The sequence below is a fragment of the Pithys albifrons genome, chromosome 4, assembly GCF_047495875.1.
Source record: "Pithys albifrons albifrons isolate INPA30051 chromosome 4, PitAlb_v1, whole genome shotgun sequence".
NCBI lineage: Eukaryota > Metazoa > Chordata > Aves > Passeriformes > Thamnophilidae > Pithys > Pithys albifrons.
The window spans coordinates 75,714,223-75,858,401 of NC_092461.1; the positions used below are offsets into that span (position 1 = coordinate 75,714,223).

Genomic DNA, 144,179 nt, shown 5'->3' on the forward strand with positions numbered 1-144,179 from the left:
GTGTGACTTGGGATAACAATGGCTGCATCCAGCTTTCAGAGCATGTGTAGACATCATGCGTGCTACGTGCAGAGGGAAGAGTGTGCAAGGCTTGGCCTCAGAAACCCAGCAGCCCTCATTTGAAAAGTTGCTGGGAGCAAGCCCATTTCACCAAGACCAATCACTTGGACTGTCTGCCCCTTCAGGAAATCCTCATTTGCTTTAGTCTTTCCCTCTTCACCCCAGTGATTACAAATGAAGAGGAAAGCAGAGAACAGAGCAAAGAGATGAACCTGGAGAACAGCTGACAGCACTTTTGCTCAGCACAGTGCACTCACATGGCAGGACACAGGTGCCTACAAAGAGAGGGGGCCTAGAACAACTTGATACAAACAGTAGCCTTAAGCTGCTCATGTCAAAGTGTCCAAGAGAGTGCAATGGCTTTGAGGAATCATCTAGCAATGTCTCACGGTCCCCCGCTACCTTCCTCATTAAACCTCGAATAGAGCTGCAGGGTGTGTTAGTGCACTCCAGCTAGGCTTTCCCAGGGGGAGAAGGGAAAAGCTGGAGTCAAAGACAGTGCAAAGGGCTGGATTCAATGCTAAGTCTTGAAAATGGCAATAAAACTAAAAAGCAGCAGTTGGAGGAGAGAGTACAGGCACTCCTTTTGTCATCAAGTGACACACAAAACTTAGCATACTATGCTGCTAAGATAGTAGAAGTCAAGAGCAAGCAACAACAGCTTTCCCTCCACAACTGTATATACCATTTTCTCTAAAGGGTAAGTACTTGAGTGGCAGGGATAGTTGCCCAGCCAGCTCAGTGCATCAGAAACAGTCACTAGGCTAACAGGCCAGCTGGAAAGCAGGAAGCACCTGCAGCAAGCTTTGGAGCCCTCTCAGCACTGGCAGCACAGACAGTTCTGCTGCTAGGTTTCCAAGCTTGAATGTGTGAGCATACTGGGAAGAAAGAGGCAAGGGAGCATGGCAGGTTTTGTCTTGATCACTTTATGACTGGGATTTTAGTATTCTCATAAAGGGCAGGAAGATTGTGGAAAAGAGGGGAAAGAGAACTCCTGGTCATCTCTCCTTTAACTCCTGATGTTGCTGAGCAAAGCCCAGGTATCTCCTAAATCCCACTTTGGAGGACACTTTTCTCAGAAGTGAAGCTGATCTCAACTGAGGCAGGATGAACCCTTGGTACAGAGACAAGTATTTTCAGTCTTTGTACCAATAACAAATCTGTCCATGTCTGAAATCAGGCATAATGACCTGCTGAAAAACCTTTCTGAAAACATCTGCTACTCCTTACAGCATAAAATTTCTGGGTTTGGGGAGTGTTTGGGAGTGGGATGGGTGTGGACATGACATACAGGGAAAAGGTGGCACACAGAGTGAATCTACTGGGGAGAGACAACTTGCTCTGGCAGCAGTGAAACTGTATGATCTTCAACATATACAGGCCATAAAAACACTTGAATCATCCATCATACTTTAGATATATCTATCAATTAAGTTATTTTCTCCAGCATCTCTCCTTTTTATCACATTGGTTTAAAGAAGATGAAGAGGCAGGCCATAGACAGATGCTCACTGTGGTTCTCCAGCCTGCACCAATTGTGAGTTGCTTTAAAAATAATTTAGGACAGTGCTTCCACAGGACATTACTGAAATCTGAGACAGTTCGTGTTTTCACTTCCCTAAACACTTGCACAGCACTCACTTCTGCCCAGCTGTCAAAAATCCCCACGACCCAGTCTCTGTGCTGACTGGGAAAGGGCAATCAAGACACACAAGAGGCTGCTTTTTCTCCATGCCCACCTGCACTTCAAGTAACCTTTGCTCTGTCACCTACTTGTTTTAAAAAACCCTCAAAATAAGATGTTTATAGTTAATACGTCCTGTGAGGCAACCATGTCAGCTACGGTGATGTGCAGACAGCTGGAGTTCACTCTCGCAGTCACACCATTAGTCATCATGATGGCAGCTTCAGATGCTGAATTTCTCAGGTAAGGAAACAACGTTACCAATATATTATTTTTAATAAAATAATTGCTTTAATGCAGTATTTAAAATAATTTTTAACATCTGATCAATAAGATACAGTACACAAATATGGAAAATGCTGCACTTTACATAAAAAGTAAAGCTAAGCATTTAATTATACAATACAATTTTGCCCGATGCCATCAATACCTTGCAAACTATAGCTTAGTCAAAGTACTGCTTTTTTATATGTATATATCTGACATATATACATATATAAATAATTTACAGCATTCATTTACTATATTTTTTTTTACTACTATTCCAACAAAAAACAACATAACTGATTCAAAACTTAGTGAATTTGGTAACTATCTGCAGTGGGTCTGACAGTGGAGGGTGCATGAATCATCGCTTCAAGTTTTGAAGCAGCATGCCAAATAACCATAGGAAGCTTTTTCTTTAAAAGAAAAAAGTTTCAGCAGGAAGCCATTCAACAGTTGGTTAGCGCATGGGGCTAACAACACCAGCGTTGTGGGTTTGATCCCCATATGGGCCATTCCACTTCAGAGTTGGACACAATGATCTTTGAAGGTCCCTTCCAACTCAGAGTGTTCTGTGATTCTGTGAATACAGTCAGTGACTTTCCCACCAGTCCTGGGAAATAGCCATGCTATACAGCGCTGTGTCATGGAAGGCAAAATGTTTGGAGGCTGGAGAGAAGGGCTACCCAGAGGGTTTTCCTTCCACCACAAGGCAGTCTTTTCCAGCAAGTAGAAAATCTTTGACTCTATTCTTAATACACCAGAGTCGTCCTTTCCAGCAAGTAGAAAATCTTTGACTCTATTCTTAATACACCAGAGTCGTCCTCCTCAATGAATGGAAACCAGGCAACTATCTAAATACTTTCTGTTTGAGAAGTCTCCCTGTTACACCACATTAAGGTATTAAATCAATATTCCAAAGCAGTGAATCCTGTGCTTTGCAAACACTGCTCCTCTCCTTACAAGACTCTCCAGCAGCAGAATTACAACACATCTCAACTTTTCTTTTTAGTAGTCATCACAGGTTGGTTTTGCTCCTTCCTTTCCACATCTATACTCGATTTCAATGCTATTTCTTTTACCTAGAGAAAGATAAACTGTTTCTTCTGTTTACCCTTCTTTTTTAGGATCTTTTACCCTTTGTATTTTTAGTAACTCCAAATTTTCCCCAAACATCGAAGTATGTCCTAACTACACTGTCTGATGTACTCAAGAGCAACCAATTTGTTCACCTTCCTTAAGCCACTTTCTTGGAGGAAAGGGTGAGGGCAATTGAGGCAAAGTATAGGGTAGGAAGGACCCCTCATTCCTTTTGCTTGTTACTTTGCTCTCCACAAATGAGCATTCAGCAGTAATTCTAAACCCAGAAAATTTAAGAAGATACTGAGTCAGATAGGCAATACATTACCATGTTGGTTGGCTGCTGGTTCATGATTAAATACAGTTGCCATGCTATACAGTGCCATTAGTGGGTCATTTTTTTCCCTAAATAAGGTTGGATTAGAAGGTGGCACTACACACGGAAGAGATGTTGCAGACTCTGGAGTACTGAAGCAAGTGACATACATAAACTAGGGACACTTATCAAGCCCTCAGAGCCTGCAAGACAGTTAAATGCAAGCAGGTAGTCAGGTGATTGTTGTGTGCAGCTCAGTGTTTTCACTGGTTTACAGACTGATTTAAGCCAAAGATTATTAAAAACCTTACAGGTGCTCAGTTAGGTATTTAATAAAAATGTTTATCTGTAAACAAGAGTTATCCTTACAACGGATCACTTTCCAGAAACTGGAATTTCAAGACAGTGCAACAATGCTTCAGTGTTTTCTTTGGCAGTAGACAGCAAGGTGAAATGTAAAATTCAAATCACTTCAGAAGAGCACGGTACAAGTGTAGAGAATGCTTCATCTCCCTCTCTTGTTCCATGCAGAATATCAAGTCCCTGAGACAGACGCGGGTTACTCTTGGACAGAGCATCTGCTTCGTAAGGCTAAAACCTGATGATCCAGCAGCAATTCCATTGCCCTTCAAACCCTAAATGGGGGGGGAGAGAAAAAAACTGTTAGAATTCCACATAAATACAAGTTTTAACCAAACTGGTTGGCTACTACTGCCTACTTGTATAGAACTAGCCTGCTGATGTTCAGCTTTACATGTTGAAAATCAGCAATCCAGGAGTCCTTTCACCTAAGATACTTTAAAAGACAAAGCAAGCACTTGCCAGCTGATGGTTTATTTCAGTCAAGGCAACCAGAAAGTTCCATTTCCTTTAGAATTATATTAATATGGTAAGATAATTGCTATTTCACTGAAGTCTGCTACATAAACACTTGCACTGTGAAAGGACAAGATAACTATGAAGAAGGTACTATCACAGTACCTATGTAGAGCCCTAGGTTGTGCACTTGCAAATCCCCAAGCTATAGATGTTTTCACCTCTTCTTGAAGAAAATCATCACTGTGAGTGGGCTGTAGCCTTGGAACATGGCTGACAGAGACTCTCATCATGGCCATCACCTGTGATATGTCCTTTAAGGGAGCAACAAATACTCACTCAAAGTATCCAGATGTTCACTGTATTTGAGCCTATCCTTCTCAGCTGCCTCATTTGGTTATGAAAGCACAATTGGTAGGAGATGATGATATTCAGCAGTTATGCATTCAGGCTACCGGAATGAGGAACCCTCATGCTTTCCAAAATGCCCCAAGATTTATTATTAGGGGTAGGGAGGAGTCAGATTACCATGAGCTGCACAATAGACTGGCTACTTATCTTGGAGCCAATCTATGCTACACAGCCAGTCTCTTATCACTACTGGAGGGTTCTTGGTAATGAATGTAATTTGTACGAATACGAGTGCTCAGTCTCTGTAACTTCAGTAAGGCAATGCCTGCCAGCATCAACACTACTTGGAGATGGTGTTGCTTGGATGCAGTGTTAACTATATCAATTCTTACCCTAACACTCTGCAAGACTTCAGCAAAATGACTTTGCCCAATTTGCTTAGAGAAATCTGTTTAAAAATTCCATATTTTAGAAACAAATACCACTGCTGGACTCACTATAGCAGTGAATGCTACTGTTGTTAGGGGAGAGGCATTGAAATTTATTAAAAATATAAGGAGAATCACCAGAGAGCACATGCTAGCCACAGAAAAAACAGGGCACATTGCAGAAATGGAAGCTGTATTTCTTACAAGCAGCACACGGTATGCAGCACCATTTCATTTGCTTTACAGTCAATACTATCAAACACTATGAAATGCCATAATTTGAAACTTTCAGTTTGTTAAATGGCTTGGAACAAATGTGTGCATGGGGAAGACTGCTGGCCACATTGCACATAGGGCATGGCTGTCCTGGTAAGACACAAAAGGGTCACAGTTCAAGTTTGTCACATGACAACCCTGAAGGATCCAGGGAAAAGATAGCTCTGCAATGCAGCTGCCAGCACGGGTTGAAAAGGAGGTCAATCCAACAGGATGCAGCAGAAGGCCTGAGGCCATGTTATAAATGAAACAAACCCCAAGGGTTTTCAGTAACCCAACAGCAATGTCCTGTATAATTCAAAGAACTTTATTGAGGTGAAAGTATTTTCTCTCTAAATAAGTGATTAGAGTAGAAGTCTTACCTTTAAAAAGACACCAAACAAAGCCACCTCAATCCTGTTCACTCCCTTACAAAAAGGAGGCAGACAGCACAAATCCTCCAGCTTTCTTTGGAAACCGTTTTAGCTGCAAGATGCTACAATATGACAGAAGCATCAAGCTGCCTGCATTTGAGACAGAGTTATGGATTTGTTTATTCTTAAATTTTTACCCATCATGCCCAGTGCAGAAGTAAAGTGATGTTATGCTGTAACACCACACAAAGCCAAAGCTTATCCTGGACTTCTGTTTGCTAAGACAGGCAGTTCATACTAAGTTTCACATAGCATCTCTCTGTCTCATCAGAGCTACTGAGTACAGCATTTCAGGGGCCAGGAGCTTTTTACGACCAACAGCTGCTAGCTGCTACTTCTTTTAAAGCACGTGGTGGTCTAAAATTAAAGAAGCCATCAAAGTAGCCTAGGTCAGTCCAGTTCAGACTGGGATCATGTTGAGGAACTCACTTTTAAGTAAGTTTATTCAGTACTGAGCACCAATTCCTTTCAGCTACTGTCTGCCACAGTTACATGGCAACATTGGTTTTTCATGGTTTTATTTTGGAATTTGGACCAAGCAGCGATCCAAGTTCTGCACACCACAATGAGCCATCACAGATACCTCTGTTAATGTGCAAGCCCTTACGTAAGAAGTGCCCAATTCTGAGCTTTCAGTGGACACAAGGCGCACTTAATGGGAGGGTTTTCTTCTGTTCAGTTCTCAGAGCCTTCACTTGAGTAAATCCCTGCTGGGCAGAAGGTTGACCTTGTCTGGTCCTAGGCAACAGTCAATAATCCTCTCCTTTACATCTCATATACCCCTTCCTGCATAGAAGCTACATCATGCTGCTTTTGAGATCTGAAACATACCAGCCCACTCCTTGCTTTCAGACATCTTTCTTATGTTCTTTCCAGTTGGGCAACATCCACTTGCATCTTGCTGTTCTGGGGAATTCTTCACTGCTGGTCTTTGGCCTACCCCAAGACAGCTTTGTGAGCCTCTTGAGAGGAAGTGAAAAGTGCTGATTTTTAACCAAGCCACAGACAAGTATAAAGATAAGTGAATAGAAAATGCATACCTGCACAATCAATTGCATCAAAGTGTACTGCAAGCAGCCTGCAACACCCTTCTGCAACATCTCATTATTAGTGCTCTAACTAGCAACTTCTTGTTTTTCCTCTCTGTCTCTCCCTTTTTTTGTTATACTGCACTCCCTGCCTTACCCTGAACCCCCCAATACCCTATCTTCCTTTTAAAACAGAAATGACACATAGACATGCAGCCCAGGAGGGCTAAACTACCAGTATTGATTCTACAAATCAGCCTGGGTACCACAGCTGACAGACCTTGTTTGTAAGCCAGGTAAGGCATGCAGCAATATAACTCTGCACCCCTGCAAACCGCTTGTCACAGGACTGAGACCACCAGCCCACTTAAAATCAGACCCAGGTCACAACAGCAGCAGTCCTGCTTTTGACCTATCCTCAGAATTAAGTCCAATCCGCAACTTCTCCAAAAGAGCGTGCTTGATCCTTTCTTGATCCTTAGCGCCTTTTCTACACACCTGACTGAGATCAGTTCCTCTCACTCATCCTGGCAGCAGAAGACATTGTGGAGCTCGCGCTGTAGTCCCATGCTGTTGGGCAGCTAGTTTTGCTGAGAGGTTGCTCCGGAAACTTGTTTTACGGTTTCTAGAGCTCTCTCTAGTGGCTGGATGGAGAATTAAACACCAACTCTGAAAAGGCAAGAGCGACGTTGATACAAAGCCACAGCTTAGAGGCTTTTCCTTTACCTGAGCCACCATCATCACCTTATTTCTAGTCTCCAAGGTACATGAAGCAAAAGATCTCTGATCTGCAAGTCTTGATACAAATCTCAGAGAGGTCAGTAGACACCTTCCTATCTCATCAAATCAGCCTCAGTGAGCGGTTCCGGACTAAGTACATAGTCCCTTCTCAAATTAAAGGGCTTCACACCAATCACATTCAAAATTTTAAACTTTTGGGAGGGGTACACATTAAAGAATCAAACTGTTCAGTCAAATGTTAAAAGTCAAGCCAAGAGTTCTCATTTCAGCTTTAGGTGTGGCATAAACATGCACTAAGTCCCAGAGCTGAGATCCCAAGAGAGCAAACTCTTACTGCAGCTTTGCTGCACATTATAAAAATACTACCAGTAGCAAGAAGCAAGGTCATGAGACACTTTTCAGTGACATCTCCAAACACTGAAAAATTACAGCTGTGTGCAGCAGAGACATTGATGAAAGGTGGTAAGAGCAGCTAGGGAGTTGAAGCAAAAGACTCCAGGTTAAACCCCCATCTCTGTCACCTGTAGTCACACCTAGGTCAGTCACGTCTAGTGTACCTTGTACATAAGTTTCCCAGCTGTAAAATGCAGAGCACATTTCTGTGCCATAGAAGGAAAAATGGTTAAAAAGCAAAGAACACATTGTGGAGTGTTCAAACATTTTCCTGAGTCTCCCCCAGCAGCAAGACAGAATTGTGACAGTTTGCTTGTACAAACAAGTGCCTAATTTAGGCCAGAGAAAACAAAGTGAAAGAAGTTGATACTAGTTTGGTGACAAGCCTGCCTACTGATGCTGCCTATTCCAATAAATCTTGGTCTGACAGAAATACTCCCACATTAACAATACTAACGTATTACATTACTCAATATTAATATGATTCTTTTTAAAAAATAAAGTTTGTTGTGTGGGGTTGGGGTTTTGGGATTTTTTTTAACCGTATCGATCAAGTCAGTGTTTGAAAGACTTCAATCTCTGTATTTGGGCTGCTTCTCATGCAGCTGAAAACAAGCCTCATGAAGCTATCATATCTATATAATAGGGCACTCCATTTAACTATACATTTCTCCTCAGATTTTGTTGCAACATTCCTGAAAGTTTTTTCAAATGTAGGCAACAACATGTTTTACATATTGGAACAAATTACTGCAAATGCAATGTCAGTTTACTCACTATTATGCCCAAGATTCATGTACGCATGTCACTTCGTATGGCTACATCAGATGCTTAATCTGTACCTGGAGGTAATGAATACTATACAAATATGTCATGTTAGTTAATAGACAGTTATTAAGCTGAAATTTTCTGGCTCTTTGCCACATCATTTTAAGCAATGTATTGTCAACTAAATTATAAATCTCTTGACCCTTCACATGTCATCAACATTTGCGCATTACCAATATGTTCAGCCTAAAGCTACAATGCAATTAGTCATTTAAATTGCAGATATCTTTTCACACATAAAAAGAATTAAGTTCATCTCTGGCACAGAAGAAGCACGATATGGGCCAATGAACAGTATTTCTGAAGTGTGTGAATGGCAGTTGAGAATAATTTTGTCTATTTACATGGGGATAAAATTCAAATCAAGTGTACGGCCTAGACTGACAGCAGCCAGGAAATTCAGCACAGAAACTGAAACTCTCTAGCTGACAGGGCTGTGCTTAGTTAGCTCTTGAAGCAGGTAACTAAGATGCTGAAGACGTACTTTATAACTACAGTAACTTTTGGCTCCCTTCTTCCCAAGGTATAACCATGTTGTAGATGCTACAACTGCTCAAGAGCTTAAATAAGAACCAGAAATTGAAATCAAGAAGTCTGCATACATTAAGCATATGCAAAGTAGAAAAAAACCCACTCTCCGGTATCACTTTAGGCCTATGGGCTGGGGGAAGGGGTGACAGAGTCAGAAAGAGACACAGAGAAAGCAAGGGAAATCGCTTCAGTGTAGAAGCAGATTTTGTAGCCTGGATATGATCACCTACCGATACGTAAGTAGTCTAGATCCAATTTGAAGTGATTGTTTTTGAATTAAATTTTCTTCAGCTTTTAAGAAAATACTTTAGCAGGCTATCATGTACCAATGCCAAGGACCAGGCAGCAGCCTCAGTGCACCCCCTGGATATACAGAGAGTAGCAAACCTATCAGCATTTGTTACAGAACCAACTTACGCCTTTAAATTCAAACTTAGACACAGTCACATCCTTAATACCAGTACTGAAGTTGATGAATATTGCTAGAGTGTTCTCTTATTAGAAGCGCTTATGAACCAAAAGATGGCAGTAACTTCTACAGCTACTGCTTGTAAGAGCATAATGTCATATACCCCTTAACTACATACACCCCTCCTGCAAATGTCAAAAAAAAGAAAGTAATTTGATTGTCACACAGCAAAAAAACAATGCATGTCTCTTCCCCAGTCATTTGAAAGGGTTGGGGTTTCTTTCATTCTGCAGAAAGGACTTGTTGCTCAAATGCTCAGTCAGCCTAAAGAGCATCTCCAAAGCTTAAATAAGCACCATGTACAGAGTATGTTTAATGAACATGCATACTGGCATCCCAAGCTGTAAAGCAAGAAGGGTAAGCTTAAGTTCTGATAACAATGATCAGATGTGGCAGACACAAGAGAAGATGACAAGCTCATTTCCTCTACCCACAATCAATACTAACAATAGAACAATAAGCACTGTGGTAAACAAGAAATTTCTCCCATTTTTTCTTGTCAAACGTTTTTGCAAGCTTATTTGCAAACTGCTGTATTAGATGTGCATAACACCCTGGAAGCATCACATTATTTTAAGTATGTTGGCCAGAGACAGGAGTTTGACAGAAAGTACTTGAATAGCTCTGCACTGACCCCAGAGTACCAGCTGCATCATTTACTTCCACTAGCAACTACTTGCATTAGGTTAAATTTCCACAGCAAAGCCAGACTACTTATGTGAAGGCAAGACCCATACTTCCAAACAGAGCATCCAGTCCTGGCAGGTGACAGAACAGACACAAGCAGTATCTGAAAGAAAAGAAATTTCCTTTGCCATTGGATCTGGCAAAAAGAAAGAAAACACATGAGATATACCCCTGAGTCAGTTCAATGGGACAACCTGGAAGAAGGCATGCGAGAGACACAACATCAACAGCACTTTGGGGTAGGATAGACTGCATCATTTCTAAGTACTTAGTGTGTTATCATGGAGCCAAAAAATTACGGAGAAGCAAGCAGTGTACTCTAAAAAAATTACAAGGATGTACAGGCACCCAACTAAGTTTTCCTGTACAAAGTAGAAGAATGGTCCAACCAGAGTCTCCAGAAGCTGACCCTAAGTGTAACAGCCAGTCTCCTGACTCTACTTTGAAAAGCACAGTCTTTCTTCCACCCTGCTGCACAATGCCACACAAATATACTGCTCTCGCTTTAAGGCCAAGGATGACCTTGCACCCAGGACACCTTTGGATAGAAGGCAAGCAAGCTTAAGGACTCAGAATTGTAGTCTACTTCCTCACAGGAAAAAAAAGCCTTAAATATCTGCAATGGTTTTCAAATTTTTAAGACTCTAAGCTACAGTGAGAATTAGACAAAGCTATTTCCAAAATGGCTTTGTCATCAGAAAAGCAGTAAAACTTAATAAAAGAAACATCCTCGACTATTTATCAGCATTGAAAGCATTATGGGGCATGTTACCAACCAATAAAAACCATGAAAAAGAACACAGAATTGGGAAAATCAGTTTGTGGTTTCAAGTTTACATTTTTCTTATTTGTTTTAGAAGTGTCCTCCCTTCTAAGACAAGTTACTTTTCAATTCTTCCTACCCTTTAATTCATTACTACATGCCCTCAAACTCAAAAGAGAAGAGGGGGGTAACAAACACTCAAACCCCAGAACACATATAAATCAAATCCAAAGACCTCTCCCTCTCACTGTATCCAAAAGTGTCCAGAGGGACCGGAATGAGAGAGATGAAGATATTGCCACTTCTGGAATACAAGTAGCACCAGTTAACACATTTTCACAATAGAGGAATTTTCTTACCAGGGCTTTCTCAAATTACTCTGTCTGAACAATATCATTCAAACACTAAATTGCAGTGAAGAGAACATGCAAAACTACCCAACTAGTGTTTCCAACAAGAAGGAAAAAAAGAATTCCCATTATATTGATGCCTTTTTTTTTAAATTAGGCCTAGAGAATTATCCTTATTTTTTCATTCCATGATCATCATGGATTTGTCCCTACTGCTATATGAAGTTTAGCAATATATAAGCAATAATCATGGCAAAATATAGTTTACCCTTTTTATATTGCTTTAGGTCCAAAACAGTTGGCAGGCACTCATATGGACAAGAACCTCTTTCTTTACTTGTTCCCTGCCACACTATGAGGTGATGCAGCAGCTGGTAAGGCTTCCAGCTGTAAAGCACATGCTTGCAACACCACATGTTCTAGTTCCCAGATTAAAATGATGACTGTGCAGGAATCAGGAATTCAACTGTCTCAGGAAAAAGACTTTTTAGATGAGGTGCAAAGGCAGGTGCCAGAGTGTGGAAAAACAAAAATGTAAGGCTCAAGAATCATCAGTTAAACACAGATACTCATCTGTGGAGAAAGGAAGCATGGCATGCTAACAAAATGCTGGGTTGAGCCTTTCACAGTACTGCAACAGAAGGCAGGAGATCCAACCAACTCTGTCTGCTGAGCTGAACTCTCCCAGTACCCATTATGTTTTGGTACTGAATAAAGAAACGCAAATATGTGACAAATTTGCTTACAGAGTTTCACTTCTTTAATAGTTAATGTAACTGATTATTTCTTCTCTGTCTCTCCAAATTACTTAGGGCTTCAGTTTACATCAATAACTATTAAATAATTACTTCCTTTAACTATTGCAGTAGACAACCATAAAGAGAAGCTGTTCAGAGTCACCCTTGCCCTAACGTGGACATAACAGATACATTGTACAAAGAACACTACCCAGTGAGAGAGACTTACTTAAAAATCTTTACACAGCACAGTAATTTCACTCAATAATGTTAAAGGATCATGCGTATTCAGAATAACTTCTTCCATCATATCTGTCTATGAAGATATTAGGCTTTAAAAATAATAAAAAAGGGTCACAGGAGTGTGAGAAAAATCTTGTCTCGAAGAATTTTTAGAGAGACGAGTTGAAGGAGCAAAGCAAAATAGGGTTTAATGGCCAAACTGCACGCACAGGGTGCCTCGCTACAGCGAAGTCGCCGGGGAGCACACGGGGGTGGGGGAGGTCACCCCCATTTATTTCCTTCACGCCACGCCCCCTTCCCTGCCCTCCAGGAGTCCATCCCTCCGTAGTCCATGTATGGTCCCGTGCACGCTGATTCGAGGTTACTCCATCACTTCACTTCTTCACTGCCTTCTTTGGGTAATTTCTTGCTGCGTCATCAATGCTGATTCACCCATCCAGTCGCCCTATCAGGCCCTACCACCGTCCGCAGGCCCTGACAACAGCCCCCCTTGCTGAGGCTGCTGCCTCACAGACTGCCCGCCAAATTCACCTGTCTGACCTGCATGTGGAGAAATCCCCCCTTAAAGGGCCATTCCACTTTTCCAAAAAGCAATTAACACAGAACCTTTTAATTCAACTGTTCAAATCAACCAAAACCCCTTCCTTCCACACCTCCCACAACGAACCCTCTCTTTTTATTTCTCACAAGGATTATTACGTAGAGATTTACTCCTTGCCATTGCACAGTCTGGAAGTTCTGACATTTATGATTACTTGAGAGTAAAGCTGTCTGTATTTGGTCTGTATTTGCAATTTGAAATGAGAAAGTACATCCTGCCTATTTAAATTATTCTCAGACAGGTTGCCCAAAAAGATGATTTTAAAGATGCCCAAATGTGCATCAGCCTAAGGCCATATTATACTTGCTTTCAGTTTCAAAGACATCCTTTCATCTCTGAAGAATGGAATGTTGTTTACTGCTCAGGATGTTTTGCCATGTTATCATTGAATGTATTACAAATGTTCTGCTTCTTGAACTGAGAGTGTTTGTCAAAACCATTCTTTATTCTACATGAGAAGTCTTAAGCCTTTTATAAATCCTGCTCAGACATACTGGGACACTTAAAACATTTAAGTCTAAACATCCTTCTCAAGTTTGCTATCCTGCATCATTTCACAAAACACTAAAAAAGGGTCTGCAGAGAATTGCTTTCTGGTAGCATGAAGCCTAAGTACTAGGCACTGGAAGGAGAACTTGCATGGAAGAAATGAAAATAGTTTCACACTGGCAGGATTACTTTCAACTACTGTCGTCACAGTTCAGTCTAGTACGGCATCTTAAAATACAGCATGTAAATTTCTGACAATGAAATGTCATCAAGGTTTATGCTTAGTCTTAGGCATGTTATGTCCACATTTTTTAAAACTGGTAATGTAAATAATGGATCACAACTTTTAATAGGAACACTGTTATCTGTCTCAGTTTGGCACAATCTCATGAAGCTTTTAATAAAGCAGACACTACACAGATGATGAGAAATAACTGAAAAGTACCTAACAGGCAGACTTGTTAAATATTCAGAGAAAAATCTGGCAATAATTACAGAAAACCACTATGAAGAACAGGAATAGTTACTTGATAGAAGCTTGGGGGAAGATGAGAAAAGGATGGGGTAAACTGTTCTTGTGCTAGACTTATTTTTTCAAGTTTTTCCAGTGGTACTTTAAAACAATAACTATACATTTAGCTTCATGTGAAAGTGCATTAAGAAACTTCAAAGAAGAGAACAGCTGCTCAAAATCTATGAATGCTGCTTTCTGCAGCTTGTTAGAGACAGATACCTTCCCTTTACTTGTGGTAAACAGGGAGCATTCAAAGACCTAATTGTGTATGCACGTTCGGAAAAGAAGAATAATCAGTGAAACAAGCCTATTTCACCTGCTTTGTGAGGTCTCTTGTCACAGTCCAAGATGAAGAAAAAAACTACAGGAGAGACACAATTGCTGTCTCAGTTACACTGCAAATAACTGAGCCTTATACAAAGTCCTCCCACTCTCCACTATGCAAAAATGGCAAAGCATTTTCAATCCTAGCATTTATTCAAGCTTCCTGGGCCACAAGAATGAAGAAGACTCAAGGTTCATTAGAGAGGACAACCAGCACTTTTTTCACATGAGAGTACTTTCCAGGCTTCTGCTTTCTGTGATTGCCTCAGCAACAGACCAGCCAACAAATTTACCAGAAACAATCCTTTCAACCACTTAGCACAAAAACTAGGTTTCTTAGAATGTAACAAACCATTTTGTGTAAGAGAATTCTCACTTCTTCATACAGGGAAAGACAAGTATAATTCAGTATGAAGACATAACACCATGCAAGTCATTGCAAGCCACGTCTGTACCTCCAGCCCAGATCCAACGTTTGATGAATCCAATGGTCTTTTCTTCCTCGGTCCAATGGCTGCCAAAGCTGTGAGGTTGGCATCTCTCTGCTGCATCTGTGCTAACTCCAACTGTTGCATCTAATTTAAAAAGAAAACACCTACATTAATTATGATATACATTATCCTAAGGGTCTTGTTCTCTTTATAGCAGCTTCAGACAGCTCTGCAGTGCCGACTGAAACAATGTGTTTGACAGCATCTTTCCCTGTCTGTTCGGACACTTTTGACAGACTACAGTACTCTATCATCCTTAGAGCCCTACAGATAGCACTATATAACACCTTTTATGGAGACCACATTCTGGTATCAATGTACTCTTAATAGGAGCATTGCAGTTGGTTCCTCAGCTCATAACATTTGCAGTTTCTGATTAACAGAAAATACTGATCTGAATTGGTTTATGAAGCTGGATTAGCATTAAAAATCAAATTTACCAAGTTCTGGGAACATGTTCTTAATTCAAAATTTCAATTCATGACTGCACAAGCAAGATACTAAATTTCTTCATACTGTATTACCTGAACCCAGAACTCAGTATTGCCATTGCGAAACATCTTATTATCCAACTGAACAGGATGCTACCAGTTGACTGCTAGTCTTTCTTTTCCCAGTACGTATGTGAATGTTCAGGAACATCTGAAGTAAGGTAGAGATACGATGCATGTTTATTTTCATTCATCTCCGAAAACTGTTCAACACAAATCATTAGAAACAACCTTTACCTGGGTTAGGTAAACCTAGGATGGGATAGAAACCCACAGTAAAGAGCATTAAAATTTAAAAAAGGAAGCTTTATCCTTGCATTTCAAGGTCCATACTACTTCATTCTACTCAGTAACTATAAATGCCAGTTGCTCTGAAGCTCAGTCCAGTCAATTTTGCTGACAGTTACTAACTTGGATCGGCCACCTTGCTAATACAACAACATCACTTTCAGATCCCATCAGCTGCCCAACTTGGAGCACAGGTGGAGGAGAGAACTCTTTCTCTGTATAGAATGAAGGTTTTCAAAACAGAGACCTCTGGGTTTGATGTTAACCCTTAGATGATGTGACCTGTAACTAGAATAACTCCTTAGCCCATGTTCTCCTCATTCCCAAAACTTAGAAAATTGCTCTCATGGGGATTCTCTGCATTCATACCTGTGTACACCTTAAAAAAATTAAAGTGCAACCATACCATGGTAGTAAAGCATCCAAATCTCCCCACTCCCCTTGCATCATAAAAACAAATAATTAATTTAAGTTCCTCATGCAGGAAATACAGGTATTTTGCTTACTAAGCTTGCTTTTCAGCTCTCAGAGATCCCACTTTGAGAGGAGAAAAGCAGATGACAACTGAGCTTGTAGCACCTACCTCCCTTGCCACCACTTAAGTAAGATGAATCCACAGTAAAGAAATACTGTTGGGCTTGGGGGGAGTGTTTTCGGGAGGAGAGTTTTTGGTTGGGTTGTTTCTGAGTGCGTGTTTTTACAAGTCTTATTTTACTTCAGATAAGTAGACTTTAGTGATGCTGACAATTTCACATCAAGTACTCCAGCAGCTAGCCTATTTAAATAAAAGCAGTGTATGAGGGTAAGATTCCTAAAAGGGCTTTCTGTCCTGGAAGACTCAAAGTAGGCTCAAGATTTTTTAGTGGAAGTCAGGGAAAGCAAGACCTTAACAGATACACTGAGAGCAGAATTTTTGAGGGGTTTGATGTTTATTGGGGGTTTTTTTGAATACGGAACAAATGTTTCAGTTATGAAAACAACACTATTTGCAAGTCAGCTTTGATCATACCATGTAGGCTTTTACTTCTGGAAACACAGTAGTACTTCTTCAATGCTAGATACCATCATTCACTTAGCACACACATTAATCTTGTTTTTGTGTGCAGTGTAAACACTTATAAGCTTATTTATCAGAATTCAATCAGTTCATTGGTGTTTTGCTTGGGTTTTTTCCAAGTATACAGTATTGCTTTCAAGAATAATTTAGAGACTATAGAGTTTACTAGTATTCTGCAATTGCCTGAGGTTAACTCCAGCCAGCCTACTTGCATAGAATGTTTAAGATAAACTTTCCTTCGATCTCAGTCTTGAAAATGTATCTTTATATTCAGGAACACATTGTAATCAATCAGAGATTGGGGAAAGTAAAACTAAATCCAAAAACGTAACTTGAAACGTCACAAACTCTGTAAAAGATTGAGGCTTAGAAACTACTTTTATGTGACATCTTCATCACTCCCTGCATTAAGCAGAAACAATAAAATGCTTAGAATAAGCACCAAATCTCTGCAATAAAACGGTGAGATATTTTGGCAGAAGTGGGTGCTGATTTCCAGCCTCAGCTGCCCAGGCCTCCCACATCTTGAGCCACTGCCCCTTACAGGCAGATATGGAACATCCCTGTAGAAGTAAAGTACACCTTCCTCCTAGCAATGTAGTTCAGTCATTAACAATGGTCACATGCACACCAGTCATTCTGCCATGAGAAGAGGCATTACAACATGCCATGCACACAGAATACCTCTGGAGAAAGATTAAATTCCAAAAATGACAAAGAAAACCAGAAGGGGAAAGATGATTTGCTTTACTTTTAAGAACCATTACACTTAAATTAAAAGGACTTTCAAATCCATTTAACTTAGAGCAAAACAAAACAAAAGCCTTTATTAGCCTAACCTTATGCCTTCATCCCTGGAAGTCATTTGAAAACATAGTCCCCTTCTCTTTCAACCCTACAAAACACATACCCATCAGCTCTACTGCAGTTAGACACGTCAAAAACGTGTGGGTGCTGAACACTTCTGGCTCGAAGCAGCATTGAAATAAGGCATCCTCTCCTTTTTACAGCTGATGTTGATGGGCAGCCATGGAAAAGTCTGAAGACAAGACATGGAGCCATGACTTAAATACCGAGAGGGCTTTGGGTTGGCATCAGCATGGGGTGGAGAGGACTGGACAGGTTGAATGTCTGATGGGGGCATACCAGAATGCTGCTCTGGGCAAGGACGGGTAGTGCCTTGGCACCATCACCACTTTTACCCTATGCAATTCAAGCACTGGAGGGCAGTGCTGGCAGAGAACCCACTGCTAACAAAAGAGAGGATGACACTTGGGGGATGGTATGAAAAAGATGTGCTTCCCAGAAACAGAATTGATGCATCTTTGACCAGACAGTTCCCAAGACAATGCTGGAAATGCAAGTCATTACTAATATCTGCTCTCTCCAATACATTTTCCACTTCATAACCAGTCAAAGGATTTTTCAAATCATACAGAATCTCACAAGGGTTTTGCAGCAAAAGGAAAAAACCAAACTCAATCATAGTCTTATTGCATTCTACGCATCCCAGGGATTTTTCTGAGAACATAATTAAGACAAATGAATTTAAACACTCAATCTCCATAATGGACTCAACAGATCCCCATTAAGCGATATGGGCAGGCATCCAAATTACCCCGCTCAAGCCAGCAAAATCACCTTTTCATCAAGTTTTGTTCTATTAAAAAGTGTGAGATTAAATGTCCAAACATTGTGTGAGCAGTTAAAAGCACAGGATAAGGAGAAGACAGGCAGATAATGTCAAGGGATACCCGAGGATACTGGCTGACTAACTAGTGCAAGATTTTCCTAAACAAGATTAGGAAAGAGGAGTCAAATCTTCCTTTAACAGTTAGTTTTGGAGCACATAAGTTAGGAAAGAAAGATGACTGCAGAAAGTGACAGTAGAAGTAGTACATACACTTCATTAAAATGCAACATAGAAAAGGTGCATCTATTATTTCCCTTTTAGAGGTCAGTTTTATTAACATTGGTGTCTTTGACTAAAATAGGATACAAATAGAAACTGTCATACCCAGGTGAAATCATAATGTCATATCCATCTTGAAAACAGATGAATTTTTGTCCTTGAAGACAGAAGTGTGTACTGGCAATTCAAGAGAAGCAGGGGGAAGCTGCACCATACATCGGACCCCCAAACTAGGCTTCCTCTCAACCTGACCTACTTCACTTGCTGAAAGATGCTGCTGTTCCACCACAACACAGGAATTCAACACATGCTCTGTTCAAAATTCATTCCTCAAGAAGGGCACTGAGAGGGGACAGTCTCTAGGCAAATGACAAATGAATGTTCCTGCTCCTTTTCCCCCCTTTCTGATTTTCACATATGCTAAGAATTGCAGCACAAAGAGTTCTAAAACCCTGTGTATAAAGATCAAATTGCTATGAAAACGTCTCAGAACTTGTAAAATAAGTCTTTGTTGCTGCTGGCCTTTTTAATAATAAAAATAGGGTTTAAAGTCTGGTCTTGCAGCAAGCAGGAATCTCTAGGGTGACACAATAACCATTTTAGTTAATCTGACCTGCAGCACAAATCAAGAAGTAAGGTATGTTTTCAAGTCCTTCCTTATAGTGAAATGGCATTTGCAGCATGGCTGTAATCACACAAAATGAAAGGTTTTAAAATTGACCTCTCGTTCTTCATTCAGTCCTCTGAGAAAAATATTTCTTTCTCTGTTCACAGAAATTCTTTCTCACTTATGTCTCATACTCCACATTTCAGAAAATATGCAGTATCTGTTTTTACTATTACACCAATGACATTTTTGAGGCATTTTAATATTAAAAAAATAAATTTCAAGTTCTGTTAAGAAGTACTTCAGCTATGAGATGCGGAGACTTTTACTTAAAGCAATACTACAGATTGGTTTTAAACTCTTTTGGTTACAAAGTACATGATATTTGGTTATTCACATTACCAGAGCCCCAGTAACTAAAGTTCTGTAAATCCCAAGATTTTCCATAGACAGGAAGAATCTCTTAAACACAACTGATGAAAAGTACATGCTACTACAAAGTCAACTAACTCACACCTGCTAATCCATGATGTGTACAGCAGAGGGTGGCTGTGTTGGTGAGGTCCCACCTTGAGTATTGTGTTCAGTTCTGGGCCCCTCAGTTCAGGAAAGATATTGAGGTGCTGGAGTGGGACCAGAGAAGAGCAACAAGGCTGGTGAAGGGACTGGAGCACAAGCCCTATGGGGAGAGGCTGAGGGAGCTGGGGTTGTTTAGCTTGGAGAAGAGGAGGCTCAGAGGTGACCTCATCACTGTCTGTAACTACCTGAATGGAAGTTCTAGCCAGGTGGGGGCTGGTCTCTTCTCCCAGGCACTCAGCAATAGGACAAGAGGGCACGGGCTTAAGCTCTGTCAGGGGAAATTTGAGTTGGATATCAGAAAAAATTCTTTCCAGAGAGAGTAATCAGGCATTGGAAAGGCCTGCCCAGAGAGGTGGTGGATTCACCATCCCTGGAGGTTTTTAAACTGAGATTGGCCGTGGCACTGAGTGCCATGATCTAGTAAATGGACTGCAGTTGGACCAAGGGTTGGGCTTGATGATCTCACAGGTCTTTTCCAACCCAATCGATTCTATGATTCTATGATTATCAAAGGAGCAGGAAAAGGAGTTCACCTTGAGGAGCTGAATACATGTTCAACCTTGGAAAAGGAGTAAATGTAAATTCTCATGTCCAGTCACAAAGAAACTAGCACAGGATTCATGGAAGGTTTTTCTAAAGGTAGAGATGAGACCAGGGGTATTAGGCAGGGTTCATAGAGCAGTAATAGGAATGAGGTTAAGAAAAGCCAAACAGGTGGCACTTGTCCAGCATCATGCTGGCATGAGAAATTCATACCACTGCCCACTTCTGCAGGAGCTTCTATACACAAAGTACTAGAAAACAAATCTGAGACTCAGAAAAAAGAAATATCCCTTTAAATGCTAGGAATTTATGCTCAGTAAAAAAACCCTAAAAAGCCATACAATTGTCTTGGCAATGCAGGAACAAATAAATAACAGCTCCATGGATGTAAATGAGCTCAGAAGAAATGATGGCAAGACAGATGTGGAAGCTAAACACCACAATTCTGGGCTTGGTATAATTAAAATAAGGGAAAGATTAAAATGTATATGCACAAGATACTGGGTTTAATATCAAGCAAAAAGTGGGGATGTCTTCCCAAATGACATTATAGGACAGATTAAATAAATATTTAAAGTAACAGAAGAACTGGCAGGAAAGGAAACCGGGGAAGGCTGAAGACAAGTTAATGTATGCCTAAGGGTTATGTGTGCTATCCAGCAATAAGTACATCAAGAGTAATAAAAGCACTAAAGTAGATGAACAAGAATTTGTATAAGAATTTGCGGGGTAAAAAGGCAAGGAATATAGGCATACAAAAGAGGCAGAAGCTCCCAATTCTATCAGCTTTCACAATAAAGAAATGAAACAATAAATTAACATATATTAAAATTCGAAATAAATCAAAGAAACTGTGACCAAATTTCAACGTTTACTTTTTTTTTACATTTGTGAAAAAGGAACCTCAAGAGCTATAGGTGTCTCTTATTACCCTTTACCACATATGTTTAAAAAACTAAATATTGAGGTACCTTTTCAGTGGGCCCACCTAACCCACTGAAATTACCTCTCTTTTTCTATTTATTCTTTTTCCTGATCAGATTTTTTTAAGCAAATCTTCACTGGGTTTCATTGTGTCCCCCATTTAGTGCTTTGAAAGTTGTCTACTCTTCTCAGTTGCTTCTCCCTTCATTGTCTTTGGAAGAAAGCACTGCAATTTTTTTCACATTCCCTTTAAGCATTTTAAAGAACTTGTGAAGAAAATTAAAAATAAACCTTAAAAATCTGCTTTCAATCCCAAGCCTTTCACACTGGTTGTCATAAAGCTCAATGAGCAATACTGCCTCCAGCCTCTACCCTTCCTATACAAAATTTTCTGCCCTACAGGTTGAATGCAGCTGAATAGCAGACTTCTCATATGGGGGACATTCTCTGAGGAAAACTGACACTTGGAGGCTGCATATTTAAACATTTACCATTCTCTCCTCTTGCCTATAATGCAATTTCTCTTCTTCCAATTCCTTCCTTTCAAACTGTTTTAATTAGCCATACAATTAGTTTCCACTGACTTTTCCCTCTGTTGTAATTTAGATTTAACAGCAGAAAGGCAGACTAGCATGCACTAGTTTGATACACAGTCCTAACTTGTAATAGGACTGTATGTATTACTGTAGATTTCTTTCAGGTTAATATTCCACATGCATGTTTCAGTAGCAGAACAGTCCCTACTGTGGCTGTGTCCCCCAAGACCAGGTACCTTATCTGTTTAAAATTAAAGAGCACAAGAAAATGTTTAGGAGAACAGAAGAACATTTTTCCAGGATAGCCATGAAGTAACCTATCCATAGGAGGAGGAAAAAAAATCCTTCAGTTGATATTTGACATTCCCTAATATATAATTAACTCCACACAAGAAAAAAAATCCAGGACACAGTGACTTAGGGACTCCTTATTTTGCCTATTCTTGCTAAGAATTTCCTATGTGTGGAGTGTATACTGCCTTTTACAAGTTTTTTGTTTTGCTTAACAATTACTGATACATTTCAGTGTCTTCTAGAACACCTGGAGCATGCTTTCCCCTGTGCAGTCCCATTAGCTTGCCTTACTTGGAGGCCTAAGGAACTTCTTGGCTGTCTGGCATCCAGCATCAAGCTCTCCATGTGTTTTCAGACACTGCCTAGGCTACTTTTGTTGAAAGGCCAAGAAATCGACTACAGCACACCACATCAATGCAACATGTTTCATAGCTTTTGTTTCAGATACTATGACTTCTGAGAAGACTGGTGTTGGTGACCATCAGCAGCTCTGCATTATCACAACAGGTCAGAGTCCAGCCCTTGCAAGATATTACTTTAAAACCAATCCCAGTTCTTCTAAACACACAGTATTTTGAGTGATTTTCAGCTGCTGTAACAGTGTATTTGTTCACTCATTCCTGAGGTCTCAAAGTCAAAGAAAGTTTAAGTCTTTCTTCCACCTGCAAGTTTCTCCATCTCATCATGCAGTCCACCCAACTCTACTTTCTTGGCACAAAACTATCTGGATCTCCATTATCCTTTTAGTACTTTTAGCCCTAAAATTTCCTCTATTAGCAGGTTTCTAATGCAAGGCCATACTTACAGCTCTTTATGTATGTCCATTTACTGTCTCTCAGAGAAACTGAGAAAAGGCTATTTGAAAATGCAAAAACACACTTTAATGGAGTTTTGTGGGGGTTTGCTTTTCACTAAAGATAGTTATCATCTTTCAGCCAGATAGTTTTAGGGTGGTTTTCGATGCAGTGTCTCAGCTGCTCTTTTCTTGTATTTCTTCAAAACACCCATATGAATGTCACAAACAGGCATTTGGTTTGCCTTTTAGCTTGCTCAATAATCTAACACTTTACAGGATTTCCATTCCTGATTTTCTGCAAAACTTGTAAACACATCAAATGTCTGATGATAGCCCTCTGCTATTTGTAGGGCTACACTGCAGCTAACAAAATATGTCTCTTCAATAATAGTGCTTTTTTTTCCCCCGTCCCAAAACGTGCAGAAGCTGGCAAAAATACCACAGAACAATGAAGATAATATAAATCAGGTAACTAAGCAGAAACACTCTGGATGTCACTGAAGGCTCATAAAAGGCCAATTGATTGCAATGAGATCTTATTTTGCTTGCAGCATCTTGTGTTTGCTTTTTTGGGAGGTTATGGCTAACTTTTCCCCTGTCACAAGAGTGGTCTTAAAGATTTTGAACCATTAGGTCCAGAAGACTAAATACAGAAGCAGCACAAGAGGTGTTGGGGGGCAAAAAGGAAACAAAGAGCTTGAAAATCTGGGTTGGAGGCGATAGGGAAAGCAGCAAAGAATCAGGTTACAGTTACTTGTTATCTCAGAATGTGAGAAGAAATAAGGGAGTTAGGATGGACATACAAAATAGGAAAGAAACGTGACTGCTGAAGATACTACAGAACAACTAAAATTCCATCATTACTATGTAACACCCAGAACTCACTGGAATCATGCTGATTCTTTGATGTTTTTGATAGGCTTTGCTTAGTCTCTGTAAACGCCCTATTTTCCTCCCAGTCAGTTGATACTAAAGGTACTGAATTTTCTCAGCATCTCATCAACTGCTGTCATGTATCTGTGTCAAAAAATCGCACAACTGCATCAAGCAGGCAGGAACAAGTGAGAGGGAAGATCTGTGCAGCTGTAAGTGAACAGAGATGCTGATGGAGCAAGGAATGGGGCAGGCAGATCTGCTCTCCACCAGGTGCCTGCTCCACACACACCTTCCCCTAGCTCAAGATGCAGCTGCTCACCTTTACCCACTGATAGATGCTGCAAGGAGATTCAAGGTAAGAGCAGGGATAAAGATAGCTACTATGGAAATAAGCAAAGATGCCATCAGTAAAATACCTGTTCACCTGCTCAACTCCAAGCAGCAATCTTGCCCATATACATTCGAAAGGTTTGCCCAGGCTCAGACTCAGGCTTCCTGAAGCCATACTACAAAAGCACACTCACTTTTCAAGATGAGGAACACAGCAGTACAAAGAATTTAGGAAAAATTTCTTCACCAAAAGGGTTGTCAAGCATTGGAACAGTCTGCCCTGTGCAGTAGCTGAGCCATCATCCCTGGAGGTATTTATAAGATGTGTAAATGTGGCAGTTAGGGACATGGTTTAGTTGTGGTCTAAGACTTGGCAGTACTGGTTGGACCTGATGATCTTCGAGGTCTTTTCCACATTCAATGATTCTAAGAGAACAGGTTTTTATTTAAAATTATAGCACACTCTGTTTAATATTGACATTTTTACAGGTCTTCTGGGATGCACTGTTTATATAGCTTGCTTGCACATTTGACAGTATCCTACAACTACTCAATTTAAGTAAGCTCATTTGACAAAAGGGATGAAGCCACAGATGAACTATAAATATAGCTCCAAGAATTGCATCGACTGAACATTTTCTTTGTAACTGGAAGTATTGTAGAAAGTAGAACAGGAAATAGCAGAAACTACCTAAAAAATTCTGGTTTAATAGTGCAATCATCAAGGTCAACGAGAGGACTGTGTCCTCTCAGTTTGAAGAGGCAGATAAGGCAGAATGAAAAACAGGGTTAATTTACCCAGACTTCAGAACACCGTTGAACAAAGATCTGGTCCATGAGCAGAGTAAGGACAAAATTCTTGAGCGCACAAAGCAGCAGCTTGGGGCTAACCCTGCAGCTGTCTCTGGAGGAATGTGCACTTTCCATAGGTATTAAAATCTGCTGAAACAGGTGAACGGGGAAGTAAATAAAGACTTAATTCACAGCAGGCTACATAGACTAAGAATATAGGAAAGTAAATGACTTTGCATAGGGGAAGTTTGAGGTCATGCAAAAAGGGATGAAAAGGTCATGGCAATTATGTATAGCCTTTTGGATAAAAGACTCCACTGCAGAGTCTCTGGATGTACTTCCAGCAATGTTAAGACATTGCCTCCAGCTGCTGGATGACAGCACATCCTGGATTTATAAGTATTCATTGTTAGGATGTACACCCGCATTTTGGGAAACTTTGCTTCAGAACATGCTACAGTGCCACTACCCTACACCCTCTCCCTCCTCCCAGGGGGTCACCATCAACACACAAAAGACAGCTTTGAGGAAGGTAGGTCCACATTCTTTCTTAACGAACCATAAGCAGACAATGAGATCAGGCTTTCCAGTAGAAACTCAACCAGAGTGTCCTGGAAAGGATCTGATTCCAGCTGACAGAGGTATCAAAGTTTCCAAGTTTGGTTTCTTAGGAGCAGGCTATATTCACAACATGGCAAGACAGACAAAGGTAAGCCATTTCAGGCTTTCATCTCAGGATACACCATGCTTCTGTTACCAGTTTTAGTCTCGGGATATTTGCTGGGTTTTATTTTGTTCTTATTCCAATTCTCTTCATGTTTGCATTTTTTTAATGCAAATGTGTGCTGACCATTTATCTCCAAACTGTCAATAAAGTGCTGAATTTTTCCAACAGCATTTGTTCTCATTTCCACTCAAGCTTGAGACAGTCTCACAGGTAAGAAAGCACCACTGGCACAGAAGGTGGGTTTCCCCATTCTCCATGTGAAGTGTGGAGAAACTTGTGGTTGACTCATCCGCTGGAGAACAAAGCAGCAGGACAGAGAGCTAGGGAAAACCAACAGTTGTCCCAGGAGGCACATCTGCCTCCTTTTGGTGAAGCATTTGGAGACTGTCATTCTGGGAGCAGCACAGCATGGAGAAACATGCAGGACAAGCGTGATGCAGGCTGTGTTAGCCTGGCACAAGATAAGATGCACTGAAGAAGTTGAGCTCAACACATAGTAGAACACCAAGCAGCAAACTTACATGCCTTCTCCATTCTGTTGGCTCCTTTTTCGTACACCTATAGGCCACTTTTTAAGAGATCTCATTAATATTACCAACTAAACTAAAAAGAGACCCAAAACACATACTTCTTTCTGTTTTAAATATGTGAATCATGGAGCACTTTTCAAGATCCTACAGATTACGGCTCAGAGAAAAGAAGCCACATAAATTAATTACTTTGCACTCTTTTATTAAAAGAAAATGTCTAGAACTGATCAGATGATGCAGAGGTACAGTCACCTACAAAACAAGACAGATTAGCATCACCCACTGACTGTTGATCCTGGTGGCACTAGAGGCAAACTGGGAAGGGCTTTAAGGCAACTTTGTACTCACAGATTGTAGGAATAAAGAAAGAGTTGTAAGCAGAAACAAAGAATTAAAATATAGATAGTAAAGCAAGATCCTTTTCTCTCCTCTTATCTTACAAATTTCTTCTCCTATTGTGCAAATCCAGAGCATTGATTCGAATACTATTTTACTGGATTTCCATTTGTTTTGCCTGGGCTCCTACATTAATCCAAACAATAAGGGCCTTTAAAGCATTCATAAATAACCTGCTGCTGCTGCTGGCACCTAGGAGCCAAGTGTAGCAATGTTAAGCAACAACAAATTTCATAGTTCAAGAGGCACAGTTAAGGAAAAAGGTTGCTCAGAAAATCACTCTCATTTAGCACAAAGATCCTTAAAAATTGCATGAAATCAGTCAAGTAACTATAGAAACCAATTTCTTCAGCTCTGTATCACACGTCTCACACCTCAATTGTCTTTATTATCATCTGCTGTCAGATCCTTAATCAGAAATGTGAACAGGCTTGATGATTTATTCAGCAGAGAAAAGAATCTGTAGGTCAAGTGAAAAATTTCACACACACATACACACATCTTCAACCTTAGGTACTTTCATTTCATTCTGTTCCCAGCAGCTCTGGGGGCAACTCCAGTGAGATCCAATATTAAGGCTCAATTAAAATAAGCTCCAATTAGTGGAGCTTTTTTCTCTCAGGCAAGAAAAGTCAGGAAATGGATATTGGGAAATGTAAAAAGTCAGCTACTGAGAGGAGGCTGCAGACATAAATGAACTTATTTGTTGATTTCTACAGTTGCTATGCAGAGGCCTCTGGGAGTAAAAGCTTAACCAGTCTAAGCTATAAACTAAAACCCCTGCAGCTAAACATGAACTGTGTGAAACAAGGGCTCCATTCCAGAACAGAAAACTGCTGGGCCCAGAAAATTAAAAGCCAGAGGCGTTTTCCATTTAAAACTAAATCCCAGTACCGCCTCCCAGCCAAAGAATTATAAGCAGTATCAGATTTACAAAACGAACAATTACCCTGGAAAAATGTAGCCTATTGTACAGTCCCAGATGCTAAATCTCAAAGTTTCTTTTTTTTAATTTCCTAATCCCACATTATATTCCTACCACGTGTACTGCTGCAGTTTACAAAGGACTGTTTCTAGACAGGACTGAAACTGCAAAAATAAAATGTTAAAACAAGAGAGCTCATAATTCATTGACCTCATTTGAAGCACTGCCCTTGCCTGTGGCAGTTCCTGTCCTTCCCCAAGGCCTCTGCAAATGGTATGCAGCAGCAAAATAAACCCTGACCTAATTGCCAGGACAGGGCTGCCAACCTTCTCTCAATACACAAAGGCAAGCATGGCAACTGGAAAGTCCTACCTCTTTCGCTTTCTGCTTTAACCGCAGTTGCTCTGGATCTTCTTTATTGAAACGGCTCTACAAAAGGAAGAGGAAAAAGACAGAATAGAAATTACTGGCATTCAAACACCATCGTTATCCATTAAATATTTAATAAATGACAATTTTCTCCGGTGATTGAAAGATTTAGCTCCAGGGGTGAATGCCTCAATTCAGACTGGCTTCCATCCCCCTCTCCGTGCACATACGTGCACACCCCTCCTCATCTGGGCCGGCTGCCTCTGCTCTAGCCTGAAGCAAGATTAAGCTGAAAATGATGCTAACACTGTCAGTCAGGTCCAGTCTAGGCATGATGTTGTTCATGTCAGCAGCAGACACTTAAAAACAAGAGGAAGTACCGGAAAGAAAGGGAATTGTATTCATGCAAGCACAACACAATTCTTTCAACTCCAGATTAGGCTTCCATTTTTGGGGCTCCAGAATTTGAACTGAAAAACAACAAAAACCAAAACAAAAAAGCCCAAACCAAAACAAAAAAACCCCAACCAACCAAACAACAGAGGATGATCAAGTCATACCTGATAGAGCAACAGCTACTGTTCTGGTTATTTCCCCGCTCCTCTTCTTGAGGGCAGAGAAGGGAGAAGAAAGGTACTTATCCTGTACTAGCAATGGCTCCATCAGAGGCTCCTGGATGCTGGGGTAGCAGCTACAAAGGAAGCCCTCTGATTCTGACTACAGGAAACAAACACACCTGGCAGGGTGGTGGATCTCATCAGACTTCAGTTTCAGAAATAGATCCAGGAAGGACATTTTTGGCTTTTTATTTAATTTTGACCAATAGGAAAAACTTCAAAGGATCAGTTCACCCCACCATACATTTCAAAGAACTCCTGTGCTGCTTTTTTTAAATGTAAGTAAGTTAAATCCTTCTCTATATAGCCTAAACTGTCTTAAATATTATGAATTTCCAGAGGTTACTGCATTTAAAGCAGAAGTAGAAGAAACCTGAAGATGTTCACCAATCCAGAAGACATGATACTTCCTTGGGAAGCAAAAATCTTACCTTGGCTGCTCGAAGCAACATTTCACGTTCCTCTTCATCTTTTCTCCGCTTTTCTAGGTGATCAAGCTTTTCAAGAAATTTCAGCTGTGCTCTGGTGTCGCTGCATACAACGTACTTATCACTCCCCTGGTAAAAAGATGTTTGTTACAGACAACCAAGCTTTTATATACACCACTAGAGTTAATACAGTGGGAACAATCTGAAAAGAACAACACTATTTTTCAAAGCTGAAAAGTGTAGGCTGTTTTAGAAAGACTTCAGGTGGTAGGTAATCATTTACACATCTCCTCTCCACTGAAGCATGCTTCTGGTGTCTGTGACTAGTAAGATGTTATTGAACAAGTGACATGAAAAACAAGTAGTCTATATTGACTATAATTGCAACAGTCTTCCTTAATCTTAGCCTAAAGACTAAAATGTTGTTTTAAACCAGCAACTTCACATTCAGTAAACATAAGTTAGGAAAAAAACCCCCCAGAATCGTGAAGCAGCAGAACATAAGATCCTTTCCCCTTTAATAAGAAAAAAAATTAGAATTTTACATTTTAATTTTCTAGTGTTCTGTGTTCTAGTTTCAGCCATTTAATGCCTAAGTTGAAATAAGCATCACCTGGTATTTCCAAAAAAAATTCTTATGTAGCAAAGGAGTGGTTTAGAACTAGTTATAATGAATCTTGGGGGTGAAGTGAGATATATTATATACCGTTTATTATAGCTTTAAGAATACGTATTTTTGCCTCAGTGAACGCTCTCCAATCACAGGATAGTTTATGTTGAAAGGTAACCAGGGGAAGTCATCGGGTCCAGCCACCTGTGCAAAGGTGCACCAGTGAATACTAATGACTAATTTCAAAAATAAGTGGACACACAGGCATTGAAGCAAAACTAAGGTCATTTTGGTCTGAAGTATATCAATCAGTAGTTCATTTTTCCTTCCAATTTTGCCCCCACTGGAAAGCCTGAGTTGACATTTACTTAAGATTGGAAAGACAGAGAAAGAAAAGATCCAAAATATGGTCAACTGGCAATGGAAAACTTGGGTTTACTATTCTGCTCTTCCAAAGATAGGTTATTTAAGCCATACATTGGCCAGATGGCATTAGGCAAAACAAGACAAGGAGCCCATTTTAGATGAGGTATGCCTGTGCCACCTGTTTATACCACTTTTTAATGCATATCCTACAGTTGTATTCTTTCTCTGTTGCTTTGTGAACTTTTTCTTTCCTGAGAAATTTATCCTTGGGCTTTTATCAGCCAAACTACATACTTTCAGCAACTCTTCTTTCTACCTTACCCCAATTCACATTCTAATGAATCTATTTTGACATACAACTATTTTGAAATAAGCACATGATATTTTACAGGTGTATTTTAGGCAAGGTTATATGTTATGTATGCAGACTATTAGTAACTTCAGTTGCTCAGTTTCTAGTTTTCAAATACACTGTACTCAGACTCTTCCTCCCATACCCAGTCACACCCTATTAAAAGCTGGAAGGAAAGTAAAAGTCTTGTAGGGCACTGTTGTCTCCTAATCTGAATTCTTATAACCCAGCCAGAGCATGAAATCAATCCCTCTCCTGGTACTATGTTTAGTCCTTTTCAATAAGCCACCCCATTGTCATGCAGTACCACCTGTGGCTCAAATCACACGGTATGTTGCAACCAGATATTTTCTTTCCCAGGCAGCATCTGTGGCTCTGCAAGGAAGCCAAATAAACCTTCTCCCCATCTTCTGTTACTGCTCAAGTTTTTTTTTTTACCACTCCCCAAAAAGCATACACTACTTTGAGTCATTCTCAGTAGATTAGTACAACTTGTTTTGAAGCAGCAGCTTATAATAATCCACCACCATACCACAATCCTTTTAAAGGGACAAAGAAGAAAGCTGTATTTACCAGAAGATTATTTTTCCCAAAATTTAGAAGTGTTTCGCTTCGGAACACCCAAAGTCAGAGTCAGATATTTACATATTTTAAGTCAAATCCATGACCCTATACCAATTGGGAATGCAAGTCTCTCAACCAGGAGCTGTCCAATGCACTACCACAAGCCTGTATGGGACAAGAAATGGGTGCATCCATAACAGTATTTCAGCTCATCAACTGTTTTAAGATAGCTTATTTCAGGAATTTTTGTAAGAGGAATACCTGCAGTTGTATTTTGTCCTACACAATAAACTTCTCTGGGATCATTTAGCACTGAATTGGTCAGACAGAAAACACTGCATTCTATTCCAATTCATAGCTTGTAGACAACACTGTACCACCCTACAGATAATGCAGTTTAGAGCTGTGGTGTTTTACTGCTACTGCATGTGAGGCAAATGTTTTCATGGAGCATTGTTTATAGCTCAGCACTGTACCATGCCTGTTGAAGCCATTAGCTCATGGGCTCAAGCCACATGAGCATGGCAGCATTCTCATGCTGGGATGAACCCAACCAGATAAAAACCACTTTTTAATCACTATAGTGCTTAGCTGTCATTATTCATTCTGGTCTCAGGTATCACGTCACATGATACTCTTATAACTCAGTAGTATCTCAGACTGTGGGAGAGAAGGAGCCAAGGAACCAAACGAGTTAGCTTAATTCCCTTTATGGTCTTACGAAGGCTCCGTTAGAGCACTGCAGTAAGAGCTGCATCACAGAGAGCAGCTTACAACAACCCAAAAGGCTACTCCCACTTCAGATAAAGAGATCACCATTATAGTTTTATCCTAATTAACTTAGTAACTTCAGATTATATAACTTGCTTCTCCCTCAAACTTAGCAGAAGTTGCCAAGTCTACATGGTGGCATGGTATGAGCTTTTACCCTGCCAATTCACTCTCTCTGCAAGGCTATCCATCAGATGAAAGCTGCTAGGCATGAGCTGACCAAACTGGGAAGAAGAGTTTTGTATGATCCCATGAATTACTGGCATTTGTACACCCACTCCTACCCTAACAATAGCTACCATTGCACCACACCTATCCCTATTATTGTCAGGTTTTTGGTAATGAAGAGAGGCCAATACAAAGCCTTACGAGGCAACTACCTGACCCTCTCAGAAAGGCTCTAGGAAATTATCTGAAATACATGAAGCCCACACTGTGCAACGTTCCTAATCAATAGCCTAGAGGGAAAAGAGAAGAGGACGTAAGCACTGGGGGAGGTGTAATACAGGGCTGTGTAAATACATAGATTAATCACAGAATCACAGAGTATTCTGAAGTTGGAAGGGATCCACAAGGATCATGGATGTCCAAGTCCTAAGTGAGTGGCTCATACAGGGGATTGAACCTATGACCTTGGCATTATTAGCACCAAGTTTTAACCAATGGAGTAAGGGTACTCCCAAAACCCTGCAGTGTTCCATTCTTCGATTTCTAAAAGCTTGTCAGCATCTCTGACAGTAACATGACTCACAAATGTAAACTTGTAGGACACTCCTCTGCAGCATCATACCATCTTCCTAATGGAAGAGGGTACCTGTGCCTCTAGGATTACTATGCCCAATACTTTTTCTTTTTTTGTTTGTTTTGCTTTTGAGAAAAGAGGAAAAGAAAACAAGCTTATTGCAGCCTTACAATCTTAACGTTGCTTCTGGCAATTCAATCAGACAAAAACCTATCTTTTTCTATTGCTTTAGTTCAATGAGAAAGAAATCAGCTCTATCAAGCCTACTGTCCAAAAACATTTCCTTATGTTCTTGCAGTCTGCAAGAGACTAAGTCCTACAGGTTACAGGACTCCTGTGCTCCTCCTCCCTTTTGGTCACAAGCTCAATTGTACCTTCCACTTTGGAGAAACAACACAGAACATGTGCAGATTTCTGAAGACTACTCATAAAAAACTCTATACTTTTTCTGTATTGAATTATTTTTCTACTACATCTTCTTCTGACAAGGAGCAGCATACTCCAACTACTTCGGACATCACCATAAATGCTTAGAAGTTTCCAAACAGTTCCTCCTCTTTACTATTGCTGCTCCAGTGCTTAAAGGCCTATAAAAAGTGTTCAGTACAAAAATAACTCCTATTCCATCAGTTAGCTGCTCTTGTTAAATTTCATTAAGTATAAAGTTCATGTAAAAAACCCAAAAGCCAAACAGACAAGAATTTAAGAATTGACAGATATATCTGCTTTTAACTTCCTTTTTTTTCTAAACCAAGTTCATATTGAAAAAGTAAGGATTAGTATCTTACTATTTATTGAATGACTAACAAACAAAAGAGATTTTAGACACTAAATTATTGCTTCCCATTTGTACCATACAAGCATCTTAAGGGATACTGGATTACTGTGACCCAATAGGCTTTACATCCAATGGAGCTAATACAAAAGGGAGGGGAGGGAATCTGAAATATCACTGGGGGGGAAAAAAAGGTCCAGAAATCTTAAGATCAAAAGGGTCACTAAAAGTAAAATATTCAGTTCAGTTTCCCAAGGCTCTTTACTGAATCAGTACAACAGTTCCACCAACAGTAAATGGATAAGGAAAACAAGCCTCTAAATCAAAAGCACCACTAAGAACATTCAAAAGTAGCTTCACATGCAAGACAGACCTTGTATAAGAGCTACCACTTCTATGGAAGAGAAGAAATGCATGTAGCTAATCTTATGCAGGGTTTTAAGAGCATCTGTCCAACAAGTCAAATGGAACAGTTATAGGCTGTAAACTTTTAAAACCAGTCTTTGGTAGCCTCTGAAAATGTACATTGCCAATGATGTGCCTATACTTGGAAGAGATTTACCTTCCAGGCTGTAAAGCAGGAAAACTTTGGTGCAAAACTTGCTTAATGATTTCCTTTACCTTGTGGGTTGAAACTCTGTGCTGAGCAATTACAGTTAGTTTTTCTACGAGCCCTCGTAATCTCTCCTGTGTAGCGTGGGAGATCAAGTTCACAACATCAGAGTTAAATTCCATAATGTCATGCCTTTTACCTGTGGAAGCAGAGAAAATCCATTACGTGTTTTAGTAGTAGCTGATAATTGAAATAATTAGCACAGCAGGTATTCTGTTCCCCCTGGAAGTCATACCCATTATGAATAAAGGTTTGGAGATTATGATTTTCCTGGTAAAGTCACAACTTCAAAGATCTTAGACATTACATTAATAAAACTTAGCCTGGAGCTTCAGAAAATATAGACATGTTTCACTTAGCCTCCAGAACCACTCTCCTTGCAAGGTCATTTATAGGACAAAGTTAATAAGAACACAAATCAAGCCTCATGTTCAGGGAGAGGGAGAAGCCCTAGCTGTAGAAATTAGTGCCATATTCTGTTAATTCCAGTAATTAAAAAAAATACAGAATTACATTTTGCCCTGCCTGACACCGTGCTTGTTAACAACTCATGACATTTATCTGACAAGCAGGAACGGGTTTTGCAACGCACTCAGGCACACCGAATCCTCTCAGCCGCCCTGACTGATGGACACGGGGCAGACAGACCCAACCAACGCACGGCAGCAGCTCGGACAGCACAGATTCAAGTCCAGCCAGGGTCATCCTGCCATCACCTTCAACCTTTCCTCTCGGGCTACTGCTGATCCTCTGCGTTTCAGCAGCTGCGGCCGAGGCTGGTGCCACTCCAGGCAAAGCTGTGCTGGCCCTGCACCAGAGCTGGGCATCACCTCTGTAACCTTCCCACAGCTGCAGGCTGCCGACAGAGAAGCCTTCCTGTGGTTGACACCATCGATCACTCAATGCGACTCCATCAAGACACCTGGACGGCAGTGACTTTTCCCTGGTAGGCACAGCAGGCAGCAGTTTCTCTAGCCTTATACACTGTACCTGTCAGAAGTGCTTTTACTTGCCCCTCACTGCATTTACAGCAGCTGTAATACTTTATGATGCAATATACAGCACGCCTTCAAAACCCATTCTGGTATTTACTGCCAAGTGAAGTGTTAAGAATGGATAAACAGCACACTGCAAAAAAGCTAATCACCTATTTCATTTGCCTTTGCCACTCTAACTGAAAACGAATAACAATCTCACAAAACAGGGAGAATTCTAGGATGTTCTCCCAGATACAAAGTGTTCCCGTGTAAAGCTCAATTTTTTGCTCAAGCACCATTCAAAACTTCCTAAGCAGCTTCTCACTGGACTTTCAGGATACTGAAACACCAACTTAAAGACATAGAAAATCCCTCCAAATCTCAAGACCTCCCTCCACACACACACTTCTTAATTCAAAGAGGGATTGGTTCAAGGGCAGACATGATAATTTTCTGAACTGCTGTACTCTCTGGCAGTATTCTTTTCCTTGCAATCAAACACTTTTCATTCATGACATGAATTACTGCCATTGCTATTATTGATGTGGAACAACTACCATGACAGCCATGAAAACAGCCAGGCTTCTACTTTCCATCTTCCAATGAATTGTCTTCAATTGTATGTTTTTGCAGAGCAATTTTTTTTCCTTATATCCACTTCCCACGAAGGACTGATTAATCCTCTACCAGATTTGGGGATAATCTTCTAGGCATCAGTTTTGATGTGTATTTTCCCTTTGCCACTTGTAACACAGTACTTAACTTTATTCTGCTATGCTCCATACAGCTCAGATGACGCATCTGGCTAATGAGAGCACAAATACTGAGGTCACAGGTAGCATTTGCAGGTTACATGCTTGTCACAGGTTAGCTGCTTGCTTCGGATTAACAAGCAGTTGTGTGTAGAAACAGAAGGACTTTGTGACAGAATTATGACTGCATGTACAAACAACAGGCTTCCTTGGATGCTCAGCTGTAAAACTCACCGTTCCAGCACAGCAAGATGCCAGGCAGAGGGCACAAGCAAGGAATGGAGCAACATGCATTGAGTTTGCTGTCAGTGGTAGTGGGTACCAATCAGCATGGTGTTATACAAACACATGCTCCCTGCTCTGACACAGTACAACACTGCTAAGCAACAGCTACCATTTTGCTTAGAAGCTGAAGGATGAAATGATAGGTACACTAGAAATTTCTCATAACCATTTAGTCCCATACATTCGTATTATATCAATATATTTCAACATACATTCCACAGTATTATTCACTATACAAACAGCTTCAACATCTCTTTTATATAAAGTTAACTAAAGTTTTTTCCACAGAGGGAATAGAGTATGTACACCTGAACAAACTGAGAAATGCAAAACCTGTTAGGGAAGTCAGTGTAATGCATCAAGTTATAAGCTTCACAGATAGAAAAGCACATTTAAGTGTTTTGACACTAGCATCTTATCCTTATGGTTGTTAAGTGTTCCATTAAGTTTAAGAGTCATAAAGTTGCTCACTTCTCACATGTTAAAATGGCATCAATTTCTTTTTCTGGTTGTACTTCAGACTGTTTCCATGTATTAAAAAAAAATCATACAGTTGTTTCCTAGAAGGGGAGGTAAAAGCTCAGAATAGTTTGGTAGAAACACATGCATTGAGATGGTAGATCTTAATAGTTCCAGGTCCTTCTTCAAGAATTAGAGGCTGGCTGATGAAAGAGTCGAGGAAGTACTACATTCATACATATCTGTCACATATGCTTTATTCTCACCTATGTTCAAGATCTTCTTCTGAAGAGCTTCCAAAGAGAGAAATGGTTCATCCACACAAGAGTGAATCATTGTACCAATGAGTTCAGAGTTTGCTGCCAAAATGCATGCATTCTCCTCATTAAGATTGACCCCAGCCATAGAAGTCACATCATTTATATCATCTTCATCTCTACAAATGAGAAGACCAACATTTTATGCTTTGTTCACAATAGAAACAAAGAAAAAGTATCTTGACTATCAACAAGCAGCCACATTCCTGTATCTTGGAGGCTATCCCTATATATAATAGACGTTTGGTGTGGGTGTGGACAGAGACAGACAGATCCTAAAAGCTCTCACACTTCAGTGAAGTGCCTCTGAAACCTTAATTTGACTAATGCTTCAGCTGCTAGGCATGCAAATCCTTTAGATGAAACTGAAATTTTGAGCAAGGTTGGAAACCAATAAACCTGGATTAGAAGTTCCTGCAAACCCCTAACCCTGCACAACTGCTTTTGCAGACTGGTATGTTCTTAAACTAATTCACCAGGTAGAACCAAGTGTTGAATAAAGTTGAATGTTGACTCACTGAGCTATAAACAAGCCCATGTTCTAACTAAGATGCCTATCTCAGAAGCTGAAGCTTACAGCACAAGATAAGTAGCAAAGACCTGATCTTCACTTTTCTTTACTGAGTTCCCTTAAAACACAGGATATAAACACTCCTTGATTATATACTAGAACCAATCTAGACCTGGTCTTTTGGATCACTCCTACCATACATATGTACATAATGGGGAAGATGCCATGCTTCTGAAGCATCATGGCAGAGTACTAGCTGTTAAGATCCCTCCATCAGCTGCATTCTGCTGTAGCAGTTTTGGACTATGTGTTCAAAATAAAAACTCCAGTCTGGAATATTTAATGTGAACATCACTCAGACTAGCTATAATAGCCAGTGTGCCTCAGCTTTTTCTTTTTTTTTTTTTTAACATCATTTAAGTTAAAATATGAATGAAACTTGTATGGGAAAAGTTTTTGCAGGACTTTGGCAGTGATACAATCCAAGTTATTTTCAAGTAAGTTTAAATCATCAAGAGAAGGCCTTTTTACTTCACAAACTGACAAAGGCCCTAATGGTGGCTTCAAGGGTTTAGGTCCAGTCCAAAACAGATGTCTGCAGTATTAAGAAAGCTAAGAGAAATGACTCAGTCTGAAGGTCTTTTTATTTGGAAAACAAAGAAAACAAAACCAACATACACCTCTGGAAAAGTACGCGCTGGCAAGGTTTGATAAACTTCACCTTTATAAAACACTGTGTGCCTTAAATAACTCTTGAACAAAGAGTTAGCCAGAAACTTGGATTTGGGGTTGAGGTAGAGCAATACTCAAAAGATACAAGAAAACACTGGGATTTTTTTCTTGAACTATAGATATATTTTCTCTTTTAGGGTTCAATATATTTCTGTGGTACCATACTTCTTCCACAAACTTCTGGAGAGAAGCCTGGACAGGAAAGGAGTCCAGCCTTCCTCTACTCCTCCTTCCATTCGTGCGCTCTCATTGCTAAGAGTTCCTATGTGTTGTGTGCAGGGAAAAGGAGACCCAACAGATTTTCAAACCTGCTCCATCCATTAGGTCTAACTAGACATTACCGCTTCCTGACTAGGCTTGTGCCCCAAATCCATCTTGCTACAAAAAGTGTTAAAACCAGGATTGTCAGAACAGTCAGACGTCCACTGTTACAATTCAAAGCTGAAGTCACAAGTGCCAAAACAGCTCCCCTCCTCCACTATCAGCAACCGAGCAGTTCCAAGTGTTTATTCAGGCTCTATCAGTCTAACAGAGAGCCTGAACTTTCAACAAACATGTAAATGACGCTTCACTGAATGACAATTGAGTGCTAACTGATCTTCACAAGTACACTCAAGTTTCTTCTTCTTAATGACCACTACAGAGAAGTCTTTGCTTATGGCAGAGACAAAACAGGACTACCATGGGTCTGCTGATAAAGGAGATAACAAAATAAGCACAACTAGCACCAAGAACACACTTCACAAGCTATCGATGCTGGAATCTGACATTACCCCAATGGAACTGCTTATGGAATCCAAGGAAGGATGCTTCCATCTCAGGTACAACTGTATAGCATGCAGGTTCAGGAAATCATTTTTGCTTTTAATCTGACCACATACTCCAAACACTCAAGGAAGGAGGAGGCAAACTATACATCTATCCACATCTCTACATATGTTTCATTTCTCTATAACCTGCCTATATCTGGTTACTATATTCTTGAATATTTCTACGCACACAGTCTCTCTTGTGACTACACCCATACAAGAGCTTACATGCAAACAGAAACCCCTACCTGCACCGTTTTTAAGGACCAATTCTAACTTTTTCACTGTGAGAAATAAGTTTGCATTAAGTCACTGTATCATTAGTTTTGACAGAAGGTATGAAAACACTACTGCACTTATTTTACTTAACCCAAAGAAATTACCAGTACATTTCCTCAGAAACAGTGCTTACTAAAGATTAATTAAAGTTTCAGAAGCCGTGATAAGTTTGTGATTTTTACTATTTGTTTTTTCCTCAAACAAACCTAAATAATTTTAAGTAATGTATCATGTACTTTGAGCTATAAAAATCATTCTACTAAGGCAATGAATTTCAAATATTTGAGAGTGTACACGCAGGTGTTTCTTTTGGATATTGACTTGCTTTCACATTCAGCAGTCCCTCCATAAAGCCCCTTTTCTGCACCCCTTCCTTTAATGCTTTTTGCATTTGATCATGTCACACTCCAAAATCAACATGAAAAACTCTCCCAGCTGTTAGAAGTCTCCAGTGATTTAAGCTTACCAGGACAAGGTGGAAAACAGAACTCAGAGTTCTGAGTGTTACAACTGCACGAAGTCATGTTTTACATTTATACTGAATGTTAACAGGAAAAGAATCCAAGCAATGCAGATGCACTCCACATCTACAAATTTGCCTCTGTTGCCTGAATAGTGAGTCTATGGCACCCTCTGGTGTCTGATGACGGCACATGTCTGCTCCTGAACCCACCTTTACTCCATTTTATACAGAATCAACGGAAAAACAAGAAAGGCACACTTAACCCCAATCTCTGAGCACCATCACTGACAACTACATGGGTCAGAACAATTTCAGCAAACCAGAAACCACCAGTGCTCACCACCACCACGGGGGGCTGGGGACGTAGCTGCCCAGATGTGCTTCCTCTGCTATCTCACTCCTGTTTGTCACTACTTGAGATTGCTAGCACATTCCAGACAAAATGCACAAGCCAGAGGTTGCATGTACTTTGAAGAACAACTCTATTAACACGGAGTCAAATCAAATATTTGAAGAAGAAATATGCAACTTTTTTTTTCCAGGGTGCTCAAGCATATACTTTACCTAAATGTGTACATCACTTTACAAAAATCTTGATGCTTTGAAAACAGACTGCCACTTAACATGCCATAGTGCAATGCCCATGCTTAGCTGAAATAATATCTGGAAGGTTGGAATGCTTTGCGTTTTGTTGCAAATTTTTTTGTTGGTTGGTTTAGAGGGCAGGAAATCCCCATTTTTTCCTACTGCTTATCTCAAGAAACCTAAATCAGCCCATTAAAGAGCAGACAAGATCAAATTGCAGCTAATTAAGTACAGCTTAGTGAGTACTACATTCCCAAATCCTAACATAACCTAGTCACACAATGGCAGCGGGAGTCAGGCTCCACTGACATTCTCCAATGAGAGTTAACACTAAGAACACTGTCATTAGAGTGTCACACGTACAATCACATCGACTACAAGACACACTCTCTGCCCGTAACAAATCTCATCACAAAACCTGAAAGCAGACACACCATGGTGCCTCCCTCTACCTCACACATGATCAGCAGCTGATGCATCATAGGTCTCAAAGAATAGCCATCCTGGGAATACTAAGTATCAGGACAGAAGAGAGCAAAAGCCTTCACAGCCTACTGGGGAACAGCTATTGCCCTATTAACATTATTTGGTGCTAGACCTGCTCAGAGAAGCCTGAGCAGTTACACATTGCCCACATTTTGATATATGAAGATTGACATACGTAGTTTTTAAAGTCAAAGTTTGTTTATAACAGTGAATAGAAGCACCAGGAATATATTCAAAGCCAAATTTTTCAGAGACAAGGGACTCTACTAGAAAAATTTAAGGTGAGATAGAGAGATTTCCTATCTAAATTTTCATGGACTTATGCTACTATGAAAATCAGATTCCAAGAGCAAGAACAGGAATCTATCTTGCATCACACTGTAAAAGCAGAGGTTTTCCTATACTAAGAATTTAACAACTCAGGGAAGAAATGTCAAGAATTCAATCTTTTTCTTGTAAGACAGCTAATATATTCCAGTTGAAAGACCACAGAAAAAAAATTGTGTCTAATTTTTTTGTATGAGTTTGTTGCTTTGTTTTTAATTGTGATATTATGAAGTAATTTTTTTTAAACATCACTACTCAAAATTACATCCCACATTAATTCTTAAGTTATTTTATAAGACTTTGAGGCAGCTAACAGACGTATTGCTCTAATAAGAGCTTTTCATTTGAGGTTCTGGCTATGACTGTTTTAAGTGTTCACTGTACACTGTATGTTACTGTAAACAACAGTTCTGACTATATGAGAGATGAGAAGTCAACTGGTCAACATGACAAAGGTGTCACTATGCCTTCTTTTTTCTCTCCTTCAAACTTGCCTTAAATTCATAAGACCAATAATGCTTATGACAGTCTGTCCCTTTGTTCCAACATTACATTTCAGAGCTACAAAAATAATTCCTGCTTTTGAAAAGTTAATCAGTCACCAGAATTAAAGCTTTAAGCACTCTTGTAATCTAAAGGCCTAGAGAATATGCCAGAAGTCATAACTAGAGATGGAGTCAAAGCCTTTCACTTCTACATACAGAAACAAGCTTGTAAGAGGAGCTAATAAAATATTTTGAGATACAGCACAGAGCAGCTAGTCCAAGAAATGGTTCAATGTTATCATCCAGCTGTCTTCAAAAAGTGGAGGTTTCATCTGCTTTAGTCCTACTTAGAGATTTTAATACAAGGTAACTGGAATAGTAATTGTAAACATAGGATGGAGATCAATATGCTTCCTCTACAAGATTAAAACTGACACATATCGATGCAGATTGTATACATACCTACACTGTTGTTCCATTTTCATCATGCTATCACCTAATCTGCACAGTTTGCTTACATTAAGAATACTTAACATCTGCTATGAGGTAAAAATGTTCAGGTTCCCCCCTTGCCAATTAGTGAAAAACACATACCAGAAAAATGTTTCTAAACAAAGTTGCTTTTACTTGGGCTCTGTTTCTACCTCTGTACTTGCTGTTTCTTTTGTTCCTCCCTGTTGTTAACTTCTGATGATGTTTATTTTTACCTCAAGGATGTTGCTCCATTCTCTCTCATTTTTGCTTTCTGAACAGGAGATCCTTGAAGCGACAGAATTTTATTTCCTGGCAGAGCAATTTGTTTCAGGATGGAACCTAAAATAAAACAAACATGTTATAGGAGAAACTAAAATCCTAAGACAACTGTTTAATCATTTCTGTCTTCCAGCAAAGGCTACTGCAGACTCAAAAAAAACTAATTAGGTCCACTTGAAAAACAGACACTCTAGAATCTTACATTCTACATGTTCTGTACAGACAAAAACTCTACATGCTCTCAGCAAACACTCTCCTCTGTGCTGACCAGTGAAACATTTTAGTGAAAACTGACTGGGTGAGACAAACTCATATTATGCACCAACCTGAACCTGTTGAAGGAAAAAGCAAGGCCTCATGAAACAACTCTCAAAAGCATCACAGTTTAAAGGAAGTTCACTGCTAGGAGCACAGTCACAGTATTTTACCATGTACAAATGTTTGACTGACATGCTTTTAACAGTTTCACAAGTAGATGGGGCACTCATTTTCTCATCAGAACTCCAAGCAGACAGCAAAGATGTTTAACTTAACTCACAGCCTGCATTTACTTCTACACCTCAGCATTCCTCTCCCTTCTCCATTAAAGAGGTTCCACTTTACCTGCAGGAAACTGGTTGGTTTGAACAAGTGCATTCAGCGGCATCTTTTTGTCAGTAGATGTCTGTAGGGTGAGCACTGAGGGCTGTGGCAGTGTGGATACTTGCTTTACGATGGTTCCTGATGGTTGCTGGACTACCTGCAAGTAGAATATCGAATATTAAGAGTGAGAAGTTCTAAAAATACAGAGAAGTAAACAGTATCAATGTTTCCATTTACACGTCACTGGGCAGGCATGCTTGTCTAGTTTTCAGTTTAAAGCAAACAGCATGGTCAGAAAAACCTTTTTTTTTTACTTTGTATCAAAAAAATCTTAACAAGTGGTGGTGAGCTCCAGCTCTTTCAGAATGTGATAGTGATTCTGAGTAACAGATACTTCACTCCTACTCTTTATTGATATATCTATTAGACAACTTCCACTAAGTATCACATAGCCATTACTATAAGAGGCTTTCCTCTACATTTGGCTTAACAGAATAACTATCAAATATTGAGTCTGCCTACCAATAAGTTCAAAAGGGTAGGTATCACATTCACCTAGTTAAAAAGAGAGAACACCAAAGCAACTGAAGTTTTGTATGAAACCATTTTCCTGTTAAGAATTAAGAGTAACATTATGAAATTATTAATGGACTTTTGGAACTGCAACAATAATTGTAAATTGAGATGCTGAGTTTCAGAGTGTTAAGCTAAAGTATACTGAACACATCAGTTAACAGGAACATAGTACTAAATAGCAACACCTATAGTGAGTAGAGCCTCTACATAAAGACATCAGTACACAGTTGAAGGGTAAAAATGAAGTTTTGTTTAAAGACACTCATCAAAGACACAAAACCAGACAACAGGATGCCATCACAACACAGATCTACAGGCACACCCCATAAATACTAATCCTTCCTCTTCAGGGGCATTTACTAAAATGAAAGAAGGTAATAAAATCGCAATGTCCCTGAAAACCTCACTTGTAAACTTCCTAGATGGCAGAATGTGGGCTACAGCTTTGATACATCCTTTGGAAAAGTTCTTGATTACAAGTAGCAGAAAGACGTGATTTTACCGTAATACAAAATCATAACATCTTCGGATTTTAGGAGCAAAAAGCTAACATTAAGAAAATGCCAGGGTCAAGTACCCATTTTTCTCCTCTACTTCCTTTTTTTTAACTTCAGAAAATCTAAAGAGTGCTTATACAACAAGATTGCACAAGGGTCAAGAAAGAATCGACACAATACGTCAGAAATTAGGGTGTTTCCTTCTGTCATCTAACTTCTGATTTATCAATACATAGTATCAACATAAACATCACACATTCACAAAAAGAGGTACTTTGTGTATCAAAGAGGTAAGATATTTCTCACTGATCTCCATTTCAACAGCATTAAGATTTGGCATAGCAGCAGTAACACAGAATACCTGAGCTGAAGGTGGTATCTGGAAACTAGACAGATAGTTCTTGAGAAGAAACATACGATCCGGAGGAGGAAAGACCTCCATGAGTACAGGGACAGACTGTGGAGCGAGCCAAGGCTCATCCATGAAACACTTCCTCCTCATGGAGTAAACCAGATGCAAATGTTTACTTCCATTTGTTTTTCTCAAAGTTCAATTTGATCTTCCTGAAAAATCCAGCTTCCACAAGATGGAAGTTGAGAATAACATTAACGGTGTCATTTATATGTTTGGATAATCAACGAGCCACCAAGCAGCCTGGCCAAACTATTCACAGGCTCCACTAGCACCCCCACTAACACATACCTAGAGATCCTCCTTACCACCAGTAAGAATGATGCTTCAGCATGCAAAACACTGGAACACACAGGAGGAAATGTAAGCTGAGGTACAGCAGACAAAAGAACAGAGGCAGGCAATGTTACATCCATGGTCTATGGGGAGACTGGGAAATAAGTCATGTAACTGAGGAGACTACATCATTGAGAAACAGAAAGGATGTGTTGGCAGTAGAGCCTGTTTTCTGTCTGCCATTCTAGCTGCTACACTAACAACAGCTGGAAGTCCTTGGGACTTGTAAGAGGAGAGAGCAACAATCCTGGAAATTTCAACAAGGATCTAATGCCAGAAAGAAGCATTATGAAAATAGGTAGTATAGGTGAGAAGGAGTTATTGTCCCTTTTCTTTGGGTTAGCAGCAAAAAGTAATAAAGGGACTGTTCCTTTGTACCCTGTTAAGTAGGTTGACACAGACATGAGAATAAATCACCCACATTCTTAAGTTAAAAAAATTGCAATGCAACATTCAACTGACAGCTGCCTGAAAGAGACTTGGACTAGCCTCACTTGAATCTGTGTTACATTCATAAAGCAAAGTTTGGAGATAGCAGAGAGATGCTGAGGTACCATTACAGACAAGCAGTATTGCTTCATGAAGAAAGCCTCACCCCACCAGCTGAATGCAAAAGCATGTATCCAGGACAAAAGAAGTCCTGAAAAATAATGGAGGAGACTCTGTTTGTGAAAGCTCAGCTCAGAAGTCACTTGACACTAACAGCTCACTAAGAATAAGTAGTTAGAACAGCATAAGCACTTCAATCCTTGCTTCAACTATTTGCTATGTCCAGTATGTGTGTCTCACGGGTAACTGTGGGGACTAACCCATAAACCCCTTGCCAGTTTATGCCTGACATGAAGTTTTAGTCTCACAGCAGCTTTTTCACCATTGGAGGCCAGCAGCTGGTAGTCTAAATTTTCATTTATAGTGCTTAAAAAAGAAACAAAGCAATACTATAGCAAGACAAGCTTTATTTCCAAGATGAAACTTCTTTGTAAGCCCACGTCATTCAATGAGGCAGGGTTAAGAAAGTTACAGGAGGGAACCCTTCCAAGTGTGCAACTCTCACAGCACCAGGAGTGTGATCAGTCCAAACAGCACCCCTGAAAAACAGGTCCCTCGGGGCCCACTATACAAACCCAGAGTTTTGATAATCATGCTACAGAAATTAAAGTTTCATGTTGCATCACTCCAAACACAAATTTGATATTAAAACACTACGGTGCTGCATTCTTAAGCACCACCAACATTACAATGGAGCTGGCACATGGAAGTTTGCTTTCAATTCCCTCAAGCACAAAGAGGCCAAAATCAGAAAGGGACATGCAGAGGGGAGTGTATGGCATCAGACATCCCTATGGGCTGAAAAGGGACAGCAATTGCTGGCAGCATTGTATGGATAGATTTGCACAGCTGGCAATGTACTTATTTTTCAGCTGGCAGTAGGACCCTTGTGCTTAGGGAGGGGAGGTCCAGATTTGTTTTCTGATGGGAGGAAACAGACCCTCTGCCCTTTCAAGGAAAGGCAACAGGGAAGCCCTAGAAGATGCAGCAGCTTCTACTAATTTGTTCTTTGTGCTAATAGGTCATCTGAACAAACACCAAGGTCCTGATATGGGTAAGCTGTGTAGTGGTCAACTCAGTCCAATTATATCCAAGACCAAAATTTAATAGCTATTTAGAAAAGCAAGTATTTTAATCACTGTGCCTGGGATCTACCCAAATGAAGATAAGAACATGTTTTGTATGCAATTCAATATATGCAAGGCACAGTGAAGGCAAGCAATTGCAACAGGCTGCCACACTGCAGCAGCGTAGGAGGCAGAAACCATTTCTTGAGTTCTCCAATATCATATTCAAGAAGTGTTTCGACTCCCCTGCGTAGTGTTAAGCTTCCTCGCCTATTTGTACAGATGGTCAACCTTTCCCCGGGATTAGATGGCTTGCTGTGTAGCCAACAAACTGCTCTCCAGCCCTTGTACAACCCAAGAATCCATCTTCTTCTGGCTGGAAATTCAAACTTAGTCCTCAAAGACAATATGGGTACCAATTCCTTTTCCAATTTGGCTTTAGCTGCTACTAGCAAAGAATGACAGTATATATGCTTAGTAACTCTTCTTTGCAGTTTTAGGGTTGGGGTTTTTTTGCCTTTTCGGGGGGGTTTTGTTTGTTTCTTGGGGTTTTTTATTTCTTTTTTGTTTGGTTTGGTTTGCTTTTGTTTTTAAAGAAATCCACTCATAAAAATGAGTTCCCATCCCTTCTGTATAGTTGAGTGTTTTGGTCTTTTTAAGCAAGTCTGGATAGGTAAAAAGCTTGTACCATAAACTCTTTATTTAGAATGTAGGATTCTTGTATTACATCCACCTTATGCCCTTTGAAAAGAAGAAAATTAGAAAAGCAAAACATTTTATGGGTCTAAACACTGTTAAATCAAGTACACACAATAACCAAGATACAAAGAAAATTCACACACCAGATCCCCTACTATACTTGTAGAAAGTAATCTAGCTTCACAGGAAAATAATCTTTACAAGGAAGTCCTATGCAAGAATTCAGTTCTTTATCTGCCAAAGGCAGACTATTCTCTCAAAATATTTGAGAGTTTTACCTAAAATTAGATCAGTTAGAAACCACGACTACTCAAACCAAATCTGATTTATTTCACAATGTTGCTCTTTTGGGTATATCCGTGATCCACAGCTTCTTGGTATTTAACATTAACATTAGCAAGAAGTTAACCTGTGCCAAGAAAAAATAGTGTTAACACATTGCTTTTGAGGGCATTGTTTTAATAAGACAGCTATTCCTCCTGGAATTTGTTAGCTAATGAGGCCTGATAGAAAAAACTCACTTTTGGATGACTTCATAATTAACACATCTTAGTAAATGTGGAGGTCAGAGCTCTGCTCTGACAAGCTCCTTGAGGTAGTTCGTACATTTCACATCACATACCACTAAACATCATCAAGCCACCTGTACCTGCAAAGTATCCAGGGAAAAAAAACTACCAAGGGAGATGAAGTGAATCCCTGGTGGCTAGCTGAGGCACAGCCCCAAAGAGCATCTAACAGTAATTAATGCAAGTATCCCATCAATTTCTTCTTCTGACACTGGCATTTCGTACCTTTTCTTTCAGGTGCCAACCATGCCTGGCTGCATGTGTAGCAGGGGTTAGACCTCCTATCCCCTTGTGTCTCAAGCTGGACATTTAGTCTGGTCAAATGGTGGTCAACATGTCTTCAAGAGACCAAGCTGACAGCTTGGCTATAGATTCACATTTTCAGCAAGGGCTCAATATTTCTAAACTATGTCAAACATAACTGATTAACTCAAAACAGATTAGCTTACATGTTAAAATTAAAAATAAAAGGCAAAGGTCCAAATTGGTTTTCTTTACAAAACGGCAAGAGTCAAAGTAAAGCAGCCTGGTTAGTTACAGAGGAGCAGAGAAATCCATCTTACCAATTGTTTCACTTTAACCATGTGCTGAGCACCCACTGACTGCACAATGGCGGAATTGGGCTGCGACATTTTAATACTGATCGGGGTTCCAATGACTGGTTTCAGAGGCTGGAGAGGAGTTGTTGATGAAGAGGCCACTGTAGACACCAGCACTGGCTTTGCAGAAGCAAGAGAGGTGAAGACTGGCTTGACAGCTTGGACAGCAGTCAGCCCTGATGTTGCTAACGTGGTGGCGAGGACTGAAGCTGCAGGTTGAACAGATCCCGTCGCCACTGCAGAGGAAGGAACAGGCTTCACAGTCTGCAGAGAAGGTGTTGCTGATGTGCTGGCAAGAACTGGCTTTACAACTAGAGGGGCTGTGACTGTTACAGAGGCAGGCAGGGGTTTTGTAACGGGTGGAGCCCTTGTTGCTACAGCTGAGGTTTCCAGTCCTTTTGAAGGAGATGGTACTGCAGAGGTACAGGTCGAAACCACTTCCTGGGTTGGAGTTGGCTGCTGCATACACTGCTGGATAAAGCTCTGAGGATTAGGCATTAGCTGTCGTAAGGCAAGCATGCTTTTCTAAAAGAAAAATGAAAAAACACTGAATGCAAGATCAACAGTTTTCCGCAATAATAATATGCTTGTAACTGAATGTCCTTCCTCAATATTCAATTAAATTTTCCAAGAGGCAATAAATTGCTTATTCCAAACAAGTATTGCTAAAATCCAGGCATCCTTGAATTGATGATAATACTGCTCAGTGAAGACCACAAGAAACACTGACACAGGCCGAGCTAAGGTCAACAGTCACCACAGCTTTGCTACATGTAGCCAATCCCATCTGTGGGGAAACACACATAACTCTTGTTCCTTTGTTTGTATTTTTCAATTTGGAATTTATGTTTCAGAGTAAAACAATTAAATGCTTGAAAAAATTTTGTTTTGCAAAAAAAACATGTTATATTGTAACAGCTGTGTTTATTTCATGAAGTCCGTCTGACAAGGAACTACAAATTATCCAACAAAGTCAGATCCAAGCTCTAAAGATGCAAGAACTTTTATACCAATACAGCTGTAACTACACTAGGGGGAGATACCACTTTAATAATGTCTGTAGAGCTGCAGCAAGACTTCAGCCAGTCTCTGCAACAGGAGAACAAAAGTAAAGGAATCTGGCAACATCTCATTTTTACTACAGCTGTGTTTGAAAAGGTTAATGGACAGAATAATCTTCAAGCTCTCTACAGATTTTTCTCCTTGACTGTGTATAATCTGCTATAGTTCTGAACAGGAGAAATCAGTTCTGCAGTCATCTGTATATTTTTGAAACACCCCCCCCCTTTTTTTTTTCCTCTGCACTTAACAGTTTCTAAAGTTTCTAAGAGTTTCTAGGACAGTGCTGCTGCTTTGGACTTCATGCAAAAGGAACATGTCTCACATGCTGGTATACCAAATGAACAAATCATCTGCTCATCTGGACCTTCTGCAGCACACCTGCCTTTTAACATTCACTTTTCTTTTAAAAGGCTGCTTAGCTCCTGATGCAATTTTGATACCAAAAGCATCCAGCAGACTTGAACATCAAGCAGGCTTCATAGGCTTCATTATACTTTTCTACCCCTTGGAACAGACAAAACAAAACACATGTATAACTTCATCAAAAACCTGCAGCTCAAAGATAAGAGACAATTCCAGAGAGTCCTCCCTCATAAAATTCCACTTCACTAGCTAAAAGTGAATTGGCAACAAACAGTATCACATTTCTTTCCAGAATCAAGGTGCAAACATTTCCCCCACAAACAAAGCCAGTGCAGATTCTCTTAGCACCTTAGAGAAGTGCTCCTGAAGTCATCTTCAATTTGGCACTCCATTCCATCACAGCTGCTCAGAGTTGCAGATCAACTTAATTAATTGTGTGTATTAACTACACATCCTTATAGTGCTTCAGAAAAAAGCAATTAGGGTACAAGATGTTTTAAAGGACTGGCAACACTGCAAAGTCAGCTAACATTGAGCATGTCTGAACAATATTTCTGAAGTCACAGTATATCTTTGTTTATACAGCATGCAACAAGGAGAGAGCAGTATGTCAAGAATTATGTGGTATGGACACTGCCCAAACCAAAATCCTAGGTAATACCAGCACCTGGCAGTACACTGCAGGACAAACATGCACTAGCTGTGCTGTGTTGAGTCTGACCCATGCTGAGGAACCCACCTTAACTCCTGCACAACTGCCTTGAGGTCTGTGCACTAAAGCTAGCAGCTCCCTCCATTCTCAGATGGCTTTCTAACAGCTGAGTGCACAAGGACAGCCCTGTACCTAAACTAATAAACCCTTGTGGGACCAAACAAGTGTAGTGCAGCGTAGTCACCCTTTGGCTCCTCTGCATGAGCTAGGCGGGGGCTATCAAGGCTCATCAGCCCCAGCCAAGGCCTCACTGTGCCAGATTTAGGCTGGGTCTGTGCAGAGCTAATGAGGTTCACCTGTGCTGCTTCAGGAACACAGCACAGCAGCACCTGAGCTGGCCCCAGGCAGGGGCAGCCAGCCCGTATCTAGCAGGGTCGATCAGTCAGGGCCCTGCAGAAAGCAGCTGTGCTATTTTGGAAGCCAAACTTGCCCTGGCATCAGATAGCAGAGCTCTCCTGCAACTCCGTGCAGCTACTAGGAAGCCTCTGCCAGTCACTCTGACCCTGCACTCACAGCCCAGTCCTTCTGCAGCCAATGCAGTCCCAGCCACACTGGAGGCAGAAAAGCCCATTCTTGGAGCTGTTTATTTTTCTGGCTTTTGCATGGGCATTTAAGAAGTCTCCAGGAAATTAAGAGAATAAATGACCAATACAAAAATTTTATATGTCATGGAATCTTCAAGGTTGGAAGAGAATTTTAGGATCATCCAGTCCAACTGTCAACCCAGAACTGTCACTGCAACCCCTAAACCACATCACCCAGTGCCAGATCCAGACACTTCTTAAAACACCTGCAGAGATCGTGACTCCACCACCTATCTGAGCAACTCATCTAAAATGTCTGACCACCCTAACAGTGAACATGTCTTTTCTAGTATCTAATCTGAATCTCCCCTGTTTCAGCTTAAGGCCCTGCAGAGATGACTGCAGTCTTCTAGACTCATGGCAAACTTGCTAGCAAGGTATTTAAAAGATGCTATTGTAACAAAAATTTTTATCCCACACTTACAACAGATTACCACCAGCCATGTAAAGTAATACCAACATTATCACATGCAATGTTACATGGCCTGTCAAATACCAAGGAAAATGGCAAACTACAGAAAACCTCTGTTCTAGCTTTACTACTTAACTATTCTTTCTTTATTCTCCATCATACCTATAATAAATGTCAAGGAAAAGTATAGATCTATGAAGCCTAAGAATATGGTATACATTGCAATTAGGTAAATTTAACCAAGTTTTCTGGGTTTTCACTGGGATTTAATGCTGGCTATACAACAAAGATGTTAATTTTTATTTTGTTAATACCATTCTACCATATGATTAGAAGCCTTAAGGGAGAATTTTTTAATATACGTGATTATTTGCTTGAATGGAGGTAGAGTTCCTGGGATTCTTTTCCTAAGCTGCAGTAGTCCTGTCAGACCCTTTCTGGAAAAGGAGGTAGGGTTTTTTTTCCTGCCTCCAGTTACACACAGACCAGCAGACAGATGAATAGCTTTATGAAAATTGTTCAAGCTTTAACACTGCCTAAGCAGTGCATTGCCACTGTTGTCTTCTATATTAGAACTCAGAACAGCTACTTTTGATGAGAAAGTAAGAGGGCCATCTTAGCGGAGCTGCTCTACCGTAGATGCACTAGCTTCCAAAATACTAGTCTCCACTACTCTCCAATATATGAACACAGCATAAATTAGTCCTCAAAAATGTTTCCTCCCCTCAAAAATTGTCTTTCCGAGTGCAACAGTCACACCGAGTGAGGTTAAGAACTATTTCTTCAACTGACCTGAACAAGTATCTATTTGAATGTGTCAGTTCTTTCCTTTTCTATTCTGGTCCTCCTCCCTTCCCTCATTAAATACTATATATCCATAATCAGACACTTACCTTGAGAAAAGGAACTAAATATGGTTGCGGAGATGACTTGAGCTCTATGTATAGCTTTTTTGTAAATTCTTCGGGTTCAATTTTTGCTTCCTAAGAGGAAAGTATAATTACAACACTAAGTCATAACTGAACTTACCACACTTTTTTCCTGAGATCTATCAAAAAGTCATGGAAATTCATATTATCATGGCATTGTTCAGTTTCAGGACTCAAATACCTTTTTGCTGCTACATTTAAAAAAAAGGAGGGTGGTTAGGATAGAATAATGTTGTAATTTTTGGTATTGTATTTTCCCAGTTGTTTAGTGCTTTCTTCAATTGCACGCAGTTAACACACTTTTGCATAGGTTTCCACACCCAGTCACTGAAGAGATAGAAAAGAATATGCTTCTGCATATCCCTGCTTCTGCATACCACTTATGGTAACAGTCCTCTGAATGGCAGAGTACTGTTTTCTTAATGCTTTCCACTCTGGCAACACAAACACCTCACTCAAGGGCTTGGGAAGGTTAGGAAGCTGCAGCAGACTTCTGAGATGTCTCACTCACTAATTCAGTGCCGCCACAAGAGGGTTAAGATAGCAGGCGGCCCCAGACCCTGCTGTTCTTCCTCACCCTCCCAGGTGAATCCCTGCCACAGAGTCATCAAGAACATTTCCTCCTCCAAGAAGGTTAGACACACAAAGAGCAGCAACAATCTGTTTCTGCAGAAAAATTACTCCTCTCACCCACAGAGCAGCAGTTCCAAGTTGCTACATAATCAGAGGAGGGATTTTAAAGACTACATTCAGAGACATACAGACTTACAGCAACTCTCCCATTTAGTCATTTGATTTGTTGTCTCTTAGATCTCACAGAGATGTGGATATGGATCACTGATATCTCAGTGATACAGATCCAAGTGGTTTGGTACACTACATCTCACTGTATACAAGGTGCTTGACAACCACTTTATGAAACACTGCCTTGAGGACCATTTTACTTCACAGCTGCCATTTACTCATTTCTACGTACAAAACATTATTTTCCATTTAAATCATACACATACTGAATGGCAGATTTTTAAACTACAACAAAAAGCAAACAAGTGCAGAGTCAACAACATATTACTGTCCAGTAACAACTGTTTGTTTTTTTTAAAAAGGGACAGTGTATAGTCCAGCAGGGACACACAGGCAGAGGAATCAAATTTTCACAAGGCTGCATCTTCAAACAATCTGCTCTCTGAAATTATACCTCTCCACACCACACTTTTCTAGACTGGAAAGTCCTTTGGTACCACTAGCAAAGCCACTCCACCAGCACACAGCCTTCTGCTACGGTGGAACAACAAAGCAGCAGCAGCGGTCAAATGTCATGACAAGAAGTGTCAGGTGAAAATGTTACGAAGAAAGCCCAGCTGTGCTGGGTAAAGCACGAAACAGCACACGGAAGCCACCTGCAAGGAGAGAGAGGTTGGCAGCCACCACAGTTTTCTCCAACCCACTGTTTAAAGGCATCGATAATGTCACACTTGTTCCACTGGAGCTTCACTGTCAGTTTGTAAGTCAGTTCTGTCTTGGAGTAAAGCTGGACTGCAATCTCCACAGTGATGGTCTTGCTATTGAGGACTCAAAACAATACTAACATGAAAGAAAAGCAGTTCAGACCCAGAAGCTGTGCTAACACTAACAGCTCTTCCTGCTGTCAGTTACCTCTGTGTGTAAAATGAAACAAATGTGAGGAGGGAAATAACACCACGTGATTCAGTCAAAGTAAGAGTTATCCCATAAGACTTAGAGAGGGTCAGATGTACTCATCTACAAATCCAACTATTCATCTGTTAAAAAAAAAACAGACAAGGAACAACACTATGATAAAGTAAATGTAAAAATGTATACACAAAAAATGCAGTCTTTGTTTCTAAAAAAAAAGTCTCACCAGTAGATTTTGCACTAGATTCTTCACATTCTGCCCCATCTCAGAGGCTTCAGGTCCACTAGACGCCAATTTTATTAGCGTAGCAAGAAAATTCTTGCATTTCTTCACATTCTCTAGCATCTCCTAGTGTGGAAATAAAGAGAAGACTGTTAGACATTGTACTGTCTCTCTAACCTCTGATGAACATAGAGAATGCTAATTTTTAATTAAAAACTTTTTTCCTTACTGTAGAAGCACTGGTCTGTGCTACTGTTGTGCCCTCTGCTTTCACAGAGACTGCCTTCTGGGACATAGCTTGTGCAGGTGGTCCTGTAACTGGAAGTTTTACAGGTGTTCCAGTACTCGAAGGCTTTACAGCAGTAACTGTAGTAACTGTTGCAGCTGCTGGCTGAAGAGAAAAATTAACACTTTTTAACCAAAGAACAACGTGACAAACATATTGGATTCTGCCATCATGTAAGGCAGGAAAATCCCTCTACACTACCATCTAAAATATAAATAAATGATTTTTCTCTTTGTTTTTAGAGTTTAGATTTGTTTGCTTTGAGAGGCTCTATTTAACACAGTGACAGAAGCCTCACAGTCATAAATTCTATTTATAAATCAAGCACGGGGGGAATACATTACAAAGGCCTGTTCAGCCTGAAGCACTGCCTGCAACTTTAAAACAAGAGAGAAAGGTAACCTTGTCTTGAAGAAAGCAATATATTATCTTTGCCAGGTTCTACAGTCGAAGACTAATGAATTTTAGACAAAGCTAAGCCAGGTGATACTATTCCAAAGATAAACACAACGTTTAAGTGATTATTTATCTTCCATTCTTGCCTTGAGGCTTCTCTCCCAGTTGTAACATCCCCTGCTCTTCCCATCACATGCAGAGTAGGCAAAAGACATCATGTCCACTTTGGAAGGATGCATGTGCCAGCAGAAGCTGCCAGATCAGCAAATGGACCAATAAGTTCTTCCTGCCTTCTTGTGGGCAGCAATTTGGATCTCTTTCTCCTCTGCCCGGACAGAAACCCTTATAAAATTCAGTTATTTTGAGACCTCCTTTTAAACATCTCATAATTTACCAACAGATTCAGAAGCTGCAGGAACAGAAGAGTAATTAAGGTTTAGGAAAAAAATACCTCCCTCCTTTGCAAATCAGGGTAAGTCATCATTTACAAATGAAAACCTACTCAACTGAAATATTTCTACTTTAGATTTTACAGAAAACAAACAAATAAACCATACCCAAAAATCCCACCACAGTTCACTTGATACAACAAAATGCAGTATGAATAAGACTTTGGCTTTTCAGTTGTCAAGTTGAGAAATCAAAAGCAGTGGTTTTTGTAGAGGCAGAATGAACATGCAGGTCACAGAAGAGAATGAGTTCTAGGTTAACATTTGAAACCTAAAGTTGGGTGTCATTTTTCCTCCAAGCCTATCAAGAGGAAGGGAAGTCTGGTTTTGTAGCCCGTATTCTTGTAGGTTCAGATCTGCATAACACAGTTGCTTTCATTAACTCTTAACACATTTAAACACTCCAGTTTAGTCCGACAATTGCAATTAATGCTTGTTAATTACATTGATCATAAGACAGTCAGACAGGAGTCTAACCTTATCATGGATAAAACAAAAATTTATCAAGGGTTGGACAAACATCATATAGAGTATCAAAGGGCTTTTTAAGTCTTTCAGGTTACAGAAAATAATGAACAAACACTTAAAGCTAAAGCAAAACACTGACACTTCTGCTGCATATTTGTAATTTTTTTTATCCTGGATGGGCATCCCCCCCTCCCCAAGCTGCTGCCAGCTTGACATGAAAGCAGCAAGCAGCTACCAAAAAGCTTTCCAGCTTAGGCTCCCACTGTTGGTAACACTTTAATAGCTCTCTGCAGGATCTTTGCCACTACCACTGTCTCTTCCAAGGATGAAGCTCAACAGCTCTAAGACCACAGGGAGGCAAACTGGGCACAAGAATCCCATAAACAGATGGGCAGGAGGAAGACGGATGGGGACACAGTGCTTATCTGCCAAGCTGCAATGCCCTGGGCTTTTAAAAGTTGAAAACAGGAGCTGATCTCTTGCAAATTCCAGCGTGCTTACACATGAAGACCAGAATTGCATCTTATCAGCTGAGGGAGGAAACAACAGGAAGTCTGCTGGACCCTTTTCCTAGGAAAATGAATATATGGGAATTAACTTCTGTCATCTGCTGTCAACATTTTTCACTAGTGACAATTCTCATTCTCACTTTGAGCAACAGAGAAACAGTCGCCACAAAAAATGGCATTAATCCTGCATATTTTGAGGTCATTTCAAGAGAAGAAGTGCTCTGCATTTAAATCAAAGTGCCCCAGCATGATGCTAATTAGACACTTTGCAGCTTAGTTACCCCGTCTGGAAAACAGTTAAAAAATAAAAATGTGCAGGCATTTTGTCTAACCTCAGAACCTTAAGCATTCAGGAATGTCAAAAAAGCAGAAATATTTTTGTAGATGAGGAGACTAATACTGGAATCAACAACTAGACACTCTTGCAGATATTAGTGTTCCAAGCTGTATTTTGGACAAGATAGAAGATACACAACGAAGCCAAAGAAAAGATTATTTCCTATCCACTGTCTCCCACTTTTTGTGATGACATCCTACTTCCACATCAACACTCCTCTCCTGTGACCTCAAAAAACTATCAAGACTAAGATCAGCAAGTTCTTTTAAGACTGATAAATGAATTGCTGCCATGGAAATCAGAGCCAAGGGCTCTGCCTTCCTTTTCCCAGATGATTCCATCAGCTTTATGCACAGATGCCCTTGTAAGCACTCTTCTCTTGTCCACCCCAGGGTGAGAAGCACAGTGACCATGCCATGGCAGGATGTATCCATATTGTATCTCTTTATTCTTCATTGTACAAGGAGTTACACAGACAGCTTTGTAATCCTCTGCAAAAGACAGGGGCTCCAAGGAAGCCACTCGAAGCAAAACACAACTATTAATTTTTCCTAGAGTCATCATTCCTGCTGTTTCAGTCCAGCCCTACAGGTGAACAAGTGCTCAAGTTTCTGCAATGGGGAACAAAATAAAAAAAAGGACGTACAAAAAATACTCTATGTTTATGTCTCTAAGTATCTCAGAAGAATGCAAGTTAAATTGATTACATCACAACTGAACTAACAGTAGAGAAGAACCAACCCAAAGGCAGATAGAAGTTACAAAAGGAAGTTAATAGCATGATGAATCTCAATGTTTATCCACATGAGAGTGTGAGGATGGAGGCAATTTCATCCATCAGTTGATGGATGACCTCCATCTCTTCTCCCCAGTGCAAGGGTAGTATAGTAGATGACTATTGTTTTTATATCCTAAAGATCTCTATGCAGAGATCACAAACACATGGTTTACAAGCTAGTATTCCAAAATAAATGTAAGGAATATCCTTTGCTGTTCTTAGACACAAAGCATATGTTGTTTCCATTCTAAGCAAAATAGAAAACGTATTAAGAGAGGCCTCTGGATTTTCTACTTTAGCCCAAACATTATCCATCTGTAGTGAGAAGGAAGTGAAAAAAGATCACATACAGAGTGTGAGTAGTTTTCAGTTGCCGATAACAGAACAGCAGGGAGACAAACTTGTGAGACTGTTAGTTACCACTAGCAGCAAACATATCCTCCAGTCCTTCAAACACCCTCAAGGTCAAGAACATACATCCAGCATGTTTTTCTGAATGACTGATCCTGCTCATTTACTGAGTGTTTGGTCAACTGCTACAGCCCATCTCCTTCAAACTCTTGTTCACAAAATATATGTACGAGTCAGACTTCTTCACGATTTCTCCTCCAGACTGTGACGAGAGCAGAACATGTTATTTGCAGAAAAAAGAAGCTCTCTTTTCACCACACGTGCTTATCCAGAAGTCTGTAGTACCCAAGAACTGTATCTAGGAAAAGTCTTATACTCTACAGGTCATATATAAGAGCTTCTTCAGAAGAATCCCCAAACATTTTTCTCTAAAACAAAAGTGAAGTAAGACTTAGGAAATAAGACAAAAACACTACCTAAAAATAATGAGGCCTTTCCACCCACTGTTTATTTACAGTTGTGCCTGTGGAACCCATCTGCCACACTCAATTAAAGAACAGGCTTTCAGCTACAACCTTCCTTCAGTTTTTAATGTGGGGAAAAAAATCATACACATGAAAACCAGTTTGACTGGTGCAGACAGCTCATTCTCCCCTCAACGTGGCAGGTAAATCTTTTCCCTCACTAAGAAATCAGGAAATCCAAGTAGCAGCACATTAGAAAGCCTCCATCTCCCAGAAAAGATTCAGCAAGTGAAGGAGCTCTATCACAGGGTACAAAAACACTGGAAATGGCTCTCTGAACTATTTATTTTATTCCCTGTTCATGTGCTTTCTACCATAATGAGATACGATTATCTGACACACATTGACAGAAGCCTAATTAAAAAGATATATTAAAAAATATATTCTGAAAATAATTTATTGTAAGGACAAAGGTTACCAGGCTTACTAAAAAGCAAATTACAGTAAGAAATAGGAAGAACACATCCATATTTTCTCCAGTTCTTTCTGTCATTTATTCTTGTTCCACCATACTATAAAGCTTGCAACCTACCTGTATTACAGCAGGTGGCTGAACAGTAGAAACCACAGCATTTGTTGTTTGAGATAATGTTTTCACAGTAGTTGCTACTTTCTTTACTAACTGCATGCCAGAGTTCTTTAAAAAAAATAATTATACACAGGCAGAGAATAGTTGCTGAACAAGTCAATCACACAACAGATACTGAAGTTGGGGTCACATACAAACCAAGACACATACTCCTACAATAACAATATAGGTATCATTCACATAGTCCATATAATTTAAACACTGCTCAACAAAGCTATTTGTCTACCCTTTTAATATTCAATAACAGAATTCAGAGACATTTAGAGACAACATGAAATCAGAATAAAATGGTTAAGGAAAGATGTAAATTGTTACATTTATGTACCTCCTGATTCTTGCATGCTGACTATATTACAAGAGATGGAAGCGTAAAGCCAGCAGAGCTCAGCGAAGGAGGAACAGGAAAGGTCCTTCCTCAGCTTCACTCATCTTCAGGAAAATATTCCACCATAGGATCACAAGTTTACAATTACTAGCAGTAACCCATTTAGGCAGATTTTGGTTTGGCATTTTTTTCTTAAACTGTCTGCATCATCATCATCAGAGAGGAACTCACTAATTTGAACCTTACCCACATACAACAGCTGGCAGTTTTTCTGAACTGAGAAAGCAAAGCACATAGGGATGTTTAGCGGTGCAAAACCAAACACCACCACAGTACTCAGGTGGTGTTCCAAGTGCCTATTTAAGCCTCCATCATTTATTTGTTTGCAAACCCTGTTATAACTGTATAACATACAGCTTAAATTAAAGTTATGAGAGAAGTTACCTGCACAGCACATATTCTGATTGCAGGTGTGCTGGTCGGCACAGATGGTCTCACACTTGTGTTATTTTGTGACTGGTTCTGTGCTCGTGCTATTGCTTGTTGAGATACTAGCATTAGGTGGCCACTACTGCTTCTGATAATAACAGTTCCTGTTGAAGAAAAACATTCAAATTGTTAGAAATTAAGTTATATTACAGCTTCCCTCTATTTTTGTGGATGAAGTACCTAGAACATACTGATAATGTAATACTTAGTTTCTTACTCCAAGAACAGCTGTCAAGAAATATAAGAGCTAAATGCACAACAGCTTTACTCTGCACCTTATGACAGAAAAGAATTCCTAAATTCAAGAGAAAATTCAAGAGAAAAAGTTAACTAAAAGGCCACATTGAAACACTACATGCATCCAAGATACAAATTGCTAAGCGGTTCATCATTTGAGTCAAAAAGATATTTTGGACACTTGAGAGACAGATACACCCTCTATACAAACTCTGGGATTACTTTAATTTTAAGCAGCTCTTCAACCTGCAAAATTCATCACCAGTGTCACACTTGGCTGCCTCTTCAGTTTCTGAACATTTAGGTACCTACTTAAAGGTGAATATACAGTTTAGAGAAAACTGCAATGGGGACTGAAGCCTGATTAGTACCAGTTCACGTGGCTGTATCAAGACCATCCCCTCAGCCAGAAGTGAGTGGTCTCCCATGAAATCAAGGCCACTCAGATATTTGAAACTGTCCCTCTGTCAAGGGTCTGTCCAAAAGCATGAAAATGTGTTTTTATCAAAGAAGTTTACAGCCAAACAGTGAGATTCCAGTGGAAAAAAGAAAGAAAAAAAAAAAGAAAAAAGAGGAAGAGAAGTCCTGCTTAACACCTTTCTCCCACCCCATCAGCTGTAACAAACCATTAAAAAGCAATGTGTGTTTGTATTAAAATTTTTGAATTAAAGTTACCTTACGGGCAATCAGTCATAAGCTACACAGAGTCCCATATTCCCTGCATTTGGAAACCATTCAGCTACCAATGCCTCCTTCTCCTCCCCAGTCCCCTCAGGGCTCAGCTCTAGAAAATTCAGAGGTTTCATCATGGTCACAAATAGAAAATGCCAGTTGGATATGGGGTCTGAACAGCTTCAGCCTTCAAGGGAGCTATAAAGAACCCTATCTTTGCTACTATCTCACCTCCTTCGCCTCCAACATCAGCTGCTAGAAAGTCCACCACAGAAAACACCATCCTTGAACACTCTCACTTAACAAAGGACTTTGGAATAAAAGAAAGAGGAAGGTACAGAATGTCAGATATGTAAGTAAGAGTACCCCAACATTTTTGGAGGACTGCATTAAACTTTCTTGCAAGATATCTAAGATCTGAGGAACCTCAAATCTTCTATGTCCACTTATGATACTTCCTAGTATAAAACAAGACCTCATCAATGAAACAGTTTTTTATGGTCTGGTTAGTCTGAAAGCTGTCAAAGTATTGCCACACAATACAGTCTAAAACACTGCTTTTGTCTGAGTACAAGTGAATACAACAGGAAAAGCCACAAGCTCCATGAGTTTAGTTTTGTTGGGTTTGGTTTTTTTTAAATAAACAAAGATCAAGCTATAACCACATGCTTAGTAAAGCTTTTCATCCTCCACATCTAAAAACATAAGAGGATATTGCAAGAAAAAACAGAACTTGGTATACAATTTTGTAACTTCAACATATTTTCATTTACATAGCACACACAAACTGAAAACTGCAAGAGCAGCATCTAGAGCATTCCCTCCTTTCTCAAGCAGCCTTTACTAGATGGGGCAGTTGCACAACACAGCTGCATATTCAGAAAAATACTGTTACTCCATCTGACAACTCAGCTTTCTCCTCATCCACTGAAGACTTGACTATAATTATATTTTGGCACAAATGGATCATTTAATTTAATCAATGAATACCAGAGTTATAGGAAACAGATTTCTTATTTTCTTTTCATACTATCTTATTTAGGCAGTGATTCATGGCATACAATTCATTATCAGTTAGAAAAGGGGCTTTCTTTTTCCCTTGTTCACACCACATGCTTATGCAGATTTCAATGAAAGAAAGAACGCTGACTACATTTTGATAGCAATAGCATTTCTCTCTACTCTAGGTCTACATTCAGGATGGCAGAAGTCTTGCTACTAAAGGCTTTAAGCTTTTCTTTTATAAGCTTGTTTTAAAATGTCATTGATAGCTCTAGTCTTTGAGAAGGCAGATATAAATTTATCATCTCATTCCTTTAGAGACTTGGAATGCATTAAGTTCTACTTTTCATGTATTTGGATATTTTGTCACTATTAATTATACTTGTCTGTTAGACCAAATTATCAGAAGCACAATTTCTAATTCTCTGAATCACAGTGCATATAAGAAAAAGAATTTATACCAGTCAACTGATTACAGAGCTGTTTCTGCACTACTGTTCTGAGATTTCAGTCAGCATTTGCCAGAGATGGAGACTCTGCCTGAAGAGTATCCCACCCTCCAGTCACTCGAACAGTGAGTTTTCCAGCAGACTCTGCTTGACAGGAAACTACCTCAAGAGCAACACAGCTAGGAAGCTTATGCAAATACAATATAGTTTATACACGAATTCATCACCATCTAAAAAAAGGTAAATGGTAAACAAAAAAATGACCATGAATATTAACAAGTCAAAATAGACCCTTTACATTTGACCAGGACTGTAATGATCCCCAAAAGAATGTAACCTGAAGCATAAATCAACTTTCTTCCTAGTATTATTCAATACAAAGACATCCATACTTAATCAGAACACTGTAAAACAGCATGGTGAAAGCATCCATAGAAGAACCTACCTAGGGCCATCCCAGGGGTCACAGCCTTCATTGGAACATACAACTGTGATGATACCTGTTTACTATCATATAAGTTACATTAAGAACCTGATCCCCTTGGAATAGACATTAATCTCTCCATACATGTTCCATTTGGAAGAATTTTTAGTAAGAGTGGTAGCCTTTTCATGGCCATACGTCTTTGTGACTCTGGCAAAATTTTAACTCCAAAGCCAATGTTATGGTAATCTACTACCTAAAGCTGTTAGAGCTATAGATTTATACACTGAAGAGCCACATCCTGTCCAAGGACAAGAGAGACAGCCCTGGGCAACTACAACCTAACGTTGCAAAGTGAGGGTAAACTGATACATGGATTGTCTGAAACACTTTGAAAGCTGTCAAGGACCGCATTTATTTTTTTACCTCTGTTTGTTCTCAATTTACTTACACTTTTACACAACTTAAAAATATCCCCAATTTTTTGATACTCCCCTGTTGCCTGGAAACAAAAGCAACAACCCAATACCACAGTCAATAGCACAGACTCCAAGATGAGACATAGGAGGTGTCTCCTGCCAGAAGAAAAGGTTCTATGGCACTCAAAACTAAGACCCAAAGTCTCATACACTACATACAGCTACGAAAGTGTGAAGTGGGGAACAATAGGTGATGGTAACCTTGAGGTTTTCAATAGGCAGGTCACATAAACAGACTCACACAGCTACTGAGATGCTATTATCAGAAATGAAGGTAAATGCAAGAATCCACATTTTTCACTCCTTGGGCAGAAAGATAGTATTTCTTATCAAGAGCTGTTTTCACATTCACTAGAAGGCAGACACTAAATGCGAACACAGATTGGATCTTGCAGTCAATGCAACTCCACAGGAAAACAGGGAGAATGGGACAACACAGCTGAAGTTTCAGCTAACACCTCTCAGCACAGCATTTAAAAACAGAAAAGATATCTGCAATCTCTGAACAAAACACCAGCACCAACAGTAGCAGATGAACAGGAATATGGCTTCCTTGTAGCACCACAGGTGCTCCCTTTTGGGCAGCACTTCCAAGAATGCACCACTTGATAGTTTTACTGGAGTTGGTTCAGAGAACAGGAACAACTTTCTCACTATTCACACACTTTGAGACAGTAAGAGGAAGGCACAGTGCCTTTGGGGCTACAAAGCTGTTCGTATTTTCAAACCTAAGTGACTGGTTACCATCAAGGGATCATTTCTCACATGTTTCACTGGAGGACTCGGCTGTCTCTTGGAGACTAACAGCACCATTTACAATGAACTGAGACTTTTGTCCCCAGATATTCTGCCTGTCCTGCCAAAAACATCCTTTGGAAAGTTTTTTGGTTTTCCTGACTCACAGAGAAGGCAATTAAAATACAATCAATGTTTCAGCCATTTGTTTCCTGCACACCTCCCTTCAGCTTCCTGTGAGAAGGCTGGAGGGGAAGGACCTGACAATCACAACCCAGCTCAGTTTCCTACAAAGAAGGAGCCATGCTATACCTTCTCACCTTGAAGAAGTCTCATTGAGATGTATACCCTTTCTTTCCAGTGACCTGCCTTCTCCTGAAACAGGGGCTGCAGGAAACCTGCCTCCAGGAGTGCCTGGCATCACTCCTGCAAAGCTCAGGCAGCCACCACCCTACCTGGACATGCCAGCACTGTGAGAAAATGGAAAATCAGAAGCATTCCAGTAAAATTCCATTTGTTGCTCAAACCTGAGTTACCTGAGCTACAAATTTTCACTGTCCCAACACCACCAGTCAAGGAAATACAGCTTTTTGTGAACTCAGCATTCAACCCAGGAGGCAAGAAACACAGCTTAGCAGGAGGGGCAGCCTCCAGATACCTGTGCATTTTAACTAGAGAGCAGCAAAAACTCACCAGAGATGTGAACAAGGTGCTGTGGGATAGTGGCAGAGATCTGTTTATGCCACTGTATGTAATGCCACCTGCATGAGTTTCACTGTTGTCCTAGTTCAGCAGGAGGGACCAGCTAACCCTGTGTGGGGGTGATCAAAGCTGTGTATTCTACCCCCTCTATTCATTCCCCAAGGTCAATGGGCCATTAGCAGCAGCTGCCCAGGGAGCCATTATCACTTCACACCCAGCCTGAGGGGGGCGGAGCTGCTAATGGGCCATCAACAGCTCAACACCCCCTGGCTCCCAGAGTTAATCACCCATTGTGTGAGTCCCCGCCCAGGGGGAGGGACTGAGAGCTCCCTGAGGGTACATAAGGGGTGGGTAAGAAGACCTCGGGAACCTCTTGTCGGATCCAGAGCAGCAGCAGGACCTTGACAGGAGGAGATTCCCACTCTTGCCCAGACCACAGCCCTCGCCTGCACCAACAGGTTTTTCTTTTCCTTTTGCTCTGGACTTGGGGGAACCACAGGGGTCTCAGCACAAGGGCAAACAAACCCCCTTGGGTTTGTGCCCCAGGACACTGGGTTATACTGCTGGGGTATTGTGAGTTGAAAGCAATCTCCCTTGTGTGTCAGTGTTGCTATTGTAATATTATTATTAAATTTTAGGTCTGACTTACAATCTTTCTCTCGTGGTGAGTTCATTTCCCCTGCTGGTTCACCTTTAAACCAGCACAACTGTATTTCAGGGAACAAGTGTTAAGGAAACCACAATGTTGTTAACATAAAGCTGTGGTGCCAACTGAAGCTGAGTTTCCTCCAGCAGCACTAAACACCAATATATTCTAAAAGCATCCCATCATAAGGGCAACTTCTACCACATAAGGCAAGCCTGAGGCCATTTCTGAGGGGAACTTCATCCAGAAGAAATTTCCTGAGATGAACCAGCCACCATCTGTGCTCCCGTGGAGATACACCTTATGCTGTTACACATGAAACTGAAGTTTCAAGTTAAGCCACCACTTCAATTACATGGTTTCTAACCCAACTGCTCAACATAACAGCTCTTGGGAACTGCTGGCTCAGAACAACATAAGGAAATGAAAAGAAGTCTTGCTACTAATATAAAATACAAGTATAAACCAACCACAATTAGACCAAACTCATTTGAGGGAACACAAGTTACAAAAGCTGCTTTCAAAGAAGTGTAAATGTAGCTTATTTCAAAACAAGGTGTTCTTCATAAAAGGACACTTTAAGATCAATTATAAAAACAAGGCTAAATGCGACTTTAAGGTCCCAAATCATTAAGTGAACAATAAAATGTTTTAAAACAATAGGAATGTGTTAGTGCTCTCTGTTCCTAAACAAATCCCATTCTTTCACTGAGCTACTCAAAACAAAGGGATACTTTTTAAGACAGATCTAACAAGGTAAGACTAAACTTTAGAGGGGATGTTTTAGTAGGAAACTAAATGGCAACTAAAAAGGAATATTAGTTTTAAGTTTCTTAGACTGATTATTTAAGATTACTCAAAATTTGGAAAATAAAAGGCCAAACTAACCCATGCAACAGCTTTGAAAATACTTCTCCTCTCTCAAGCTGTCCTTTAATAAAAATGCAGGTTTTTTCCTCTTCAACCCCATTTATTGAGCCACACGGAACAGGTCCCTTAAAAGTTATAAAAAAACATTACAGAAATAAGAACAAACAAAACCAAACATTTTTAGAGACACAGACTGTTCAGGCAGTGATTGTACTAAGGTGCATTAGGTTGCAGACTAGCAGTAAAATACTGCTGAAGAGGCGGGAAGTATTAATGAAATACTGTGAAAGACAGTGACTTAACTTTTACATAATCCATAACTTACATATAACCCCTCTAATATGCTGGGGCTGTAATGTTTTCAGATGAAGTATGGTCCGTCCTGCATGTAGGAGAACTACTTGTTCCTCATGACCCTCACTTGGTACTTGAGTTTTCCTAAATGTCCACTGCAAATTTCTGGAGGGAAGATGAACAAAGACACCAGCCCAATTTAGAGGCAACATCTAGCTGTGCTTTTCAGTGTCTTAGGAATGAAGCTACAACAAAGATCTAGAGGCCACATAAGGTTACCTTGCCACAGGCTTCCAATGATGAGCTCTAACTCATAGTCTTAAATCAAATACAATTGACTTTGGACAACAGATCTTCTGTGAAGTCACAAAGATTGCCTGTTTGAGGCTTTTCTTGGAAAAACATCCGTAACTGTTCTTAGACTTCCCAGGTAAGCAAGGTAGAGGGTTCATCTACGCCGTATGGCTCAAGATGAGTTGTTCAGCATCTACACTACACTCACAAAACATTGTGCTCCATAAAGCAAAGCATTCCAACATTTGGAAGTCAATTTCAGTTGACGCAAGAGAAATTCAGCAATGATCAACCCATAATCAACACTGCTACTCCAGCAACCAGAACATTCATCACATATCCAAGCCCTCAACCAATGAACTTCTTTCGCACTGTCTCTTACCAACTAAATAATTACACATCTCAGAAATCCCTAACTGTGTTCTTTCCCTCAGTTCCAGGAAAGCTTCTAAACTCAAGGGGTTTTTATAGTGATGGCTCAAAATCAGTGACTAGCATGTAGACATTGCAGAGTCACAATAAGATGCCCAATTTTGAGTTCCAATCAAAGACACTTTGTTTTGCTCACAGATGTGGAAATCACTAATTACCAGGTCAGGAGAAAAGTTCAAAGGTCAGAGTCACAATATTCTGTCACACTACACCAGAACACAGTCTAAATAAAAAACCATACAATGTTATACCCACAAGTTCTTTAATGACACTGATTGCGTCTTTGTCAACTGCACAAACACTGCACTGCAGCTTCACGTAGACTCTGGCCTACAGCTTTAAAGGTTGATGTCTGACATCTCACCTTTTCAAAGGCAGTTACTGGCTTCCCTCACAGACATTGTCCAGTTGACAGCACTGTTTCACTAGCGTTAGTGTTTCCCAGATGGTCTGGGTTGCTGTGAGCAGTTTTTTAATCACCACCACATACCCACAACTCTGTCACACTAACAGAGGGGCTCACAGTCCCAGAACAGGCTGCTGCCTCCAGAAACTACAACGTTTCTGTCAAGGTTCTGGCTAACAGTGGGCACCACCTACTGAGACACACAGTACAGACACAGCCTTTTCAAGTATGAGAAGCCAGAAAAAGGACTGTATCTCTACCAGGCAGGATGGAGCAGACTGATATTTTATTGTTTCAAACAGCCTGGAATAATGGACAACACACCTTTTTCTGATGAGGATAAACAACTTCCCCTCTCCCTCCTTTCCTCCAGGAACTAGATACAAAATGCTAAAAGTGCAAAAATTGGAAGCCAAGTTCCACACAGTGCTCAATCAGTAAGCCTTATCCAAGCTGTTGGAGGCTAGCTGCTCATCAATGCACTTTAGTGCCCAGATGGATATCTCTGTTAATCAACGGATTTTGATGCCCAGACAGTTATCACTGTTTAACAGACTAGTAATTGGGTCCCCATAGTGCTGATACCTTTTCACAGAATACAGGCCCACATTTCAGAGTTAAGAGATCTCCTCAACGACATACACAGTTCTTTCCTTGAGAATATATTTATATCCATGCAATTTTACAGTTATATTTTTACTTAAGAGTTCTACTGTAACTGTACCAGTTGCAAGGTAGTGCACCTTTTATTTATAACAAGCAACAGATGCCCATACTAACCCTTTAAAGAAAATCTGGACATTGCACTGGTTCTTGGAGGGGCTGTAAAAAACCAACAGGTTTGGGCACTGTTAAGAGGTAGCACTAGTGTCTCTACTTGAATTCAAAGTGTATTTTATTACACTTGAATCCCAAGAGTTGCTGGTTTTGTTTCGTGTAGGTATATGGGATTCCCAGCCAACACAGCGTACCACAAGGTAGTCTTGTTCGATATCATGAGAACATCTAGCTCTTGTCCTTGGGCCATGTCTTTCTGCAACTGGGATCATTTCCCATCAGCATTTCCCCACCTCATCTTTGTGGTTTGCAACTTTGTTCCTTGAGGCTTGGTTGCTTTCGTATCTCAGTAACCAAACAGTTCTAGGATTGTCTGTAGATAAGATGATCTGATTTAAGAGTTCTCTGGGACCCAAATTACCTAATGCAGGAGCTTCAAGTACTTGCAGAAGACTCAGCTGATGACAGTGAAATAGTTCCTCAAAGGAGTCAAAGTGACACTTCCTAACTCTTGAGACAATTCCTACTGCACTGAAACCAGCATTGAGCCTCTAAAACTCACCCTCTTGGGTACCCCTAGTATTCACTGGAGAGAAATTCTTTAAATAGCAAGTTAGATACTTGGCACATTGCAGCCACATATATACAGCACACAACTTTCTAAGGACCAGAATCTATTGCAATACCCTGCACTTCTAATTTCTAGAACAGTCAATAAGCTGTTGGAGAGAAACCTGAAGTGTTGAACCACAAATCTTAACTTTAAGCCAAGAGATGCTAAAAATATCTGAATACCAAGAACTGGTGTCTTGGTAGAGTTCTAGTACAAGTCAAGATCAGTCCCCTTAAAATCTCTGTCTCTTAAATAAGAGGAAAATCAAGTCAGTTAATCCAGATTAATTTTGCAATGACACAGTTGTCTTCCTGTTGCTCACGTGGGGATCAGCAGAAAGTTCAATTTCAACTTTTGAAAGTGAATTTTCTCTACAAGTACAAATTCACTCTTCTGTTGGATAGATATTTCACTTACAAACAAAGGCCTAACATTGAATCTTAACTCTGATTGCCACATTGCTGTAAGTGTGATGAAGCAGACAAAAATTACCAGAGAGGACAGAAAAACCTTCACAGACGCATTAAATTCTGTCTGTACAGATACTGTGGAAACTGTCACAAAACCACGTGGCATTTGTCAAGTATGCAAGCCATATACAAAGGTGCTCTGACTACATTTACCCACTTCAACACACAGCAATGACTGCCCCAAGCAGACTGCCCAGTAATACACCACCAGTCAGCTGGACCTGGCTCCAAGGGCTCCAGGAGAACTGCAGGGCAACTGACACAGGGTGAACTGCAGGCAAAAGTCTCCAGGCAGGGTGTGCTGTTTCACCCACTTCTTAATCTAGCCTGGACATCCCCACAAGGAACTCTGACTTCCCAGGTAACTCCTAGGAGTAGTCAGTATTAATGAAAGCATCTCCTCTGCCTCCACCAAACTGGAAGCGTGCACTAGTCTGCAAGCACAAGCCAAGAAAATCAACCAAGTGTCATCTTATCATGTGACTGGTCTTACACAAGTTAAGATCACTGAGCTTCACCTGTTCTCCAGTCTTAACAGACACCAGATTTGCACATTAGCAACAAGCATCTCCTGTCTGCTGCCATTTTTAGTTTCTTCAGTTGCAATCAGAGACTATTTCCTCAAGACACTGGTGGAAAAGATCTGTTAGTGGACTTTGTTCTAAAGGTGACCCAGGTGGCAGAACAGACCTTAATCCTGACAATCTGAATAGTAAGAGACTTAAAAACATCTATTGTGATCTCTTCCACTTTGCAAATTGTATTTGCTTTCCTTCTGGCATCCTCAGTTTTCAGAGAAGTAGCTTCATGCAAAACGAATTCCAAAAAAAGTATTTGCCTTTCATTTTGCCTAAGTGGTTAGGACAGTACTAATTATTTATCTTTGATAGTTACCAGAAGCTTTGCAACTTACAGCACAATTCACATATAAAACTGTCACTTAGAATCCTACTCACTAAGCACAGCACAGATTCCTATTGCATGGCATGACAAATACTTGGATCTCTAAAATCACTTAAAAAAAAATCTAGTATACCAGCTACTCAAAACAATAACACACGAGCTTATCTAGTTTAGTCACCATCTTTGGGAAAAGAATACTGAAACGTAATTAGTGTTTCTTCCAGCTGTCACTTGTGTGTGGATGATGCGATTTTTACTGCTACAAGCTGAAGGGTCCTTTAAATACTGCAAAGGCAACACAAGTCAGGCTCACATTCCCTCTCTTCTAAGGCTTAAAAGAAGTATACCATTCACCAAATTGTAGCTGTAATTCTTTGCAATATGCTTCAAGTGACTGTAAAATCTGAACAGCATTTAACATTAACTTTACTGAGCATCATATTTCCATGCTTCAGTATTCAGAATGCATCTACTTTTCCGTGTGTGTGAAAACCATAAATATAGACATTAGCTTTGTATCTTCTGCCAAGATTTAAATCTCAATTCCCACGTGGCTGTGCATTTAATGATATGAAGGCATTGTTGTGCTAGACACATTCAGTCTTGAAAGCAAAATCGTGTCCTACAGAGCAGACAAAATTTCTACTTGTTACAGCAGAAGACAGTTTATAAGTTTGACTTAGTTCTTCAAGCCTGCCAAAGTTTTGCTGACCCTTCCTCAGACAAAAAGGGTGGCTGTTGTCACCTGATGTGAAAAGACATATTTGCAAAGAAACCATCCCAAGAAACCTGCTAAAGGACACTACTGGGATACAAAAGGTTACAATTCCATATTATTTAGCCCCAGCTGGTCATCCTACAGCACTGATACTACACTCAGACTTCATGGGATTATCAACATCCATAAACTGCAGACTTCAAAGGAGTTTCTAGGTTTTTTTGTCCTGATGAAGCAAGAAATCTTTAGACAGCCTACTCCTACCCAAGCATAATTTAAACTAGGAAGTATTTTAAATTCAGCGCTTCCTTCGCTTTTAAAGTGAAGTACAAATATGAAAATACCAAATTCCTTGTGTGGTTTTACCACTAAGAAACAACAACTAGAACATGAAGAGGAAGATTCACAGCACTTTACTTGAAAGGTATCAGGTCAACTTCAAAAGAAGGCAGCAGCATCCAGATGTTTAGCAGCCCCTACCTCTTTAGGTTCCTTTAGTGTCTACATGCAACTAAAGAAATCCAACAAGACCAGGCTCCAATACCACCCCACAGCAGTTTTAAAATTCCCACATCAGCTCTCTCTTTCCCAGCCACATGCTGACTGCTTGCCTTTTGCCACACAGCCCCAGCCACCTGCCATAAACATTGGCTGTGTTTTCTGAACAGTTACCCGCTATCAGCCTAGATAAGTTGTAGGCAGCGGAAAACCTGCCAAGGACACAGCAAAACCTCCAAGTGAAGACAACTGAGGTGCAAACAGAAACCAAGAAACCAAGAACCTGCTGCCATTCACTTCTAAGTCAGGTGCAAAGGAAACTTTTATAGAGAGACCATGCCTTGCACCAGATTAGTCATGAGAATTACAGCAGACTCAGGGCAACTTCTCTTTGTTGACACCATACTTGCTCAGGCCCACTGGTGTTAGCAACAATGGAAAGCATAAAGCAGAAATACACACACCAGAGGCAACTGATGCTACAGTGAAGAGTGATGGCAGCTGCTGCCATCCCTGCAACCAGCAGCAGTGGCAAGAGGTGAGCTTTTTGAAAAGCTTCCCTACTGGAAGCAGATCTAAGGTAACAATGGAAGATCCCTGGCATCTGCTTCAGTTTTCTATATACATATAAGTGAATATATCTACTAATTGTCCTTTCAACACCTGCCTGTATTGAACATTCCAGGGCAAGGGATTGAATGAAAGCCACAAGTACAGACAGAGAAGTGACAAAAACCTAAGTTCAAGAAAAGTAAACAAGGAAACCAAGAACAACATTAACATTCTTTTTGCTGTTTTTACCATCTTTTTCTTCCCCCTACTTCTCCAAAGTGGTGCAGGGCCCAAAGGCCCTAAGGTGAGCTACAAACATTTGTCACAGCCCTTGTCACTGCTTCCCAAGCCTCAAATTATTTCTTCCTTTTAATAGCACAGCCCATCCATTTCCCCGTCCCAACATCAAGCTCAAGTTAACCAAGGACACGGTTTCTTGACAAGTAGATTGTCCATGACAGGAGACATTTGCAGGTTTGTAAGCATCCGTGCAGACCACACAACCAGCCGAGCTCAGGACTGAGGCAGCACTGCATTCGTAGTGGTGGTCTCTCTCTGCCAGTTCCACAGACTGCCACACGTAAAGCCTTCTGAATTGGTGCTGACATTCTTGTCAACAAAGAGGGCAACTGAGGAAGGGTCCCTTTTGTAGATCATACCAATTCCCTCCAATAGGGAGGATATAGCCCAAACATTTAGTCAAAATACCACAAGCAAGGTCAAAATACCACAAGCAAGCTCTCAAGTCAGACTGCCTGGCTGAAGGACACAGCTGGAGTACTACTGAGTGCTAAAAGCACCCTCAGTGGTGGTCAGGTACGAGTCAGGACTGGTGCAGGAAGAAGCCTTGAGTACCAGCTGCACTAGTCTGACAGCTGGATACACTGCTGAAAACCAGCGCTTTGTGGAAGAAAACACAGGAAGGTGATGAAGACCCCTTCTTATTCATGAGCAAGCCTGGGTCCTTCAAGACCTGGATAACTTGCAACGCTCAGTGACCTTTCCTGCGAACGCAGGAAAAAAGAGGCATGTGACAGGAGGGCAGCTAAAGAATACAATAAATATATGGTGGAGGAACTGGACACCACACACAGATCATTGTGATTGAGTGAATGCCGATTTATTACACAGCACACACTTTTTATATAGAGTAAAAGCCACATACAATTGGTTAAATTGAATCTCCATATAACTGCAAAACCCTATTGGTTATTACCCATATCTCACAAGTCCAATGTTTATATTATCTCATCCTCGATGTTTTCAAGCACCTGCAGAGTCCTGTGAGAAACTATTGTGTGAATTCCTGGGGAGTAACCTCCTCCCTACCACCTAGCAGCAGCTGTGCTCCTTGCTGCTTCTTAGCTGATAGCTACTCCAGTCTCACAGGGTCCCACATAGATCTGACTTGCTCACTCTTCATTTTTCTGTAGCAACAGGCAGTCTTTGCTCAGAGATGTGAGGAATCATACCTGGTCATCGGCCTTTCCCACCTCCCGGCTTTATTCTGAGCAAGAGGAAGGAGGAGATAGAGATGGAAGAGAAAGCATAAATTGAATTAGGACATCATGACACATGACTTCCATGAACCTCCACTGCTCTCCAAGACACGGGGCAAACACAGTTCTGCTGGTGCCCTTCCTGCTCCAGACTGCAATGCTACAGAAGCACAGGAGCAATGAATGCTCCAGGACACAAGCAGTTCATGAGTAATTCAGGATGGCCAGTAAGGGCAGCACTGTCTTCAAAACAAGGCAGCTCTAACATCTCCCCTTGAAACTCAAGGGAAGGATGTTTTCTGCATGCATTTTTTTAGCAGGTGCCACAAAAGTTGGACATCATGATTTTAAAGCCAAGTGCATTCTCCTTTCTGTATTTTATCCTGCATGGCTAGATTTGGCTGTTTATTTGAAATACAAGCTTTTCAAACCTAAGAATTCAGTGGTTTATTCCACCTTCTTTTTTTTAATGATGCTAAACTAACACTTGTAGCTTTAATGCTATTCATCCTGCATTTTTTATTTATTAAAAATTGAATCCACATAGAAGGCAGAGGTAAAATACTAACATTTCTACAAGCCAGAATGTATTTTTATATCATCCTTACAACCATTACTTACACAAGTTTCCCTGAAACATTGATCCATTTGAAATCTGACAACTTTTATGCTTCTTCTGAAGCACTAAAATCTATACAGATACTTTTAATTTACAATGCTGCACAGTACCGGCACCTCCGAACTTCCAAAACAAAGGCTGCATTGTCCCAGGAGCAAGGAAAACAAGCTGATGCAACTGAAGGGTAATGCTAATTTTGTTACATCTGCCTACTGCCACAATACAAGTTAGAGGATATTCAACAGCATACCTTGATGTAATCCAACCCAAGCCACTACAAAAAGCCTGTAAGTTTTGCCATCTTGTAGTTCCTAAACTGCAAGCAATTCACATGGGCATTCACCTTCACAGGAAGGTGTTTAACTGAATGTCAGTACATTTCAGAAAGCAAAATATTAGATACAAAACCTGACTACCTGGAGAGTCCTGTTACAAGAAGTAAATATATTCCCATTCTGGCTCATTTCAGAGGAAAGATTTAGACTCATCCTTGACTGCTGACTACCCAGACATTATAGCATCATTTGAGTACTGGGAAATCTACAGTGAAACTTACTGACTAAAGACAATTTTTTAAAATGACATTAGCATTATAAATTTCATTGGGAGGTGCATGTCTTTGATAAAGACATTGGGATTAAAAAAAAAAGGCAAATATGCAGTACCGGTGCAGAATTACTGTAAAACCAGTCATCCTTTTCAGCAACATCCAACTTGAAAGTAATTGCAACAGATGCTCCAACAACTGAACAGTCCTGGCAGGAAACAATTACAGCATCAAATAGCAATAAAGTCAATACGTATCTTGAGGTCTCAATAGAGCAAGACCAAAACCAGTTGAATAAAAGTCATCTTCTTTTTTAAAAAACATTGAAATACAGCCCGACAGGGAAGGGTCAGAAGTTCAGCAGCACTTTCTTCCTCTTGTGAGAAAGCGAAGGTAGAAGCCCTCGCTAACACCCTCTGCTGCTATGCAAAGTATCAACCTGTCTCTATCAACATTACGCAATTCCTCCATTAATATTTCGTTGCCGCTATAGAAAGCACATCTGTAAGTGCGGTACCTTCTCTGAACTCTTCATCTCCCACATAGGGTTTACATAAAGAAGCGTTGCAAGGAGCAACACGTAAGGAACTTTCAGCAGTGCTCTCCGTCGTGCCAGTGGAAAGAATTCCTGCGGGACTGCCTGGGAGCGCGGGCAGTGTGACCCCGCACAGTAAGTTACGGAGTCGCTCTGCATCGCCAAGCCCCGCTCACACACACCTGCCCGGGACACTCCTTCATCCATGTTCCACGAAAGCCTTTATCAACCTTTTTCAAGTCACATATTATGGTAATTTGGCCACTGAGTTTTTGGTTATTCCCTCCTGCTCCTCGTGCCATCTAGCAAAATAAGAAGTTGCCTTAATCCAGAGACTTCCAGATCCATCCTGCAGATAGGCTGTAAGCATTCCCATTACCAAATGAATGAACACAGACACATTCCCAGTGCCCTGCAAGACAGACACACACCCCCGTTCCCAGACGCTTGGGGCAGAAAACCAACCCGCGAAACACACATGGGTCGCCCCTGCCACGGCTCGCCCCCGGCAGCACGTGCCCCCTGTCCTGCCGGCCCGCGCCGCGACAGCACGGACCGCAACATTCCGGGGAAGTAGCGACACGGGACCATACCTGCAGCTGCGGCAGCCCGGGGCACATCACTCACCTGCGGGCAGCTGCAAGTTGGCCGGCAGCTGGAGGGTGGCGGCGGGCGGCCCCTTGGGCGCCCCGGGCCGCGGGACCCCCGCAGCGGCCGCCTGCGCCACCGCGGTCCCCGCCAGGGCGGCCGCCGGGCGCGGCGAGGCGGCGGCGGCTCCGCCGGGCACCTTGGCGGCGGGGCTGCCCCGCTCGGGCGCCGAGCCCGCGGCGGGGACGCAGGCAGCCGCCTGCTCGGGGTGCCCGCCGGGCATCAGCCTGACGGGGGCCGCCGAGGTGCTCATGGAAGAGGAGGAGGCGAGGGGACAGGGGGCGGCCGCGTCGCGCAGAGCCCCGCGGCGCCCCGCAGCATCGCGGGCGGGGGGCGCTCAGGGGCTACTGCCCCGGCCGCCGGCTCGCCCGCAGAAACACATGGCAGCTCCGCTCCTGCGGCTCCCGGGCACCGCGCACGTGGGCCCGGCCGGCCCGGCCTCCCCTGCCGCCGGCGGGAGGGCGGGAGGCGGTGATGGGAGGGAGGGGAAGACGGGCGGAGGGCGGTCCCACGCCGCCAGCGCGCCCTACTGCGGCGGCGCCCGCCCCAGCCTAGCCCAACCCAACCCAAACCCAGCCCAGCTCAGCCGAAACTCAGCCCAACTCGACCCGGGTCCGGCACCGCTCTGAGCCCGCCCGCCCTCCGTGTTTGCAGAGCCCCGCGCCCCGCCGGGGGCAGGTTGGCGGCAGCGCGGAGACCCCGCGGCCGGCGGGGTGAAGGGGCCGCGCCCGGAGCCCCGGGACGGTAACGCGGGGTGGGTAACTCGGGGCTGAGCCGGGCCGGGCGCTGCCCCTCCCGCCCTCCGTCCCGCCTACCTGCGCCCGACCACCTGCGGCTGTACCTGCGTGCAGGTGGCCTGAGGGATTCCATTCAAAACTAAAGGGGCTCTGGCACGTGTAGGAGTTTCCCGTGGCATGATACGAATTTGCTGAGGGGCCGAGAAGGCGAAAGCAGCTCAGACCTATAAGGAAGAAGAACACAAAGTTGTCCTCCTTGACCTTCATGCCCAGGGCTTGACTTGAGGAAAGGCTGAGGGGGAAGTGCAGCTCACTCCCCTTGAAAAACAAGGGTAGTAGTTGCAGAATACGTACAACACAGCTTTAAAATCAAATTTCAGAGTGTAGCAAATCCTTTGCTCATGGGATGGAAATTTCTGCATGACCTTCAGTATTTCTGTTTTGAGGTTTCTGCATGTCATAGCTAAGTTTGGGCTAAATTTCAATAGATTTTGAAGCACATTTATGCATGTGCTTGACTTTATGCAAAACACTTAAGGGGTATTGCTTATATCTGCCCAAATAGAGCACAACGTAAGCAATTACAAAATCTGAGGCCTGCTGTAGAGTTCATTAAAGTGGTCGAAGAAGCACAAAGTCTAACAAAATATTAGGAGGAAAAAAAATTATTCGTGTATTAAATATCCCTTGCGAATGTGTTTTTCACATAGAAAGGCAAATTCTAATACCTGATATACTGAAAATCATGTAAAATATGAAGAGAATGCAAATAATTATACAACTCTTTTTATTTTATGGCCTAATATATATTTCCATGCACTGCTGCTTACAAGTTTGTCAGATTGCAGGAGTAAGGGAAAAACGCTCCTCTTTTGGACTATTTCCACTAACAACCTTTCTTTATTTCAGTGTTACTGCTTTAAATTTCTGTCAGCAGCAATAGAAGCAGCTACAGAACAGAAATTGCTTGAGATGAGAATTGGAAGCACAGGGCCACAGCTTCATTTCCAGGGTGGTCACAGTACAGGTAGCTAGCTGTACCCTCCCAAACTCTACTAGTAAAGGTAACAACAGACATGGGAGAGAAGTTGCATGGACTAGGTGGTTAAATGCCTTAATGGTGATAGAGACAGACAGACTCTGACACTCCAACAGTAATTGCTCTCTCACACAGCAACCCTCTCCTTCACCACCACAGCTTTTGCCTTGTCTCAACTCTCACCGTGCCAGAAAAAATCAGCCCAAAATCTCAAAGAGGTGACAGCAGCAGTGGTTACAGTTTCCAAGTATCAGAGCAACCTAGGAAGACTGTGGAAGAGGAGGTGCTAACACAGGAGGGAGGCAGCCTATGTACCCTTCAGAACTCTGCCAAGTCTGATCAAGTTAGGTCACTTCTTACATATGTGAAGCTGTTTTACACGCACAAAGTAACAACCAGGGTACAGTGAGTTACCTCCTACATGCCAAAGGATGCTCAGAGACCAGGAGACAGGGAAACTTCAATTGCAGCAAAGACCCAACAGTGAATGATGGCAGAAGCAGTGGGATGCAAGGGAAGGCATAATGTCCATCCACTGTTCTTGGACTTCAGGAAGAATGGAGTTGGCTTATTACTTTGGGCCAAGTTTTTATCCTCTTGGGGCCATTCAACTTACTATGGAATCTCTGAGTCACCCATGCAAATGCTCAGGAGTAAAAGCATATCTGGAAGAGACAAAAAGAAATAGCTAAAGATGAGAGGAGTGTATGCACTAAAGCTTCAAGGCACAGTAAAGTGTGAAAAAAGGAAGTAGAAAATACAGCAAAGTCAGAGAAAAAATATACAAAGCAAGGAGCAAAGGAAGGACTGTGGCATACAACAAAAGAAAAGGCATAGCAAAATTACAACAAAGAGGGAGAAAAATCACCATAGCCCAGTGAACAAAGCCCGGATTTAGAAATTTAAAAAGTTAAAGAGCCATAACTGTCCACTCCAAACAAAGCAGAGGTACATCATTCTATGAAACTGCACAGAAAATAAAAGAAAGCACTCTTTTTCCACACTGGAAAAATGTGTAATTACTGAAGCCCAGTATATAGTCTTCATTAACAAAGTTAAGAGAAATGCAAAAAAGTGATTCAGAATAACAAGTAACAAAGAATCTGGAATTTCAGAGCTATTTTTCATGACTGAAGGGGTTACAGCCCACGTAAGGAAAGTTACATTTCTCATTATCTCAAGTTTTGTTTCTTTTTTAAAATCTTCATTCTCTTGGGTAACTGTGACCACCAAAAAACTCCATCCATTGAAAAACTCTCAGTTAAGTCATCATTCCTGTCTACACCTATTTCACCCCAAGCCCTTGTCCAGAGGACACTGCTGAACATGGTAACTGCTTTTCAAATCAGCTGAAGATACACTTAACTGTTCATTCCATGAATACCCAGCCTCGGCAAACTGACCTGTTTTACTGCTTCAAATAACCCATGAATGGGCTCATCTGACAATAACGTAGAGGTACCTTCCTTACCTTCCAGGCATAGGAAAGCAGAACTGCAAACAACAGTTCACATTTCCTTCCCAGGGAGCTATTACATCATGTATATATTGCCTGTAGTTTGATCTGCATAACCCATTTCCAACAGCTGGGGCTTACACAGTGCGCACTGGATTTGTCTCTGCTGTTCTAAGCTTTTTGGAGCTTTGAAATAGCATATTTAAAATACAAACAAGCTACCCACCCTCCAAAATTTCTGTCCAGACAGCAGGCCTTCACTCTTCCAAAGACAGACCTTTATAAAGTCCTTAGATCTTCAGTCAGTTTCACATCCAACATTGGTTTGAGTCTACAATAACCCTGTCAAAATCAATCTAATATGCTTCAGGGTTTTTAGTCTGTCAGTGATCCTTTTTACAAAAGTTTTATTTTCTCTCAAATTGATAAATCATCAATTAAATGCAACAACCAAATTAACTGGAATGAGAAAATTGTAATATTTGCCTTAAGCTTTTCCTAGATGACAGGGACTTGGCAGCACTATGAAAATAACTTAACCATATAATGGCAACATGAAGGGCAGAAATAAGTGTGAAGATTTAATCTCATTAGTTAAAATAGTTAATTTAAATGGGAAAAATTAAAAACTTGCCATGAAACAAGTGAAATAGTATCAAAGAATGCTAGCTGTTCAGGAAAAGATGCTGAAAGAAATGAGATACTGTGGATAAGAGCAGTAAAAATCAGGGAATAAAAAAAGTAATTAAAAAAAAAGAGAATGAGTTGACCGAATATGCAGGAATAAAATATATGACCAAAAAGACTAAGTGATGGGAATACAGTTACAAATGGAAATTTATTCACTAGTGAAAACAACCAAGTGAAATCACATTTGCTATCAGCAGTAACCACACCTGCATTATGGTTGCAATTTGAGTAATTTACCTTTTTTTTGTTTATAGTCAGTGTTAGTCTGCCCTGTTTTTTCCATCTTGACTCAAGAGCTTTTATGGAGGTGCCTCTTTTTTTTTTTTGAACATTCAGGTCACAAATGCCAAACCAAACATCACACTGATTTATATGTCAAACTCTGTTCCATGAGGTACAATACCCTGCAGCTTTAAAACCTTATAAAACATTTAGAGTACAATAGGAAGGTACAACAAAATACATATAGTTCTATACTGTTATAAACCATAAAGCTTGGTTGACTATACTGAACTACTAATAGCAAGAACGCTAAATGAACATAGAGCCTTACAGTGAGGCATGTGAAGTCCCAGAAGAAGAAAACCTGTCTGGGTGAGCACCTGCAGTGCCTGTTGATTTGGGGAACCCCAAGCTATTTCACAGAATCATAGAATCATTTAGATTGTAAAAGACCTCCAAGATAATCAAGGCCAACCATGAACCCTGCAGTGCCAAGTCCACTACTAAACCAAGTCCTTCAGTGCTACATACAAACATTTTGTAAATACCTCCAGGGGTGGTACCTCAGCCACTCCCCTAGGAAACCTGCCCCAATGCTTGACAGCCCTTTCAGTGCAGAAATTTTTCCTAATACCCAGTCTAAACCTCGCCTGGTGCAAATTGAGGCCCTTTCCACTTGTCCTCACTTGTTACTTGGGAAAACACTGACACACACCCACTGGACTACCAGCTCCTTTTGGGAAGTTGTAGAGAGTGATAAGGTCTTCCCTGAGTCTCCTTTTCTTCAGGCTGAACAATCAAAGCTCCCTCAGCTGTTCCCCATAAGACCTATGCTCCAGAACCTTCGCCAGCTCCATTGCCCTTCTCTGGACACACTCCAGCACCCGCTATGTCTTTCTTGTGTTGAGGGGCCCAAAATTGGACACAGTACTGAAGGTGTGGCCTCACCAGGGATGATCCCTGTCCTGGTCCTGCTGGCCACACTACTTCAGATACAAACCAGGAGGCCACTGGCCTTGGCCACCTGGACACACTGCTGGCTCATGTTCAGCTGGAAGTGATCTCATGAGGTGGGAAGGTCTGGAAAACACATACACCACACAAGCTAGGCTTTAAGTGAGATAGATAGATAGATAGATAGATAGATAGATAGATAGATAGATAGATAGATAGATAGATAGACAGACAGATCAGAAAACCAAGTGAACAGGGGAAAGATGGGAGGAATGGGCACAAGCAATAGGCATGGGTAGCTGAAAATATACAGTGATAGGAAACAGGTACAGCTAAAATGCCTCTGCAAAAAATATTCACAGTGTTAAAGCTTAGCCTTTGGGCACAAATATTTTCTCATTGAAACACAGTAAAAAAATATCTGTAACTTAACATTTTAAGAGAATTACAGGACTGTATTAAGTCATACTGGATACCACTTGCTATTGAGTAAAGCTCACTAAAAGAAAGTTTTATCACTGAAGCTGCATTGGCCTATTATAATCCAGCATTATGTAAAGTGATGTTTTATTTATTGGTATTGTTCATGAATAATGTACAATATGGCAACACAGTAAATGAAACAGAACACAAATAAGAACTTTACTGCATTCATAATACCACTCAGCAGTAATTATCCCCTTTTCAAAAACTACGGTAAAAAAGGGCTAAAAAAAGGACCCCTGACAGATTTTACATATCCTGTACTAACCGCGGGCAATCATCAACTTCTGGAATACATGTTAGTAATTTTTTTTGTGCCAAATACATGTGCAAGAAAAGAAAAGATGAATATGTGAATATTGGATGTATAGCATATTGGGTGTAGTACAATCATAGCCCTGTCAAGTCTCAGGAAAACTACAAAACTCATCTGAGAAAGAAACAAGTTCAGTTAGCAACTCTGTGCACTGTAGACAATTACTGCCTCTTAGATCTTCAAAAACCTTATGCTATCAATATTTTTCTGTGACAGGTATTTTTATACTTTTTTTCCAGATTCTTTTTCCCGTCTCTATTTCTGCAACTTGCATTTCAATGTATTTTGCATTAAAAATCTGAGTAAGACAAAGTGATTAATACCACTGATTTCCAATTGTGATGCTCCAGTCTATTTAGTTATATTATGTTGAGGGATTTCTTACTGAAAATGGGCACATGAATGATCCAGACTGTATGGAATCTGTGAAATAAAAGCAGCTACCAGAAAAGAATAAATAAAGTCACAGCTGCTGTTGACTGGTAAAGGAGAAATCACTCTCTGGGATTTCACAGCAACTCCCCAGAACTTTCTCATAAGAACTCTTCAAGCTTCTCACAGAACTCTGGAGATTCACCTCGGAACAGTCAGGATGTTTCATCAAAACACTGGACTTGTAAGATGTGGAATATAACCAAGTAGAAATGTAGCTTAATGGAATGAGATTCACTATAGCCAATTAGCACGTAGCTTTAACCCTCTATAAACCATTTGCAGTGTATCAATAAAGGGCATTCTACCTTAAATCACATTGATTGTCATGTGGTGTCCATTCGTTCCTCTGGAATAAATCCCCTTTAATATTACATAGCAAAATATGTGCACATAAATATTTGTAAAGTATTTCAAAGTAATGCAAACAGTCAGGTTCAGATTAATAAGTGAGACAAAAGTCAATTAAGAGACCACTGGTAACCAAAGGGGCCAAATGGGTGTTACTCTTGGTCCTGTGCAGGGCTAAGAATGGAACTTGATGATCCTCTTGGGACCTTTCCAACTCAGCATATTCTGGGCTGCATGTCCTTCCCACCACTTAACATTGGCCATGATATGGCTGAGCAAAAGCTGTGACACAAACTACATGAGTAAAATCTGAAATCCAACTGCAGACAAGTTAAAACTAGTGTTGGTGTTCACCTACCTCATTAAACAGAGACTGGAATTCTGCTGAGGCCTATAGGATGTCTTCCTATTCTTTCATGCTGTGCCCTAGTATAAAACAAGCTCAGATGTCGGTCAGAACTATACTCCACTACGTACTTTTCAAAATTTAAAAATATATACTGCATTTAATTGTGTTTATGAGCATTTTATAAACACATAGGTGGTTATGCCAGTTATTGGAAATTTTATTTTCCTTTATCCTCACAGTATCATGTTTTAGGAAACTATTGCTGGAGTGGTGTGTTTAGTTTCCACCTCCCTATGTTTGTATATTATCTTGGATTAAGCAGGTGCAGGATTTTTAGCTGAACTGCTGGTGTTCTCAGGAATTCATAATTTGATCTACCCTTAACACACACAAAGCATAAAAGCATGGAAGCACATGATTTCTGAACCTGGAACTGCAATCTTTTTTCCTTTTTTTTTTTTTTTTTAGTTTCATGGATATTTCAAACAAACTGGTTTATTGATCAAAAATAATAAGGTATCTGTAAAGAATACCTAGATTTATATTTTTCTTCTTTTTGTAACTAATAAAAAGATGGAGATTTTTTTCCCTTCCTATTATCTCCCCCACACCACTCTCATGTTTCAGCTGGCAGAGGGGTACTTTAAACTTTGAACAAATGTTAAAGCTGAAAATCTAGTCTAATGTCAAAGCATTAATGCAAAGGAAATAAATTGCCTAACATCTTTAAATATTGGGGAAAACGTGTGTATGTATTTTTCCCTCCCTAATTTTTTTCTGTGCTGTCTTCCTAAACATCCAAGTCCCAGGCATTTCCTCTACTGTTGTATTAGGAGAGAGGAAATGCAGTCTGAATTTCAAATCACACACTCGTTAAAATTTGTCATTCAAATTTCTGAGGTTCAAACATAACTTCCTGCATTTCAGTTTGAGCCCATTTTGTCAGGTCTTTTCACAGAGCACCACTGGCGCTGTCCTTTTGCACTCCTCTTCAGGTATAGAGATTGACTGTATCTCCCTGAGTCTTCTCTTCTCCAGGCTGAGCAGTCTCAGCTCTTTCAACTTCTCCTCATAGGTGAGATGTTTCAGTCCTGTCACCATCCTCGAGGCCCCTCTTTGGTTTTCTCCAGTACATCCATGTCCCTTTTGTACTGGAGAGCTCAGAACTGGACACAGCACTCCAACTGTGGCCTCACTAGTGCTGAGCAGAGAGGAAAGATTGCCCCCTTGAACCTGCTGGCAACACTTTATACATGTAGTACGTATTAAAGTAACTGCTCAAAAAAAAAAAAAAGAAAATGCTGCATTCTGATAATATTTTTGTACATACTCTCACTTTCCACTTGTGATAAAAACAGAAACTATTAAGCTATGAAGAGACTGCAGCATGTCAGAAACACTGTGATAAGGCTCACTACAGGATAGAACATTGCTGTCATTTTCATAATTTTCAAAGACAATGATAATGTCTTATACAACCCACACAAGAAGCATGTTGTCATACACCTTCCTACACTGCCTCCTGCATGAACTGTTCCCAACAGTGTCTTACACTATTACAAATCAGCAGCAATCACTATAGCTCCCAGCACTATCAATCTACAGAGACACTACAAAAGTCACATAACATTGTACCACCAGATGTTAGGGGAGATTTCATACATCATGTTGAATGCACAGGTATCACCCGGAATAATTTTTGTGTGGAGATTTTGGATACCAGTTATAGAATTGTTTCCTATAAAGTCATTAATACATATCTGTGATGGCTGGTTGGTTTCTCCTTATTAGCAAGTTCAATGGTTTTTTCCACCAGATTTCACAGACTAGAATACAACAAAATCATTAAGATAACTATATTTACTAAGCATTTCCCATTTTAATAAAGAAAAGAAGCCCAAACTTTTCTTGAAGCATTTAATTTGCACTGGAAGACTTCTTAGGAAAGCTGATTACTAGTTTGATGGTGTCCTTTGAGCTCCTGAAGCACCTTCTGAGTAATTCTTTTCCAAAAACTCTCAGCCAGTTTTAGCATTGCCACTAATTCCATTGGGCTGCAGAGGACAGAAAGGAAGGTAAAAATCTCACCACAACACACATGAGCTTAGTGGCTGTAATTGATCTTACAAAGGGTTGTGTACATTTTGTACTGCAACTCCCTCACTATCACTATGCAATACACAGTGCACAACTTGCCTGGCTGCCAGGTCAACGATTTCCACTTGCAGCTTCTAGTTAGACTCTGGCAATGTTTCAGCCCTTCATCTTAGAGTATCCAAGATCATAAATATATATGAGAACAGGAGTTCTCAGCATTTTCATGCCACATGTCTTTTTCTTTAAGTAAACTATTCTAGCAATGCTGTGTTTGCCTAAATCTCTTCTTATGTAGAACTAGGGGAAGGACAGAATTTTCAACACCTTTTAACTGTCTAAGCAACAACTGAAGAAACTCAAATTAAATTCTGTCCATGGCAGAAGTATTCCAAGTAAACTGGGATACAGACTATTTCACTAACCCACGTAGATCTATATTCAGCATTTTACAAATGCCATGGCTCAGTTCAGTGTTTATTTTTGAAAAAAAAAAAAGCAAAAAAAAAAGGCCAAGAAACACTGTTTGGAAGAAGTGCCGAAGTTTGGCACCTATTTCTTTACATCGAGAAAAAATAAAAGGAATGCACAGGGTTTATCTCAAATGACATTCAAAACTTTTTTCAGTTTCATTTGCATCAAAATTGCTATCAGTTTCCTGGTGAATTGAAAAGTATGTTAAGACTGGCTTCTAGTGCTCTGTTGTCTTTTCTTGCAATATCTAGTGAATAAATATTTATAGTGGTTCAAGGATTATCTTTCCTTCTCTGAAGTGTAATAATAAAAACTTATTCTAATGTGATACTCCTATAAAAAATCGGTAGCATTTGCTTATTTAAAAGAGATGCAGAAGGTGGGCAGAAGATTCATCTGGGTTTACTGAAGAACTGACTATGACCATCTCCACCTGGGCCATGACTTTGTCAAGTGACAGTATGTCTGTTAGTCCAACAGCTAACACACCTCTGCCAATCCTATAGACAAGGTTCCATCAACATTTTCTTGAAATTAAAATGAGAATGGCAAGAAAGGTGTCCTATACTGTTTACAGTGGACAAAAAAGTATATTTGGAAAGTTGGTTTTATGTTTACAGTACTTTCATTAATAAACCAGTTGTCAGGTTCTGTAAATCCTCAGCTTTATACATGCTCATAGCTCAACCTACTCAGTGTCTGCTCAATGTGGAGAGGACTTCACTCTTTCCCTGGCTTGGGAGGTGGTCAGAGAGAGGTTTCCTGGAGCTCATTTTTTACTGGTGCGCTGCACCTTTGTTCTCCATCTGCTTGGGTGCCCAGCCGCCTCTTGCTGGGCTGGTGGCAGCACTGGGAGGGGAGTCCTGGCTTGCCCCCGCAACTCCGCGCATTCTGTCCTGTACGGTCAGGACAACCACCTCTGCCTGGATTTGCCATGGAGGGGCAGGTGCCATCTGCAGAGAAGCTTCTAACACCACCCCCCTCGACGCTATCAGACAAAAAACAGTGAGAGGGTCCTTGCACTGCCCACAGGAGAGCTTTTAGCCTGTCCGTGTGGTGGCCATTCACATGTGACCTTCGGGATCGGCACCTGTCCTACCCATGTCTTTGCTTCGCCAAAGCCCACGAGTTACCGCAGCCGCTGCCTCCGAGGCAGCATCACCTCCTGCTGTTTGTAAATGTAACTGTGACAAAGGGGCAAAGATAGGATTTGATTTGCTTGAAAGGTTTGGTTACGGTGTTGCTATTTGTTCTAGTCTGGTTTTGGTTATACACACACATATACATATATATTTGTAGTAAAGAACTGTTATCTGCTTCTCTACATTTTCTGATTAAAGTCTCTTAATTTCAAAGGTTGTGGTGGCTTGAGGAGAGGGAGGCCCCCTTCTTAGTCCAGAAGGATTCCTCACTTTCCTTGATAGACATCTTGGTTTCTTTTTAAACTGAGACAACTTTAAAGAAACTACTCTCTGTTAAAACCACACAAAGTGCAGGAATTAAGGCTTAATCATATCATCCTTTAACATGATCTCAGGCACAGTTGTGAACAGATTTGAAGGAATATCTCAGATGGTTGCAATCAGCCTGCTCACAGGTGTTCTAACAGTCTTGAGTATTTGTGTCTTGGTTAGAGGGGAAAAACCAAAATGTTTACCCACAAGCAGAAGAGAGGGGTTTCCTCCGCAATAATCACACCACTCTTTATCAAACTTAAGAAAAGGAACTTTAATCACACAATAGATACAAGAAAGATAACTTCTTAACTGATATATATATATATATATATATATATATATAAATCAGGTAAGAACAGTTTTATATATATATATATATAACTGTAGGTATGTAGGTGTATATATAGATATGTAGGTATAGATATAACTGTAAACAGACCAGAGCAAACTGCTTCCCCAACACCACAAGAAAAAAAACAATCCCCCCCCCCCCCCCCCCCCCCCCAAACCAGCAGGTTTCCTTCTGGAGAAAAGTTATACTTATGGGCAATATCAGTGTCACAGCCTGGCTGGCGGCAGGGTGAGCTCCCAGATGAATTCTGTCTCTCCTTCTGTGTCTCTTGTCCCAAATGAAGAAAAAAAACTGGAAGCGGGGAACTGCTGTGTGTCCTGGAAAGCAGCTGCAAGTTCTCTCTTCCAGGTCGCTGCCCCAGCCGGGGCGGGCAGGCTGTGATGCTGCAAGTAGCGGTGAGACTGGAACAGAGACTGGGACCCCAAATGCAGGAACCAGGAGAATAGCCGTGGCAAGCAGAAAAAAAGCGGCTCACCAAGAAGCAGCAGCAGCAGGAACGAAGAGCAGCCAGGAGCAGCCAGAAAACGGCTTCTCCTCTACCCCAGCGCACGCGCGCGCACACACACACACACACACACACACACACACACACACACACACACACACACACACACACACACACACCGCTCCTGCGTTCAGCCCAGCTAAAAAAAAAAGTCCCCCAAAATAAAAGAGACAGCCTCCCCCACCCCCAACCGATCAAGAAGAAGATGGTAGCAGTTAATTACTTCTTTTTGTTAACTAATGGCATGGGCAGTTAGTGGCAGAGGAGAGAATTTGCATAATAATTCCAAACTACAACAATTTGAAAACAAGAAACTGCATTTGTGAATTTTACATTCAATTTGGCCTTTCACATTGTTCTCTTCTGTAAGGGATGTTGTTGTCTTGTTTTTAAGTTTATATTTTTATCTCGGCTCTTTTATACAGTAATATTGTTTGATCTCTCTGCTTTATTATTTTCAAATTATACAAAAAAGTTCTTCACAGATCTATACATAGAAAGAACAGTTATGTTTGCTGATGCTCCTTAAAATAAAAGAGTATAACTATTATTTTTCTTTTTGTGATATTCATTTTTTAAGAAGTTTTGCAAAGGAAACTTAATCTAACTTCATTTTTTAAAAGCAAAATAATAAAAACTATCAGTTTGTTGTCAGTACTGAGGATCATCTGACACTTTTAAGCAGAAACCTAAAAGTGTCAAACTGCTTATCTGGTAAAGTTGCAAAGCAGTGTGTGATGTGTTCTTCTGTGGCTCGACCCTCAAGAGTCAGTTTATGGTACTGTTAATCATTATTCTGGCACCAGCAGCCAGGTCTGCATAATCTTAGTGATAATGCAATCACAATGACTCTTTCATTAACTAGCAACAAAATATTATTCAAGAAGGAGCAAACCATTCCAACCTTTTTTTTTGTCAGAAATCACTGAAAAAGCAATTTAAGTGAAGACAAATTCATAACAACACACAGAAGTCACTTTCTTCTGAGAAACAGCAATTTTAAGTACATTTCAGGCTGTAATAGCTTTTAAGTGTACAGAAAGTTAACTTGCAGAATCAAATATGGATATAGTTGATTCAAAAACACATATGAGAAGTACTCTCTTCCCTAGTGTACCACACATCATGGTTTTGGAAATTTACCACTCCTGCCATCCCACAGTACTAAAATGGGGGCTACAATACTGTAATAGTGTATAAGAAGAGAGGGTTGCTGAGGTACATCCTTATTATTCTTCATTACAAGCTACTGGAAAAAATCCAAAGCACAATACGACTCTGCAACTTTTTTGATGGTAAAGCCAGCTGAGTAACTTCCTTACTTCCCAATTTCCTAGCCAATTAGTCATTCTCTGGTGATTATTCATTCTCCCATTCTCCCACAAATTCACCTGCTTGTGAGGCCAGTGAAAACATGCTATTTACAAAAGTAAAAGAGAATTACCTTTTTTTTTTTTAAGTGGGATCAATTTTATGATCTGTTTACTACAAAAAGCTGAAAATTTCTTCAATTAATTGAACTCCCCTTTTTGGAGAGCAGCTTCATTTTCGGCATCAGCCAATATAAGAGCACACTGCTATTAAAAGAGAGATTCTCCTGTTTCCTGCCCCTCACTTTTATATTTTCATTCTTTTCCTGTTTTAGGATAAACTGTTCTGCAGCTCTGATCAGTGTGTTGACCAAACTCAAAACTAAATTTTCTTTGACAAGCTGAGTTTTGTTTTCATCCCTTCTGAAAGCACGTAAAGAGGAATATTTAACATCCTGATAGCACAATCTAAGTGGAGATTGTCACAAAATACAGCACTTCTGTTCTTCCCAACCACTTCCACATAGACAATCCTACAGCTTCCCTTACATTGGATTTAACAATCACACAGCTTTGTAGCAACTCACCAAAAAAAAAAGAATTCATTTGCATCAGATCAGTGACTTTTATCTTCAGTTGCACCTTGCATGCACGGTTGGTTAGATGTAACATTGCACTCTCAGTGGGTGGCCATAATGGCTTGATCACCAAAAAAAATGACAGTTCCATCTCATCCCCCACCTACTTCCTTCGCTCCCACTTGCCCTGACAGAGTTATATAATTGCACACTGAATCAATTCAACAAGTAAATGAAGACGGGTTTTTTTCTGTGAGGTTGGTGAGCTGAGTCAACTCACAAGGGCTCCAAAGCAGCTTCAGAAGAGGCACCAGTGGGGAGATGGCAGTGCCTAGGACAGAGCAGAGGCAGGAGGAAAAAGTGCCACCACCCAGGAACACACACTAGTATGGGAGTTTAGACTGATCTAAGTCAGTGCTACTGCAGCTTTCCTCTTTGATTTTCTTCCCCTTCCTCTGAGCTTCTGCTGGCTCTTACCTGGCCTGGATGAGACACTGCAAGAAACCTTCTTTTCCTGGCTTATCTCTCTGCCCTACAGAGTTTACAGCATGGCTTACCCTAGCCCAGCCCGGCAGCAATGCCAGCACAAAAGTGGCAATGGAGGAGTGCAGCTTGGGGTAAGAACTTTGCCATGCAGTGGCAGCTAGCCATGACCAGGCAGTGTTCACATGGAATTGTACAGTGAGATATGATGTGTGCTGTAGGCAGTTTTGCTGACAATATGCTGAGTTTCCATGCAGTTCTGCCTTAATTCAGTTCTTATCTGAAGGAAAATATTCCTTGTTTAGGCAAATGTTTGAGAGTGTTAGCTTATACATGTTTGTACAGGGGTCTCATTTATGAGATGGACACGTCAAAAGATAGCATCTAGGGCAGAGGAGGAGAATAGCAGTGCAGATCTAAGCCCAAATTTGTCTTCCAAGTCTTCAGGAATATTTCCAATATCATCCTGTCTTGTTTTGATGAATTTAATCTCTAGGTTTGCCTTTCTTGTCTCTTTCAGTCTGCCCATTGCCATTGCAACTAGTACAGAGCAATTTCTGCTATCCAGGAGGCTTGTCCCTGATGACAAGATGCATCCTAAAGAATGATTTAAAAAATCCCAGGACCATCAATTTTTCAAAATCAAAATGATTCCCACTGGCCCCATAAGGATCCCTCTGCTATATTCAAATCAGTTATGTAGAAGCTTTCATACCCTCATACTGATCTCCCAAACCATAGTGTCCATGTTCACAATGTTTTTCATAAACTCAGATTTTAAAGGTCTCTTATGTACCACATACCTGCAGTGGAATGTACTGTGCAGCAATAACTAGGAACAATAGTTGAAAAAACAAACAAACCTAAGCAACCAGTGCATACATTTTCCTCACAGTTCTTTCCTCTTGAAGCTTGATGACATTTTTTTTCTCATGTAAACAACACAGCTGTATCCAACCCTCAAATTCCAGCCTGTTAAATATGAATAAATCATTCTTATCTCTAGTATTTATTTATGTTATGCAAAGGGGTTGTTGTAATACTAAAGTCTTTCACAAGGACATCGGCAAGCAGCTTTGTGAAGGCTGTGTCAGCCTCCCTAAATGGTAAATAATAATGTCTGACACCTGTTAGGAAAGAAAAATTCTAAGATCTGGTAAACATCACAGTAAAAAGTTTCAAAGCTGCAAAAGTTGTGGTTTACGAATACAGTACAGAGAGGCATAGCCTGAACAAAAGGCTTACAACCAAGTAGAAAAGAAAGGAAATAAAGGGTTACAGACACGAGTCCAGATAGATAGCAAGTCAGCACAGATCAATGTGATAAGTAGTATTCTCAGTATACTCACTGTTTATAGGTGCAGTCATGTCTAAGATGATCTAAAAGTTAACTGCTGACAAAGAAGGGTAAAGCTGCTCCACTATTCTGCCCCAAGAACTGTCTACCCTTGCTTCAACATTGAAACTCATCTGCTCACAATCTGAAATTCAACAGGCAGAAATGTGCTTTTAAAGAAAGACAATTGTTTTTCTGCCAATTTAGTTTCCTCAAACATATTGCTGCATGATCAGCTAAGTAAAAGTGATGGCACAGGAGACAGAGTGGGAACACAAGTGAGTGTAGAGGAAGCTGAAGGAAAAGCATGGATTTTGGTAACAGCCAGCTGTGAAGTTTACTTAGCTGTAAGATAATACCTGACTGCAACTTAAATGCTGTCACTGGTTTCATAGGTAGTTTGGTAAGGAGAAGTTTTGAAGATAGACAGTGATGTTCTACAGACATTTATGAGAAGCTCCGTTCATAGTCACAAGTAGAAAGAAAGATGAAGACTGTTGCTTCAAAAACTTCTGAGACTAATGGAAAAAATATTAGAATCAACATCTCAAGAGCAGATAAGAACTTTGTTTCTTTCTCAGTTGTTTGAAACTCAGAATTTCCCCTTATAAAATCTTTTAGTTAGAAGATGCAAATAAATGAATGCTGAAAAGAAAAACTGACCAGCACAGTGTCAGGTCTGACAATAGACTGAAGAAATTAACTGAGTTATAAAATCAGTGATGAATTACGATTTTGAGCTGAAAGCCTTGAGCATGACTGCAATACAACATCAGCAACTCTTCCCATGCTTAGTTAGACTTCTTCAAAGATGCTCTCCTACCAACCCTAATGAATTGATGCAAAAGATGGCTTACATGAACACATGTAGTTCTTTCCTTGCAGAAATGTATCTTCTTATCTGGCACTCCAGAAAGAAAAGCTCCTTTAGTACTACATACAAAAATCATCTCTTTTTTACACGACTTCCATATGATAAACATTCCCCTTATCACTTGCCTAAGACCAAAGCTTTGCCACATCACAACTAACCTTTACAGTTTCTTGTTCTTAGTTTCCTGTGACTATTTTATATAAAGTATAAACAGGGTAAAATATTGCAATCATGAACGTAGAAAACATTTTAAAAGACATAAACTGATATCTTTGGACAGTTAGGAAGAATAATATGCTATGGTTTCAGACTTCTACTATAAAATGTTTGCTCTTAAGTCCAAACAAACAAGTACACACAATATAGACATCAATCCTACTTGTTTTAGAGCTTATACAACTTCCATTTTAAATAGGCCGGTAAAAGTTTTCATTGACAATTTCGAGTTACATTTTCAATCCATTACAAGTTTTGTTCTCTGTTCTAGACCTACAATATATTACTTGGCTTACAAAAATTACATCTGAGCCGATAAATATCAATAAACATAGAAGGTTTCATCAGCTTCTTCATATTTCACCACTGTCCCTAGCACTGACTCTCCTTGTCATTATTTCTGATTAATATTTTTTTCGTTTCCTATCCCCTGAGAGCACAGTTATCTCGAATCTTCATAGGTTATACTTGCTTGTCCATGCCAGTATCTAATAAACTTTCCAAGCTCATGCTGACCAAACACTATGGGGTTTTTTCTTACAAATATATATATATATACTTAGTATTTACAATACATACATAAACCCTGAATCCTACAAAACAGAAATAGTCCAAACTGAATTATTGTCAATAGCTAAATGATGCCCCATATATGGCAGAATCAAAGGCCCTCTTGGAATGACTAAGAAAGAATGTAGCATTTGGTAAATGCCATAATGAATTTATTTGAACAATAGTACCTTATTCCTGCAGAAATGCATATACAGTAATATCTAAATTGTGTGTGACTGTATTTAGAAAATTATGGGAAATTGCATTCTGTCATTATTAGAAGACTAGTAGTATTTAGTACAGTGTAGATTACATTATTGAAAAAACCCTCTTTTTTATTCTTATAGAATAAGCACAAGAGTCTTAGGTATTATTTTGTCCCACATTCCCATCAGCAAAGCTTATGATTAGTCTTTTAACTTAGATTTTTTCTTACTGATAGCCCAAGCAACTTGATTTTCAGACTGACTTAATAGTAAGATACACTGCTATTTTACTTGCAAAATATATTGCAATTATGGGATAACACTGTGATGCTTTCCTAGAGTATCTATTTAGATGAGAGGCATGCTTTAAAACTGCATGCTAAATAAAAAGAGAGTGGTAAAAAACATTGCTATATATATTCTTAAAACAACATCAATACTAGAAATCAACATAGTTACTATTTTTTTTCTGTTTTCCTTATAGAAAATTGCAGCCAATTCCTGTTTGTAGGTAGTTCAGAGGCAGTTTACCAATTTCTAGCATGTACTCCTTGTTGTCCTCATTTTAAGGGAAGATACAGGCCTATCCTATCTTGCACATAACTGTGGACACTAATTAAAGTGAATTTGTGTGTGCTTCCTGCTGCTCCTGGAGCTCAACCTTCCCATCATCTTTTGGTGTGCCTACTCCTGTGAGCATGCAAAGAGATCCTTCTGGGCAGACAGGAGGACACCTCCTCACATGCCAGGGGAATACTCATTTTATCATCATTTTGTCTGCTAAAGTAAACAATAAATAACAGCAGAAGAACCCAGACACCACACACAGACCAATGTGATCAAGGGAATGCCATTTATTTCACACTGCACATGGTTTATATAGGGTTAAAGCTACATTCTATTGGCTAAATTGAACCTCACACCATTTAACTGCAAATCCCCATTGGTTATAAAGCATATCTCACAAGTCCAATGCTTATATGAACTCATCCTACATGTTTTCAGGAATATCTTCAGTGTGCTGTGAGAAACTTGAGTTCTCATGAGAAACCTCTGGGGAGTTGCCAAGAACTCCCGAGCAGAGATCTCTCCTCCCCAACAGTCAGCACAGCAGCTGCGATTTTGTTTATTCTTAGTTGCTTTCCGTCTCACAGGGTCTTATATAGATCAGGATTGATCACCTGTGATTTTTCTGTACCAACAGTCTGCCTGGAACAGTTGCACACCTGCTTTCCTCCTTTCCTCAGTGACGTAGCAGGGAAAGAGAGTTGCTTCAGCAGCCATCATCCCTACAGGCCAGACTTCTTCCCATATGCAGTCTCCTTTTTTTCACAGAAAACTTTCTCTACTTTGGGGACCCTCTTTTTATAGACTGCAGTCACACAAAGCATCTTCTTTCCCCTTTGGCTTCCACTTGAGCAGAAACACACATGCATAGATGCAAGGAGACCTGCATGGATGAACACCAGCAAGGAACTCCTGACAAAAACCAAACATAAAAATGAAGCGTACCAGGGGTAGAAGCAAGGATGGGGGATCTGGAGGAATACAGAGACACTGAGCATACAGATAGAGGATATTTTACTAATCTCAACCTTAGTTAAGGCTTCAGATAGTATCTGCTGTAACAGTGTCATAGGCAAACTGATGAAGTACTGACTAAGTGTACAGTGAGGTGCACTGTGAATTAGCTGAAGTGCCAGTCTTACAGGGTTGTGGTCAGCAGTATGGAGTCCAGTGGGGGGCCAGTCAACAATGATACAACTCAGGGGCCAATACTGGGGCCAATACTGTTTAACTTCTTCATTACTACCTGGATGACAGCAGAGAATTGGACCCTCACCAAGTTTGCAGATATTCCTAGAGTGGGAGATGTTGCCTACACCAAGTGGTGTATGCCTTCCAGAGGAACTCAGTGGGTTAAAGAAATAGGCAGACATGAACCTCATGAAGATCAACACAGGGAGGAGCAAAGTCCTGTACCTGGGGAGGAACAACCCCATTCACCAGCTCTCAATGGCAGACGACTGCTCAAAGCAGCTTTGCAAAAAGCACCTGGGAGTCCTGGTGGACAAGGTGAATGTGAGCCAGCAATGTGCCCTTAGCTCCAAGGCCAACAGCATCCTGAACGGCACTGGAAAGAGCATTGGCAGTAGAATGAGGGGGAGCCTTTACCTCATGGTATCAGGCTCTCTGAAAGGAAATTGCACGTAACATAATTTGCACTTTCTACATTCCCTCAGGAAGTTGTTGACTGGAATTGTGACAGGGTGGTAGTACTGCCCTGTAGTAGTTCAGTCATCTCTTCTGACCTTCATGGTCATGAGTCTTCAGAAGGCAGATGCTGGAGATGATCAGGTGATGCAGAAGTGGGAGTCCCCAGAAGAACAGTATGCCTCTGCACTGCAAATGTCTTGCCTTTAAACAGATCTGAAAGTTCAGTGATCGCCAAGATCACAGCTAGGTTTTCTTCAGCATAACTTGGCAGTGCCTTCTCATGTTTCTTTTCTGCTTTGCTTCCAGGAAGTTAGTGAACTGTAGCACTTTGCTTCTGTGTCCTGAAATAAAATATTAACCTCTAAGAATACTTGAGGAATTTTCAGCTCTAAGGAGGTTTAGATTAGATGTTCTGCTATTTTTTATTTATAGCATATGTTCCAAGTAGCTGGAGATTCCCTTTTGAAGAATAAAATCAGGACATGGAAAGATTTTCTCTCCACAGATGTTGCACTTACTCCCATTAGTGTAAACTGCTGAACCTGCTGTGAGCTTCTTTATTCTAAATATTTATACTTTCAGACTAAAATGACAGGTAGTAGAATAAAAATTGAGTAATCCAATGATTTTTCTCTGGGTTTGTTATTGCCTCTCTGGAATATCGCAAAGCCACCAATATCCTTGTAGTGTGCAGTGCTGTTTGGGTATTTCCTTTTACATCAGAACATACAGGCTTTCATTTCAGGTGCTAGTTCTTATTAATATTCCATACAATAGCCAGTGCAGAAGAGAAATGACAAAACTGGGGGAAAAACCAAACTGATAAGAAGCTGGCAGAATACATTCAAGACAAATTTACCCTCTTAGTGTGATCCCTTTTAGGAAGCAAAAATACAATTTACCCTAAAACCCACTCTGATATTGTGTATTTTGATAATAAGTTACTGTTTTTTAAATAAACAGAATTGGAACATCAGCCATTTACATAGGCAGACCTTCAGGTGCAAGCTTCATTTTGCAACAAAATGAATTAATGCAGAGACTGGGCATATAGGAAATTGCAGAACAGTTTCAGATCATCAAGTTCAGTTGGTGAAGAAGTACTACACCAAAAAAGGCATTTTCCCCTTTTACTATCTTCCTTTTTAATCTGCCAAAAGACATTTCTTCCTTGGAACCTGCTCTAACGTGTTACCTGGCAGTATTGCTGATGTTACAAAACACATGCATAAACACCTTTTTTTTTTTAACTGCAAGATGAAAAAGTAGTTTACCCTGAAAAGGAGGCACAAATTCACTGTTGTCATCCTGTTAGCAGTAGATTCTGAGCTATCATACTTACTATAGTAAAGAAATCAGGTGGGATTTTTTCATTTGAAGTGAATGCACTCAATGAGGTGCTGTCACCAAAAAAGAAGTTTATCTAAAGGTGCTGTCACCAAAAAAGGAGTTTATCTAAAGTCTTTTTCTAAGAAACACCTGACTCAGGAATCATTCTTCACATTTTTAGGCAGGTGGTGCTACCATAAAGTTCTTTGGTGTCCTTTTTCCCGCATATATAGCTTCATATATACTAATTTTTAAATTTTTAAATTTTAAATGCACATTTGAAAATGTGCTGATGAATCAGTAATGTCCATACCTTTACAGAAACTTGGATAATAAAAGTGGTAGAAAACAATTTGTTACTAAGAAATACAAGTTGGAACTTTTGGGGAAAAAATCTTCCAGAAAAAGACTGATCCTCCTCTGTCTGCATTCTTCTCTCTCCAAAAATATGACAAACTCAAAAGCATATCAACACAAAACCCCCCCAAACTACACTGACAAAAGAGATGGAAGAAAGATCTGATTGAAACATGTTTGCATTGGAAACTCTTGATGGTTGAGATTTATGCATCTAAATTACAATTAAATAATGTTAAGGTTGTGAGTAACTCACAAGAGCAAAAAAATGTGCAATTAATGGGAAAATATGCCATATGTGCTTTGATATCTAGGCATATTGCAGTGCATTAAGGAAGTCATAAAAAAGACACCCTGTTGTGGTTATGTGTTCTGAGACATGTGGCACATTTCCATTGTAGCTATCTATTTCCCTGCTTGTATGCATCTGTGCCATTATTTAAATGTTGATTTTGAATGTGAATTTCCCTTTGCATGGTAAAAAAACAGCAGAGCTGCAGACTTTCTTTTTTTCAATGTTTTTTTGGATCTGCTGCTATTTAGGAATGTGGAAGTCCAAAACATTAAACATACAAATGAAAAATATCACAAATCAAAATAAGTGGATTTAATTTAATCCTCAAACACAATAAAGGCAAAGGAGATGGTTGTAGTTACTATAAATGGATGATAACTGCCCTCTCAAAACTGACACAGTTAAATTTCAATCACTGTTCTCCTGTATTTTTCATGGAAACATTTAATTTGAAGCATTTGGGAAAATAAAATGGGAAATCACTACTTTCATTTTAAAGTTCCTCAACTGTGGCATCCCATAAGCATATTTTTTTCCCTTTACTCAAAACAAATCTGGAAATGTGGAAGAAGAGAATGGAACATTCAGATCCTAAAAGCACTATTTATGTGGCTGGCATGTAACCCAAATTGTCCCACTGTGATCACCAAGATACCCCAGTGCACAATATTTTATACACAGTGGTTGGGTAACCAGAGAATGACATCTAGATGTCATACTTGTGAAAACAGAAACATCTTTTGTGGCATTCCCAGTATTCCATTTATTTCATGGGAATCTGTTTGCTCTCCAGTTGCTGGAGATGCCTGTAGCCTCGGGACACTTTCAGACACTGATTCTCCAGAGCCAAGTGTAAGCTTCTGCTAAAAAATTAAGTCCTCATAATTCTGTTTGCAACTGGCTAGGAGATGGTATCTTCCAGTCACACACTGATTTGTCCATGGCCATCATGCATTCTTCATTCCTAGGATTCTTTGTTGCTGTTTGTAGTTATTAGAAAAAATACTCCTTTGAACACAGAGATATTACAAGTTACCCCAAGAGTTCACTCCAAGATCATACAAAAATAACCGTAAATCCCCATGTAGCACATCAACTTTAGAAAAGAGCAGGTTTCCTCAATGCTTTTTTTTCTATTTTTGGTTTCCTACAAGTGTTATAGTGATGATGATGATGATGATGATGACGATGATGATGATTGATGATGATGATGATGATGATGATAAAGTGTGTGGGAAACAGAAAAAAATGGGCAAAGATAGTCCAAAATAATGGACCCAGATACCATGGTGATGAGTGAAATGGTGAGAAACACCAACAACCTAATGGATATGCTGGCATTGCTCCTTAGTATGACCTACAGTGCAAGGATTGGGCCAGAAACACTTCCTGGAGAGAAAACCAGGCCAGATTAGCATACATTAACTCAGGGTCCTGTATAATCTGAGGAGACGGGGCAGAAGAAGTGCCATTCTGGTAACAGAAAGCATAAGGCCCAGGCAGCGGGCACTTGGAGAGTGCGATGCTGTAGGAATGCAGGAACAGCTTGGCAGCCAGCAGCCTGGGAACTGGTTATCAGGGAAAAAAGCATGGGGTGGTGAGTAGTTGCAGTACACCCTTGGACAGCAGAGCTAGGAAGAGTAATCTTCATGGGGCTGGCGAATGGAGCCAGCCTAGAAACAGTCTGAGGAGAAGGCATGCCAGTTGGGAAGCAGATGTACAGCCACGGGGTGGCCATGGATGCCCCTGACAAACATGTGCTGTAACCCAAAGGGCTGGAGGGAAGAGGGAGAGTTTTCAGGCAGCGACAGCTGAGAAACAGAGCAAGCAACACACCGAGTAAGGACCCAGATTCACATTTTGTGTTGCGGTGTCCTGTCAGTCACAGCAGCACACGCCTCTGCCAGCCGTAAGAGCAGGGATCAATCTGCAAAGGGCAAGGAATTCTGCATCCACAGCCTGTAGTGTTGCACTGGAATGCACACAGGCTAAGCAGGGCATGTGGTCTGGAAAAAGCTGGTTTAAAATGCTTTAATTGGGGACTTTAAACGTCCCTGTACCCATTACTCTTTGAAACCCCTCGTTCTTCTAAAGAATTGTCTTAGACTTTACAAACTTGCTCATGCAGCTCTTTAGCAGAAAGGAGATTCCCTCCCGTGGCTGCACTGAAACAAATCAAGGCTAGATTCAGCACTTCCAGTGTCTGTCATTTATACTTAAAAGTTGCAGCAGAAGTTGCTTTTCCATGCTCCGTTTCACTCCCACGGCACGGAAGCTGCGGCTCCCCAGCTCGGCAGGGAAAGCAGCTCCAGGTCAGCGAGCTGGGGCCGCACAGCTGCCCCCCCCAACTTCTCATGGAGTTGTTAGGGTTGGAAAGGACCTCTGGAGATCACCCAGTCCGACCTCAGGGGCACCTAGAGCAGGTGACACAGGAACGCATCCAGGTGGGTCTGGAATGTCTCCAGAGAGGGATCCACGACCTCCCTGGGCAGCTGTTCCAGTGCTCTGCCACCCTCAATGTAAAGAAGCTCTTCCTCATGTTGAAGAGGAATTTTTTGTGCTTTAGTTTACGGACACTGCTCCTTGTCGAGTTGCTGGGCATCACTGAGAAGAGCTCGGCATCATCCTATGGTAGGAGTGTCATAGCGGCAGCACCACCTCTCCGGGCGCTTTCTGACCGCCAGTCCCCTCACGGACGGGACGGGACGGGACGGGACGGGACGGGACGGGCACACCGCAGACCCGCAGCCGTTCCCGCTCCCCGCTCCCTCTCCCCCTCCTCGCTCTCCGCTCCCGCCGTCTCCCGGGGCTTCCCTGCGGCGCCCCCCGCCCCGCCCGGCGGCCAGCGCGGGTGCAACCAACTGCGGCGCTGGGCGGAGGGGGGAGCAGAGCGCCGCCGGCACAGCCGGAGCGCGGCAGCGCTCGCACCTCCCCAGCGGGTCGTACCACTGCGCTGCCCGTCCGGCGCTGAGGCGCGTCGGGCAGGAACGTACCAATGCTGCGGAGGGAAAGGGGGTAGACAAGAGGGTGCGTGACAAGGGGTGAGGGGGGTCACGTTCGAAATGGTGCAGTGCCGGCTCTCGGTCTCGGTGTTTCGGCCGGGCCGGGCGGGGCGGCCGCGCCCTCATCGGAGCTCCCGCTTACCGGCGGCAAAAGCGGGGAGGAGCCGTCGGTCCTCCTTAACCCCTTCCCCCGGCGGGACGCGGATGGGCCGTCCCGCCATGGGCGCGCCCCCGCCCCCCCGCGCGCCGCGTTCTTCCCGGATCGCCGCCGCTGGATCCGTGGGGTGCGCGTGCGGGCAGGCGGGAGCGGAGCCTCCCGGCATCCTCCAGACATGTCGGTGGCGTTCGCGGCCCCGCGGCAGCGGGGCAAGGGCGAGATCACGCCGGCAGCCATCCAGAAGGTGAGGAGGGCGGGGGCGGGAGGGCCCGGCCCGGCGGCCCCGGGGGCTGCAGCTGCCGCTTCCTGCCGCGCGGGGAACGGAGGCGGCGGCGGCGCCCGCAGCGCCGAGGCCTTGCCGGGGGAAGGGAGGCGGCCGCGCCGCGCTCGCCTTGCACCGGGTCCGGTCCGGCCCGGCGGGGCTGCCCCACTCCCTGCGCTCGGGCACTTGTTGCGAGGTCCCGGGGCCGGGCGGAGGCGCCGGGCGGGGGCGGGCCATGTGCCCGAGCCTCCCGCCCCACCTTCTTTCCTCCACTTCGGCTGCCCCCATCGCCCCCGCGGGCGTGAATTACTCCCAGAGAACTCTTCCTGGGAGCGGAGGAGGCGAGTAAGTCCTTCCTGCGAGGGGGCCCTGACCGCGGGGCCGCAGACGGGCTGTTCCAGACCCTCTGAGGGCTGAGCGGCGGCTCCGGCACCCAGACTCGGTCGGCCTGGTAGTTACCGCTCCCTCCCTCTAACCCTTAAGTGTGATTAAAGAAGAACATTGCTGCCGGAGCCAATGACAGCGGCTCCGGACGACTCCATTTAAGCTTTTGTGGGAGGGAGAAAGTTCACTTGTTAAAGCGCTAACAGGATCTATGATAATCCAGTGTTTTCCGTCGGCAGAAACAAATGAGCATGTTCAAGTTTACTGGTAACTGGATGGTGTTTGGAAACTTTGCTGAAGACTTGTGCTGTCATTGGTATAGATAGCTGTGAATCAAACATTTCAGATTGCTACAAGCTCGTTGTATAGGAGGAGCCTTTTGGGTAGATAACAGCTAACCTCTGATTTAATAAAGAATTAGAGTCTTGACAAAGTAGGTGTTTCAGGGATATGGACCTCAAAGAAGACCCCAGAGTTATAATGGAGACCTCCAGGGTACTGTGGGAGAAGTTGGTGCTTGAGAATTGTAGATGAAAGATATATACCCACTGGGTGGAAAGCTGCCCAGAGGTAGTCTGTGGAGACTTCAGGTCACAGAGGTGCACATGGAGAATACAATTAAGTTTTTCTTGTGCTGTAGTCAAACTGTTAATTTGATGGTGATGTGCTGGCAAATACCTAGTGTAGTTGAAGCTGAAGAACCTTTGTAATGTACATGAGCTGTCAGAAACCCTGGAGGTACCTTCATCCAGCTGGAAACTAAATTCTCTTTTGATGGTAGGTGTTTGTTTCAATTTTCTATCAGTAAATATAGAATTAAACTTGTATAAAACAATTGTCTGCAGCCTCATCTAGGATACAGTTATACTCCTTTCTCCCTTTCTTCTTGGCCTTAGCCTTCTTCCCTGCCTCCCAGCCCTTCCTTCCTAAGAGGTCCAGCTTACATGGCTGCAGTGAAGAATGCAACCATCTAACTGGCAGTCCCAGGGTCTACCTGTCTGCTAAGCCTTAAGTATCTACTGTTTTCCTCAGGAATGTGGAGACATTCTGAGGAGAGCCTTGATTCAAGGTGTCCTTTGCAAGTGCTCCATTAGACTTTGGTATCAAAGGTATTATCTCCTTTTTTTTTTTTCTTCTGGTGAAAGTGGCCAGTGTGTTTCTTAGAAAACTTGAAGTTAGTACGTGTGTCATGTGTCTGTGTAGCAGTGGGTTTGGAAACCTCTTTGGGGAGTGCAGCTGCAGCTTTGTCTGGTTTCTGAGGCTCGCCCAGTAACTGAAAATACTGCAGTTATGTCTGTGTTTAGTGCTTAATGACTGTTTCCAAATCCAGCAGTTTCAGGCAAAATACTTGCACTGGGATCCTTAGTCAGGTCTGGTGATTCCTGGTTAGAGTTTAGGAAAATTTCTCTGGCTGGCTTATTCTTACGTGGATAGAAGTCCAGGAGTGGACTGTGTAAGGTTTCTGACTCCATATCCTTTTCATAGTAGAATTGTATTAGGAGTAAAAAAAAAGGTATCAGTACTCATTTTTTTTTCTCTTTGTAGAATTTGTTTAGGTTGGATTCCTAGGGAAGTGAAGATTAGTAATGATTTTGTGCTTTCCTTGTAAAAGCATGAGCCTAGTCATGGCTAGTTTCAGCCACGTTTGGAAGGAAAGAGTCTTAGGAGTGGTTCAGATTCTGTTAGTTTGGGGAATTTCAGCAGCTAGGTAAAGGGTTCTAAACTAGCTTTCCAGTGAGAGAAAGCAAAGGAATAAATTAACACAAAATTTTCCATATGGCAGTAAATTTTCTGTTTCACTCAGTTGGATAACTTGGCTGGTAGTTCAGATTAGCAGTGGTTCTGCTGAGTCTTGCATGCTGATGTCTGAGCAGAATGCAGGATGGGCAAAAAAGACAAGAGTGTGGCGAATGTGCAGCTCTGGGAAACCAGGGTGTTTTGTTTTTCCTGTTTGTATGATCTTACGAACTTTTTGTAGAAAGCTGTGAGATTGACCATTTGCCATGGGTTTTAGAAGTACTTTTTTGTGTCAGAAAATTATTTCATATGTGTTTATTTTTGTGGACACTTTTGTAGTATAACAGATCTATTGTGCCCATTTGTTCTGGTTCTGGCCAGGATAGGGTTAATTTTTGCTGTGGCCACGAGGGTCATGGCCAGCACCTGGAGATTATTCTGTGCCACTTTATATCAGGGATGTGTAAAGGGTGGTGGGGTCGGGTATTTTCGGAGGTTCTGGATGTTGAGCACTCGTGTGTGAATTGTTTGCCACTGTGTACACTGTGTTATTAATGCTGTTACTTTTCCTGTTCATTTTCTCATTGCTGTTTCCAGTAAATTGTTCCTATGTCAACTCATGATCTTTACCTTTTGTGCCTCCAGTTCTCCTCTCCAATCACTGCAAGGGCGTAGGGGGAAGTGAGTGAGGGGCTCGTGGTTTGGAGTGTTTTGGTGGGAACACTAAATTGGGGAATACCATTCCTAAACCACAACACCAAGTATCAATAAAATGCAGTTTAGTTAGAGATTCTTCATGTAAATATGGCCTGGCTTTCCAGCCCATTTCCTGGGCAGCTGACTTTTCACCAATAACAATTTCAGTGCCTTTTGTTATTTATAAACAGTTGCAGGCTTTAGAAGGAGAAGGGAAACTTGGGGTATAAACTTTTAAGTAAATTTCTTGTTAGCAGTCAAATGAATGTAGAAAACTTGTAAAATCTGTAAGAACTTGGTGCAGAACAGGCATAGGTGTTTGAACAGGACATTTCACAAGTGTAGTTATGGTAGTGCTATGGAACCCTTAAACTGAAAACAGTAAAACTAATCGGGGGGGGAAATGGGAGCAAAAGAGTGTTCTATAAATAATGGGTGAAGTAGAACCTTGTGGATTACTACTTCTTTTTTGTTGTTGTTTTTAAAAACTCTGAGAAGAGGAACAAGACTCAAGACTCAAACTTATCTTCGGTTTCTTTCCACAAAGAATATGAACCTTACTCCAAACTATTTCTTTATTGTTTCAGATGTTGGATGAAAATAACCATCTTATTCAGTGTATAATGGACTATCAGAACAAAGGAAAGACCTCTGAATGCTCTCAGTAAGATCTTAATCCATATCTTCTGTGGACTGGGTGAACTTCCATGTAGATCACCATTCTTGATTGGTTTAGCTCACCTTGTAGGAGAACTTGCTGTGAAGAACAGATAAGTAGTGCTACAGATTACACTTGAAATCTATGTGGAGTTTTTTATTTCCTTTATGAGTATCACTTCTGTCACTGAAATGCTGCACCTTGCCTACTGCAAGTTGGTGTCATGATGATGACACTCATAAAAATTGGGACTGTATAACCAACACCTTTTTCCTCTGTATCGTAATTATACTTTGGGAAAGAGGTAGCTTTCTTCTTAAACATTTCAAAATCATGTGGGAAAATGGACCTTTCTTCTTCCTAACTGAATGTTTGAAAACTGCCTGCTTTTCACTTGCCCAAGAACAAACAGGCTTGTCTTAAATGTTTGGCTTGCCAGAGTATCCCATGTGGACTTGCTGTCTCGTGAGATCTTTGAAGAGTGACCTGAGAGAACTTAGAAGGAGTGAATTGTTAAGGAATGTTATTTTCCCATTACTCATGTCTGGCATGAGATGATTGTGGCACCCATGTAACCAAGTATGGTGTCATGTGACAGACAGAGCATCATAGTATAGCTCAAGACCCTTGCCAAGAGAACTGGTAGTCTGGGAGTAGGATTTTTGGTTCAAGGGAATACTTTTGTTCTAGCACAGTTAGTGTGTTAAGCTGTTTTCAAGCCTTTAGTTCTTTGTACTTGTACTCTGTTCCTGCTTTCAAGGTTTTTTTGAGACTGGACTAGATGTTGAGACTCAGGACTGTGGTTCTGTAGCAGAAAAATCATACCATAGCAAACTTCCAAAGCTTAAGATCCTGATGAAATGTGTGCACAGGTCTTGGTCACGATTCACATAATTCTATGATATATATGTGAACATAATAGAAATAACTCCTTTTCTCTAGTGTTTGTGATGGAAATTACACCAGACACAAACACACTCAACTCTGTCTTCTGGTGATTTAGTTTAGCGTGGGAAGTGAAATAGGTGAGAAGAATGTCACCCAGCTTTAGATTTTTTCACAGCAAGAGAGAAGCAGAGAAGAGGCACAGATTTGAGGGAGACATTGGGAAAGATTGGACAATAGCAAAGTGTAAGGGAAAAGGCTTAAGATTCCTAATAATGGTACTCTTGTAAGTCTCTCTTGGTTTACATAGCTAGCTTTCTTAATGTGTAGAATTAAAGTAAATTCTGATGTTGCTGTATTTGTGAATTAAGATCTGTTTTGCTTTGTTTGTTTTGTTAGGTACCAGCAGATGCTGCATACAAACTTGGTTTACCTGGCCACTATAGCTGACTCCAACCAGAACATGCAGTCTCTACTACCAGCAGTAAGTACAAAACAGTGTGAAAGTAGGGAATAGATTTTGTTTGGATTCCTGGAGAAAAAAAACCAAAACAACCAAACTAGTGTTTGAGGGACTGACCAAACACTTTGCCTCTGATTTAGTGTATATTGAACACATGATACAGTGTGTCTTCATGCTGTTTTAAAGGTAGTCTCACTGTTTAGGTCGTGCTTAAAACCTGCCTTGTTTAACTGGAGACTGTTACTGTGTATCAGATGTGCAGTGCATGGGTTATCTGACTTTCCACCTGGATAGATTTTTTCCGCCCTCAGCTGAGAACTGTAATGATGTGGCTCTTACTCAACAACTACAGTAGTACTCTTTCATCTTACATTTGGGAAAGGTGGGGGATGTTTGGGTTTTTTTTAAATTATTATTACGTTTTTGTTTTTTGCTGGAATGTAATCCATTCTTTTGCCCCAGTGGAATGAGACTGGGTAAATTTTTGTCTGCTTTTCTATGCTGTAGATGAGTGTCACATTCTTTGCCTCTCTCCTGTTTTGGAAAACAACCTTTTTTTAAGATGGGTAGTGATAACATGTAAAAATTAAGGGCTCACAGGCTTAATTTGAAACACTGCATTGCTTTACATTTCTGGGATATTACTTGCTAACTTTTTTAATGTGAATTTTTTTGAGTCTGTGTTGCTGAACTCTGTATTTTATAAAATATGTCAAATTTTTCCTATTTTCCATTGCTTATGGAGCAGTAAGGAAGGAAAGAGCAAACATTAAAATAACTTGGTATCTCTTTGCTTCTTACATTAATCAGAAAGCTTGGGGAATTCACTGTGAGTAACACAAGGAAGTTCTTTGTTTTTTGGTAATAAGACTTTTCTTGAATTAATATAGCCTTGATTCATTTCTGTAATATGAAGCTAAAAAGAATGTCTATAAAACAGCCATTCCTAGATACTCGTTTTCACCAACTGAAATTGAATTACTTTTTCTTTGGTCTCCGGAGAAGTGTTCTCCAATCATTGCTACTGGCAAAGCATCCTTTCAAGTTGGTACCTGGAGGACTATAGAAACAGTGCTTCATTATGTCCAACCTGTTGTGCCTGGAGAGGCTTCTCTTTTTATAAAACCATGCTTGTAGCTGAGGGGGAGGGAGGGAAACCTTTAAGAGGTCTGTGTGTGTTCCTCAACTAATATGTTTTTTGAGGCTTAATTCATATCCTGGTTCTGATGACAACTGGAAATGAATTTGACCTTATCCTAGTCCCTGATGAACAGCCCTGTTGTTCAAGTTGAATGTGATGACATTCTCTTCTTAAAAGAAAATGAAGATAGTGCTGGGAAAGGCTTTTGCAGATCAGGACTGAAGTGCATTTCTGATCTCAAATGTAAGGAATACTCCTCAGTACTGAGGAAACTAGCATGTGTATGTCTGTTGGTGGAGGGAGAGGAGAGGGAGTCCCCTTTGGACAGCTGAGGAGGGGAATAAAGAGGTAGCTTCCTTGTTTTTCTTTCAAATTAAAATACAAAATGAAATTTTGATCTTCAGCCCTACCTAAATGTAGATATGCTGACCTACCAAGTAAAATCTTGGAAGATTTCTCTGAAATGTGGTAGTGTAATCTGATTAGGATGATTTTTGTTGGAGTTTATAGAAAAATGTTCTTTGAACTCTTTCGGTCTTTCCAGTAAATTTTAGTTAGAAGACTTGGGGAACATGTGCGCTATTGCTTTTTTTAATGCAAGATAAACTTCTTCAGACTCTTTCCCTCTATTTGCTTTCCATTTAAGAACTGATGAGGCTCAAGTTGACTTGGAAGCAGTATGTTTCTCTTCACCATGTTTCTCTATCCACTCTTGAGCAGTCTTACTTAAATTCAAGGGTTGTGGGTGGCAACACTTAAATATGGAGCAAGATACTGTGTGTGTAGACATTAGTATTTTTAATACTAAAATGCATCAACTTTTTGATACTACTATTGCAGTAACTTTCCACATAGTTTAGGAGGGATTGAGTCTGGATGGCTTCTGGAGTTGGGTGGTATCTCATCAATTCATATGTGAAAGATGGTTCCCCTAATAAACTACTTTTTCTTTTTTGTTTAAATTTTAACTTGTTGCTGTTTTCATCAGCTAGATAAACTCAAAAAATTTCTCAACTTAAAGCATTTCATAGAAAATAATAGTTATGTAGTAAAATGAGGTTGAAAATACAATACTGCTGGTAAAATAGCATTCATGCTGAAGAAAAGAATGATCAGGTTCACTGAAGTTTTTTAATACAAGGTAAAATGACTAACCTGATGATACCTTCATTGTATCCTCTAACAATATTTGTTAGATTTAATGTTTTATATTGTTGGGGAAAATGCTCATAGTCAGTTGTTGTCCCTCTGTCCTTGTCAGAATGCACTGTTATAATGAAATTACTGACGTGCTTTCTGGTACTGCCGGCAGAGAACAGGAACTGTAGAGCACCGAGAGTGTTGTGCAGGGAAATGTTCATGTAACGGAGACCTGGAAGTGAGGAAAAGGTGAAACAGGTGAAGGAAGCACTGCAGTGTCTCGGTAAAAGGAACTAAAAAACTTTGAAACTCCAGTGCTGTAACAAAGCTCCTGCTGCCCCTGTATGCGTGCTAGAGAATTATTATACCTTTTGGGGTAAGAGACCTTCTTTCATATTAAAAGACAAAAGAAAGTATGAGGTTAATCTGCAGTCAGCCAGTCTCAGCAGCATTATTGAGGGCAGGGCTATTTTGGGGTGTTTTCCCAGCTCGGTAAGAGCAGTGACCAAGTCCATATGGGACATTGATACAACTTTCTGCTGCCTCTCTTTGAGTTGTGGCTGGTATTTCTTTCTTGGATAGCAGTTAAAAGTCTCTTTACCACCACTGTATCAGATAAGCTACCTTCCCAAAAAGGGCCTGTATGGTGGGGATCACAGCACTGTTGCATTCTTGTGGTTTTTCATTAGTGCTGCTTTTGAGGGAGGCTACAGCCTTGAACTGTAGAGAGCAAAGATGCAATTAAACTAGTAGTAAAGTATTAAATATCAAACTGCAGAACAGGCATCTTATCCTGTCTAACTTTTATTTTTTTGTTTTCTTGAGAGAATGTGTTTTAGTGGCCTTAAAAGTCATTGCAAACTATTGAATAAGAGACCCCCAGCTTTTTTACTTGGACATTTTCCCTCCCTTGTATGTCTTCATTTTGCCAAATATTTATATGGAAACGACCAATGACCATCACTTTATTTGGTACATAAAGGGGAGCTTTCCTTTTTATAATGGGCAGATAGTGAGGTCTGCAGGAATGATTGATTTGGACCATGTACGTAAGTTTTTTTTAATCACAGAAATTGATTTTTTTCAGTGTCTTTCATTATGCAACTTGCCTTCTGTCAGCAGGCAGAGCACAAGACTTTGGTGTGTATTTCAAGAAAGTGATGAAAATAAATGATTATTACTACTCTCTTGTGTAATATACCAGTTTCCTTTTACATTGAAAGTGCCAGGTTCTTACAGTAGCAGGCTTTGGCCTGCATGTGAAATGATTTCCAAGAAAACTTGTGTCCAAGTTGTAGAAAAATCTGGACATCGCATTAAATTACTTTTCTAAATTTCCTAATACTGGAAAGATTATTAATTCTCTAATAAAAAAGTGATTTTTTTTTTCTTGCTTGAGATATTTATTTCAAAGCTAAAGATTTTTATAGGACTTGTGAAATCCTTTGTTGTGTGATGCTCCCAAATCTGTTGCACAGATTGAAGTGGAGTCCATGCCACTTTGGTTACAAAACAGTGCTATATGAAATGGTGATTGCTTTTTATAAACACCCAACATGAACAGGAACTGAAATGCTGGTTATTTCCAAAGTAACTACTTCAAGAGATAGAACCATTAAAAATTATTGCTGGCACTTGAAGATTTTTTCTTATTTTGTGTGTGTATGGTGGTGGTTGTCTTTTGGTTTGGTTTTTTAGTTTTTTCTTTTTTTCTGAGTTGTGGAATTCAGCAGACTAAATACCAATCTTTACTGTAATCATCGTTTAACTCAAACAGTAGAAAGTCTCACATGATCTTAAACATACTTTATTTTTCAAAAGGGAAATGTTCAATCTATATTTTTAATGTACTTGTGATTAGTTTGTAGAAAAAAGTTGGAGTCCTAGGAACTGAACAGTGCACTGTTATTTTTTGGTAGCCTTTATTTGAACATAAAAGATGTCTAAAATATATTTTAATTGAATTATCTTGATACTGTTTTTCTTGGGGAAAAAAAAAGTGAAGATGGCATCCAGAAAATAAAAATATGGTTCACTGTTAATAGCTTAAAATGAAATTTTGAAATAAAACAGTTCTTGCTGATGATGAGAGAATTCCTAAATGTGATTCTTGTCTGGTTATGTACCAAATACCTGGGAAAGTCTGGTATCTCTGGTTGTGTTGTGGCTTAACCCCAGATGGCAACTAAGAACCATGCAGCTGCTTGCTCACCTCACACATCTTCCCTTCACTGGCAGGGGGATGGGCAGGAGAGTCAGAAGAAAAGGTAAAACCTATGGTTGGAGATGAGGACAGTTTAATAATTTAAATAAAATGTTATAATAATAATATCAGAATCACAGAATATGCCAAGCTGGAAGGGACTCACAAGGATCATTCAGTGCAATTCCTGGACCTGCACAGGACCATCCCCAAGAGTCACACCATGTGCCCAAGAATATCATCCAATCTCCTCTTGAGCTCTGTCAGGTTTGGTGCTGTCACCACTTTTCTGGGGAGCCTGTTCCAGCATCCAACCACCTTCTGGGTGAAGAACCTTTTTCTAATACCCAACTTAAATCTCCCCTGACATAACTACAGGCCATTCCCTCAGGTCCTGTCACTGGTAACCACAGAATAATACTACAACTGTAATTAAACTGAGACAGCAAAACCTGAGACCAATGCCCAGCCCGAGTATGATACTCTGTGGTGTGGAGTATCCCTTTGGCCAGTTTGGGTCAGCTGTCCTGGCCGTGCTCCCTCCCAGCTTCTTGGCCACCTGCTCTCTGACATGGCATGGGAAACTGAAGAGTCGTTGCCTCAGAGTAAGCACTACTTAGCAACAACAAATACATCAGTGTGTTATCCATGTTATTCTCCTTCTGAATCCAAAACACAGCACTGTACCAGCTCTTAGGAAGAAAATCAGCTCTAGCCCACAGGAAAGCAGGACAGGTAGTATAACAGAAAATCTGTTTGTGGTATGTGCTGTCCTGCTTATCACAGCTGGCATCAGTCTTTAAATCTCTAGCTTAATTCTCTGTGTATTTAATGTCAGTGTATCAATTAAATTAGTTTTAAAGCAGACACACAGAGTGGTATGGTGCATAATTCAGCATTAGCCTTTCAGAACACAAGTCCATACCCAATTCAAGTTCAGCTATTTGTAAACTGACTTATTAGAGAACAGAGCAAAAGGAAGGTCGAATGTTTCCTGTGAAGAGGCAAAGGAGCTATTAGTAAGAACTGAAACTTGCATTTGAAGAATAGTTGCTCTGATTAAATGTGTTTTAAACAGTTTTTTAAAAAACATAGTTTTTCAAGACTGTTTAAAAGAGAAACATAAGGTAGTAGATTTCTTGGGAAAAGGAGGAAAGATGTAGCGTTCATACCTACCATATTACGTGAGTACACTCCAAGGAATTTTCCTGCTGCTCTTCAAGAAAGGGATTAGTAGAGGCACTATGATTGGGATGGTAAAGTAAATAATGCGGAGGATCAAAGGACATCACGTGATGAACCTTTATGGTTTTAGGTAAAATGCCATTTACTAATACACTGCAAGCGGTTTATATAGGGTCAAAGCTATGTGCTAATTGGCTATTTTAATTGTCACACCATAAAGCAACATTTCTTATTGGTTATATTCCATATCTCACAAGTCCAGTGTTTTGATAAAGCATCCTAACAGTTCCCAGGTGAATCTCAAGAGTTCTATGAGAAACTTTCAGGAGTTCTTGTGTGAAAGTCTGGGGAGCTGCTGGGAACTCCCGGGAAGTGATTTCTTCTTTACCACTCAGCAGCAGCTGTGCCCTGGTTTGTTCTTTGCTGGTAACTGCTTCAGTCTCACAGAGTCCATACAGTCTGTATCATCCACATGGCCATTTTCTGTAAGAAAGCCCTCAACAGGATGGGTAAAAGAAATTAAGCTTCACATTCCTGTACTGCTATTAGAAACTCAAGTTTGTGCAAATCCATAATTGATAAAAGCTAATTTATTTGTGCTTGCATCCTCTGTGAAGGACTTAATTTCTTAAATTATTCCTTCCTTCAGTTCTTCCAGTTCTTAAGTTTTGTTTGCTATGTTGATTTTGCATAATGAAAGAGCTGTGTTTTGTGAGCAAGAAGCACCTGGGGTAAGTATCTTTTGGACATAGTCTCCATCCCCCAGTTTGGTTTTGTTGGCAATGAATGGGAAATGTGGGGCATCTCGGTTCATATTGTATTACCACAGTACTCTTAAGAAGTCAGCATTGCCCATGTGTTTGTGATCTCGGAGACTGCGTTTGAATAAAACAGTGGACAAGACTTTTCCTGAAGTTGTACAGTATTACAGATCTGTTAGAGAGGAGTTTGAATTCCTTGTTGCTGTCTGTAGCCTAGGTCTTAGGTATGACTGCAAGAACCAGTCATGAAAGCAATGCATTATAATATTAACCAAAAGAGAACTGGTTTGACAAATAGCGACAGAGATTTTTATTTATTTTGGGTGGACTATGAAAGAAAAGACATCCATTGCTTATACCTGCAGACTGAAAACCTACTAATGAGAAGGAAATCATGCAGGATGTACTTTTTGTCAGTAGTACAAGGTTTTAGAAGACTTGAAGGCAAAACAATCAAATTTACTATGATTTAGGTTTTGTGGGCTGTTCCTTCCCTAGCCTGTTTTGTTGAAATCCTAAGAATAACAGTCCTTGTGTTGATACACATCTTCTGTGGCTAGTAATGTCACCCTGTTTTAGCAAAAGAGAACTGTGTATGTTGTGTTTTTAAAAGAATCTTCAGATTGTGGATCTGCAGTTGATCCACGTGTGCCATGGACTCATAGTAAAAATTCCTTTTCCAGATTGCTTTGCTCCTCTCAGACAGCCTTTTAAATGCTGAAATGAAGTTTGGTGGCTGTTTTATCATGATTTCCTTTTGATAGTAATGGTTATGCTGCCATCACCAGAGCTGTATTTTCATCAGCTGCAGTTCTGCTGTGTGGTGTTTTAAAGTTGTTGTATGATGAAAAGTCTGGAGTCCAGATTAATTAGATGGAAAGGGGGATATTTTCTTTCTGGACTACTTCAGAATAACTTCAAGACTGTGTAAGTGGCTATGTTGGCACAACTGAATGGGTGCTGTTGGAAATGGAGACCTACTGGAAGGAGTTCTTTAACCAGCAACTCCACTTAAGAAAAGAAATAGATAAAATCAGAATACTGGAATTTAAGTCATTAGGATGTTAGATGAATTCAGAGACCACTAGCCACCACTTTGATTGCTCTAAGTTCTGCAAGCTACTTTGCATGTATTGCTAATCAGGTGTGTCCACACGGGGAGCTAGTGCACTGTACACAAAAAACTACTGTTGCCTACTCTGTGACTGATTCAGAAATCAGTAAAAATAGCTGGCAGTTTGAAATAGGAGTATGCTCTAAAGTGTAGTTCTTTTATACTTGAAGATGTGCTTTGCCTCTCTGTGGTGCAGTATCTGCACAATAAATACCTATTTCAGCTGTAGGCAGTTTGCTGGGAGCTGTGCCAGGCAGTCTGGTAACGTGGGTGCTGAGTCCTGTAGGTTGGGAGGTTTCGCTGTTTCTCCAGTGCCATGCTTTGAGAATTCTGCAGGATTCTTTGCTCTTTAATTGAGTTTACATAGAGCCTTTCAGCTAGAGGAGAGGTGGATTTTTTCTCTTAGGTAACTAAATGCATGTAAAACCTGTAAATATTAGACCAGACATTAAACCATCTTAAAAGCGAAAGAGGCAAGAGGCTGTGGAACACAAAGCTCCTGCTTTCAGGGACAGATAAGAACTGCATTTTACTGAAGAATTATAGAGCACCTCTGAAGTTGTCTAGTTTCCATAACTCAGTGTTCCCCAGGTTAGCATCCATAGTTAATTTATTCATGGCACTTGTAATAAACCCATCTGAATTCATAACAGACTTTTTGATTTCTGATTTAAATAATTTCTAGTTCTATCATAAATTTTTTGTGATTATTAAGTATCAGAATAGCTATTGCTATCAGGACATCAGATATTTTAGGGTTAAATTTTCTCTTTGTTAAAATGTTGTTTAAGAATATTGGAACAGTGAAATATTGTTATACAGTGATATATGTAATTTGAAACAATTAAAGATTCCAATTTCCTCTTTAAACAGTGTTTAGGTATTACCTGGTGCACTATTTTATCATTTTGCTCCAATACTAAGTTAGAATTTCTCTCATTTTTGAAGATAATGATGTAAATTGAGATGTATAAACCGATTGTCATTCTAAATTTAGAATTCCATACTTCTACTGTCACAACTTGTACTCCAACAGTGAGAGCAGATTCCATTTGTAATTAACTTCATTGTTTAGACATGACTGTAAATGCTTTTCCCATAGAAATCCTCCCTATCCCCAAATATTACCCTTGCTGAGAATTGAAACATGGTCTTTACTTTTTTCATTTAAGATACCTCAGTACTGGAATACCCTGTACCTTGTAGAAGAAGAGTTGTAACCCAATGAAATAAATCTCTACCCTTTCAATTCTCAAAAATGTATTCCTTTATGATCTTACTTCCCAGTCTGACACCTCAGTAGGTGTCACACTCTGCAGGTGCCATCACCACCTCTCAGCAGAGTACTGCGCTCTGGGACCGGGACGGGCCCTGTGATATTGGCAATGTGGTATCACCGCAGTAGAACCTCCTGGGATGGAGCATTTTCCTTTGCAGAAAATGGTATTTGAGGATTGAAAACAAAGATGATTGATTAAATCCCAAGCTAATGCTTCTCTTGGAAAGATCAGAAGGCTTTTGTGTTTGTATTCCGTGTAGCTTTTAATTGTTATTCTGAGAGAATTTCAAGAAAATTGTATTTTTGATAGTGTAGTTTAAATATCTATTGCTAGCTGTATTGATTACTTATATTGTGTTTTAATATGCTTAACAGTATTTCTTGTTTTTTACATTTTGTTGATGACTGAGTTGGTATTTCACCTCAGTTTTTATACCATTAGAAGTTCCATAAACTATTCTTTGAAAATTCGGGGTGTAAAATTCCACCATGGCAAATTTTATTGTTAGTGTCTTGCATTTAAATGCAATAATTAAAAGAAAATCCTCTAAAAAGTGCAGTGTGGCTGTTGTTTTAAGTGCATGTTTCCAAATAACTTATGGATTCAGTAGGATTTTATTTGCTGAAAGTTGTCAGTTAAAATCTAATGGGTTTTTCTTGTCTCTTTTTTTTGGTTGCAGCTCTTGGGTCAGTTTAAGTCTTTTTCCAGTTCAGATTTCCGGAATTGGACTAAATAACTTATAATTATTGTTTTTCATGCTCTGATAAATTTTAAATGCTCATAGCAGCTATAAATGTAATCTGTGTGTTTGGGAAAATGAGCCAAAAATTAGTGTTGAGCAAGTGAATCTGTATTAAACATCTAATTTTTTAATTTACTTTTTACTGATAGCAAAGCATTTAACATTTTCTACTTCATAATTGGAATAAAATCATCAGTGATTTTAATTTTCATTCCTTTTTGTCAGGCATCCAGCAGGAGGGAAGTAGCCTTTCCTTTGCTTCTGTTAACCTTACTACATTTTTATGTAATTTCACCCTTCATAACTAGACTTAATAATGGGTAGGGTTCATGTTGGGGAACTTTCCTTTCACAATGGGTGGGTTGTGCTTTGAGTAGTGTGTGATCATTTTGTATTTTAAGAAGTCTGTTTGCCATGTGTAGTGCATGTTACTGCGGAGAGTCAATTTCCTTAACAAAACGATTAAATAGCCCAGGCTGTATGGTTGGATTTTTTGATTATTGCTGTGGGTTTTTTTAAATTTGATTTAAAGAATTTCATCACCTGTAAAAGCCTGAATCAACTCCAATAGAAATAGGGAAGTTGCCATTTTAAAATAATTTTTTCGTGTTTTCTTCTGTCTGAATCCAGTGGGAAAGTACTCTGGAGGAATTTCACTGGGGAATAGTTATATCTGCAGGAGACATTTCATTTTAATTACTATCAGGTAGTGATTGGTTTATAATCTGACATGAAGGCTTGTAATACACTTTTCAAATATCCCATATAATATCCTATGTAACTGTTTCTATTGCATATATGTATGTGTAATTACCTCTGAATCTTATTTAAACTTTTTTCCTAGTGTCTTGTGTTGATTAATTACTCAGGTTTATGTAATTTATATAGTGCCTTTTATGTTTAACGTTATTCTTCAATTTACTGACTATTCCCTTGAGGTTTTATTTATTGTTAAACCATAAATAAGAGGATCTACTTTTTGTAGGTATGATACATTAAATTGTATTTCTGTCATACCCGCTTATGTTAAATGCCTCTCTGTGTTAAAAAACAGCAGACCTGTCCTTTTTGACTTGTTTCAGGTGATAGCATTCAAAATTTTTAGTTTTTAACCATTGATTACTATCTTCAGAATCCTTCTGTTTTTACAGTATCTTTTTGTGATTGCTTTTCCCAAACTGAATATGTATCATGATCACAAATGCCTTGGCATTTTTTTCTTTCATGTTGTGCATTATTTTTGGTATATCAAGTACTGACAATAATCAGAAAGTGAATAGTTTCTGTGGATTTGGTGGTTTTCTGTTTTGTTGCCTTTTTTGTTACTTTTTTTTTCTCCCCACCAAAGTATCTGGGCTGTAGTCTATTTTTTTTCTGGATTAATGGCAATGGGAGTTCCCTCTTTCTGAAGAAAGAGTGGTTCACAGTTTAGTGTATTTGCCATGTATTTATCCGTGTTGAATTTTGTCTGGCACTTTCTGCTTATTCCTTCTTCCACATTTTGTAGTGATGGTGCAGTATCTTCAGATGATGGCATTTACTAACAGATATTTTCACGAGACCTCTTCATACTCCTTTTGTCTTTAACTTATTTGTGCAGTTTCTGATCAGTGCAAGTGTATATGCTTGGGCAACATATTTCTCCAAAAGACTTTGTCAAAAAACTGAGATTAAGAAGGTTTAGTTAAATATGTAGCTAGGCAGGTTAATTTATATTTATATTTTTAAAAATTTCTAATAGATTAGAAAGATTTGACTTTACTGTATTGACACTTGACTAACTCATCTTTATTTCTATTACCCTTGGAATTTTATGGTACTCTAATTATTTTCATGATTTTACCTGTAGCTCTGGGTACAAGGCTCACATAATTCCTAGAATTGGTCCTGCTACTATTTTAGAGATGTACAGTGTTCATCTACCTTCTAGTCATCTTATAGGGTAGTTTAGTTTAATAGAAGATTGAATTTTTTTAGCAGTTTGGTCCTTTTTCTTGCATTATTTTCAGGACTCTAAAGTGGGTTCACACAGATGTTTGGTCTGTTTCTATATCCAGAAGCTCCTTTTTTGAATTATTTTCTTGTAATACCTTTTTGAGTGTTTTTAATTACTCCCTCAGTTCTCTTAATTCCCTGTGGTTTGTGAAGTCTCTTGCAGGTTTTTGTATCTGATGGGATTTTTAAAATCCTTAATACCTTTTTTCTCTCTGTCCTCTTGCATGTTTGCACTCTCTAATGATGTTTTTTTTTGATAACTGCAGTGTTTGTCTTAAAGGAGAGTTGTCTTGAAAACTTTCAGCCTAAACTTTAGAGTTGCAATGTAGTTTTGTCTCAAATAAACTGGAGTTTTTTCATCCCTGTCTCCATGCATAAGGGCATGCCTGTGTTTGTGCAGTATCACCTGCAGGACAGCTAAAGCACGGGTAGTATGTAATCTTTTTTTAGTACTTTATAGTATTTTTCATTATCAGCATGTTGTCTGAACATGGGATTTACTAACATTTTATGCTTGGAATCTAAGAAGTTCATTTTAATTCTGGAAACATTTCACTGTGGATGGTTTCTGATTTTGCTCTCAGTTTGCTGCCATGGGACTGCTGTTCTGTTTGGCTCTGAGCTCTGCTGCTTGTGTGGAGGTACCAAGTGTGTCGGTTTTGCTGCTATTCCTAAACACAGTTTCTAGGTAAAATTTAAAAAGAGGCTGTTTGTTTGTTTTCTTTTTTGCTTGTTTCTCTGTATATCAGTTTTAGGTAACTTCTGTTAGATGCAAAGTTAGGATGATAGTGAGTTTTGAAAGTGAAGGGAAGGAAGATTTGACTGAGGCAAAGCAGCCCTGCTTTCATCGCTCACTAGTGGAGGAAGAGCAAGGAAAATGGACCAGCATTTCAGACACAGTGTTCAGAGAGCAGAGCTGCCTTTCACTCCTACTTCTCTACCTTCTGCCACTTCTATAGCACGAGAAAGGAACTTGCTTATAAAATGTCATTCTCTTCATTATGGAGGAATGAAAGGAATTTAGTAAGAAAAGTTGCCCAATTGCTTGCATTTTTCTTCATCTTGTTCCTTCTTCCTGCCGAAAAAAAGCTTTTACTGTTTTTCTGAGGAATTCTTAAAAGTATGCAGGAACAATGATACCCCTTGAGATATGTGAGGAAACGCTGAGCAATAAATCAGGACTGTTCACTCCCCTCCCCTGCAAGCAAATACCTGTGTGTCGGTGCTACCCTGATGTTCCTGTCTCCCAGGCCAGGAAGGGGTCCTGCCCACACTCACTGGGAGAGCCTTGCTCCCTACCACTGTGTCATGTCTTGTCTTTATGAGCCTCCTGGCGTGTAGGTAGAGGTGTAAGAGTGGACTGGGCTATACAGGAACTTATGGTTCATAGCTGTTGTGTCTTCCTAAAGAAGAGAAACTTTGACAGTCAAACGCATGTGTGGTTGTTTCATTGGAAAGGTTTTTCATAGATAGGTGTGGCCTGTAGAAAGACTCCTCAAAAGCCAGAGGGCCAGGCATTCACTGTCACAGAGATGATTTTTATTCCCCTGAGAGTGTTTGGCTAAGGTCTGTGAGAAAGATTGTAGAGTCTCGCAGGTGTTTTTAGTAGGAAAACAAAGCTGTCTACCAGCATTTTCTGTGTCTCCTCACATTGCCGTGAGTAGAACTTACCAGTAAATTCCCCCATGTATTTATTGTTTTTCTTGCTCTCCCTCTTTGAACTCTCAAGGTTATTCAGTTATTTTCCTCACAATTTCATTAGGAAATTTGCCAAAAACATCTTTTCTAGGCAGCTGTCTCTGGACCTTTGGAGGCCAGCACTAATGTGCTTCCAGTCTGTAGGGGGTGTTTGGCACAGAATTATGAACTAGGCCTTCAGTGCTTCGGAGGAGAGCGGCAAAGAGGTTGCCAGTGTTTTACCACACCCAGGTGCAGATTTTGTGCTGGTCTATGAGCATTCAGAGGCTTTCATCTCATGTTGTACCTGTTTTGCCCTGGTGCAAGGTCTGTTAACAACAACAAATTGTTGATGTGAGAGAATTGCCGTGAAGATTTATTTCTCTGTTGAAGGAAAGCTTTTGTGTGCATTGGAGGGAGCAACTCCAGTAGTCTAAACTGGTCAGATGTAATTTTTTAGTGAGGCATTGATTTGTATTTTTTTATTTTAAAGCACTACTTGAAGGTGCTGTGGTGTTATCTGCATGTAATACTTCATGTAGAATTGATTGAAATGTTAAACATTTTGCTGAAATTAATACTGGGAGAAGTTAAACGTATCAGAAAGAGCAAGAAATTTGTTTCAGTGCTTTCTTTCATACCCTGCTGTACCATATGTACATATAATATATTTGTCAGACTAACTGCTTCTCGTGTTTGACTAAACTGTCTCCTTTCAGCCACCCACACAGAATATGCCGATGGGTCCGGGCGGGATGAGTCAGAGCGGCCCTCCCCCTCCGCCGCGCTCGCACAACATGTCTTCAGATGGTATGGTAGGTGGGGGCCCTCCTGCGCCACACATGCAGAACCAGATGAACGGCCAGATGCCTGGTAAGTTTTTCTCCTCTAAGACATTAACACCAGCGTTGCCTGGCAACTGAAACGACACGGGGGCTCAAGGGATACTAGATTGTTGATGACAAAACTGCTTTGAATGCCCCCGAGTACAAGCTCTCTTAGAGTTTGTTAGCTACAGAGCTACGTGACCTGTATTCAGTGTTTATCAGGCTGCCCTTGGGCTTTGATGTAGCTGACACACAGCATTCCTCTGATGATCAGAACTGGCTAAATTTAGTCTGTTTGAAACGGTGCAGTACAGCTGGCTTTAGAAGGCTTATTGGGGAAAGGTATTGGCCTGTGGCTGAGTGAACACAAATCCTTCCACAAAAAGATAATATGAAATCATTGTAGCTAAATAATTAGATAATAGTAAAAGAGATACATCTGAAAGTGGGTGTTTCTAATTTGGGTAATATTTTTGTTTTGTTTTGTTTTCTAAAGGATTGCTTTTATACAGAAAATCATCCAACTTTTACTAATCCTCTGTGTTCTTTATTATTGAAGATGTGTTGAGTCGTAAGGGATTTGTAAAGGAATGCCCTCCAAATTATTGCTCTGGGTGTAAATTTTAAGTCAGTTTCTGTGCCATCCTGTTTTATAATAAAAAGAAGAGTACTTTGGAAGACAGAAACAAGGCAGTGAAAGAAGATGATAAAAATACCCATTGTACCTACCAGTACTGGCTTTGGGGTAACTGTTCCCTTCAGCAGTCAAATCAGAATGGAGTAGGCCATGGAAAAGCCTGCTGCTTTATAGAGAGGCTATATTCCAGAATTTCCACTCATAAAGTCATACTACCTATTTCATGGGAAATGACTTTAGCTTAAAATTGCATTTCCAGGATTGCTTATGTTCAGGACCCTTTCAGTTTTATTTTATTTTCGTTTTTTGTATGGAGAAAGTTTTCATACAAAAGCTCTTCGAGGTATTGGTGCTTCCAAGAAAGGAAAATACTTTCAAAAGATCTTTGAAAATTCACAGATTTCACAGAATATTCTGAGTTGGAAGCCACCGACAAGGATCATCGAGTCCACCTCTTAAATGAATGGTCCATACGGGTACCAAACCCACAACCTTGAGTGTTTGCAGCACTGTATTCTAACCTACTGAACTAATCTCATCTCTCACTGGCGACAAGGATAACCTCCATGACAGCAAACAGAGTAAATTGCTATGCAAAGCTTAATATAAAGTAAAAAATACAGTGATTGCTGTAGTCCCTAATTTCTGTGTGAATCTTGATAAAGTGGACCCGATAGTGGCAGGTTTTTCTGTTAAGAGTAGCTGAGTAGCCTCCAGAGGCTGTGTGTAAAAAGTATAATAAAATATCTAGAAAAGAATTTAGTTTCATCATACATGTTGGTCATGGTCTGCATTTGGAAGTGTAAAGAGCAATATATGCTGCTCCCTAAGTAGGGCAGAGATATTCTGATTATGGAGTCCTTTATCCATCTAAAATCCATCAGTTCCTATGGAGAATAGGATTGCCTCTCAAAAATCAGTCTCTTTGACCCTCAAGTGTAATCATATTATTGTTATTATAGTGATCTTTTCCAAGGAGAAGGATTACTAAGTCACAAGGTTAGCATAATCATATCACCTCAGAGGCACAGGGGAAAAAAGTCACACCTTAAACATACATATTTTGTAATTAGATAGAATAAGAAAAGAGCTTTTATGAAAATGTGTGAAAGGTAAATAGGTTTGTTTTGGTACTCACCTACACAGATACTTAAATACAATTTCCAACTAAGCTTTAATTTAGCCTTTCTTCCAACATATTCCTTTTTTTGAATGTTTGTTCTTTCCTTCTCAGTTTTAAGTTGTCTCTGAGGATGTGAAGATAAACAGCTTAGGATGAGGACATCTCGAATTTTGGAAAGGCGTGCTTAAATAATTTCATAGGTAGACTGTAGATAATGGGAAGCAGAATCATCTTGTTAAGGGAATAGCTGAATTACACATATATTTTAAAGTGTTTGTTAGTTTACCTGCATGTGAGGTGAACTATAAAAAGAATCATTTGTGAAGTGTGTTTTTATTATTTTTTATTTGCAAGGCCTTCTGATTCTGTGGTCTTAGCTTTTCCTCTGTCCTTGTCTTCTAGCTGCTCACTAACAAACTCCCTGGTTTTGACCACAGAAAATACTCATGCCTGACATTTCATGTGACAGCCTTTTCTTACAAGTGCTATCTCCTGTTTTGGTGCTACCCAAGACAGGAAGTGGAAACAAACTTTTTGGAGAAGGAGTTTTATTTTTTTATATTCTCTCTTGGGATGATTTTTGCCTTCTTCATTTTACTTCTTACGTTACTGTTTTTTAAAAACTTTCTCCTCTGTGTGCTTGGCTAGCTCTTTGAAATCTGTTATTGACAATTTCTTCCTTTAATCGGAAAGAAACCAAACCACTCCAGGTCCTGACTTTCTGCCACTAACTCTGTGTTCCCTCCTTTTCTCAGGAAAGAAATCAAGAAAGTCTTCTAGCAGTTCTTTAATAGTTGCTTGCTGCTACAGGAGGGAGCTTTTCTTCACCGTAGCTTTACTTCAGAACACATTCACGATTGAGCTCATGATTAGAGACCGTCTGACTTTTTTATAATTAAACTGTCTCCATGTTCTGACTATTACAGAGTTAGGCAGTGTTGAATTGAGGAGGGGACAGTATAGGCATCTGTAGTTCTCTGTTGTGGGCTTAATCCTATTAACTGAGTTACTTTTCTTGTATTCATGACTGATCTGCCTTTGTACACTTCAGCCATCTCTGCTCACCATGTTCTGCAGGAACAGTGAGCTGCATGTATGATACCTTTTTCAGCTTTTTGACTTTTCTTGACAAAATAAGTTTATGTGTTCATTTCAGTAAGGTGTCTTGAAACAGGCAAGAGTATAAACATATTTTCAACCTTACTCTCTGTTGCTTTGCATTGGCTCTGGTAGCTGTGTTCATTAATCATTATCTTTTTCCTCTGCACCTTTTTGTTTGCAGGTCAGTTTGTATTGTCTCTGTGACCTTGTATACAGCTCTCTATGTCCTTATTTCTGCCTTCATTCTACCCTAGATTAGTGCAGTTGTTTCTTTAGTCAAGGCAGCACCTGGGGAGCTGCTTACATATGAAGGCAGAGGTATGTGGGATTTGTTTGGGTTTCTTTTGTTTTATTTTTTTATTATTATTTCCACTGAGAAATACATAAACAAATCACTGCCTTCCCACAACTCTACTGGCATAGTTTCTCTTAGATTCCTCTTCTTAGAGTTTTGTAGCTTAAAAGAAAACCTGTGGCATGTTTAGCAACAGTAGCATCTTCTTGGGGAAATCTTAGGTACCAACATTTGCCTTGTTTACAGTTGACTCAGTCTGTCACATACTCAGGCTGTTCATATCTTCGTAAGCTCTTTGTGTGGTGCTTGTCACAGGCATTATCCTTCCATTTCATTTGCCTTTTTCACTTGTCACAGTTACATCCAGTCGCACCTCTTAGTAATTTCTTACAATTTTTAGTCGTATTAGCTATTCACCTATCCCAACTAAAGTAATGAGTAAACTGACCAAATGGTATTGTAATATTTGTACTGTTCAAGATACCCATTGAGGGTAGATTTAGTTAAGAGAAAAATTTAAATCCACCCAGGAAGAGGGGAAATAAAAGGTGGAAAGATGTTTGCCTCACGGGTATATGAACTGGTTGCTTTTCCTTTGCATCTTCACAAGTCAAGCTGATAATTTGATGTCCTTCCAGTAATCATCTCCCACCCTACTAACCTGTAAATACAGTTGCAGAATATTGGCTATAGACTATATGTTAAAAAATGTTAAATATGCCTTCAGCCATTTTTATTGTACACATGGATGGTCACATGTGAGCTGAATCACTGCAATGCCAGTTCCATTACAAATCAAAGGGGTTGATGATTTTCTATTGTGTTGAAATTTTCCACCTTACTTAAGAGTAGGAAGAATGCAGCACATTGTCTAACATTTTCTCTATGTTCCTTTCTTCACACCTTTCTCTGATTTCCAAGGTTGTTCCTGTGCGCAGGAAAGGTGATGACAGTATTTGCCAACCAAGGTCACTTAATGCTTTCCATTTACCAGTCATTCTTTTTAAAAAGTCGTGATTGAAGCATCCAAGAGAAAAAGTCTTTATGTCTTACCACTGTGATTTATTTGTCATTCCTTTCTCTGGACAGAAACTCAGGAGTTGTCTTCTTGCAATAAACAGCTTTTGGTTAGATTTTTATCTACAGGGGCATTAAAACAGCTCTGTAGAAATATGAGTTTGACTTACAGGCTTTCCATAAAGCCTTTCCTGTTCTATCAGTGACTCCATGGAGTGTTTGTTGCCTTTTTTCTCTTTTGTGGGTGACTGTATAGTCATTTAGGTGAAAGTCAAAGCCTAAGTTAGCATTTAGAGATGGATTTGACAGTGTTAAAGTTTGTGGTTGGATTTGGCGATCTTAGTGGTCTTTTCCAACCAAAATGTTTCTATGAGTCTGTGTAGTTGTACCATGTCAATGTTAATACTGCCTGAATTTGAAAATAATAATAACTTACTTTCAGAAAAGTGTCTAGTATAGATGTGTGAATACACAAAAATGTTACAGTTATTGTAAGAGTTACAGCTGTCGTGGAGATACCAAGCTGGCTGTTATACTGGTCTTGTGCAATTTAGATTGAAATTCAGAGGGTGTTGTGCAAGTACTAAACAAGCTAGTTCTGTGTGTGATATGGTTAGAAGAAGAGCAATATGATAACTTACACCTTTCAGCTGCTCAACAAAAGAAAATATGTTGCATAGTAGAGCTGAACTTTATTGTTAACTATTTTTAAAGTGGGGAAATCATGGAAACTGTGTTTTAATTTGTTTTAATGTAATTGTATTTAATGACTTTTATATAGTTTTGTGATTCAGTATGGCTATATTTGCTTGCTTAATATAGAACCTTTTTCCCTGTTTATTTTTCTATAGGACCTAACCATATGCCTATGCAAGGACCTGGACCTAACCAGCTCAACATGACGAACAGTTCCATGAACATGCCTTCCAGTAGCCATGGGTCAATGGGTGGCTATAACCACTCAGTGCCATCCTCACAGAGTATGCCAGTGCAGAACCAGATGACTATGAGCCAGGGACAGCCGATGGGCAACTATGGTCCAAGACCAAACATGAATATGCAACCAAACCAAGGTAAGTGAGGTGCTTGTTAGTTCTGTAAAAACAAAACATCTCAGGTATAGACAGTTTTTAAAGGTCTAGTCTTGTAAGTTTCTGTCTCTTGATGCATTTGTACCTGTGTTCCGAGGGTTCTCTTTTCTCCCATATATCTGTGACTTCTTATTTATTTGCAGACATTGAACTGTTTTCCAGTATTGTATGAGAATCTAGGAATGGATCTGCTTTTATCAATTATAAGTTTGAACTACTGTTTATCTTTTTCAGACTTTACACTTCTAGCTAAGTGTTCTAACCATTGAAGTTGATAAAATACATCTCTACTTTTAAGTCTCTTGGGTAATTTGAAAAAGTCAGGTAGCCCTCAGATTTTTATACTTATTAATCATTGTTTTCTCCTTCATGCTGTTTTAGCATGGAATATCTGTTAATCTTAGAAAAGTAAAATTCAGTTCCAGGAACAAGTCTGGTACTACCTAATGTTTTCGTGAGATGTGTTTGTGTATATAGTAAAAACCAAAACTAATTTTGTATCTAAGATATTTCCATTGCATAAACTGTTGATGTCCTTGTTGAAGTGCAAGGACATGACAGAATTAAAATACTGCATTAGAGTCACAGCACAGCAATTATTAAGTTGTATACGTACTGCATATTCTTATAAATGTGCTTTACGAGTCGGCAGCTTACCTGTTAAGTCTGTTACTGCATTGGATCTGGACACAGCACCTGCTAGAAGTTATATGGCAGAATTTTTTTTTTAAATGCTTCTGCCATGTTGGCAGCAAGTTTAGTATTTTCCCCACAGTATATTAACTGAAAGATATGACTTGAGTCCAGGTTTTAGTCTCTTTTCTGACGCTGTAAGAGAACATGGGGTTTTTTTCTAAGGCTCTCTCCCTGGTCATTGTAGAAAAAATAATCCTCCAGTGGCATAGGTGGATCTTATTGCAGTGTACTGTCTTTGAAGACCAAAGCTCCACTTTTTTATATGTAGATACCCTCTGTTCCTGAGGTGTACAATCATACTGGTCAGTTTGATTATTAGATCACAGGAATGTTCAAAATAGGTAAAAGACTTAACTTAATGAGAGACCAAAACTAAGTCACGATGAAGAAGCTGTTTCTGTACTTTTCTGACTAGTAGAGAAAGTGGGAAGTCTGTGTCCATCATCAACATTGTTAATAGCATTTTTCTTAGAGTATAACAGCAGAGGAAACAAAAGATAGGCACATAGCAGAGGAAATCATCATAAGTGGGAATATTTTTTACTCTGAACTGACAAGTTATCTGTGTGCTGTGGGCAATACACAAAGGAGTAATTCTGTAAATGTAAGATGCTTTGGGAAAGTCCTGTGCCTGCTCAGTTCAGATTTCTTAGTAGCAGAGTTAGCAATAATTATGTAGCGGTGTGTGTGAGGGAGCCATCTATTAAGATGCTCTATAGCAGATGATAATGTATGAGTGGCTTAAAATTCAGGACTAGTGATTATTCCATCTCAGAGTTGTGTTCTTTACTCTTATAATATGCCTCTGCTGTATTTTCAGTATTCTGTCAAACTTGAAAATTGCTCATTAGAAATGAGGCAGAAAGATACTTAAACTTTTCTGTTCTGAAAAAATAACCAAATTACAGTTTCAAGAACAAGAGCAAAATCTCTAGTTAAAACGGTGGTACTGTTGCCCGCACTTGGGGCCACAGTAAGCTTTCACATTTTGTACCTCTGATTCTGCCAGATTTTGACCCTTTAGGCTGAGCCTTTTTCCGTTCCAAGTGTCTGCTAAAAGGCTGATTCTCTTTGTTTTTCAGAAGTTTCACAGAAGTAGAGCCATTTCTGACAGTGTCATGAAAAATTATATTCTTCAAAATGTTTCAATATCTCCCAAAAACATTAGTAAATAGAGCACTTCATGTATAAATGTAGGAGTACAGGTGCCCCCGGCTTTAGAGCAAGTCTTTGAAACTGGTTATGCGAGCAAGGGTTAAATGAAGATACTGTTCCAGATACCTGCAGGAGGAAGTCCTGCAGATGTGCACATTTGTTATGTGTTGGTAGCTAAGGTTTTTGAACTAAGATTATTCTCCAGCAGATCTGCTTAGTAAATTTCCTTCATTTTCTGCTCTTAGTTTTTACATGTGTATTGAAATTTGTTTGCAAATTAGAGGAAGTATTTTTGTATCTTCACTCTCCTGTGACTCCAAGACAACAGGACAGAGAATGACAGAGGAATCTGTGAGACCGTGAGTGATTTAAATGGGTGTTTGAGCTCCAGTCGGGCTGGGCAGAGGTCTCAGCCAAGTATTGACACTGCAGGCTTTTCATGTAAGTGAAGAAACAAAAATGAGCTTCTAGGAAATGCACTTGGTGCAGTTTAACAAAAACAGAATAAGCAGATCGTGACTCAAAGATTTTTTAACTGGTAGCATGTGCTATGATTCAGAAACAAATGAACCAAAATTTCTGAACCTCAGTATTGTTGTCGGGTGACATTTGTGAACCCAAAATCATGCTTTGTTTCTTTGTATTAAAGGGGTGATCCATACTGAGAATGAGAGATCCTGCTACATCTGACAGTTAACTTAGCTAAATATAATGCTAAATATTTCTCCAGATGAGGTCTTAACATCTCAAGTTGGCTGTTAAAAATTAGTAGATGTTTTTGACCTTAATTTTTCCCTACATGGGTTCTTCATCTGTAGAGGAATGAATCTGATGGTAAGATTATTATATCATCTGATTTCACAGGAGTGTTGTGAAAGTATATTCATTATGAAGATTTGGACATTTTACTTGTGGGTGCCATAAGAAAACCTGTGAGTAAATTAATAATTCTTTCTTCGGTGTTTGACTAGGCATGGCATCTCACATGAACAATTAGGAGGAAACAAAATATTGAAATGGTTTTTCCATGAGTAATATCTGCTGTATACTGAATGAAGTCAGTACTTCTAGGGGGGAAAAAGAGCACAATTATATCATAGATAAAGACACCATAATGCGCAGAAAGATTTGATCTAACACCTGGGTGGTTTTTTAGCGTAACTTTTTATGTGCATTTGCTAGCAAAACATCTTGCTGTACATACACCTTGTGAGGCAGATGGTGTTAGTAAGAAAAAAATGAAAAAGTGCTAATTAAGAAATAAAATGCACAGTAACAGAATTCATTGTTGCATTTACTTTCTGTCTCCTCTTTGTAGTCAGTATTGATTTGCACTAGTTTATCAAATGCTTTCCAGAGAAATACCTTAAATGAGAAGCAAAGTTTTCATGGTGTTGATTTTATATAGTCAGTCAACTTAAAGAAGGAATTCTAGTAATCTTGGACTTAGGAAGCAGAACGTTTTAAGATGATGATTCTGTATATGACTCTTGATTAAAAGGAATATTGGCTGCCTTTTTAGAAAAGATGGGAAGCAGCAGAGACTGAGTGAATGCAGAAGAAATTCCTTTCTCGTGGGTACAGTTTTGCTTTTTTTATGGGAAGCTACTTAAGTTGAACAAAAAATTTCAAGTGTTGTCAATTTTTGACTTTTCAGAGGGGAGGTGTAAGCATGGTTTTTCTGAAACCTGAAACTTACATGGAAATTCCGCTTATTTGTGTTGAACAGATCTTTCACAGTCGGAGAATAATACTAAACCATAGAATTAATACACTTTAAGGACCAAGAAATTATAGCTTGGCCATCTATGGAACTGTTTCTCAGATCCTTTGGCTAAGCTTGGCCATCTCAGAGACTGTGTTTCTTGGATCCTTTTGCCAGGATTCTGTTCCCTTGCCAGAAGTGCCGAAGCAAAGTTGCCAAACTCCCAGTCTGTATTTAATGAGCATTATATGTTGCTTAGGGTAAGGGAGGGAAACTAGATCACTTTTAACAGGTGAACACTGTAAGAGAAATTATGTTGACTCAATCATTTTCAGACCAGTTGCCAAATCTGGTGCTGAGATTTTTTTAGTGGCTGTTTCATTTGTATAAACTTACAAAAATTCCATTAAAATTTCAGAGTTCTTTTACTTACAAGCAAATAGAAGATTGTGGACACAGCAGAGATGAGGCAGATGCAGATTACTATTTCTTTGTGGTCCACATAAAAAGGGAGCAAAATATAGGTACATGCAATGTTAGCTGAAAAAATAAATGTATTCAGGATATAACAGATCAGGATAAAGTGATTTCTGAGGCTGAGTACCTTTTGTGAATGTCTTGCCATCTGTTCATTCCCATGTAAGCCGAGACTGTTATGCTTCGATACCTTGACTGTTTACTGTAGGCAAGATGTTATGGAGAAAGAAGGGCAGTCTCATTTTCTTTGACATCTAACATATTAAAAGGAAGTAAAATTGCCACCACATTCTGAAATGCCATCATGCTATAGCTGGATTTGTAGGATATCTAGCTGTAGAAGACACTGTAGTTTTATCATGAAAAAACAAGATATAAACAGCTGCCACTGACCTTGTTCTTTCGTCTTTCTTCCCTAATGTAAAACATAAAAGGCATTGGTAACTAAGGAATTTTTTGTATGACATTTTAAGTACTGTTTTTTAAAATTATATCTGAATTACAGTTCAGTTTGAGATGAGAACTTTGTGGAGTAAGCAAGTATGGAGAAGTGTCTACTGTCTTTAGTTTGCAGCCTAGGTCATGCATTAGGAGTAGCAAAAAGTTTTGTATCCTCAAAGTCTTTTGAGGTAGTGTTTGAACTGCCCCTTACGTTAAAACACCATTAAGATTTTGGTTCATTTGACCAAGTACATCTGAACTGTAGCATTTGTCACGTTCAATTTACCCTATAGTTTCTCAACTAGCTCTGGTAAGAGTTACAGCCCTCAGATATGTTTAAGAACAAGCATTTTTTAAAAGCAATTGTACAGAAACAGCAACAAAGTTTCGCTGAGGGCTGGTACAGTGGTATGTAGTTACTTCTGGAACAGTGGACACAATGAGAGTTACCGTGTGTAAGTCTGGCATGGTGGACTTTTCTGATACTCTAGATGTGGATATCTAGTTGCTTTATCAATACAAGTATACATTGTGAAATGCCTAAAGAACAGACCTCTGAGCAACAAGACCAACATAATTTTGAAGACTGAAGAAATAATAGCTTGTGCTGCTGCTTTGTGGTTGTACCCACCTGTTCCTGTAGCTCTTTAGTCAGAACAGCAGAGTCACCAGTTCATCTGTGAGTGTGGTTCCTGGCTTCTCTGCTTCTTCAGAACCTTCAACCATCTCCAGCAGTTATCTTGCCAGTTAACAGCAACCAATTACCACCAGTACCTGAGTTTCAGCAGGAGGGACAATGCTGAGACATTTTTAAACCACTAAAATTTTCTGCAGCTCTTTCATCCTCAGTGCACGTCTGATCTCAGATTTGTTAGCTTTATCTGAGACCTACTTCTGGTTTGCATTTCTGTTTCCTTCTGTTTATCTTAGATGTGTGAAGACTAGGTTGTTGCTTTTCTTAAGTCCTTTCTTGTCAGGAGACTGCCACTGGGTGACTGCACTTAGAAGATCAGGCTGTAGCCTCTTTTTGCTTAAATCCACATACCTTTTCTTCCCTATACATGAGGCTTCCTTATGAGATATTGGCTGGAATATGAGGAGGTTTTTTTTCTCAACTCATTTCAAAGTTGTCTGCACCTACTAAACAAAAACATGGTGTATTCTTGATGACGTAGACTAGTTAAATTGAACAATGAGCACTTTAGTTTTCACCTGTTGTCTGGCTTCCTTTATATATTCACTTACTGCATAAGACTGATTTGCATCTACATCATGCAATTTTCAAATGCCTTTTTAATGACTACCAAAATTGCCTGTGCTTCTCACAGGACGTACAGTATTACCACTTAGCATCTTCAGACTTTGACCCCGGGAATACCTCCAGTACTGACATGTGAAGACTGCCTTCTGAACATACAGAAACATTTACAGAGCTTTTGTACTACCAAAGTTGAAATAATTTCTTGTAAATCAAATAAATAGTCTACTTGTGTACTTGCACATTTTACAGAAATAATCCTACACAATATTTTCTTGAACTCATTTTAACTCTGTACAAATCAGATACTTTGTCCTCTCTGGAATAAATAGTACTAGAAATAGGAAAAAAAAGAGTTTTTGTGCAGAGATTTTGAAAGCAGCAAGCATTCTTTTGCAGCAAACAGTTTTGTGAACTTTCCAGGTCTGGAAGAGATTATAACTTCCGCCAAGTGTAGCTTCTTCTGACCTGATTGGACATTCAAGAGCTGTTTTAAGGGGGTTGTAGAAACAATTGCTACAAATATTAGAGAGCATTATAGAATCATAAAATGATTAGGGTTGGAACAGACTTGAAAGACTGTAGTTCCAACCCCCCTGCCATGTACTTCTACAGCCAGCCCAGCTTGCACAGAACCCCATCCAACTTCACCTTGAACACTTCCAAGGATGGGGCATCCTCAAGTTCTCTGGGCAACCTGTTCCAGTGCTTCATCACCCTCACAGTAAAGAATTTCTTCCTAGTCTAAGCCTTCAATTTCTACCTAGTCTAAGCCTTCAATTAAATCCATTACCCATTGTGCTATCATTATCTGCCTGTATAAAAAGTCACTCTCCCTTCTTTTTATAAGTCCCTTTAAGGTACTGGAATGCCACAGTGAGGTCTCCCTGAAGCCTTTGCTTCTCCATCCTCCTTCAGTCTGTTGCTGAAGGTGGGAGAGATGCTCCATCCCTCTGATCGTCTTGGTGGCCCTCTTCTGGACTTGCTTAAACGGGTCCAGGTTTTTCCTGTGCAGGGGACCCCTGCTGGATGTAATATTCGAGGTGGGGTCTCACCATAGCAGTGTAGAGGGGCAGAATTGCCTCCCTCGACCCATGAGAACTCCCAAATTCTTCTCCACAGGTCTGCTCTCAATGAGTTTCCCAGTCTGGAGTCACATCTGGGACTGCCCCAAACTAGGGTGCAGCACCTAGCACTTGGACTGGTTGAAATTCCTGGTGTTCTCTTGGGCCCATTTCTCAGGTTTATCTAGGTCAAGTTAGGTCATGAACTCATAGTCTTATGTTTTTAATGAAGTTTTTGGATCATGAATAAATGTGACTTTCTTGTAGGCTTGATTTTTCAAAAGAAAAAACAAATTAACAGTTCCCTCACCTCTCAAAACTACTGCCTAAAATGGTGTTGTGTTCCATGAGAAGAGAGAGACCATGGTGGTTCTTTTAGGTATCTTCTTAAGAGGGAGATGTGAATCAAACTGGAAGGAAGCCAGACGCTCTGTTATGAACACAACACACAGTCTGATACAGGGTAGTGAATTCTCATTGTGGCTCTACAAAGCGTTAATGAAGTTCTAATTTAAAAAGCAAACAGAAAACCTCTACATTGCACCATGGGGACCCAACACATTTTATCACATTGTATTGTGACTAATATTAATATTGTTAATTAACAAGCTTTCTTGAGATCTAGGAACATTATGGCAGCAAGTTTTATTTTTTTTTCAAGGCTGCCTAATGATTCTCAGTACCTCCAAGCAGAGGAACAGTGAAATGGAATAATCTAAATTACCTACTCCTTTAGAAGATCAAAAAATGAAATAAATTTTTGCCAAGTAAAAAATAATTACCTTTCAATTTAAGCCTTCTTTTAACTTTAAAATAAAAAACTTTAAAACAGAAATGTGCCATGCTGAAGGATAGAAGCATAACTGGATCTTCGTTAAGTGTGGTCTGTATTTATCTTCAGAGTAAAATTAAGCTTAGACCACTTTGCTTCTCACTGAGAGATCCAACACAGGGGTTTAATGGGATTTAACTAAAGCACTTTGAATTCATACCATTAATTAATTTGTCTCAACTTTCCCTCATAACCCCACCTAGAGAGAATCTAAGTCACTACGTATTCTTTTCCTTATGTAAATCCATTGTCAGTATTGACTGTATCTAGGTAATTTTCCTGTACTGTGGTTTCACACAGGACTTTCTGCTTGTGCCCCAGGACCTGCTTATTAAAAAATACTAAATCTAAAGCAAAATGTAGTATACAGAAAAGTAGGTAATATCTTCCTTTTTCGCCTGGGATGGCACTTAGGAATGGCTTTGCTGGTTCGGTGTTGTGATTTGTTTGGGGTTTTAAAGAGGCTAGTTATTTGTTGTCTTCAGAGTTTATAAAATAAATTATTTTTGAAAAGGCAAAAAAGCTTAGAATTTCACCTCTGTAGAGTGTTCAGAATGTGTTAAGGGGTTTGAATTAATGTTTTATAAAAATACGTTGTTTCAAAAGTTTAACTCCTTGTTGTAACAATTTCCTCATATTTTTAATACCTAAGTAACTCTTTTCTGAAGGGGTACTACTTCAGAAAGAAGCACAAAAGCTGCTTAAATGTTGTATCAATCTAACCTGCAATCTCATATAATGAAATGGTGTAATCATCATTTTCATTGCTGTTCGGTGTCAGTAGGGTGTTCTTTAACTGTCTGTTTTCACTACTGAAATTTGCATTTCTCCAAGTACAGCCTTAATCAGATTTTCTCAGTTGATAAAATATGGACAGTACTTGATCTCTCCTGGTCTCTTCCTGTGTTTCATAGAAACTTCGTGCAACTTGATATGGAAGAAATTTTTTTGTTACTGATTGCTTGGGATTATGCAGTGGTGGGTGGCACAGTGTATTCCTGTGGGCCTTTCTGTGTGTCCCTGTTGGGTGATTGCCTGACTTTGGTTTGTCTTTACAGGCCAAATAAAATTGTTTATTTTATGATAACAGTTTAGTGGCTTGTTGACAGACTATAACAACTACATGTGTATTAAAACTATGCCCTGAGGATTTAAAAGATGTTAAATAATTTTTCTATGACTTAGCAAGGTTTCACCATCAGGTTTTCACCTACACTTTTTTGAAGATGCTTTTTAAAACAAACAAAAAGGGGTTGAAATGTTTCAGTTATCCTTGTGTGTGTGTAAACGCATGTATGTGGTTTTGAAGAAAAATCATCTAGAAAGCAACCCTATTTAGGTTAACTTCAGTTTTGTAATTTGGTTGCTGACCCAATTGCCTGCATTTACATTGGGTCCAGAAACAACAAATCCTTATGAGAGCACTAGAAATACAGAGCCCTTTTTGATCCAATTTTAAAGGCTGGGTTTTCCATGTTCTTTTGGAAATGTTTAATCACAAGTACTTTTTGCATATTTGCCATTTTTGCTGCTTGTCCTGTTGCAGGTCCAATGATGCACCAGCAGCCTCCCTCCCAGCAGTACAACATGCCGCAAGCGGGTGGGCAGCACTACCAGGGGCAGCAGCCACCAATGGGAATGATGGGCCAAGTTAACCAAGGAAACCACATGATGGGTCAGAGACAGATCCCTCCATACAGGCCACCACAGCAAGGTAGGAATTCACTTTGCTGTATTTGCATCAATTTTAAATAACCATTTTAAAAACCATTTTACATCGCTTGCTTACACCAAATTTTGATCAAATCATTTGGTGTCACAGACCTTGTTTGCACACACTCTTTATAAGGGTGGTTCTTGCAGCAACAGCTTACTGATATCACCATGAAGTGTGAAGACAAATATTTCTCTTTTTTTCTTTTTTGGTTCTTTCTGAGATTATGCATTCTGAAATTATGCATCTCAGATATGCTGATGTAGAATTCTGTTTTGATATTTAAATGATAGGTACAGAAAAGGAACAGAGTAGCTACTTGGTTCTGAATTCACTCAATTAGAAAAGAAGGAACAATGTTCCACAATATTGCTTCTCTTTTTTCTTTTTTTGCTTTCCAGTCCTTTTTGACAAGGAATAATTTTATTTTAACACCTTTGTCTGTTATACGCATTCCTAAAATGAGCTCAGAACTGAAGTTTGAAATGTATATTCTCAGTCTAGTGCTGCTAAACAACTGTGATATGTATAGATATATTTGTTTCTTTTTTTAATTAAACCAATTACATATGTTGTCTGTAATGCAACAGTATGGGTGGGGAATACATTTGAGAAGAATTTCTCATACTAAAATCAGACATTAGCAGGCTTTATAACAGAGAAAACAAGTTATTTACGTATTGACTGGTTGTGGTTTTTCAGGCCCACCACAGCAGTACTCAGGCCAGGAAGACTATTATGGGGACCAATACAGTCATGGTGGACAAGGTCCTCCAGAAGGCATGAACCAGCAATATTACCCAGATGGTAATCTCTCATAAATGTTAACTTTCCCATTTTCTATACCTGCCCAATACTAATGTAGCCATATGCCCAAAATTAGGGGATGAGGCAAGAATAGTAATTGGATATCATACCTCATATTTACAAAACCTTCCAAACTCAGAATTGTTACTACAGTTTAAATTACTATGACTAGTTAAATGTGCAATTTACAGCATGTAATTTGTATTATTCCCATTTGAAACTCTTAACAGTTTTAGTATTTCAAAATTAATTGAAATAATTGGTTTATCTAAAAGTATGGAGAGTTCCTTAGTGTATCTAGTATGATTGAGATGAATTAAAAGTCATTACTTTATTATCTATAAGAGAGGGGGCGATATCCTTTTATTAAAAATTCTATTGAACTGAAATCACTTGCTAAAAAGATGTGGCTTTTCTGTAAATATTCTATTTTTTGACATAGTATTTAGTTTTCATGTAAGTCGTACAAATGTGTTATTGCTGCTATGGTGTGGGCCTTTAGTTTAATTTGTGTATAGGAATGAAATGGTCCCTGCCTTGAGGAGACTGTGGATCCTCTTTAGTGTTCCCCCAGTGCTTTCAAGACAAGACTGAAACTTTGAATTTCATAAATCTGTCCTCCTACCTCCTGGAATATACAGTGCTGAAGGCTACTGGACTGTGTTATAAGTTAGAAAAGTTGAAATTAACTTGTTTTCAGGCTGAGCAGAGACTGGGAGAACACAGATGCTGACTCATGACTACTGTGTGCAACTTAATGGTATCTTGCGAAGTCCAGGGATGTGGTATATGTCAGTGTTGTGAAAATGTATACAAGCAAAACTGTGTCATTGCCAAAGCAACTACTCATTGCAAATAAAGAGACACAAATTAGGTTTTTGAATTTAATTTCCATTAAATTGATATTAAGATACGTCAAGAGACATCTATATAAGCTTACATGTGTGAATTTTTGGAGATGTATGTGCAGAATTATTTTACAAGGTGCATGAACTTACCAAGGCTTTTATTTTGGAATATTTTATTTGGAGCACTAAATGGTTACAGCAATTTACTCTAGTAAGGGCAATTTGGTGTTACCGTCAACAGCTCTGTGGCAACACAGATTACTTCTAAGACCTCTTCTTTCTAAAGAGTCATCTCTATCATTACCTCATTATTACTCTTATGTAGAATGCAAAGACAATATGTTTTAAGATTTGTTTAAGTGGTTATGCATTTGTATAAGATTCAGTCAGTGACATATAGTGCAGTTGCCGAACTAAGAATCAAGACCAACTGAATCTCCTTTGCTTATTTTTATTTCAAAATTTTATTCCAAATTTGTTTAATTTAATTTCAAATGTAAGCAAATTTTTGCCTTGTTTTCTTGACCAAGTTAGCAATAAGATATATTCTGATCATTTGTAAGGCAAAATGTATTTGTGCTAAAACCAGCAACAGGTGGGGTGCTTATTGCATATAATGGTTTCTTAGTCAGAGATGCCTGTAGTCTCCGAGTAGGAAGGTTTGTTTGTAGTGAATCTACTCAGGACTGGAATGTAAGAGGAAAAGTTTTCTTAAGACTTTAAGTAGGAATTCTGCTTGTAGAGAAAATCTTGAGAATGTTATTTTTCTGTCACTTAAAAGAATTTAATGTAGACTGTGGTTCATAACTTCATTGAGCTTTATTTGTTATATTTCACACTGCTTTTAGCATATGCTTTTGAATTGGAGATCAGCAGAACAGGTGTTAGACAAAGTATGATAATTGCTTTCTTTGTTCATTCTAATTTAATTCAGGTTATTTACATGTGAAAGGCCTAAATGCTTTCATTTTTTCTTTGAGTGAAAGATAAAGTACTTCCCCCCACCACTCCCCCAACAAGGATTATCAAAAGGTTAAGACCATCCCTTGCTGTGATGTTGCTAGAACTACTGCATTAAGCCTTTTTTTTTTCCCCTGTCACATGTTACTTCAAAATGAAAGGAAATCATGTTAGTAAGTCTATGGCTAGTACAATTGAAAATTCTTCCTCATGTATATCCATTTGAATTTTTTTTTTCATTTTTCTGAGAAATGAAGTATTTTTAGGATTTTCACTCAGAGGCCATTAACGTTTCTTCCTGTCTCTTGTCGAATTGATGTAGGTCATAATGATTACGGTTATCAGCAACCGTCGTATCCTGAACAAGGCTACGATAGGCCTTATGAGGATTCCTCACAACATTACTACGAAGGAGGTATCTATATACCTTCACACACATACGCACATACATTCCCTTTCCTCCGCCACCCGCAACGGGAACGAAAATTCTCGCACAACACAACTTATACCCATGCAAAGCTCTTGTAGAATACTAGTTGCTGGCTGTCTTGAAAACTGCAGGGAACTTGAAGCCTTCAGAATAATTTCTTGCAAACACCTAAAAATATATAACCACAATTTGCCATTTCTAACAACAGTAAAATGACTAAAACACTCTAGAGATTTTTTTTTTACCTCAGTGGAAATTTTTATTTGAACATAAATTTGTTGGTTCAGTTGTATATCTTTTTGTGTGTGTATATATTTTGTATAATTATAGTGCCATTAGGAAACAGCTTGCTGATCTTGTGTAGCTAGTCTGTGCTCTTGTAGCTGTCCTTAATTTTGTCTTTTTTTTTTTCATTTTATTTAGCATAGTCATGATCTTATGACTGTGATGTTCCAGTAAATGTAATGCTCGTTTGGCAGAGATGCTGAAAGTGCTGCAGTTCAACTTTGCAAAATTGGCTCTAACTGCAGTTTGTTTGGCCGAGTTCCTTCTGTTTGGTTTGAGTTTTCTTTGTTTTGTTCAGTTTTTGAAATCAGTATTGCATTTTCATTTTGTTCTTGTGTTGTTGGCTGTGCATCTTAGAAGGAAAAAAAATAATATAATAGGTACCTTTATAAGTTTTTGCTTTCTTGCAATCATCTTTCAGGAAACTCGCAGTATGGTCAGCAGCAGGATGCATATCAAGGACCACCCCAGCAGCAGGGTTATCCACCACAACAGCAGCAATATCCTGGCCAACAAGGCTATCCAGGACAACAGCAGGGTTATGGTAAGAACCTGAAGACACAGACAGCAGTCACAGAAAAGGCTGAGAAACCCTTATCATTGCGTGTTATTTTACCCCTGGTTCAAGAGGCCAGACTTGCACAGAACAGCTGCATGTCTTCACTTTGACTGAGCCAAAACAAAGAGGTGTAGAAGACAGAGTCTTTTGGGAATTTAATCTATTGGCAGTCAGGAGAGTGTGGTAGCACAGAAAACTGAAGGTGACTAAGCAGCATTATAACAGGTGTCTAATTTAGAAGGACCCAGAAAGACTCTGCTGTTTTCTGTCCACAAGGATGACAAAGGGCCATTTATACCCTTTCATTTGTGGATTTGCCAATAAGAACAAAATCTTCTAAAAACTAATTTAAAACTTCGTCCAGTGTACATGAATCGTTCATTTAAAATTCTTGTAACTGATCAGTAGAGAAATAACTGTAAACATTAACAATGCAGCTTTCATGACTTTGTCTTAAAAATTTTTGCTAGTAGTGTAAATCTTCTGATACACGGCAGGAATGAGAAATCCTCTGTAAGATAATGTAGTTCCTGGATTCAAGGAAAATTGCCCAAACAGGAAAATTAAAGTAGTAGTGTGTAATTTTTGTGCATTACTTCTGAAAACTTGAAATCAGAAGGGTATACTGAAAATACTGCTCTTTTAGGGTTTATTTGCTTATATATTGTAAAGCCATGAATTTTTATCACAGAGTATTTATCTCTGAAATTCCGTAATTTCAGGGATATCTGAAATTCCATACATTCTATATATTTTGACTTTTAGCTTTTTTGTAGATTCAAATGCTAAAACTTTAAGCATTGTGGGTATGTGAGGAAGTGCAGAGATGATTTGTTTGCCATGTAATTAAATGCCGGATTCACATTAAGTTTAGTTACGTTGAGACAGAGTTTGGTTTTAAGAGGATCCACTGAGATTTAACAGGTGTTTTCCTTTTTGAGGTTATAGATAAATTGGTAGTTCCAAAATAATACTCAGTTGCTTACATTCTGCTAAACATAACATAGGCAGATCAGAGTGGAGGTCCATGTAGCTCACTGCTCGGAATTTTATAAGCAAAGAAATAAAATCTTACTCTGAAAATTTAGATTAAGAAATACTAGAAGGAAAAGGATGAGGAAAACTGTTGGAGCAACTGACCCAATGTAATTCAGAAAACAAAATAGCATACTTGTCAAATTCTGTTATTTAGCAGAAATAGTTATTGAAGTTCCATTTTTATTTTATAATATCTATCAATGAATATTTAGAATGCAGCTATAAAGAATTACCATGAATAAATAAACCCATGTTCATTTATCAGATGAACACAGCACTTTCTAGGATGTCATAGTCTTGCTCAATTTAATATTTAATTGCTTTCTAATTTGCAAAAATAAATCAATATCTTAGTCATTATTATCAATCTTTATGGCTTTTTTTCACTGTGGAGAGCTGAAACTGCATAGTTCAAGGGGATTTGAGTCCTGAGGAGAATGGTAATAGCTTATGGAGCTTTTTTACTCCGGGTCTTCTTTTTGACTGTCTTAGACACTACTGAAAGAGTTACCAGGTGATGTGATCTAAATATCCAGTGCCTGTAGCTAAAACTAGCCCTTCCTACAAATCACAGTTGCTCAAACACTTCCATTTCTTCTGAGGGGAGGAAGAGTGTGTTGGTTTGTTTAAAATAAGAAAGCACTTCTGAAAAGCTGCATATCTTCAGCTCTTAAAAATAGAGAGCCAGTTTTTAAGGTGTGGTGTTGAAAATGCTAACAGCTTCACAACAAAGGATTCATATGGAGTGCCACTGGAATATACACTTCATCATCTATCCCAGTGTTGGTGGGAATTTGGTTGATTTTGTTTGAAACATGGCTGCCCTACCTTACGGCAGCTTCCAGTGGTATACAGGCTGAGTCCCTGTGAATAGTAACAGAAAGAGTTTGTACTGATGAAAAAACAGCTTCCTCTCAGCCAAAAAAGGCTGGAGTCAAAGTTTTGGATTTTTTCCTGGCATTTTTTTTGAAAAGTAATGTTATCAGAGGAGTATGGAGTAGAGGGTGCTTTTTTCCATCCCACAATAGCTTTTACTCACATCCCACATTTTATGCATAGAACTTGCTTGCCATCCTGTTTGTGGTCGCCTGCTGTGGTGTGAGAACTCACTTTCTGGCAAGAAGGTGCTGCTGTTCTCTTCAAAAGAACCAAATGCTAAACATACCTGGCTGCTCCTGGCATTATAAACTTCTGGAACTGGAGCAGCATACAGTAGGAGGACACTGCCTAACTAAACCTTGGAAAGGATTCATAATTTCTTGCCTAGCCCTTCTCTGTCCTGTGACCTCGTGTGTGGAACTACATGCACTGGTGTTAATGTAATGAATATATAAATAAAGGTAAATGTTTGTGTGGTTGGAGCACAGGCCCTGTCAGCAAAAGTGCTTTCCAGGGGGAGAGAAAGGCCACTCAAAAGGTCTCATTGCGCCACAGTGACATTTTTTAGCTCTGCTCAGCTATAAAATTCAATGCTTTTAGTGCTCTCTTCTTTCCAACACCTTAAAACAGTCTTTTTTTTCCTTCCTCATTTTTATGATCTCCAGGCCCCTCCCAGAGTGGTCCAGGACCTCAGTATCCCAATTATCCACAAGGACAAGGCCAGCAGTATGGGGGATACAGACCCGCACAGCCTGGGCCACCACAGCCACCACAGCAGAGGCCTTATGGATATGACCAGGTATTCTTTCATTTGATGAGGATGTTGTGATTCTTACACACTCATTTGATAATTCAATTCTCATAGGTTTTATTTCTTGGTGAGTTATCCAGAATCATTTGTCTGGAGTTGTGACTAGTTGTTCTCTCCTGAGTTTGCGAAGTTTTAATGCAATTTGGCAACATGAGGCCCTCCAGGAAATATTTTTGGACTTTAAAAATTAAGGGAATATGTTTCATAAGCTCATGGTGAATGACTAATGACAAGGTTTCTAAATCTCATGATGGATTATTTTTCATTACTGCTTTGCAATAGAAATGGTTGAATTGATTTTCCACAGACACAAATCCTAACCCTAATATTCCTCTCCAGTTGCGAAAGCAGCTCAGGTGTGCAACTGAGGTCCTTCAGCTGTAGAGATGTATGGGGAGACATGAAATGTATTTGTGTGCAGATTTTTTCTAAGCAGTAAAAGACACTGAACATGAGAAAAATGACCCAAAAATCAACTGCTTCTTTACTATCACTCCTAAAATAAGCTTAAAACAAACAAGAGCCCTCCAAAACTTCAGTCTGGAGTTGTAGTGAGGGACTCCTGTTAAAAGCTGTTGCAGAATTAAAGGATAAAGCAGAGGTTTTACTCCTGTAGAAGGTATTAAACTGTAAAAATCTGATTTTTTTGGTATGAAACATTCAGAAATGTCATTACACTGTTACTTTCCTTAGCATAAATAAAATGAGGATCAACTAAATTATTAAGTTGAGGTTCTAGTGTTTAAACAAAATGTCTATACAAGATCAGTTGAACTTTAAAGAAAAACTTTCCCTTGGAAGTGAGAAGAGCCACAATTGCCCACATTTTTAAAAGATGACAGTTGGCTTTCTTTCTACAGAAATTAGAAAAGAGAAGGAAGAAGGAACAAAGTCTTTCAGTGTGGTAGTTTAGAGATGCAGTTACTTATAATTATTTAATAGATAAACAAAATGTTTATGTACTGAAGTAGTAACTTTCTCTACAGACAATAACTACAGGAAAATTCTTTACTTGTGGCAAATATAGGGTCAAGGAAACTTAATCACAATTTGCTGAGTTTCTTCCAGCTTTCCGTGTAGTAAAAATGGATAACCCTCTCTATAGATAGGCTCTACTCCTGCAGTTTGTGCAGTCTTAAGTTCCACTGGGAAACTCAGTTATAGAAGACCTCTCTTTCATACCAGCCATTCCCATAGGGACTGTGCTGCTTAAATTCTGTTCTGGCAGCTGTCATGAAACTCTTCTTCATGACCAATTGTTTTATTACAAATGGAACAAAACTGACATTGCAACATAAAACTGAAATTTAAAATACTGTCTATCGTAATGGTACTTAACATAGAATGGTGGTCAGACTGCAGTTTGGAGCCTGTTCACTTCCTGGCACACTTCTTTCTGTGAGCCTTGAACCCTATGGTGAAAGGATCATGGTAAGCTTGTAGCATTGATGCTTTCACCTCTGCCCACCTCTGCAGTATATGACATTCTTTTAAAAGAAGGAGAATATCAATAAGGGTAATAACTCTGTGCTTCAGATCTATGGAATAATTGCTTCCCATAGGATATGTGGACTAGTTTTTCATGTTCACCAGGATATGCCTTGGTTTTTGAAATACATGTACCATTCTGTAATGCTTGATAGATTAATATTTTTAGGTATCTCTGTGTCATGGTTAGTTTCCTAAAGTACGTTGAATTTAGGTGACCTTGTCCTTTTGAAATAATTTTCAAAGTTTAGATGGGAAGTAATCCCCATCTTTTATTTTTTGATGATGTTCTGCAAATTTCACAGCAGTCTACTGAATGTAAAGGTATACTCTCGATCAAATCACATTCCTGGATTTAAGTCCATGTCATTGGTCTTACTTTTTACATCAAAGCACAAAGGATTTTTTAGTGAGATGAAAACTACCAGTTACTTATATCAGTTTATCACTTACTGTTATTTGTTTCCATCTTTTAATATCACAGTTTATTTGGACAATCTTGAAAATTCAGCTTTCAATACAGGAAAATGTGCCTTGTGGTCTAATAATGTATTTTGAATTTTTTTTAGGGTCAGTATGGAAATTATCAACAGTGAAAAAGTACTTACATTCCGGTAGGCAATATCTATTAGCAGCCATATTGTCTCCTCAGCACTGTGGACATCTTCCCGAGATGAGAACCTCCCATTCCATCTAACTTTTGGAAAGATCTCGTGGCTGTTACACAGTATACAGTCTTTATGGGTTAATTGTTAAAGACTGTAGATTCTCAGAAACTGATTTCACATCTCCGCTCTAGATGGCAATATTGGACAGAAAATCCATGACCTAACACTTTGCAGTGAGTTGAGAACTGTATGTCAAATAGACTGTTACAGACTGAAAGGTGCGAACAGCTTTGTATGTTTATGAAGGTTATGGGAATTTAGTATTTTTTCCACAGACTTTTTTTGTAGGGGGAAAGGGGAAATGCACACTTTTTACAGCAGCAATATTTTGTATATTATGTTTTTCATGTGGTGAATATACAAGACAGTACACTACTCGCTGGGCAGGATAACAAATCTACTGTTAAAATGGGTAGGGGCATGGTAAGTGCTTGATTGTATTAGTATCAAAATGGTGTATGATCAAGGTACAGTGAAAAAAGAGAGCACCCTACATCAGTGATAGGTTCACATACAAAGAGTGAGAATCCCAGTTATCTAAATGGGAACATAATTAAGGACACTGTAATATAGTCTTGTGCAAAGATTAATTTTTTAAGCTTTCCGATTTTTCTGAGTGAAGCGGTTTTGTAAAAATTGTTTCTAACAGTTTGACAATTTTCTGCAATGTTTTTGGGTAACGAACGTATGGGTTTTATTTCTCAAGTGTTTTGTCAGAGCTTTGCATAAGCAAGCTGTAATCCCTCTTAATAATTGCAATAATGAAGAAAATGGCAAGTGTTCATTTTACTTGGTTTGAATATGCAAAGAACTTGAAAAAGAATATGGAGAACAGAACTGTATTGTATAAGTGTATCTTAACCTTTAGATGAATAATTTTTATGTATCAGAATAGCCTAGAGGACTTTGTAAAGCCTATCTAAACTTTTGTTGTGGTTTAGGAATGGTATTCCCCAATTTTGTGTTCCCACTGACACACTCCAAACCACACACCACTTGCTTGCTCCCCACTCCCCCTCCACCTCTGCTGTGATGGCTGGAGGGGAGAATTGGAGGCACAAAAGGTAAAGATCACAGGTTGACCTAAGAAAAATTTACTGGAAACAGCAGTGAGAGAAGAAAATGAACAGTAACAGTGACAGTACTCATGACAGAGGGTACAGGAAAGAGGCAAACGAGTCATACATAGTTGCACACGACATGGAGCCTGGCAGTATGGGAACCTCTGCCACACTATGTGACCCTGGAAGAGTACCTGAGGTGGTATAGAATAACCTCTGGGTCCCAGCCCTGCCCCTTTCGGCTACTGCAAAAATGAACCTGTCCTGGCCGGAACCAGGACAACTTTCCTAACTGGGAGTTAATAAGTTTTGAACGGGGGCATTTTTGTGTGTGTCGATTTTTCTTACTGGTTAACATGAGACCAAGGGGATGTTTTATAACATCAAATATAAAACCTGTTGGTGAGGTAAATGCCAAAATTTGTTTTGATTTGCATTAATGCTTATAGTGTTGCATGTGAGATAGAGGCAGCACCTTGATCAATAGCATAGTACACAAAAAATTGGGTT

General features: G+C 39.9%; 2 protein-coding genes across 6 annotated transcripts in view; one reads left to right on the plus strand and one right to left on the minus strand.

Annotated features, from left to right (window-relative positions):
* Positions 1–2,794: 2,794 nt before the first annotated feature.
* On the minus strand, positions 2,795–75,689 carry TAF4B (TATA-box binding protein associated factor 4b). The gene is given in 17 exon segments (XM_071553123.1): positions 2,795–4,039; positions 14,842–14,961; positions 27,853–27,909; positions 28,898–29,023; positions 33,696–33,826; positions 36,180–36,197; positions 36,200–36,280; positions 36,427–36,596; positions 41,862–41,967; positions 42,511–42,646; positions 47,758–48,318; positions 51,820–51,909; positions 53,738–53,860; positions 53,964–54,125; positions 58,365–58,469; positions 59,191–59,339; positions 75,236–75,689. Coding segments are annotated over 17 exon segments (2,577 nt in total). The 5' UTR covers positions 75,510–75,689; the 3' UTR covers positions 2,795–3,871.
* Positions 75,690–100,143: 24,454 nt separating this feature from the next.
* Positions 100,144–144,179, plus strand: part of SS18 (SS18 subunit of BAF chromatin remodeling complex) — a 44,470-nt gene continuing 434 nt past the window's right edge. Inside the window, exons 1-11 of one of the 5 annotated variants that reach the window (XM_071554635.1) lie at positions 100,144–100,323; positions 103,746–103,822; positions 105,101–105,185; positions 119,122–119,275; positions 124,254–124,475; positions 133,668–133,835; positions 134,538–134,642; positions 136,773–136,865; positions 137,587–137,709; positions 140,307–140,440; positions 142,510–144,179. The exon at positions 142,510–144,179 is cut by the window's right edge and continues 434 nt beyond it. In XM_071554635.1, the coding sequence (XP_071410736.1) occupies positions 100,255–100,323; positions 103,746–103,822; positions 105,101–105,185; positions 119,122–119,275; positions 124,254–124,475; positions 133,668–133,835; positions 134,538–134,642; positions 136,773–136,865; positions 137,587–137,709; positions 140,307–140,440; positions 142,510–142,536 (1,257 nt within the window). In that variant the 5' untranslated portion in view covers positions 100,144–100,254 and the 3' untranslated portion in view covers positions 142,537–144,179. Of the gene's footprint in view, positions 100,324–100,420; positions 100,687–101,483; positions 101,503–103,745; positions 103,823–105,100; positions 105,186–119,121; positions 119,276–124,253; positions 124,476–133,667; positions 133,836–134,537; positions 134,643–136,772; positions 136,866–137,586; positions 137,710–140,306; positions 140,441–142,509 lie in introns of those variants that run through there. The other 4 variants (XM_071554637.1, XM_071554636.1, XM_071554638.1 and 1 more) reach the window with 4 other exon arrangements.